At 36.7% G+C, this 115,273-nt stretch overlaps 2 protein-coding genes and 1 pseudogene across 2 annotated transcripts; 1 reads left to right on the top strand and 2 right to left on the bottom strand.

The window, feature by feature from the left end:
- Positions 1-495: 495 nt before the first annotated feature.
- On the bottom strand, positions 496-39,382 carry EPHX4 (epoxide hydrolase 4). Its single transcript, XM_055340761.1, has 7 exons — positions 39,066-39,382; positions 36,782-36,867; positions 26,566-26,723; positions 24,711-24,839; positions 20,673-20,776; positions 14,313-14,461; positions 496-2,024 (listed from the first exon to the last, which is right to left on the bottom strand). The coding sequence occupies exons 1-7, from the start codon at positions 39,294-39,296 to the stop codon at positions 1,793-1,795; spliced, it is 1,089 nt and encodes a 362-aa protein (XP_055196736.1). The 5' UTR covers positions 39,297-39,382; the 3' UTR covers positions 496-1,792.
- A 16,882-nt stretch (positions 39,383-56,264) lies between these two features.
- Positions 56,265-107,510, bottom strand: BRDT (bromodomain testis associated). The gene is made up of 17 exons (XM_055340641.1): positions 107,319-107,510; positions 106,259-106,396; positions 104,738-104,852; positions 94,462-94,634; positions 93,570-93,923; positions 90,119-90,247; positions 89,246-89,434; positions 88,477-88,646; positions 88,109-88,398; positions 87,910-88,023; positions 87,647-87,790; positions 80,490-80,548; positions 77,936-78,107; positions 70,969-71,069; positions 58,510-58,715; positions 57,741-57,912; positions 56,265-56,333 (listed from the first exon to the last, which is right to left on the bottom strand). Exons 1-17 carry the CDS (start codon positions 107,505-107,507, stop codon positions 56,265-56,267), a joined length of 2,784 nt encoding a protein of 927 aa, XP_055196616.1. The 5' UTR covers positions 107,508-107,510.
- On the top strand, positions 72,854-73,153 carry LOC129519264 (protein S100-A11-like; annotated as a pseudogene).
- Positions 107,511-115,273: the final 7,763 nt, after the last annotated feature.

Here is a 115,273-nt window from a genome sequence, read left to right as displayed (position 1 = left end):
TTGTCAGTAACCTGTTTTCAGTAAAATAAGTCAGGATTATTTTACTGGTTCAAAATATACAAAGTCCTATTTCTCCCTTTGTTGCTGCCCTTCAGAAATGATCAAGAGGGAAACATAATCCAAGTTGGTGTGAACCAGGCTCTCTTTTTTCTATACCTTGTAACATTTGCAATTCTGACAATGCTAATTTGCTAATTACTGATTTAAATTGCTTTCCCCAGAATTAAAAGTCAAATTGTAGGTTTCTGAGAGATGTTTCTATTTATTGGAGCACACCAAGTTACCAATAAAATAGAGCAGTGTATATATTAGAGCCTGTTATCTTAGTGGAAAAAGTAGAGGTTTTAAAACTAGATGAATTTAGATCAGATTCTGGTTCCAACAATTATACTATGGGCATTGGCCAACTTCATTTTCACATCTATAAATTAGTAATACTCTCTACCTTGCAATGTTATGAGGCACAACACAATGTATTTAGAAAATTGAGTTTTTATTAGTAAATACAAGTTGCTTACAATACAATGATGAGAACTCTTAAGGACATTCCACTTTCTTCTGTCACTAGCAGAACTACACTTAGTGAGAGAGACAATTTTTTTTTTTTTTTTTACCAACTTAGTCTTATTTGGGAATACAGTTGTAGTCTCTAAGGAGCCATGATTTGGCAATGCTACTGGTTATCGCCCATGCCAAATGAGAGCAACCCAAGACAATGAGTATTCCCTTGAGCTTGTATCAGTCTCTACTCTGTAAGTCTTCCCACTTTTATTTGTAATGTTCGTTACCACTCTTGAATCCTTGTTTAATTTAACTGCATGCTGTGTATACTTCTTATGGAAAAGTTCCGTATTACCATCTTTCCTTTATATTTCCCCACAGTGCCTAGCAGTGTGTCAGATATGCTATTTATTCATTAAGCAAATATGTGAGTGCCTATAATCAAGCAGGCCCTTATTCTAGATGTTGTATATATGTCAGTTACTAAACCAGTAAAAAAATCTATGCTTTGTGGAGATTAGATTCTAGTGCACATAGGAAGTATAGAATTCAATTCTGACTGCAATAATGGGTCAAAAGGATATTTTGATCTTTTGTTTCAATCTCTCACCAATTTAGCTAGAAAATGAAGACAAATAATTTGATGGATGTGCTTTCCTATTTTGTATATGTATTAAATACGTATGTGCATACGTATTAAATATGTACATATTAGATATGTACATATGTATACATATATGTATATATATGTATTCATGAGAATCTCTACATCATCTCTTGTTAATCTTTCCAGTATAAGTAGTATTTATGGCCTGTTTTAAGAATCATATTCTTCTATCATATTTGCCTTCAAACTCATAAATCTGAGAGATTTGACAACATAATTTTTTAATGAAAAATAGTAAAAATAAGTTTTGAACAATAAAATGAAAATTTATATCATTGCAGGTTTGCCTTTTTTTAATATGGCACACCTAATCTTTAATATACATTTATAAAAGGCACCAGATAACAGGGCAAGAAACCAAAACTGAGCTACTTTCCCCAACTTCCTTTTTGTACCAATGTACACATTTTAAGGCAGATGCTTTTCTGTGCAAAATTCAACAGAAGAAAATCAACATCATGTTACAAGTTCGCACATTCTTAGATTTTTTTAATATCATTTGTCAGAATATTTATGATAAAGCATATTAAAACAATTTTTTCCTAATGAAGCTTAAGAGGTTGATGAACAATTATTAAAAATTTAGAGATTCATTACAGAACCCTCATAGAAGATATAGAAAAGTCAATCTCTTTTTCTGGTTTCTTCTTTCAGAAATGTCCATATCAGTTTGTTCACTATGTCAGGTTGTTCTTGCTGAAGCCAATGACTAACTTCTGACAAAATAGTCAGCCTGAAATAATTTTTAACATAAATCTTTGTGACTTCAGCCATCTCAACCTCCATAAATGCGTCTTTCTCTCCCCAGAGTAGTAGTGTTGGAATGGTCACCATGTGATGTTTGAGAGGCAGGCAGCTATAAAAACAAAACACATTGACTTGAGACTCATTGTAAAAGCTAAAATAACATTTTTCGATAATGTTCTTTTAAGCCATACATTCTCAAAAGAAGCAATATCACCACCAATGGAGTAAAAGTTGATTCTCAGGACAGTGAAAAAAAATTACTTTTTTAATGTATAAGTCATGTATATACACATAGTACCTAAGCAGGTATTAAAATTTCATAGGGTGGGGGGGCAATTAAGAAAAAAATATCTAAAAAGGCTCCTTAAGGAAGTGATCATGAAAAAATGGTTGAGAAACACTGCATTAGGCAATCAATCTATACAATAAAAAATTTAAAAGGCTATTTAAGAAAGGGCTCAATAAAATTTTTAATTGGATGAGGTTAGCAAAATTTATACTGAAGGTTGTAAATTATATATGAAATTCATCACTATGAGGAATGACTTGCTTTAAAAGCATACCAGAATTTCTGAATGGTGTAATTAGAGTTTAAATGGTGTTACTTTAAATATATTCTAAATTGCTTGTTAGATAACATAGTACATTTTATGTGAAACTGGAACTAAAAATTCAGAAAATATATATGGACTGAACTTTACCATTAAATGATACTATATTTATTTTGCAAGAAGATTGTTTTTAAACAATGTTCTATTATGTATTTTCTTAAAGAAGTATAAAGAATAAAACCATGCATAATTCCATCATTAAAAAACAACCTTTTGGTCATTTTCTACATATATAGTTGAAACCACACTATAAATGAAATGCAGTACATACACACTATTTATATACAGTATCCATACTCAAATTTCATATTGAATTATAACTTGAGAATGTTCTCATTTCATGTTTTTAAAAAATAATTGTAAAAGATAGTATAATAACCTATAAATGACTATTCTCCTATACCTGAATATTAGATTATAAAACAAGGGAATGTTTTAGGTAATGCTATAATGAAAATTTTGTGCCTAGCTCTTTTTTTGGCATTTCAGATCATTTATTTCAGCTAGAGCCCTAGAAGTGGAATTCCTGAATACCAGAAGAGAAGTGGGTCAGAGAATGGATGAAATAGGTGATGGGGATTAAGAGTATACTTGTGATAAGCACTAAGTAATACATGGAATTGTTGAATCACTATATTGTGTACCTGAGACTAAAATAATTACTATGGTAATTATAGTTGAATTAACACAATAAATAAATGTTTTTAATTTTTTAAAAAGAAGAAAGCAAGAAAAATAAAACTTCTTCACCAGATCAAATTGGGAAAAAAAGAAAATAAAAAGAAGAGCATATGGGGATCCCTGGATGACTCAGCGGTTTACTGCCTGCCTTTGGCACAGGGCATGGTCCTGGAGTCCCGGGATCGAATCCCACATCCAGCTCCCTGCGTGGAGCCTGCTTCTCTCTCTGCCTATGTCTCTGCCTCTCTCTCTCTCTGTCTCTCATGAATAAATAAATAAAATCTTTAAAAAAAAAAAAAAGAAGAAGAGTATATTTTTGGGTCCTGAGGTTTTAAATTGCTAAACTTCAATAAAATGTTATATGTATATATATTTTTTAAAGATTTATTTATTTTGGAGAGAGAGTGTGTGTGTGTGTGCATGATTTGGGGGGAGGTGCAGATGGAGAGGGAGAGAGAGAATCTCAAGTAGATTCCTTACTGAGCACAGAGCTGGATGTGGGGCTTGATCCCACAACCCTAATATCATGAACTGAACCGAAATCAGGAATTAGATGCCTAACTGACTGAGCCACCCAAGTGCTCCTGAAATATGTTACATATGAAAGAAAGTATGCACCAAAAAATTGCTAGAATTAATACATGAATTTAGCAAAGTCACAGGATATAAAATCAACACACAGAAATCTGTCACATTTCTATACATCAATAATAAGCGGCAGAAAAGAAATCAAAGAATTGATCCCATTTATATTTGCACCAAAAACAATAAGATACCTAGGAATAAACCTAACCAAAGAGGTAAAAGATCTGTACTCTGAAAACTATAGAACACTTATGAAAGAAATTAAAGAGGACTCATAAAAATGAAAAAAATATCCCACACTCATGGATTGGAAGAACAAACATTTTTAAATGTCTATACTACCCAAAGCAATGTACACATTTAATGTAATCCCTATCAAAATATCACAAGCATTTTCACAGAGCTAGAACAGACAATCACAAAATGTGTATGGAACCACAAAAGACCCCAAATAGCCAAAGCAATCTTGAGAAAGAAAAACAAAACTGGAAGCATCACAATTCCAGATTTCAAGCTATATTGCAAAGCTATAATCATTAAGACAGTATGTACTGGAACAAAAATAGACACGCTGATCAATGGAACACAATAGAGAACCCAGAAATGGACACACAACTATATGGTCAATTGATCTTTGACAAAGCAGGAAAGAATATCCAATGGAAAAAAGAAAGTCTCTTCAACAAACAGTGTTGGAAAACCAAGACAGCAACATGCAGAAGAATGGAACTAAACCATCTTCTTACACCATACACAAAAATAAATTCAAAATGGATGAAAGACCTAAATGTGAGACAGGAAACCATCAAAATCCTTGAGGGAAACACAGGTAGTAACTTCTTTAATCTCAGCCGTAGCAACTTCTTGCTAGACACATCTCCAGAGGCAAGGAAAACAAAAGCAAAGATGAACTATTGGGACTTCATGAAGATAAAAAGCTTTTGCACAACAAAGCTGTGTTCCTCTATAAAACGGGAGAAGATATTTGCAAATGACATATCAGATAAAGGGTTAGTACCCAAAATCTGTAAAGAACTTATCAAACTCAACTCCCAAAAAATAAACCCTCCAGGCAAGAAATGGGCAGAAGACATGAAGAGACATTTTTCCAATGAAGACATCAGATGGCTAACAGACACATGAAAAGACGTTCAACATCACTCATCATTAGCAAAATACAAATCAAAACCACAATGAGATATCACTTCATATCTGTCAGAAAGACTAAAACTAACAACACAGGAAACAACAGGTATTAGTGAGGATGTGGAAAAAGGGGAACCCTCTTACCCCGTGGGTGGGAATGCAAACCAGCATAGCCACTCTGGAAGACAGTATGGAGGTTCCTCAAAAAGATAAAAATAGAACTACCCTATGACCCAGCAACACAGATTCAAAGGAGCACATGCACCCCAATGTTTATGACAGCATTATCAACAATAACCAAATTATGGAAAAAGCCCAAATACCCATCAACTGATAAATGTATAAAGAAGATGTGGTATGTATGTATATATACATACACATGAGAATCTCTACATCATCTTGTGTTAATGTATATGTATATATGTATACATATGTGGAATACCACTCACCCATAAAAAGGAATGAAATCTTGCCATTTGCAACAACATGGTTGGGCTAGAGTATATTATGCTAAGTGAAATAAGTCAGTTAGGGAAAGAAAAAGACCATATTATTTCACTCATATGAGATTTAAGAAACAAAACAGATGAACATGTATAAGGAAGAAAATGATAGAGATCAAACTGAAGGTTAATGGAGGAAGGTGGGTGGGGGATGGGTTAAATGGGTGATGGGTTTTAAGAAGGGCTCTTATTGTTTTGAGTACTGGGTGTTGTATGTAAATGATGAATCACTAAATTCTACTCCTAAAACCAATTTTACCATAGATGTTAACTAACTAAAATTTAAATAAAAGTTTGAAAAGAAAATAAAATCACAAAAGAAAGTATGGACAACATGGTAACTATAGTTCATAATACTGTATTGCATATTTAAAAGTTGCTGGAAGAATAGATCTTAAAAATTCTCATCACAAGAAAAAAATGTGTAACTATGTACAGGGACAATGTTAACTAGACTTGTGGGGATCATTTCATAATATATACAAATACTCAATCATTACATTGTACACCTGAAACCATTGTAATGGTTGAAGTCAATTATACCTCAGTATAAATAAAATAAGCAAATAAAGTAAAACATAATTTTAGGAGAGTATGCTAAGTCTCATTTTACCATGTTACTTTTCTAAACTCTGAGTTATCAACTGATGTGTAAGTATCAAGGCAGCAGTTTCCAGAGTGTTGTATACTCCACATAACTTTCATATGTGGAAATACTTTACTACTTTAAGAAGACAATGTAGAAAATAATCACACCCATATGCTCACCACCAGCTTGAGAAATAAAACACTGCAAACATGGTTACATCTTTCTGCTGACCTTATCTTGATACCATTTTTCTTCTATTCACCCTAAGACAGTGGTTCTCAAAGTGTGGTCAATAGAGTGGCAGTATGACTATCACCTGTGAACTTGTCAGAAATGACAATGCTTGGGATCCATCTCAGACTGACTGAATGGTGGGGTCCAGACATCTGGAGCGTGTTTTAACACGCTCTCCAGGTAATTCTAATACAAGCCATAGTGAAGAACCACTACCATAGGAGGAATGACTAGTGAATGTAGTTCTTACCCTCCCCATGATGTTTTTAAACTTTTATTTTATGTATTAATACATACATACTCTCCCCCATTCCTATGGTTTCTTTGAGGAGTGTTTTTCCTTAAGCCTCCCCACATCCTTGTCCCACCCCCAAAGAGTGAGTGACATTTGTTGGTTCAGGGTGCTGAACTAGGTGTGTCTATCAAATATGTCCTGAGGGTAAGACATTCAATCTCTTTCTCCACCTCTCTCTACCAGATTTGTGGCAGGTAGTGACCTGAGAGGCAGGGGAAGTCAAGTTTGTTCTGGAAACCTTCTCACAGGTGATCTGTTCTAAAGTTTAGACTGGCACTAGGGAATTAGCAAGACCATTCTGTTTCTCATATTAAGCCATAGTCTTCAATCTATACTTTATCAGTGATGAAGGTCTATTTTGGTTTTCATTTGCTGACTCTTGTTTTATTTCTTAACTGGTCCAGAAATTGGGCAGGAAAAATGGGGTACTATTTGCCAGACCTCCCCAAAAGAGTACATATATTTCTATAAACAATATATGGAGGTGTTTTGCATTTTTAGAACTTTATATAAATGGTCTCATACTGTACCTATTCTTCCAAACTTGCTTTTGTGCCTATTATATTTTTAATATTATCCATTAATGATACATTTAGTTCTACTCCATTTTCACTCCTATATAGAATTTCATCTTATGAGTATACCACAATTGATCCATCTTCCCATTAATGGCCATTAAAATTTTTCCAATTATTTTGATAATTCAAATAATATTGAACTTATTCTTAGACATGTCCACTTGTGCACACAGGGAAAGGCTTCCTTACAGAATATTCCCTAAAACAGAATGGTTCCTTAGAGAGTATGCACATCTTCAACCTTATTGTCAAGTTGTTTTCCAAATTGATTGTATGCTCCAAAGCAGCATGTAAGAATTCATTTTTCTCCACACCATTGCCAACACTTGTTCTCAAAGGATTTAATTTTTCCATTCGAATGAGACTGGAATACTTTTCTTTTACCTGATGTGGTAGAGATTGCTCCGTAAAATTTCTTCCTTTCCACTACAGTGATAGAAAATCCAATTTTCATTTGGACCAAGGGCCACCCAGAATAAAGAGTGGTTACATTTACCAGAGTGCTTGCAGCAAAGTGAGGATATGTGGCTTATCCGAAACTATGTGCACAACTTCTAAGCTGTGCCCAGTATGCCCTCCCTTCCCGTCTTCCCACTGACTGAAATGTAGACATGGTGGTAAGCCATCTTGGACCACAAGAACAAAGGCAACACCCCAGGGATAGCAGAATTACAAGACATAAGGTGCCTAGGTCTCTGACCAAAGAGTGACCTAACCATTTTGATGATTTCATGCAGCACAGCCAACACACCGAACTAGACTTTCACTTGTGAGAGAAATATCTTCCTTTCTTTCTGCTACTGTTATTTTAGGTCTCTATTCAAAGCGGTAAAACCTATGTTCTATATCTGGCTACTAGTAAGGTTGGGCATCTTTCATAATATTGACCATTAAATTCCGCTTCTGTAAATCACCTTTTTATATCCTTTATCCATTTTTTGATTGACCTACCTTTTTATCAATTTGGAGGCATTCTTTATAAAATCTAGATATTATTAATTCATGATTGATTGTGTATTGCAAATAACTTTTCCCCATCTAAGATCGCCTTATCATTATATTATTATCTCTTTGATGTTTTTAATTTAATTTTTTTAATTTTTATTTATTTATGATAGTCACAGAGAGAGAGAGAGAGAGGCAGAGACACAGGCAGAGGGAGAAGCAGGCTCCATGCACCGGGAGCCCGACGTGGGATTCGATCCCAGGTCTCCAGGATCGCGCTCTGGGCCAAAGGCAGGCGCTAAACCGCTGCGCCACCCAGGGATTCCTGTTTTTAATTTTAAAGTAGTCAAATTTATCAGTCTCCTTCATAATTTAAGCTCTTTGTGTCTTATTTAAGAAATCCGTTCTACCTGATGTCATGAAAATTTTTCTTATCTTCCAAACATTTGAAAGTATTGCTTATCATGTTTAGGTTTTTTATTTCCCTAAGGTTTATTTTGTTTAGTAAGAGAGAGGAATCTAATTTCATTTTATTCTATATGAATATCCGATTGTTCCAGCAACATGTACTGAATATTTTTACTACTGGTTTAAAATGTTCTCTGTTATAGCAAGTTCCTATATGTGTGGTTCCATCTTGAGGCTTTCTTTTCTGTGCCATTAATCAACTTGTCTAACCCAGAGTCAACAGCATATTTTATTAATTTTATAGTCTCATTACAAGCCTTAATATCTGATAGGGTTAGGCACCCATCTATCCTTTTCTTTAAAACTATCTTGGCCATTCTCAGCCTTATGCTCTTCTATAAAAATTTCAGAATCATTTTTTTAAGTTTCATTAAAATTTCTTACAGTTTTGACTGAAATTAAAGCACTTTATAGATCAATTTGTGGGGAATCAAGAACTTTGTGATAAAAAAAAAAAGAACTTTGTGATATTGAAGTTTTCCAATCATGAACATGATAAACCAGGGCTAATTTTCACTAGTTTAAAACAGCAAGTCTGTATGGATTGTTAAAATACTTTTTAAAATATTTTATCTATTTATTCATGAAAGACAGAGAGAGAGAGGCAGAGACACAGGCAGAGGGAGAAGCTGGCTCCATGCAGGGAGCCCAACATTGGACTCGATCTCAGAACTCAAGGATCACGCTCTGATCACGCTCTGATCCTGTTAGCACGGCCGAAGGCAGGTGCTAAACCACTGAGCTACCCAGGCGACCCTCGATTGTTAAAATATTAAAATGCTTCTCTACTGATTAGTAAATAGCTACTGCCTTGACCCTGTATTCTTTACTACTTCCAATAAATTTTTAACACATGCTGGATTCAGCTTGAAAAGATTTCATTTTGCATTTCTGGATCTGTTTATAACATAGTCTGACCTATAATTTTCCTGTTTTATATAATCCTTGTACTGAAAGTTATATCAGCTTCACAAAATGAGCTAAAGTATATGTCTTCTTTTTTTTTTTAAGATTTATTTATTTATTTTTTCATGAGAGACACAGAAAGAGAGAGAGAGGCAGAGACAAGGCAGAGGGAGAAGCAGGCGCCCCACAGGGAGCCCGATGTGGGACCCGATCCCGGATCCCTGGATCACGACCTGAGCAGAAGGCAGCTGCCCAATGGCTGAGTCACCCAGGCGTCCCAAGCATACGCCTTCTTTTTATAATGTCTAAGTATGTTTATTAAAGAGAGGGATTTCTGTGTCAGAACTTACCTTTAAAACCACCTAGGCCTGTTTGTGTGGATGGGTATTATGTTTTTGTGGATGTGCTTTAAATTAATAATTCCATTTCTTTAATGGCTATGTTTATTTATTTAGGTTTGCTAATTCTTCATGAGTCAGTTTTGGTTGCTAGATTTTTCTTAAAAACTGCCCATTTTGTCAAAGTTCTCCAGTTTGTTAACCTAAATTTATATTTCATCTGTTATGTTTATACTTATATCTATTTTCTGCTTCATTTTTTTAAAGATTTTATTTACTTATTTTATTTAAAGATTTATTTACTCATGAGAGACACACACAGAGAAAGAGAGAGAGAGAGAGAGAGAGGCAGAGACACAGGCAGAGGGAGAAACAGGCTCCATGCGGGGAGCCCCACGTCGGACTCGATCCCAGGTCTCCAGGATTAGGCCCTGGGCCGAAGGCGGCACTAGACCGCTGAGCCACCTGGGCTGCCCTATTTTCTGTTTCTTAATATTGTTTATTCATGCTTTTTCTAAGCCAATCTTGGCAAAATTTTACCTACATTAATAATCTTAAAAGAATCTGCTATTGATTTTTTGACTCTGTGGTGTCTTTACTTTTGATTGCTTTAATTTCTGCTTCTTGTCTAATTTAAATTATTTTCCTTCCAGTTTATTTTTGTTCACATGTTGCTCTATTCCTCCCTTTTCAAATTGGACTCTTTTTTTTTTAATTTTATTTATTTATTTACGATAGTCAGAGAGAGAGAGAGAGAGAGAGAGAGAGAGAGAGAGAGAGGCAGAGACACAGGCAGAGGGAGAAACAGGCTCCATGCACCGGGAGCCCGACGTGGGATTCGATCCCGGGTCTCCAGGATCGCGCCCTGGTCCAAAGGCAGGCGCTAAACCACTGCGCCACCCAGGGATCCCCTCAAATTGGACTCTTAACTCACTAATCTTCTTTTCTCTCTTCTTTCCTAATATAAGCATGGAAAACCACGATATCGTTCTAACTATGGTTGTAACTGTATTCCACATGTTTTGATATTATTTTTTCTAAGTATTTACTAGTTTCCATTATGACTTTTTTTGATCCATGAGTAATTTTTAAAAAATTTTTATGTAGGCTCAATGCCCAGCATCGAGCCCAATATGGGGTTTGAATTCATGATCTTGAGATCAAGACCTGAGCTGAAATCAAGAGTTGGATGCTTAACCAACTGAGCCACTTGGCATCCATGAGTAATTTTAAAATTTTTTTAAAGTTTTTATTTAAATTCCAGTTAGTTGGGATCCCTGGGTGGCGCAGTGGTTTGGCGCCTGCCTTTGGCCCAGGGCACGATCCTGGAGACCCGGGATCGAATCCCACGTCAGGCTCCCGGTGCATGGAGCCTGCTTCTCCCTCTGCCTGTGTCTCTGCCTCTCTCTCTCTCTCTCTCTCTCTCTGTGTGTAACTATCATAAATAAATTAAAAAAAAATAAATTCCAGTTAGTTAACATAAAGTGTAATACTAGTTTCAGGTATACAATTTGGTGATACTACACTTCCATACAATACCTGGTGCTCATCATGACACATGCACTCCTTAATCCTTATCACCTATTTAACCTTTTTCTCCACCCACCTCCCATCTGGTAACCATCAGTTTAAGAGTCTGTTTCTTGTGTGTTTGTGTCTCTTTTTTCCTCCTTGCTCATTTGTTTTGTTTCTTAAATTCCACATGTAAGTGAAATCATATGGTATTTGTCTTTCTCTGACTTATTTCACTTAGCATCATACTCTCTAGGTTCCATCCACATTGTTACAAATGGCAAGATTTCATTTTTTTTAATGTCTGAGTAATATTCCATGGTATATGTAAACCACATCTTCTTTATCCATCCATCAGTCAATGGACACTTGGGCTATTTCCATAATTTAGCTGTTGTTGATAATGCTGCTATAAAAATGAATGTATTCCCTTGAATCACTATTTTTTTATTTCTTTGGGTAAATACCTACTAGTGCAATTGCTGGATTGTAGCCATGAGTAATTTAAGTTTTTAAAATTTCTGGATATATGGAGTTTTCTAAAAGTTTATTGTTATTGTTAATTTTTAACTGTGTTATGTTCAGAGGATACAATCTATACAATATTGATCCTTTGTTATTGGTTAGGATTTGCTCTGCAGTCCAGTATGTAATCAATATTTGTAAACATTTTTATGTACTTAAAAATATTGCATATTTTCTAATTATTGGATGCAGGATTCTAGAATTATTCATCAGATCAAAGATATTAATTGGGTTGTTCAAATCTTCCACATCTTTTTAAAAAAGATTTTATTTATTCATGAGAGACACAGAGAGAAAGAGAGGCAGAGACATAGGCAGAGGGAGAAGCTGGGAACTTGATCGCGGGACCCCAGAATCATGCCCTGAGCCAAAGGCAGACACACTCAACCACTGAGCCACCCAGGTGTCCCAAATCTTCCATGTCTTTATTATTTTTTTTCCTGCTTCACTGATCAACTTTTAAGAGAGGTGAGTTAAAATTTCCAGTAGTGGGGGGATCCCTGGGTGGCTCAGCGGTTTGGCGCCTGCCTTTGGCTAAGGGCACGATCCTGGAGTCCCAGGATCGAGTCCCGTGTCGGGCTCCCGGCATGGAGCCTGCTTCTCCCTCCTCCTGTGTCTCTGCCTCTCTCTCTCTCTCTCTCTCTCTCTCTCTCTCTATCATAAATAAATAAATAAATCTTTAAAAATAAATAAAATTTCCACTAGTAATTGTGGATTTGTTATTTTTCCCTATTTTTGGTGCTTTGTTATAAGCTTAGACTTGTTAATCTTTTTGCAGCTTAGATCCTATAGCTAATCCAATTCCTAGTTCATTTTGGCTCCTTAGCTCCAAATTTTTGAGAGTCCTTGAATGAGTCTATGGTCCTGAGGAATCTTAAGGTGACAAATGAGGATGATTTCCATACCCAAGTATAATGTACTATACTTTGTAGTCACTATATATTACATAACAATTTTTAATTATGTACTTGGCCTTAATTATCCTAATGTAAAGAACCATCAGAAGAGGTCAGTTGAGTTTCCAGAAGGTTTGATGTGACCTCCACCCAGCTAGATTTACCCTATAGCAATCTAGTTCAAAACTGTCTTTCACCTTTATGTAAAATTGTAAGTTTTGACCTTCACAGGCCTGTTTTTTTTTCACTCTTTCTCTCTCTATGCTAATTAGCAGGATTCTAGAGTTTACTCTTGGGAATGCAAGTCCTCCTAATGAACAATTGTTAGTAAAAGAATCTCAGTAAGATGAGAATATTTTCTCTTTCCTTATAGCTACTTGCTTTGTATCACAAAGCTAGCTTTGATAAAGGGATAAATCAAGAACATTTAAAAACTAACTCCCATTTAAAATTTTGACTTGTATGAAATTACATCATTCTCTTTATTTTCCCTTGTAATTCTCTTTACCAATGTTATTTGTAAAAATCAAAAAAATGACAATACATAGACTTGAGACAACGTTGCTATATCCTAAGAGATACAACCTGTAACCTCTGCAATGTCAGTCTGCCTTTCTATTCATTGCCCTACCTGATAAATGGGTACCTAAAAATACCTTTTAAATTAACATCTGTTTTGCAAATATTTTTACATTTATACTTGTAAATTTTGTTGTTTTTGTTAGTCACAAAAGAAGGTTTGGGTTTACCTCTTCTTCCCTCATTCACATAATCTCATGACTCCCCTTGGATTTTCTATTCAAAGAGTTTGAGAGAATTTGTTTTATTTAAAATAACACCCACTATAGGGGCACCTGGCTACATCAGTGGGTGGAGCATGCAACTCTTGATCTTGGGGTTTTAAGTTCAAGCCTCATGTTGGGTGTAGAGATTACTTAAAAATAAAGTCTTAAAATAAAATACACCCAGTAAAACTTTTTTTCCTTCCTCCTACTTTCAACCTTTTTGTGTCCTTATGCTTTAATTGTGACTCAATCCAATCTGATATTTAGTTGTGGGGTTTTTTTAGTTGTGTGTTTTTTTTTTAAAGATTTTGTTTATTATTCATGAGAGACCCAGGCATAGGCAGAGGGAGACACAGGCTCCCTGTGGGAAGCCCAATGTGGGACTGGATGCCAGGACCCTGGGATCACGACCTGAGCCAAAGGCAGATGCTCAACCACTGAGTCACCCAGATGCCCTACGGATCTAGTTTTAAAAGAAATTTCAAATGAATGCAAAGGGGGAAAAAAAGCAATGCAAACCAAGAATCAGACTCTTACTATAGAGAACTGAGGGTTACTAGAGGGGAGGTTGGTGGGGAGATGGGTTAAACAGGTGATGGGTATTAAGGAGGGCATTCGTGATGAGCCCCAGGTGTCGCATGTAATTGATGAATCACTAAATTCTACACCTGAATCTAATACTGTACTGTATGTTAACTAGCTGGAATTTAAATAAAACTTGGAAAAAATAAAAATAAAATATTGGCTCTATAGGGAATGAATATTTTACTCATTCATTTCTAAAAAGAAGTTATACTGACCTGAAGATATTTCGGTAATGGTTAATTGGGCCACTTAATGCTCCAGGCTGGGAGAAGACATAAATATAAGCTTCAAGATCTTCTGTTGTTAATCGACATCCTTTTCTTCCAATGCCAGTCCTTTGACTGGTAAACAGATGTTTCAAAGCCTAATTTAAATGAAAAGAATTAAAACTTTTTAGTTACCTAACAATGGACTAAACCTTTGAGTTTTTTTTTTTTAAAGATTTTATTTATTTATTCATGAGAGACACAGAGAGAGGGGCAGAGACACAGGCAGAGGGAGAAGCAGGCTCTTCGCAGGGAGCCCGATGTGGGACTCGTTGCCGGGTCTCCAGGATCACGCCCTGAGCTGAAGGCGGCGCTAAACCACTGAGCCACCCGGGCTGCCCTAAACCTTTGAGTTTTGAAAGAGAATAATGGTCCGTGTCAGTGAAAACTCCTCTTCAGATAGAATACTTCACTATATACGGACACGTGAGACACATTTTACTTTCCTGGCTTTACTTTTGAGAACTTCCCTTCTAATCCCCCATGGACACATCACTCTTATGAAGAGCAAGCAACCTGTCTTCTTGGTACCTATTCACGTTCCACAAGGCTAAGCTAAGACACTATCACCACCCTAAAGTCTTCCCTAATATTCTAACTAAAGTAGTTTATCTGTTTACTGACAAACTATCTACTCTCCTCCCCTCACAATTGTTTGAATTTTTTTTGACCAAAATCCAGAGTAACAAACACCTTTTATATCATGATCCAGTCATACTCCCACACATATGTTTCTGAAACAAAAGTTTAAAGAAATATCCCTTACTCTCATTACTACTGTGTATAGTGATATTTTCAATTCACTTCTGTTCTACTTTATTTAAAAAAATGAAATTGCAAGCCACTAAACGGATTTCATGACCCACCAATGGCTCCTCACGTATGATTTGAAAAACATTGCTCTATACCAGCATTTCTCAAAATGTAGATCTAAATCACCTGCATCAGAATCATTGGAATTCTTCTTTAAAATGAAAATCTCTTGGGGAAGCTGGGTGGTTCAGTTGGTAAAGCATCATCAGTCTCTTGGTTTAAGCTTAGGTCATGATCTCAGGGTCCCGGGATGAGCCTCATCATCTGTCTCCACGTTTAGAGGGGATCTGCTTAAGGATTTTTCTTCCTCTCCCCCTGTCCCTCCCCCTGCTCGCCCTCTCTTTCTAAAACAAATAATCTTTAAAAAGTAAAATGCAGATCCCTTAACCCCAAAACACACCTGTAAAACTATGAAATGACTTATGCAAGAAGTGACTAATTGAAACATTATTTGTAATAGCAAAAGACTGGAAACAAAAAATATCCATCAGTGGGGGGTTGGTATGTGTTCTGAATACTGCAAGAGAAGATGGAGATGATTACATGCTATGGAGTGGCCAATCCCCAAGTCATATTTTTAAGAGGAGGGAAAAAAAGAAAGGGTGGAAAATACTATTTGTAGTATGTTATCTTTTACATAAGAAGGAATAGACAAATATACATATGCTTATATTTTTAAAAAAAGGAACAATAAAGAAAATGAAACAAAAACAACCAAAGTGGTTTCCTTATGGAGAAGGAGGAAATAGGATGGAGCCAGAGAAACAGGAAACAGAGAACTAAGTAAGATGTCTCTTTACCTTGTTTTAGAGTTTTGACTAGCACCACATAAATGTTTTTTACAAAATATAAAAGTTAAGTAAACCGTTGTAGTCTTAGTTTTGCTTTGGAAATATGAATAAAAACTCATTATTTTTTTCACTTTAAAAAATATGTATGTATAATTTCTGTCCAATGGAAAGATCTAGAAGCAATAAAAACCCAGTAACAATGATCACCTTGACACCCAGACTGTGGTTTCTAAATACAATTCCTACTAATAGAAGCCAAAGTTCCTTCAATAAATAACTAATTCCACATTTGTGGCAGGAAATAAAAGATGAACCTAGGACATTTGGGAGGCAAGCTATCAATGACTGAAGATTTATGTCAAAAGGACACAGGATCCAACCTGAAGGAGTTTCCACTTGCCTAATGTGAGACAATCTTAGCATCAAAGAGAATGACTGTAATTGATTGATACACATCAAATATATATTTAAAACTCATGAGCTCGGGAACCCTGGGTGGCACAGCGGTTTAGTGCCGGCCTTTGGCCCAGGGCATGATCCTGGAGACCTGGGATCGAATCCCGCGTCGGGCTCCTGGTGCATGGAGCCTGCTTCTCCCTCTGCCTATGTCTCTGCCTCTCTGTGTGTGTGTGTGTGTGTGTGTGACTATAATAAATAAATAAAAATTAAAAAAAAAATTTAAAATAAAATAAAATAAAACTCATGAGCTCATAGTAATATGGAAAAAAACACTTCATTGGTTATCATCAGAGATTTCTAGGGCATCAAATCATTATTCTGGAAGTTGTTTATAAAGGTAAAGAATGAAGTGTTTATCCTGCCATTCTTGTGTGAACTGTATTTCAGAATAACCAAACAGTAGATTGGACAATTTCAGTTAATAAAAGGAAGAATTCCAGTTAATAAAAGTAGGGGGAAATGATAGAATTAGGAAATCACCATTCTGAAAATCCTAATGAAATAATGGACCTAGGCAGTGATGATCAAGGTATGCTAAAATTATTTGGTGACAAGTTGTTAGGAAATTTAGATAGGCTGACAATTCATGAGCCCCCTGTTCAGTAAAACTGAGAGAACTAGACTTTATGTGGTTCCCTGATGTGATTCATTAGGAAATACACAGCACCACCTACAACTATTCTTGCCAAATTAAAAATCAGTCTAACTAAGCCTCTAGATTAATAACATCCCTGAAGTAGGAAAAACAAAGGTTAGCAAAACAAGTTAAATAACACCATAATGAAGGAGTTAGCCAAATCCAAAATGTGGATCATTCCTCAGGACAAATGACCAAATTTCTTCAATAAAAAAATGGTGTTAACAAAAGAACTGTTATAGACTGAAAAAAACCATAACAATCACATGCAGTGTGTGGATCTTGTTTGGTTCCTGATTCAAACAAAGTGTGCAAAGACAGTTGAGACAGTCAATAGGGAAATTTGAATGGGAATTAAATGATAGTAAGTAGTAATTATTCACTTTGTTAGTTTGATAGTGGTACTGGAGTTATGTTTTTATTTTATTTTATTTTTTTAATGTTTTTTTTAAAATTTTTATTTATTTATGATAGTCACACACACACACACACACAGAGGCAGAGACATAGGCAGAGGGAGAAGCAGGCTCCATGCACCGGGAGTCTGACATGGGATTCGATCCCGGGTCTCCAGGATCACGTCCTGGGTCAAAGGCAGGCGCTAAACCGCTGCGCCACCCAGGGATCCCTGGAGTTATGTTTTTTAAAAAGCTGGGGCACCTGTGTGGCTCAGTGGTTGAGCATCTGCCTTTGGCTCAGGTAATCCCGGGGTCCTGGGATTGAATCCCACATTGGGCTCCCCACAGGGAGCCTGCTTCTCCCTCTGCTTATGTCTCTGCCTCTCTCTGTGTGTCTCTCGTGAATAAGTAAATAAAAATCGTTTTAAAAATCCTTAACTATCAGAGATTTATGCAAAAGAATTTGTAGGTCCCAAAAGACTCCACCCCAAGATTGCTAGAACTCATACAGCAATTCAGCAGTGTGGCAGGATACAAAATCAATGCCCAGAAATAAGTGGCATTTCTACAAACTAACAATGATACTGAAGAAAGAGAAATTAAGGGATCAATCCAATTTACAATTGCATTATAAAAGCATAAGATACTTAGAAATAAACCTAACCAAACAGGTAAAGATCTATACACTAAAAACTACAGAACACTTCTGAATGAAATTGAGGAAGATATAAAGAGATGGAAAAATATTCCATGCTCATGGATTGGAAGAATCAATATTGTGAAAATGTCAATGCTACCCAGGACAATTTACACATTTAATGCAATCCTTATCAAAATACCATGGACTTTCTTCAGAGAGTTGGAACAAATAATCTTAAAGATTTGTGTGGTATCACAAAAGACCCCGAATAGCCAGGAGAATATTGAAAAAGAAAACCAGAGCCAGGGACATCACAATGCCAGATTTCAAGTTGTACTACAAAGCTGTGATCCTCAAGACAGTGTGGTACTGGCACAAAAACAGACACATAGATCAATGGAACAGAATAGAGAACCCAGAAATGGGCCCTCAACTCTATGGTCAACTCATCTTCAACAAAGCAGGAAAGACTATCCACTGGAAAAAGGTCAGTCTCTTCAATAAATGGTGCTGGGAAAATTGGATAGCCAAGTGCAGAAGAATGAAACTAGACCATTATCTTACACCATACACAAAGATAAACTCAAAATGGATGAAAGATCTAAAATGTGAGACAAGAATCCATCAAAATCCTAGAGAAGAACACAGGCAACACTCTTTTTGAACTTGGCCACAGCAACTTCTTGCAAGATACATCTATGAAGGCAAGGGAAACAAAAGCAAAAATGAACTATTGGGACTTAATCAAGATAAAAAGCTTCCTGCACAGCAAAAGAAACAGTCAATAAAACTAAAAGACAACGTACAGAATGGGAGAAGATATTTGCAAATGACATATCAGATAAAGGGCTAGTATCCAAGATCTATAAAGAACTTATAAAACTCAACAGCAAAGAAACAAACAATCCAATCATGAAATGGACAAAAGACATGAACAGAAATTTTACTGAAGAAGACATAGACATGGCCAACAAGCACATGAGAAAATGCTCTGCATCACTCGCCATCAGGAAAATACAAATCAAAACCACAATGAGCTACCACCTCACCCCAGTGAGAATGGTGAAAATTAACAAGACAGGAAACAACAAATGTTGGAGAGGATGTGGAGAAAGGGGAACCCTCTTGCACTGTTGGTGAGAATGTGAACTGGTGCAGCCACTCTGGAAAACTGTGTGGAGGTTCCTCAAAGAGTTAAAAATAGAGCTACCCTACGACCCAGCTTTGCACTGCTGGGGATTTACCCGAAAGATAGAGATGCAGTGAAAAACTGAGACACCTGCACCCCGATGTTTATAGCAGCAATGTCCACAGTAGCCAAACTGTGGAAGGAGCCTCGGTGTCCATCGAACAATGAATGGATAAAGAAGATGTGATCTATGTATACAATGGAATATTACTCAGCCATTAGAAATGACAAATACCCACCATTTGCTTCAATGTGGATGGAACTGGAGGGTATTATGCTGAGTGAAGTAAGTCAATCAAAGAAGGGCAAACATTATATGGTTTTATTCGTTCAGGGAATATAAAAAATAGTGAAGGGGATTAAAGAGGAAAGGAGAGAAAATGAGTGAGAAATAGCAGTGAGGGTGACAGAACATGAAAGACTCCTAACTCTGGGAAACGAACAAGGGGTAGTGGAAGGGGAGGTGGGCGGGGGGATGGGGTGACTGGGTGATGGTCACTGAGGGGAGCACTTGACGGGATGAGCACTGGGTGTTATACTATATGTTGGCAAATTGAACTCCAATAAAAAATATACAAAAAAAGTATTTGTAGGTAAAATAATATTGCTTTTTTAAAACCTCCCTAAATATCTAATACCATATTAGGTATACAAGAAGCAGTCGATAAACTTTCAAGAAATAGATACAACACATGACTCCTGGTTGTGCCTGTACACCAATTCCTGCACTTACTTTGTTTCAGAGTTTTGTTTACACCCACAGTCCTCCACTTCTGCTGTGTCAAACTCTCACCTGGCATTCATATTCCCTTGTCTCCCCATGGAATGTTCTCTGAAAAGAGGTATGCCTGTAGGGGTACAGGCTCTCACAAAAAATTGAACAATAACCAGGCACTCAAATATACAGGGCCTACAAAAATAATAAGCCTCATATGAGTCTAATAACAAGCCTATATATGAGGTCTTAGAAGCATGTATTAAATTTTAGCATTTGCCTATTTTTATTTCTGCAGGATGAACTTTAATACATTATTCACTTGACTTACCTTTTTTCTTGCATAGGAGGAAATGCCTAACTGTGGACAGCATATAACAATAATCAATTAATGATCATTTTAAACAAATCAAATAACATAAGCCAACTTTCTTTTTCTCTTTTATTTATTTTTTTTAGTGCATCTGTCTATATTTTAGTTTTAACTTCCTAATTTTGTCATCTTCTTGGGCTCCAGTTTTTCAATTTTATTGAGGTATAGTTGACATATAAGATATAAATGACATATAACATGTTTCAGGTATCCATGATGATACAATATTTGTATACAATGCAAAATGATCACCACAATAAATCTAGTTAACATCCATCACAATATTTGACTTACCTTGAAATCATTTATTGAGAACATAAATTCTGGGAACCATGGTATTTGGAAGAAGTAATAATGGCTGGATTTGAACAGCTGGGCAGGGTGTCGTAAAATATATTCTGAAATTAAAATGCCATGTTAGACCTTATCCAAGGAGTATAAATTACTTACTATAGAAAGAATTCCTTTTTAAGGCAATTTCACCTCTGAGATGAAAAAGAACCCACAAGTAAGCCTTGTGTATATTTCTCTTTGCGACAATTTCTGTGTTCTTATATTTTGTTATAGATATTTCAAGTATTTAGAAAATGTATAGCACTTTAGATAGAAAAGAAAGTCTCATTTTATGAAGTCTTGACTAAGGAACAGGAAACCCAAATAACACTGCTTTCTCTCCAAGGTTATTATGATTGACCTCACACCTTTCCTAGGGTTATATGGCAAGGTATTTTCTGTTGTTTACATGCAGATTTGAATACCTTATTCATTTGGTCTCAAACAGACACTAAAGTGTTTCTTTTAGTTCATTCATGTATCTAGAAAACATTCAAGGAATATTTGAATATGTACTGTGTGTGAGGGGTTTAGCAATCAATAAGACAGAAGAGGTTCCATTAATAAGGAACTTATACAATAAATAATCAATATTTTAAAAGATCATTTTAGATAGCAATAATACCATACAGAATATTAAAACAAAGTAATCTGATTGAGAGTAATGCTTGGGTGCTGTGGAGGGACTATTATTTAGCAGAACTGATCAGAATAGGCTTCTGTGGGGATGTAATATGTAGACTGAGTCTTAAATGGTAAGAGGGAGTCAGCTATGCAAATATCTAGGAAGAATATCCAGGAAAGGAAAGTAGGTCCTGGGCTTGGCACATTTAAGAAGCACAAAGAACGTCAGTGTGACTGGTGTATAGTGAATGAGGGAGAGGTGGCATGAGATGAGTCAGAGAGCAAAGCAGAAGCCCAGTCAATGAGGGCCAGAGGAGATGGATTTTAAGTGTTTTGGGAAGACACTAAAGCTTTAAACTGGAGAATAGCGTAATCACACATATTAAGTGTGCATACTTGTTTCTTGTGCACTATATTTTTATTTTCTTTGCTAGAGAGCTATTTTTTTATTTCTAATTTTGTAACTAACATGCTAGTGTTAACACAGTTGGAATTTTTAGAACTATAATTCTTAGGTAAGTGGTATATCATTATGCTATACTTTTTGTAAAGTCATCATTGGACAAAATTTACTCAGCCCTGCATTAAGAGATATCAATATAATTAAAGAAAAAATAGAGGCATATTAGTTGAAGATCTTATATTAATCTGACTAGGGTTGAACCTACTCTGGATAAAACAATTCCAGAAATATTTCAAGAATCTTCTTGCTGAAATGACCAATTGAAATTTATTCATTTAGCAACATCATAAAAATAACGTTTACTCAAGGATCCCAATCAATGGAACAAGCATGTAGCACAATTTTTGCTACCCAATGCAACAGAAAAATATAGTGAATCTCAGTTTAATATTTGAATTCTAAGCATCCATGCTATCACCTCAACAGAAATAGGACAGATATATATCTAAAATTCAACTCTCAGAGCACCTGTATGGCTCAGTTGGTTAAGCATCTGCCTTCAGCTCAGGTCATGATCCTAGGGTCCTGGGATGGAGCTCCACAGTATTGGGCTCCCTGTTCAGCAGGGAGCCTGCTTCTCCTTCTTCTCCCTCTGCTGCTCCCCCTGTTGTGCTCTTGCACCCTCTCTCAAATAAATAAAATCTTTAAAAAAATAAATAAAATTAAACTCCTACACTTATAATCTACAATACTTATGTAGTCATGTTCCCTTTCTTCCTTTTGTGTATCATGTTCCCAACATAGAATTTTTTCTTTCCTAGAGGGCTGCTGTGGGTCATAGCAGTACCTGAAACTCAGAAAATCTGACAAAGATAGTTAAAGAGGACAAGATTATCATTTTTGTCAAAACCAAATAAAAATGTTCATTGGTCTTTAAGCATTCTGAGGATTTTAAGAGTTCCCTTTACAGTAGAGGTTCTCAAAGTACAGCCCACTTGGACAAGTTGGGATCCACTAGACCCTTTTAAACAATCCAGACAGTCAAAATTATTCCAATACTAAGACATTATTAGCTTTTCTTTTTTGGTTGACATTTGTGCTCATGGTACAAAAACAATGGAAGATAAAACCATTGCTGACTGAACACAAATCAAGGTAGTGACACTAAACAATACTAGTAGGCATTGTATTCTTCGCACTACACATTTGCAGCAAACAGATACATAAATACATAAAATTAGGTGCCAGTTTCACTTAGGAATGTCCTAGATAAAATAGCAAAAATTATTAATTTTATAAATTTCAACCTTTGCACACACATCTTTTGAACATGGAGATGAAACAGAAAGTATACATAAAGCAATTCTGTTGAACACCCACGTACAGTGGTTGTCTCCAGGAACAGCACTTCTGCAATTCTTTGAGTTGATTAGTTGAATTAGCTGCATTTTTTATGGAATACCATCTTTACTTGAAAGGATGACTAACAAACTATTATCAGTCAGACTCAAGTATTTGACAGATATCTCTTGAAAATGAACGAAGTGAGCCTGTCACTTGAGGGAAAACAATAAACAGTATTTGTTGCCAACGACAAAATTCAAGCTTTCAAATGAAAATTAGAATTTTGGAGATGTGTATTTGCTACTGTGAGCGTGACAGCTTTGCAATACTCAGCTTTTTGATGAAACTGGGGCAATATTAATGAATGTAATTCTTTGATATAATAAAATGTGTCAACTTATGAAAAATCTGCATAACTCAATGAAACAGGGTCTTCCAATGCATGATGATGCAAAATCATGCATGGGTAAAAAATCCATTCAAAGTGCTAGGGAGACTAATGGATTTTAATGTAACAGAGTACGAAAAGTTCATTAATATGACATCAGATTCTAAACTGTTATTAATCTTTAAGAAACACCAATTTTTGAGTTTGGTATAGTATTAAAGAAGAAAATCCACAGTTATCTGAAAAGGCTATTAAAATACTCCTCCCTTTTCCAATTACAAATCTGTGTGAGGCCAGATTTCTTTTTTTTTTTAATTTTTTTTTAAATTTATGATAGTCACACACACAGAGAGAGAGAGAGAGAGGCAGACACAGGCAGAGGGAGAAGCAGGCTCCATGCACCGGGAGCCCGATGTGGGATTCGATCCTGAGTCTCCAAGATCGCGCCCTGGGCCAAAGGCAGGCACTAAACCGCTGTGCCACCCAGGGATCCTGAGGCCAGATTTCTTAATACACTTCAATTTAAACAACATATTGCAACAGACTGCAGAAGCAGATCTGAGAATCCAGCTGTCTTCTATTAAGTCAAAAATTAAAGACGTTTGCAAAAATGTAAAACAATGGCATTCTTCTCACTAAACTTTTGTTTGGAAGATGTAGCCAAATCTCATTAAAATGTTATTCATGTTAACAGGTACTGGATTTATTATATTTTAAATGAATTAATATATAATTTAAATGTTTTCTCATTTTTAATTCCTAATACAGTAAATATGTTTATATATGTCCTATGTAAACAAAAGCTCATTTGGTCTTTAATACTTTTTAAGTCTAAAGGAGTCCTAAAAGTCAAAATTTGAGAACTATGGCTTTAAAGAATGCTGTCATTCCTGATAGCCTAAGCGGTCAGGCAAGAGGAGAATTTACTTCTAGGTTGTCAAAATTCATTACTGTCAAAGTAATGTTACTGCATATTTCGCCTTTATCACTCTCCAAGTTAGCAGTAAAATGTTCTCTAAAAAAATAATAAAATTAAGCAAGCAAATATGAAGCTACAATTTCTCAGACTCTTATGGAATATTTAAAGCCAAAATATCTGACATTGTCATTTGCTAATATATTTTAGTCTTTAATTTAAAAAATACTGTTATTTAAATTTTGCTGTTTTTAATTCAAAGTGTCAGTAACCATAGCAAATTGTCACATTAGCAAAGATGTTTTAATTAAAATTTAAACTCACCTGTAAATACATTTGGATGAGGGAAGTTAATAACAATAAGCTTCATCACCATTTCAGGATAACAGATGGCGATTAGCCAAGCAATCATTCCCCCCCAGTCATGGCCAATAAGAACACATTTGCTATACCCTGAAATGAAGAAAAAAAATGTTGATGTCATTGAAGGTGGATGCATCATTACATCACATAAACTGAGTACACCTCTGAAACTAATTTTCCCATAATCTGACTCTAATTATGTATTTTATGTAGATACTGAGTTTGGTGTTTCCAAAACCTGTATGTCCGAATCACCTAAATAGCTTTTTAGAAAATTTAGATGTCCAACCTCCATTCTAGACCTACAGATTCAAAATCTCTCCCAGAAATCTCTCTATATATATTTTTACAAATCTGAAATAGCTAGCTCAGCTTTTGTCCCACGAACCTGAGTAAAGATTACACATAATTAAGTCATAATCAAGATTATATTATTGATTTGCCTAGAAAATTGCATGAAGACAAATTTAGGCCAAATCTGACTGAATTACCACAAAAGAGGAACAAAATATGGCTGCTGAAAATCAATGTCTTTGAGTCTATTTTATTGCAATCAGACTAAATGACAACACTGCATTGACACCCCCAGACCTCATCCATTTTTTTTTCTCCTCTTAGAATATTGGCTTGAACTCTGCTCTCGTCAGATTACTGTAGAAAAGGCCTTTAATTTGATTTCATGGGTTTCTTACTATATTAGCTCCATTAACGTACCATGGTAGCAGCTGGGTTTTAATCAAAAGCAATGTGGTGGATTCAATTATTATTTTTTTTTTTAGATTTTATTTATTTATTCATGACAGACACATAGAGAGAGGCAGAGACACAGGCAGAGGGAGAAGAAGCAGGCTCCATGCAGGATGCGTGATGTGGAACTCGATCCCAGGTCTCCAGAATCAGGCTCTGGGCTGAAGGCGGCGCTAAACCGCTGGGCCACCGAGGCTGCCCAGTGGATTCAATTATTGTTAAAAATTATTTACTCCCCCGCTCTCCCCACTGCCATAAAAGGAGTATACCTTGCTACCCCTTTGATGTTAGACTTAGCCATGTGGTTTGCTTGGGTCAGTCATATGGTGGGAGTATAACTTGACTTTGGACTCAGGCATATGACTTGCTTTGATGAATGTGCTGCAAGCAGAAACTTGAAATACACTTCTGCAGCTGACCTCATCATCTTGCCATTTCTGCCATTGTCAGAAGACGAAGAGCTATCACTAGGTAGTTATTACCTTTTAGCTTGGGTTCCAGCCCAACTCAGAGGGAGAAGCACAGCAGGACTTGTAACCTGAGGCAAAGACCCAGGGGTCGAGCCCATACTTGATCCGCATACTCCATAAGCATGTGAATGAATGAATGCCTATGGCTATAAGCCCCTGAGTTTGGCATGTCTGTTACACAATAATGTAGCACCAGCTGATCAACATAAGAAAGATAGTGCAAGTGCTTCTGCAACTTATAACATTTTTAAATGATTTAGATGTGGGTTCTGAAGAAATGAATCTTCTGAATATAAGGATCAAATTTCCAATAATTAGTTCTGAAAATAATAAATTTCACACATCAGAAATACTTTTAAAGGCAAATTTTCAAAGTCATTCTTGGCTAGTGGACTGAATAGTCGTTCCGGATGTATTATTTTCTATTTCCCCTGTAAATATTTTCAGCGGTATACCCAAAACCATGGTGACAGGATTCAAGTAACAGCTCAGGTAAATGGAAAACACCTCCTTTCCAAGAAATGAAGTCACCAATTCACAATTTGTTGAATGTTAGTTCCTTAAAAGGGATTAATACTATTTCTTTAAAACTGACCTACCTAAAGAGTCTAAAATATCCTTTATATCTGTAATTAGACAGTCCAATTTATAATTCTCGCGATGAATGGGAGCATCCGTTTCTCCATAGCCTCTTAGATCAAGGGCTACAACTCGATATTCACTTTTAAATTCCCTCAGTTGGTGACGCCAAGAATACCTGCAGGAAATAAGAAACATTAAAAAGACCACAGTAGCGAATCCAAAGAATAACATTACAGCTTTTCTAAGTGGGCAACTGTAAGAAACTATCTATTTTGAGAAAGGTTATATAGCTGTGTGTGAGCCAGAGTAAGGGATGCATTTCAAAAGGGAGCACTGACATTCTTTATAAAAATTTATTGTAATTTTTTTTACCAGCTCCAGTGACGTGTAACAAAGGGCCAGTATCTACAGAAACTACAAAACATCTGATACTAAAACCAATATACTTTTGTATGTACTTGAGAAATTAATCTTGTAGGCTTTTCTTTTTACTTTTTTTTTTTGTAGGCTTTTCTTAAATAATGCTTACAGCTATCAGGGAATCCATACTTACAAATGCTTCTGTACCGCAAAACCATTTGATTCTCTGAAAATATTTATGAGATGAAAATATATTTCCCTAAAAAGTAGATTTTACTCACTTTACTCCATTGTAAATAGGGCTCTGAGTTTTTAGTAATAACAATTTACTTATGGATGAAAAGGTCAAAGATTTTTAAGAAGATGATCACTGAAAGAATCCAATAAAACAGCTGCTTAAGATAAACCTCTGTTAGCTAAAACAAAATTCTTCTGCAGAGAAGATCCTGAATGAGTATAAGCAAGTGTGATATTAAAAACATTTAAGGGGCAAGGTGCCTGGGTGGCTCAGTCGGTTAAGCGTCTGACTTCAGCTCAGTTCATGATCTCACAGACTCCATGATCTCACAGTCTCTGTGCTCAAAAGGGAGTCTGCTTCTCCCTCTCCCTCCGCTCCTCCCCAACCTCCACCCCACTTGTGTCCACTCTCTCTCAAATAAATAAAATCTTAAAAAAAAAAAAAGAATGGTCAGTGGGCTACAGCCAAGTCCTGAAGGCCTGCACAGGACCAGGTATTCCCTCTGTGCTTGATCATAAAACTGCAGAATTAAATGAAATCCATGATATTTTCTTCCATGAGATTTCTTCTCTCTCTCTTTTTTTAAAGATTTTATTTTTAAGTACTCTCTGCACCCAACATGGGGCTCAAATATACAACTCTGAGATTAAGAATTGCATGCTCTCCCAACTGAGCCAGCCAGGCTTCCTGATCTATGAGACTTTCTTCTTCAAACAAATAGGATAACAAATAGGAAAAAAAAAAAAGATGTGGATTTTTCAAAGTGACTATGTTGTGGAACTCCAAATATGCATTTTAAAAAATGAATCTGCATGCACATCTGTTCATGGAAACAGTGTAGAGAATTATCTGACATAAGCCAAATGGGAGATAATTGTCTGAAAACATTTTTGGAGTGCAATAAGGCAAGGGTACACAGGGATCTCAGATATAAACCAACAGTGAGAGAGACTGCAATGTGAACTGTCACAAAGCAATAAGATCAATAAAACAAAGCATGCACTTTCCATCAACAGGTCATCAGGAAGAGTGTCAGACACATATTTGTAATTATGCATGGTTACAAAATCTTTGATCTGTTATTAGGATATCCATGATTTGTGAAAATCTGCAAAAGCATTACTGATTAAGACAGATTTGAAAATGTTTATTAAAAAGTATATTTCTTAGCAAAGTCATAGCAATCTTATTAATCTTGTCTTTAGGTTGTAACAAATAAAGCAGTTGGTTTCCTTAAGGACACCCATCTGTCGACACATGTGATACTATTTTCTCATTAGCTTTACTTAAAATTTTCAATTGATTTTATTATGTCCTTGTAACTGGAGCCTAGCTCTTCCCTCTTTGGGGATTACCTCATGCCCAATCAATAAAGTTCTACAGATTTAACCTTTTAAATATTTATTTAATCACTTTTCCTGTCCATCCCTACTATCATTACCTTAATTCAGGCCTCCATTAATGCAACAACCTATTGATTGGTCTATATGCATTTCATTCCCCTCAGCGCTATCTTATACAACACCAGACTGAGGTCCCAAAAACACAAACTCTGTCATGTAATTTCGCTGCCTAACATCTTATCTTGAATCCCTAATTACAGACATAATCTCAGACATATTGCAGGTCGGGTTCCAGACTACCACAATAAAGCAAATATCACAATAAAGTAAGTTAAATGAATTTTTGGTTTCCCAGTGCATATAAAAAAGTTATTGTTTACATTGTAGTAAATTAAATGTATAATAGCATTATGTCTAAAAAACAATGTATATTATCTTAATTTTAAAAGTATTGTGGGCAGCCCCGGTGGCTCAGCAGTTTAGCGGTGCCTTTGGCCCAGGGCATGATCCTGGAGTCTCAGGATCGAGTCCCACGTCGGGTTCCCTGCATGGAGCCTGCTTCTCCCTCTGCCTGTGTCTCTGCCTCTCTCTCTCTCTCTCTCTCTGTGTGTCTCTCATAACTAAATAAATAAAATCTTTCAAAAATAAATAAGTAAAAAGTATTGCTTGTATAGAACTGTTGAGTCACTGTATTGTACACCTAAGACTAATATAACACTGTATGTTAACTACACTAGAATTAAGATTAAAAACATAATAAAATCAAAAAAGAGAAAAAATACTTTAATGCTACAAAAAATGCTAAATACCATTATCTGAACTTTCAGCAAATTGTAATTTTTTTGCTGGAGGGTCTCGCCTCAGTGTTGATGGCTGCTGACTGCTCAGGGTGGTGGCTGCTAAAGGTTGGGGAGGCTGTGAGTTTCTTACAATGAGAGAACAATGAAGTTTGCTACATTGATTGACTCTCTTCCCTTCACAAACCATTTCTCTGTAGCATGTGATGCTGTTCACTAACGTATTACCCACAGCAGAACTTTTTTCACAATTGGAGTCAGTCCTCTCAAGCCCTGCTGCTGCTTTATCAACTAAATGTATGTAATATTCTAAATCTTTTATTGTCATTTCAACAATCTTCACAAAATCTTTACAAGGAGTAGATTCCAGCTCAAGAATCACTTTCTTTACTCATCCATAAGAAGCAACTTCTCATCCATCAAAGTTGGATCATGAGATTGTAGCCATTCAGTCCCATTTCAGGCTCTACTGTTATTTTTAAGTCCTCTTGCTGCTTCCACCACATCTGCAGTTACTGCCTCCACTTCAGTCTTGAACTTCTCAAGGTCATCCATGAGGGTGGGAATTAACTTCTTCCAATTCCTGTTCATGTTGACATTGTGACCTCTTGCCATGAATCATGAATGTTCTTAAAGACATCTAGAATGGCAACTCTTCCAGGTTTTCAACTGACTTTGCCCAGACCTATCAGAGGAATCACTATCTATGACACTATAACCTTATGAAATATATTTCTTAAATAATGAGACTTCACAGTCAAAATCACTCCTTGATGCATGGTTGCACAATGGATATTGTGTTAGCAGTCATGAAAAAAAAAAACATTAATTTCATTGTACATCTCCATCGGAGCTCCTGGGTGACCAGGTGCATCATCAATGAGCAGTAATATTTTGAAAGAAATCTTTCTTTTTCTGAGCAGTGGTTCTCAACAGTAGGTTTAAAATATTCAGCAAACCATGTTGTAACAGATGTGCTGTCATCCAGGCTTTGTTGTTCCATTTATGAAAACAGGCAAAATGGATTTGATCTAATTCTTAAGGGCTCTAGGATTTTCAGAATAATCAATGAGCATTGGCTTCAACTTTAAGTCACCTTAATAAGATTGTCTACCTGTCTTTTGAAACTTTGAGGCCAGGCATTAACCTCTCTAGCTAAGAAAGTCCTAGAAAGCATCTTCTTTTAATATAAGACTATTTCATCTACATTGAAAATTTATTGTTGCCACTTTCATGAACTGAGTTACATCTTCTGAGTAACCTGCTGCAGCTTCTACATCAGCACCTGCAGCTTCACCTTGCACTTTTCTTTATGGAGATGACTTATTTTCTTAAACCTCATGAATCAACCTCTCCTGGCTTCAAGCTTTTTTCCTGCAGCTTCCTCACCTGAGTATTCACAGAATTGAAGAGAGTTAGGGACTTGCTCTGGAGTAGGTTTTGGCTGAAGGAAATGTGTTGGCTGGTTTGATCTTCTGTCCAGACCACTACAACTTTCTCCATCTCAAAAAATAAGATTATTTCACTTTCTTATCATTTGTGTGTTCACTGGAGTAGCACTTTCAATTTCCTTCAAGAACTTTTTCATAGCATTCACAATTTGGCTAACTGGTGGGGACAACTAAAGTCCCAAGTTCCTGTTGGGGAATTTATAGTCAATGCCTATGAAAATATGCATTGTTGGGGATCCCTGGGTGGCTCAGCGGTTTGGCACCTGCCTTCAGCCCAGGGCCTAATCCTGGAGTCCCGGGATCAAGTCCCACATCGGGCTCCCTGCATGGAGCCTGCTTCTCCCTCTGCCTGTGTCTCTGCCTCTCTCTCTGTGTGTCTCTCATGAATAAACAAATAAAATCTTTTTTTAAAAAAAAGAAAATATGCATTGTTTTAATATCTTAAGTATCTGGGTCTTCATTTAGAATTCATGTAGTTAGAGATTTCAAGGTAGAAATTTGACTCAAAGTAGTGTGTAGAATCCTGCGATATTTTACATTTAAAATTGCATTGGAGAGTATGCAAACATAATACCTGTGTATTTCATTCTCTTATTAATAATTTAAATTGCCTTACAAATAAATTCAACTATTGCTATTATCCATGAGAGGAACCAAACAATATCTTAAATATTTCTAAGAAACAGGGCAGCAGATGGGATGCCTGGGTGGCTCAGCAGTTAAGCGTCTGCCTTTGGTTCAGGGCATGATCCCGGAGCCCTGGGATAGAGTCCCACATCGGGCTTCCCGCATGGAGCCTGCTTCACCCTCTGCCTGTGTCTCTGCCTCTCTTTCTGTGTCTCTCATGAATAAATAAATAAAATCTTAAAAAAAAAAGAAAGAAAGAAAGAAAGAAAGAAAGAAAGAAAGAAAGAAAGAAAGAAAAGAAAGAAAGAAAGAAACAGGGCAGCTATCATAATAAATTGCCAAAAATTCTTAAATGTAACCTTTCCAGAATTCATAAATAAATTTTGATCACATATTTGAATTCATACTTTCTTTGCATATTTGATTCACACTTTAAACTGAAAAAGAAATCACCCCAGAGATAGACTGATGGGCATTTCATTCATATGATATTAAACAAAATTGAACTCCTGACCCAGAAATGAAACATCTTGCAAAATCAGTAACTCAGGGGTGCCTGGCTGGCTCATTCTGTAGAGCATGCTTGACCTCAGGGTTGTGGGTTCAAACCCCATGTTGGTTGTGGAGCTTACATAAAAAAAAAATCAGTAACTCCTAAAAATATGACAAATAAAGCTAGCTATTTTCATTCATTTTTTTTCTAGTACCCTTAGGTAATAGCAGAGACACTGCTAAAAATAACCCCCTTTCTAGTGATTACTCTTGACATAAGAGGGCTTCTGGTTTACCATGATAGCCACCTTCAAATGTAGAATATCCTTTTCCCCTTCGCAACAGAGAAAAGGGCCTAGTCATCAGACTATGCTCAGCTGTGTGTACCAAGAGCCCTCCCTGGCCTCAGCACTTGAGTAATGACGAATGCATTCCATACAGCTGGTGATGAAGACAACTCAAAGAAACTGCCTGCATCAGCTCCAAATATTTTTAAAAGCGATGCAAATTGAGGTGGAGAGAGAGTGGGAGAAAAAACCATCTCCTGACAAACAACTTTATTTTGGGATAATTTAGCTAACAGTCTCAGAGATGCAAATCTTGTTTGATGTTTCCTTTAGATTTTAAGAAAGAAGACCCAGAATTTCATATTGTTTCCATGTAACATCTAATATTAAATGTCACCAATTCTCAACAGCTATTCTTAGGTGTTGATGATAAATGCAGATCATATATTGCATTTGTATAGTGCTTTTCTGTTTATTTTTTTAAGACTTTATTTATTTATTCATGAGAGACACACACACAGAGAGGCAGAAGCAGGTTCCATGCAGGGAGCCCGATGCAGACCGGATCCCAGGACCCCTGGGCCACACGCTGAGGTGAAGCCACCCAGGCGTCCTGTGCTTTTCTGTTTAAAATCATTTTTACATACATTGCCAATTCATGACTACTTTTTTAAAGTATCAAATATTCTGACCTACTTGGTCTACAAATAAGCTCATAATTTAATGTGTATTTAGGCAAAACTTGATTAATAGAAGGATAATATTTACACCTAAAAGTTTAAATTGGTTTGAAATGTCAGACAAAGTCTTTTGCTTTGTTGTTTTTGGCTTTTAAAGGGGACAGAAATGAAAGAGAAGGGGCTTTAGAAAAAAGAGAAGCCAGAAGAGAGACCTGAAGTGGCTTAATCAAAACAGCTTTATCTATCCTAAACTCTGATTTTATTTGACTTTTTCCTGACTGGAATTGACTAGACTCCTAATAGGTGATAGTGTCACTCCTAACAGGTGACAGTCTGAATGGAAGGAAAGACAAAGGTTCAACATAGTGGTCTTGGTTTAGGGTATGACATAGTCAAACAGAGGATTCTGATTATCAGCAATCTCCATGTAGCTGCTTTAGGACTCTCCCTAAACAACTGGGTAGCTTTCAGATTAATGGCCAGCAGAGCTTAGTTAATTCGATATGCTCTTTGAGTAACTGAGCTATGAGGGTTCATTGTTGTTTTTTTTTAAGATTTTATTTATTTATTCATGAGAGAGAGAGAGAGAGAGAAAGAGAGAGAGAGGCAGAGACACAGGGAGAGGAAGAAGCAGGCTCCATGCCGGGAGCTCAACGTGGGACTTGATCCCAGGACTCCAGGATCACACCCTGGGCCAAAGGCAGGCGCTAAACCATTGAGCCACCCAGGGATCCCCTGTTGTTTTTTTAAAAAATCAGGGCAGCCCCGGTGGCGCAGCGGTTTAGCGCCGCCTGCAGCCCAGGGTGTGATCCTGGAGACCCGCGATCGAGTCCCGCGTCGGGCTCTCTGCATGGAGTCTGCTTCTCCCTCTGCCTGTGTCTCTGCCTCTCTCTCTCTCTGCATCTCTATGAATAAATAAATAAAAAATCTTAAAAAAAAAAATCATAGCAAGGGTGTTCCTGGAGTAACACAACCAAGACTTAACTTTGCTAGAGCAAATGGGGCTGATGTCCAGGGACAGGTGCTGGGCCTTTCCCAGGCTGCCCCATCCACTGAAGATTAGAGGACACGTACAAGAATCACCAGGCATTTCTATTTTGCAAATGGGCTCTTATGAAGAGTAAATGATGAGACAATGCTGTGAAAAATGTACAAAAATATTGTTCTTGGAGTGCCTGGGTGGCTCAGTCAGTTAAGTGTCTGCCTTGGCTCATGTCATGATCTCAGGGTCCTGGGTTCGAGCCCCACGTCAGGCTCCCTGCTCAGCAGGGAAGTCTGCTTCTCCCTCTTCCTCTCTCTCTCTGCCCTCGCTCATGTGCTCTCTCTCACTCTCTCTTTCAAATAAAATCTTTTTTTAAAAAAGTATTCTTAAATATGACAGAAGGTATCAACTGTCCTATATTAAAAGGATATCATTGTTATTGGCTGTTTCTTAGAAACAATTACCCAAGTGGCTGAAGTAATTGTAGGTTTATTTTTATCTTTATGATAGACTGTTCCACATGTAAAGAAGTGAAGTTCCAGAAGAGAAAAGAGCATGGACAAGTATCGGGGTTTGTATGAGGCTGAGAGACACAATAGCTTTTAAATCTTTTCTTTCTAAAAAGTTAAATATCGGGGCACGTGGGTGGCTCAGTTGGTTAAGTGTCTGCCTTTGGCTCAGGTCATGATCTTAGGGTCCTGGGATCGAGCCCCGAGTCGGGCTCCCTGCTCAGCGGGAGCCTGCTTCTCCCTCTGCCTCTGCTGCTCCCCTTGCTTGTGCTCTCTCACTCTCTCTGTCAAATAAATAAATAAAATCTTTAAGAATTAAAAAATTAAAAAGTTCAATATCAACCACCACACCTCAACAGATCATGAATTTTATTTAGAATGATGATCCAAAATGTTAGAGTGAGGTGTTCTTACATTGTTAGCTAACTTTTAACACTCTCTTGAATGTTTCTGTAAGGTGTGAAATTTGAAGGGTGAAAATCAGTGTGTGATATCAGACTGTCATTCCTATATACTGAAGACAGCAGGAGAGGTCAGCCCTGAAGCTCAAAAATGAGGTGAGCCTTACTTTCTGATGCTGCCAATTTTAGAAGGGTAGCTATGATGTTTAAATGAGATGATGTATGTAAAACACTTAGAAGAGTGCCTGGCACACAGTAAATGGTCCATAAATGTTAATTAGCAGCAGCAGCAGAGTCAGGAAATTATTTTTTTATTGGTGGGACAATGGCCTATCTCCAAATGTCCTCATTAGTATTACTCTTAAAACTAGAATTCTACTATTACATATTCTTCATCTCCTTTAGAGTTGAAGATTTTGTATCATCCAAAGTCCTGATGCTCTCAAAGAGGTATGATCTCAGTGCACTTTAGTTAATACTTTATCATTGAAAGGCACTGTATCAATAAATGCATGGCGGATGCTAGTGCTGGATTTCCACACTGAGTGAATGGAAATGAAGGCAGAAAATGACCATTTACTGAGTATTCACTGGGGCTACATGTAAGGCCTTCTGCATATTTTGACTCTCTTTATCCTCACGACAACTCCGCAAGATTATTGCAGATGATTGTGCAGGATCCTGCAGAGTAAGTGATTAAGCCAGAATTCACCGCCTACATTACTTTATGCAGATTTGACTAATGCTTCAGACTTACATTTTATTGTGAGCCAATCATGTCAAGCACTCCACTAAATGAGTCCACATACATATGCCTGAATTGCACTGGGCTGTTTACCACCTAATTAAGTTGTCTCCAGATGGAAGAACATATAAAAGTTTAACATGAAAACGACTTATGTTTATTCATGCAGGCGAATACAGAGGGGAGAAAAATCTTCATGAGGGGAAAAATCTCAGAAAAAGACATCTATAGACTTTTTGCTCTGGAAAAATGATGAGGTTGCCATGCTCCAGTCTTTTCTTCAATGCCTAATACTTCCTCATGCACTAGCATTCTCAATGTATTTACTAATAAAGTCTCTTTCACTGATAAAGTATTAACTAAGGTGTATCAGGATCAGATCTTTTTCAGAGCTAGATGCATTTTAAATCAGGACTTTGGATAACACAAGATCTTTAAAACTGTGAAGGAGGTGCAGAATATGTAATGGTGAAATTCTAGGCGTTAAGAGTGATAATAAGGGAGAAATTTGGGGACAGGGCATTACCGCAGGCCTTTCAAAGATACCACATATCCTGCCTTGCAGTCAGCTCAGAGAATAGGATTATTTTTCATCAATTTCTTTGCATTTAGTTCGTGAACTATCTCAAGATCATAGCACTGTGTTACCAAAAATCTAGTCTTCTTTTCACAACCATAGGCAGCATCTTTTTAAAAAGATATTCGTGTTTTAAAAGTTTAATCATATGTTGTTTTCATTTGTACTTACTTGACTCTGTGAGGTTCAAAGGAGAACAGAACATTTTCTCTTAAGTACCTAGCAACTGTATATTTTTGGTTATAGGTTTCTTCCTAATGTGAAATATTTAGGTCCTTAATTTATCCTGCATTCATATGAGCCTATTGCTACTTGCACAGAAAATAGTTCATCTTCAGTCTCCAAGAGTCCTCTTCTTTCTCCACCTCCCCTTTACCTAAGGCTTCGCTCAGACCTTCCAGATAATAGGCACTCTATACATTTGGTTTCTTTTCAATTTCCTTTCCCTACCCAATGTGGCATTTGGTCCACAGTAAATAGTATAAAAACTGTTTTGTAGGTGGTTCAGAAATCTGAAACATTAAACCATACCTCTTTTAATTCTCAAAAAGAAAAAGAAAATTAACCTGGTACCATGCATTGTTCTTTAGAATAGAAGGCAAAGTGTTCCTGTGATTCAGGAACATTTGGGAAGGATAAATGGGTAAGAGACCACAAAGTAAGGTCGATTAAAAGTCTTAAGAAAATGACACTGTGATAAGCCAAGTCCTTAATGCAAAATAAAAAGTTGGTTGGTAAGTTTACCAGAATTCTGGAAATCCATGAAGCAGCAGCATAAGTGGTTTGCCTCTCTCACCAGCAGCAACATAATGAAACCTTAACCCCGAATCCTGCAGTAGGAAATAGAGGGTACGGAATTTTAGTGATATTTTGCCAAAAGTAGTGCATTTAGCATTTCCACTTGATTCAAGAAGAAAGTCCACTTGCGTTATCTTTAATATCATGAAATAAAATAATTAAATTTCAAAAAGAAAAAAAATCCCATGATTTATTAATAGAGTAAATTATATTTATTTTTGTCGGCATTCCCTTTATAGTACTACTTCCCTTCTTGTTCTACTTACAAGGTCAATTTATATGTTACAGGCCTCTGGAACAATGTCACAATTTGTGACTTTCATCTTCCTGATGTGTCACATTTCATCTCATCCAAATTCCACAGGACATGTAAATAATTCTGATCTGAATTTATATTCCTGCCATGTTTACCTCCTAGTCACGTACTTTTCTCAGCTTGCCCGTCAAGAGCTGTGCCATCAGTTATATAATTCACACCTCCTTTTCTTATTTTTAGTTCTCTCCTTCCCACATTATTATTTTAAGTTGGGAGTTGCATGTACAGCTCCCCTTGCTTCCTGCTCATGTCATGTCAATGTATTTCTAACAGCAGAATTCTCTGAGTGCTCAAGACTTCTCTCTGCATGTGGGAGATAAGACTGCCCAAGGAAAATAAATGGCATGGGGGTGAGACAGGAATACAGCAGATACAAAGCAAACTATAAAGAAGAAAATGGAGAAAAAACCAAGAAGAAAACCAAAAAAAAAAAAAAAAAAAAGAAGAAGAAGAAGAAGTGAAGAAAGAGACCAAGAACCAAAAGATGAGCACAGAGACTGAGTTTTATATCAGGTAACCCAAGCAAGAGGGTTTTCAGATGTAAAAAAAAATCCTAAAAGGTCATTAAATGCAACCCCATCATTTTTACATATTTGGAAACTAAAGTCCAAAGATATTAACATGGCTCATAAATGTGATTGGGTGCAGGGCTGTGACCAGAACCTCATTTTGTCCTACCTTACAGGACAATGTTCTTTCCACTCCTTGGTTCTGTCTCTGGGGAAACTCTTTAGGTGTCCAGAGTAAGAGGAAAAGAACATTACAAGGAATTCCAGATGGCTCTTTTTTCCTGCTCTTCCTCCTCAGGTTGGAACCAAGATAACAAACCTGACTTTGCCCTCAACTGCAGAATGCCCTTCCAGAAGTTCAATAACTTCTTTTATTGGTGATGAGTCTCGGCCACTTGATTGGATTTAGGGAACAAATACCTTATTGCACTTACTGTGTGCACTAGGCACTACTCTAAGGTTTTATTTGTTGTTGTTGTTGTTGTTGTTGTTTTTGAAGCCTCTCGTTTTACAAATATCAATTCATTTCATTCTCATACCAACCGCAGGCCGAATAAGGATAAGAAAAATGTGCCCTTGGTCTTTTGAACTCTAGCAGCTGGACAATTAGCTCCTAATAGGAATCCTGCACTTGGTGACATAAATATCCCCTCATGTGAGGCTACTTTTGAAAGGCCTGTGAGTCAGACTGCAGGGTGCATCATGAAGGGCCATATCCCATCACCAACCACCTGGAGCCTCAGGAAATGGAATATCCGTGGGCTGCCAGGTGGCTTGGGACAAGCACGCTCGGTTCCAGTCTCAATGCATGGTTGACATTTACTTTTTATTCCATTCCTTTGGTCTCTGACTTCCCACGTCTGTTTCCTTGCCCACAAACGTACACCATGTATTTATTGTTTCATGCTGGTTAGGTCATCCGTGAAGGCTCCCTTCTGCTACTCTGAATAAAGTCCTATTTCCAATGACTTATTCTATTTACTCTTGCAACCTCTAGAAGGTGGGCAAGGCAGCCTCAGGAGACAGTACAGGGCACCACCAGCACCAACTCCCTACGGCCGGTCTGAGCTCTAAAGGGCAAAAAGGTGACAGGAGAGCGCTCCGCCTTACAGGGGGGTTGCGGCGGAGCGGGGGGAGGCAGTCGTGTGTCCCCAGGACCCCGCTGGGGAAGCTCTCGGGCGCTCCCGCACAGGCGCGCGCGCGCGGCCCCGACCCCTCCCGCGCCCCGCGCCCCCCCGCGCCCCCCGCGCCCCCGCGCCCTGCCTGCCCCGGGCGCCGTCGCCGTCCCCGTCCCCGTCCCCGCCGCCAGCCCCGGGAGCGCCGTCTCGGCAGGGGCAGCCCCGCGCCCCGCGCCCCCGGCCGCCGCGCTCCCTCCCGGCCCCGCGGGGCCCGCGCCGGCCTTCACCTTGATCCGCACGTAGCAGTGGGTGCCCAGAGAGGGGTCGTTCAGACACGCGGGAGGGTGTTCGCGGGCGGCCCTCCGGAAGGTCTGCGCGGGGCCCTTGCCGATGCTCCACAAAAGTTTGAGCAGGTGGATGGAGGCGCAGAGCCCGCAGTAGCAGTAGACCAGCGACCAGAAGAGCAGGGAGCGGATCGCGAGCGCCAGGCGGAGCAGGCGGTCCCGCAGCCTCGCCATCGGGCGGGGCCGGCGGCGGGGCCCGCTGCCCTCCGGAGGCGCGCGAGCAGCGGCGTTCGGCCGGGCTGCGGAGCCGGACAGCCCGCGCGGCGGCGCGCCAGGCCCGCCACCGGTCGGCGGGAGCCGGCTCCGCGCGCGCCTCCCCGCGGGCCCCGGGCGGCTGCGCTCGGCCGGCGTCCGGAGGCCCCGCCGCGGGCTCCCGCGCTCGCGGTGCGCGCTCGGGGCCGCTGCGCCCGGACTGGGCGCGGGGGGAGAGGGGCCTCGGCCCGCGCGCGGAACGGCCGCTCCCACCCGGGCCGGGGTTCGAGTCCTCGCAGTGCCCTGGGAACTGTTGGGAGGATTTCACTAGGGCCTTTTTCTGGATCATGGAATTATGGGGGGTGAGGGGTGGGGGGTGGAGAGCAAGAGAGGCAGGGAAGGGTTTCCCTTCCGTGGGACAGATGCTGTTACTTTCTGCATTGCTAACAGTCTTCTGAAGTTGTTGATCTTCAGCAGGGTTCAGAAGGGTCATCAGCCCAGCTAGGCCTCTCTGGTGCCAAAGGCAAGCTTCTCGAAACCCCTGGTCTCTTTTCCATCCCTCTAAGTTTTTCCTTTGCCTTGTAACTCTTCCACAAATGGAATCATATAATACGTAACGTTTTATTTTTGGCTTCTTTCACTCAGCGTAATGCATCTGAGATTCCACTATGCTGTTGCATATATGGTCTCCTTTCTATTACTTGTGAGTGTTTGGTGGAGTGCAGGTGTCCTATTGTTTATCCATTCCTCATTTTGAGGACATTGGAGTTTTTTTTCCAGTTTTGTGGTTACAAATAAAACCACGATAAACACTCGTGTGAAATCTCTGTGTGAAGCTAAGTTTTCCTTTCACCTGGATAAGTACTTAGAAGTGGGGTTGCTGGGTCACGTGGTAAGTGTGCATTTAACTTTATGAGAAACTACCAAACTGGCTCCACAGTGGCTGTACAACTTTGAATTTGTAACAGCGATGTGTGAGAGTTATGGTTAGGTTATATTCTGGCAAGAACTTGGGGTTGTCCAAACAATCTTCTTAATTTTGGTGATTCTAAGAGATATGGAGCATCTCACTGAGATTTTAACTTACATTTCCCTGTGACTAATAATGTGTGACCATCTTTATGTATTTTTACGCCACTCAAATATAATCTTTGACAAAGTGTCTGTTAAAATCTTTTTACATATTTTTTTAAAAATTGTGTTGTTTTCCTACTATTCAATTCGAGAGTTCTTTATGTATTTTGGATATAAATCCTTTATTGTACATCATGAGATTTGCAAATATTTTTCCAGACCGTGTCTTTTCATTCTTATAACAGAGACTTTTGAAGAGCAGAATTTCTTAAAATTTTTTAAGATTTATTTATTTATTTATTTATTTATTTATTTATTTATTTAAAGTAGGCTCTCTGTCCAATGTGGGGTTCAACTCACAACCTCAAGATCTAGAGTCATATGCTCTGCTCACTGAACAAGTTAGGTGCCCTCCAGATGACATCCAATGTATCACTTTTTTTTAAAAAAGGCCTTTATTTTTTTTAAGATTTTTAAAATTTATTTATTAATGAAAAACACAGAGAAAGAGGCGGTGACATACACAGAGGGAGAAGCACTCTCCCTGTGGCGAGCCTGATGCAGGGCTTGATCCCAGGAGTTCTGGATCACCCCTGAGCCAAAGGCAGCTGCTCAACACTGAGCCACCCAGGTGCCCCCCCTTTTGGGCCTTTAATGTAATAAATCTTTGCATAAGTCAAGGTCAACAAGATTTCTTTCCCTTATGTTTTCTTCTTAAAGTTTTATGGCTTTGTTTTATTTATTATTTTTAAAATCTTAATTCTAGTATAGTTAACACAATGTTTTATATTAGTTACAGATGTACAATATAGTGATTAAACAATTCTGTATATTACTCAGTGCTCATCATAAGTGTACTCCTTTTTTTTTTTTTTTTTTTTTTTACTTATGATAGTCACAGAGAGAGAGAGAGAGAGAGAGGCAGAGACACAGGCAGAGGGAGAAGCAGGCTCCATGCACCGGGAGCCTGACGTGGGATTCGATCCCGGGTCTCCAGGATCGCGCCCTGGGCCAAAGACAGGCGCCAAACCGCTGCGCCACCCAAGGATCCCGATAAGTGTACTCCTTAATCCCCCACAGCTATTTCACCCATCCTCTTATTCACCACCTCTCTGGAAACTGTAAGTTCTCTAAAGCTAAGAATCTTTTTTTGGGGGGGGGGGTTATCTCTTTTTATATTTGTTCATTTGTTGTTTCTTAAATTCCACATGTGAGTGGAATCATATGGTATTTTTCTTTCTCTAACTTATTTTGCTTGGCATTATACCCTGTAGATCCATCCATGTTGTTGCAAATGGTAAGATTTCATTCTTTTTATGGCTGAATAATATTCCAGTGTGTGTGTGTGTGTGTGTGTGTGTGTGTGTGTGTATCACATCTTTATCCATTCATCTATGGATGGACATTTGGGCTGTTTCCATACTTTGGCTATTGTAAATGTTGAAATAAGCATAGGGTGCATGTATCTTTTCAAATTAGTGTTTTCATATTTTTTTTTTAAGATTTTATTTATTCATGAGAGGCACAGAGAGAGAGAGGCAGAGACATAGAGGGAGCAGCAGGCTCCATGCAGGGAGCCCGATGTGGGACTCGATCCCAGGACTCCGGGATCATGCCCTGAGCCTGAGCCGAAGGCAGACGTTTAACCACTGAGCCACCCAGGCATCCCTTGTTTTTGTATTCTTTGGATAAATACCCCAGAGTGGAATTACTGGATCATATGGTAATTCTATTTTTGATTTTTTGAGGAACCAGGTCTATGATCCATTTTGAGTTAATTTTTGTATAGGGTACAAAGTATGGATTGACATTTAAGTTTTGCGTGTGGATATATAATTGTTTTGGCACCATTTGTTGAAAAGAGTGTTCTTTTTCCGTTGAATTGTCTTTGTACCTTTGTTGAAAATCACTTGACATATGGGATTATTTCTAAGCCTCTAGTCTGTTTTATTGATCTTTATGTCTATATTTTCTTCAATACCACATTTGTCACACTTTTGAAAGCAATACAGTAGGTCTATATGAGTCCTTAAGCTTTATTCTTTTTTTTTTCCATATCATTATTTTTAATGTCCAATGTTTATAAGATGAGGGGAAGGGCTTTCACCCCAACTCAAGTTTATAAATTTTTGATTGGCTTGTGAGTCCGGTAGGGATATTTCTTCTTGTCTAATTTGGTTTCTGGGAAGACTTCAGGTCCTCAATGATCATCTGATCAAATGGAATTATGTTCTTCATCTTCTCCAGCTCTTTTTCATATTCTTCAATCCTGGCCTTTGAGAGAGACAAAAACTCAGCACAGCTTTTCACATCTTCTTTTTCCTCAGCATCCACCTGGACAGTGTATTTATCCTCTGGCACAGGAAACTTCAGGGCGTTAAACTTCTCAAAGTCATTTACCAAGTCAGCCTTTGCCACATTGGCCTTGTTGTAAGCCCAGTCAATAGCAGGTGGTTTCTCAGGAAGAGTAGCCAACCTGGAGGTAAGCATCTCATTCCAGAATTTCAGGGAGTTGGCAATGGCCTTCTGGTTTCGGGGTATGATCTCCCCAAAAGCTACCCAGTCAATGGTTTTTAGAGCAAGTTTTCACCCAGCCATCTTGAGATCTTTCACCGACCCCGGTGGCCCACAGTCCACAGCAGCAAGGCTTAAGCTTTATTCTTTACACAAATTGTTTTGGCTATTCTACTTACTTACCTCCCCTCTGCCAAAAAAATTATTATTAGTTATTTTAGGGAAAAATTGTTAATTGAAATGCATTGAATCTCTTAACCATTTTGGAGAAAACTAGTATTTTAATAATATTCTGTTGTTCAATCCATGAACATGATGTATCACTCCATTTTTTAGATCTTTGTTTATTTCTATCATTAGTTTTTCATTCTTTAAAACATACAAATATTGCATATATTTTGTAACATTTAGACCTAATTATTTATTTTTTGTTATTGTAAATGATACTTTTAAAAATTTCCAGTTGCTTATTACTAGCATAAAGAAATATCTTTTTTTTTTTGTCTTAGACCCTGAGACCTTGATAAACTCACTTATTAGTTCTAGTAGTTTTTTTAAAAAATATTTTATTTATTTATTCATGAGAGACACACACAGAGAGAGAGAGAGAGAGAGAGAGGCAGAGACACAGGCAGAGGGAGAAGCAGGTTCCACACAGGGAGCCTGACATGGGACTCGATCCTGGGCCTCCAGGATCACGCCCTGGGCCAAATACGGTGCTAAACCGCTGAGCCACCTGGGCTGCCCCCCCCCCTTTTTTTTTAAAGATTTTATTTATTTATTCGTGAGAGACACACACACACACACACAGAGGCAGAGACACAGGCAGAGGGAGAAGCAGGGTCCATGTAGGGAGCCCAACAGGGGATCCAATCCTGGGTCTCCAGTATCACACCCTGGGCCGAAGGTGGCACTAAACCCCCAAGCCACCGGGGCTGCCCTGAATAGAGATAGTTTTATTTCTTCCTTTCCTATATATTGGCCTTTTATTTATTTTTCTTGTCTTATTGCACTGGCTAGGACCTAGATTAATAAGAACGGATATCTTTAGCTTATTTATTCCTGATCTTAGGGGGAAAGCATTCAGTCTGTCACTATTAAGCATAATATTAGCTAAAGATGCCATTTATCACGTTGAAGTTCTATTTCTAGTTTCTGAGAAGTTTTTTTTTCATAAATGGAGGTTAAATTTTGTCAAAGAGCTTTTACTTCTCTTGGGATAATCATAGTTTTCCCTCTTTAATCTTTTAATATAGTTAATTATAAAAAATTTTCAAATTTTTAATTTAAGTTCAATTTAATTAACATACAGTGTATTATTAGCTTAAGAGGTAGAATTTAGTGATTTATCAGTTACATATACCACCCACTGCTCATTATATCAAGTGCCCTCCTTGATGCCCATCACCCAATTACCCCATTCCCACCAACCTCCCCTCCAGCAACCCTCAGTTTGTTTCCTGTAGTTAAGATTCTCTACATACAGTTTGGTAGAATTCTCCAAAAAGGCCACCTAGGCCTCAAGTTGTTTTTCTAATTATTTTTTTAAGGTTTTTAAATATAATTCAACCTATTTTAAAGTTATAGAACTATTCAGGTGATCTGTTTTTTCTTTGCTGGTTTGTATCCTTTAGGAATCTTATGCATTTCATGTTAGTTGTTGAATTTATGGCCCAAAGAGCTCTCCATGCCTTTATTAACTTTTCACTGTTTATGGGTAGGTAATGTTCTTCCTTTTACACTTGACATTTGTAATTTGTGTCTTTTGTTTTTCTTGTTGAGTCTGGTTAGGCTTATCAATTTTATTGTCTTTTTTTTAAGATTTTATTTATTTATTCATGAGAGACACAGAGAGAGAGGGGCAGAGACACAGGCAGAGGGAGAAGAAGGCTCCATGCAGGGAGCCAGATGTGGGACTTGATCCCAGGACTCCAGGATCATGCCATGGGCCAAAGGCAGATGCTTAACCACTGAGCCACCCAGGCATCCCAATTTTATTGTCTTTTTAACAAAGAAACAGCCTTTGATTTTATTGGGTTTTTTTTTTCTCTCTCTCTCTTTTTTTTTTTGCTTTTAATTTCATTCATGTTCTTATCCATTTCTTCTGCCAGATTTAGGTTTAATTTGCTTTTCTCTAGTTTCTTAAGACAGAAGCTTAAGTGATTGGTTTGAAATTTTTGTTCTGTTTTAATGTAAACATTTAATGAAAAAAAATTTCCTCTAAATGCTTCCACAGCAATCCCACAAATTTTAATATGTTGTGCTTTTATTTTCATACAATTCAAAGTATTTCCTAATTCTTCACATGATTTCCTCTTTTACCATGGGTTATTTAGAAATGCTTAACATCTAGATATTTTGGAGGATTTTGCTGGTATCTTTTCATTGTTAATTTCTAGTTTAAATATGGTATGTTCCAAGAGTTTACCTTCAAAACTGCCTGTTCCTTTAAATTTGTCAAGGTTTGCTTTATGTCTCTGATTATGGTCTATTTTGGTGAATGTTCCAACTGCATTTGAAAGTTGTTATCTGGAGTGTGGTATAAATGTTGATTAGGTAAATTGGTTGGCGATGCTGTTTGGGACTGTTAGGATACTTACTGATTTTCTGTGTACTTGTTCTATCAATTGCTGAGAGAAGAATATTGAAATCTATATGTAATGATAGATTTTTTTCTTCTTGCTTGCTTATTTGCTTTCTTCCTTTCTTTTGGATCTACCAATGCTACTATTTTTGCTTTAGATAGTTATATTTTGGGACATTTGTAAATAAGATAAAATGAAATTTATAATTACCTCCATTTCTACCATTCTCAGTGTTTTTCGTTAATTATATAATTTCTGTCTGGTATCATATTCCTTCTACCAGGGAACTTCCTGTTTTCTTTGCTGTTTTGTATTTCTCATAATTTTTGTTGAAATAGATTTTGTGTGAGACAATAGAGACAAAGGTATATAATTTTTGCCTGTAATTGATGTTTTCTTTTGCTAGGCTTTTAGTATGGAGGTTGTGTCAATCTAGTCAGAAGTTGAGTTAGAATTGAATTTTATTATTGCTGTGGTTATCTTCAGCACAGCACAGATCTCAAATCTCTCTAGTGTTACCTTGTGGTTAGGGTGGAGACTGGTTTGCTGGTGAATTTTTCTCAGTACCTGCTACATGCTCATCTTTAAGTCTTTATTTATGCTTGGTGATAAGTGATACAGAGATGGCCTTTCTCCATGCTTTTGCTCCTCTGATAGCAGTAAATTGCTTTTGTTATTGAATGTTTATTACCCTGTGGTAGGAAGTGCAGAGGGTAGAGGGGCATTCTCTGCTGTCCTGTTTCCTCCCAGACAGGCACTGTGGATATCAGGATATCAGGGTATCTTGGATAGCAGTTGGGATTTTCTCAATGATCCTTTCCTGTTCCCAGTGACAAGGTCTTTCTAATGGTGTGGACCCATGATGTATTTCCTGCTCCTGTCCTAGATTAGAAGGTTTCTGTTTTCTTCCCTCCTCACTGCAGTAGATCTTCATCAGTGCCCTGTCTAGGTGACAGGGTTTGCTATTCTTCCCCCAGAAGCTTAAGGCTGGTATTCCTTAAGGAAGATAGGGAAGAAGGATCTGGAAAAGCCTCTCTGTTTTTCTATATCTGGTACTATTCTCTTCCAGGCCTGCATCAGGGGAATAGCTTTCGGGCAGCCCAGGTGGCTCAGCTGTTTTGCGCCGCCTTCAGCCCAGGGCGTTGATCCTGGAGACCTGGGATCGAGTTCCACGTCGGGGTCCCTGCATGGAGCCTGCTTCTCCCTCTGCCTGTGTCTCTACCTCTCTCTCTCTCTCTCTCTCTGTGTGTGTGTGTGTGTGTCTCATGAATTAAAAAAAAAAAAAAAAGGAGGATAGCTTTTTCAGAACCTCATCCTGTCCCTCAAATCCTTCTTGTAAGTACTGATGAGGTCTATACTTGAAGAAGAATCTGCACGTGGTTGCAAACTTCTTATGTGCTGTCAGGGGTTCTATATTCTCAACTAGCCCACAACTGGGCTTTCATAATTGTTACTTCTAGATGATTTCATTTGCTTGGCTTTTTTGTTTGTTTGTTTGTTTATTTATTTATTTTTGAGATAACACAGAGAGAGAGGCAGAGACACAGGCAGAGGAAGAAGCAGGCTCCTCACAGACAGCCCAATGCGGGACTTGATCCCAGGACCCTGGGATCATGCTCTGAGCTGAAGAAAGCCGCTCAACCACTGAGCCACTGGGGCATCCCATTGTGTTTTTATTGCCACATTATATGGCATTGGAGACATCTGCCTCAGGTAAGCCAGTACTTATATCTTGTCTCTCCTTTGATGAACTTGTCTTTTCTTAGATTTCAGGTTATTGGTTACCCCACAATCTCAGCCCTCAGATTAATTTAAGAAACGTAAATTTAAAGATTTTCAGGATGCCTGGGTGGCTCAGCAGTTGGGCGTCTGCCTTTTGTTCAGGGCTGATCCCGGAGTTCTGGGATCGAGTCCCGCATCAGGCTCCCTGCAAGGAGCCTGCTTCTCCCTCTGCCTGTGTCTCTGTGTCTCTCATGAATAAATAAATAAAATCTTAAAAAAAAAAATTCTGGCTTTTCAGATTGTTGTAATGGTGAAGAAATGCTTTTCCAACTTTCTTAATCCCAAGTGGAAGCCTGAATTTCCTAATTTTTAAAAATTGAGATACGATTGGCATATATCATTGTATTAGTTTTAGGTATATGACATAATGATTTGATATATGTGTATATATTTTATATATATTATAAAATGATTACTACAATAAACTTTATACTTTTTAAAATTTTTGAGTATTTTTAAACTTGAAAAAAATTTTTTTAAAGATTTTATTTATTTATTCGTGAGAGATACAGAGAGAGGCAGAGACACATGCAGAAGGAGAAGCAGGCTCCATGCCGGAAGCCCAATGCGGGACTCGATCCCAGGACTCCAGGATCGCGCCCTGGGCTGAAGGCGGCGCTAAACCGCTGAGCCCCCTGGGCTGCCCTAAAATTGAAATTTTAAATGAGATGATTAGAAATTTATATGCACTCATGAGAAATAGAGAAACTGTACACTTTAAACAGTGTACTTTACACTTTATAATTTTGTTTATAGTGTAGCTTTGTGTACCCACCACCAAAGTCAAGTATATAGAGCAGTTCTTTAACCACAGGGATGTCTCAGGTTGTCCTCTTTTTTGTTTTAAAGTTTCTTTTCTTTTAATATTTTATTTATTTATTTATTCATGAGAGACACAGAGAGAAGGCAGAAACACAGGCAGAAAGAGAAGCAGACTCCTCGCAGGGAGCCCGATGTGGGACTCTTTCCCGGATCCCGGGATCACAACCTGAACCAAAGGCAGGTGGCCAACCGCTGAGCCACCCAGGTGTCCCTCATGTTGTCCTTTTATAGCCATGTTCACACCTTATCCCTCACCTCTGGTAACCACTAATGTGTTTTCCATTTCCAAAATTTTGTCATTTCAAAACTGTTATAAAAGTGAAGTCATGAAGTAGGTAACCTTTTGGGATTAGTCTTTTTCACACACCACAATTCCCTAAAATTCAAGTTATTGCAAGTATCAACAGTTCATTCCTTTTTGCTGCTGATTAGTATTTCAAATTATGAATATGCTACAATTTGTTAAACACTTACCTACTGAATGACATCTAGGTTGTTTCCAGTTTTGGGCTATTACAAATAAAGCTGCCATGAACCTTTGTGGATTTGTGATCGGAAGTTTTCATTTATCTGGGATAACCGTCCAGTAGTGCAATTGCCAGGTCATATGGCTTTGTATGTTTTGTTTAAAAGAAGTAACAACTGGTTTCTAGTGTGGCTGTATATCATTTTACACAACCAGCATTTTGTGTAGTCACTATTTTTTATTTTAAACCTTCCTGATAGATGTGCAGTGCTATCTCATTGTGGTTTACATTCGTAGTCACTGATGGCTACTAGTAGTGGTGAATATGCTTTCATATGTGTGTTTGCCATATGCATATCCTCTTTGGTAAAATTTTGTCCATGTCTTTTGCTCATTCTAATTGTTTCTTTTACTGTTGTATTTTTAGAGTTTTTAATATATTCTTATATACTATTTCTTGTCAGATATGTGGTTTGCAAATATTTTACTAATCTGTAACTTATCTTTTCACAGAGCAAAAGTCTTAATTTTGACAAGATCCAACTTACCAGTCTTTCATTTATGGATCATACTTTTGGTATCAAGTCTAAAGCCTTTTTGCCTAATCACAGAGCCTCAAGGATTTTTTTTCTTTTTTGTATTTTACATCTAAACCCATGATCCATTTTGAGTTAATTTTTGCATACTATGTAAGTTTTAATTAAGATATATATATATTTTTTTGCTTATAAATATTCAATTGCTCCAGCACCATTTGTTGAAAAGACTACCCTTTCTTCACTGAATTGCACCTTTGTCAAAAATCAGTTCAGGATATTTGTGTGGGTGTCAGTTCTTTATTTTGGGGTCTACTGCTTTACTAATACCACATTTTATTGATTACTGTAGCCTTATAGTAAGTCTTACTATCATACAGAATGATTCCTCTCTGTTTTTTCAGTATTATTTATTCTAGTGACTGTGTCATTCTGAGTTTTATTTTTTTTTCATTCTGAGTTTTAGAACAAGCTTGTCTATGTCTATGAAAAGCTTTGCTGGGATTTTGATAGGAGTGCATTAAACCAGATCAATTTGAGGAGTACTGAATCTTTCCTATGTTGAGTTTTCCCAATCTATGAACATAGTATGTCTATTTAAGTCTTTCTTCTTTAACTTCTTCCATACACATTTTGTGATTTTCAGCATACAGATCCTGTACATTTTGTTTCAACATAAACCTAAGTATTTCATATTCTTTGGAATGATTATAAATGTTAATGTTTTTAAGTTACCATATGTTCATTAGTAATAGAGATCAGATTGATTTTTTATGTTGATTCTATATCCTGTGACCTTGCTTAAATCATTTGCTAGTTGTAAGACTTTTTTGTATATTCCTTAGGATTTTCTACATAGAAAATCATGTGTAAAAATTCAACAGCTAGTCCTTAAAGCTAAATTGATTCAGAAACTGCTCAAACATTAGTTAACAAAACAAAACAAAAAAACCTCCCAAACAGCTTATGGTGAAATCCTGTGGCCATTTACTTTATCTTTTATTTTTCTTTTAGAGAGGGAGAGAGAAAGAGAGAGAGAAATATGGGGTAGGGGGAGAGAATCTTAAGCAGGCTCTATGCTCAGGGCAGAGCCCAGTGCAGGGATTGATCTCACAACCCTGAGATCATGACCTGAGCCGAAATCAAGAGTCAGACACTTAATTGACTGAGCCACTCAGGCATCCCATTTAGTTTAAAATTGTAAATGAGAATGACTAGTCTTGCTTCCATTATTTGGTACTATTTTAGGATATTATAGCTAATGAAATAAAATTTAAAAATCCAACCAAAACAATCTGAATGACTTTTTTTTGCTGTATTACATTGGGTAGAATTTCTAGTACTCATTGAATAAGAATGGTGAGAGTGGATATCCTTGCCATGTTCCCAAATGTAGGGGAAAAGCATCAAGTCTTTCACCATTAAGTGTAACATTAGCTGCAGATTTTTTGTGGATGCTCCATATCAAATTGAAGTAATTCCCTTGAAAAACTTACCGAAGTTTTTTGTTGTTTTTAAAGTGAATGTGAGTTCATTTTGGATTACACTGATTTTCAAATGTTGAAACTGCTTTGTATACCTGGAATAAATCACTTAGTCATAGTATATAATTATTTTCATACATTGTGGGGATTTAGTTTGCTAACATTTTGTTGGAAGATTCTGGTGTCTAAGTACATTAGAGATAATGGCCTTAAGCTTTTTTTTTTTTTCCTTTTAAATATATTGTCTTTGGTTCAGTATCAGGGTAATACTGGCTAGCCTTATAAAATGAGTTGGGAAGTATTCTTCTTCCTATTAATAAAATTTGTCCTGGGGTGCCTCAGTGGCTCAGTTGATTAAGCATCTGCCTTTGGCTCAGGTCATGATTTCAGGGTCCTGGCGTCAAGCTCCACATCAGGCTTCCCTGCTCAGTGAGAAGTCTGCTTCTCCCTCTTCGTTGCCCCTACCCCTGCTTATATTTTCTCTCCAATAAATAAATACAATCTTAAAAAATATTTTTGTCCTTTTGTGGGGTGCCTGGTGAGCTCAGTCAGTGGAATATACAACTCTTGATCTTGAAGTGGTAAGTTCAAGCCCCACATTGGGTGTACAGACACCCTGAAAATAAAATCTTAAAAAAATGTCCTCTGTATCACATAACAGACCAATTTCTAGAAGAGGCATTTTCTGGAATAGATTTCCTGGAAGAGACTGTGTTAATGTTAATCCTTCTTTAAATGTTTGGTATAATTCTCCAGTGAAACCATATGGGCTTGAATTTTTCAGGAGCTTTAAAATTATCAATTGAATTTTATTTTTTTTATTTATTTATGATAGGCACACAGTGAGAGAGAGAGAGAGAGAGGCAGAGACACAGGCAGAGGGAGAAGCAGGCTCCATGCACCGGGAGCCCGACGTGGGATTTGATCCTGGGTCTCCAGGATCGTGCCCTGGGCCAAAGGCAGGCGCTAAACTGCTGCGCCACCCAGGGATCCCTCAATTGAATGTTTTTAATGATACATGGCTGTTTGGATTATTTCATATTGAAATTTGGTAGTTTATCATTTTTGGGCAATTGGTCCACTTATTCACATTTACAAATGTGAAGTTATTTGTAGTATTCCTTTTTATTTTTTTTCCTTTTTATCTTCTTAATGGTTGTAGGATCTATAGTGATATTCACAATTTCATTCATTTCATCCTCATTTTAATAGTTTTGCTGGGTACAGAATTTCAAGCTGATAATTTTATTGAATCAAAGTCTACTAGACATAAATTCAGCACAATCACCTGCTTCTCCCTCTGCCTCTGCTTCTGTGTCTCTCATGAATAAATAAAAACCTTAAAAAATTATTTCTAATCTAATCCCAAACAAAATTCCAATGTTTAATTTCACTCAACTTTTACAAATTGGATAAAGTGATTATGAATTTCTTACAGAATGACAACTGTTGCAAATCAGAGGGTCAGTAAGTAACTTGTGGCAGCATAACCGAGAATTCATTTAGAAAAAAGAAATCTGGTTCCCTGTCTCATTATATACATAAAAATGTCTTTGATCCATCTAGAATCTTAGTGTAAAAAGTATCTGGATTTTAAGCACAAAAGAGACTTTTATTATTTTGATGTGGGGGGATACAATTTAAAACAAGGCTGAATAGCCAGATACTATAAAGGAAAATCCAGACATACAGCTACATAAAATTTAAAATTTTATGGAAATTTTATGGAAATGGAAAAAAAGTCCATAAATCTCAGAAGACAACAGATTGTGGAAAAAAAATGTTTCTATACCACCTAGAAAAAAAAAGGCTTTGTACAAACTGATAACCCAAAAGGAGGATGACTAAAGGATGTTGGTTACTAGGCAAGTCACACACCTAACAAATACAAGTTAGCCCCCTTGATATCCGGGAAGTAAAGATTAAAGTAACTGAGTACGACTTTTTCATTTGGATTAGCAAAGAATATGAAGGCAGTAATATCCAATGCTGGTGAGGATAATGAGAAAGAGGCACTTTCAGACTCCATGGAATGTGACCTGCTCTAGCCTTTTTTGGAAATGTCATTTGGTACCTCCTATTAAAATAAAAACTACTCCCTCTGACTGTAGCTTCTGACCCAGCAAACCTTATTTTAGGAGCTTTACTCTTTAGAAATAGCAATACAATTATGTAAGGCTCTATACATGGTGTATTTACTGCAGCATTATTCATGGTAGAGAAAGACTGGAATCAACTGAATCAATAGGGGGATCACATAAATCATGATATATCTGTTCTAATTTATGTCATGTCATTTATGTCATGATTATGTCAAAATCAATCTATATCCGTCTAAAGATCTATACAGATGCTCCTGATGCATTAAGAAAAACTCATTTGCCAAGTAACATGTATAGAGGATCATGTTTTTGTAAAAACAATCCCCTCAAAGTCCTGACATGTCAATTTTTGAGTGTAAAAAGACTGAAAAATATACAAGCTTTGATCTCTCAATAGTTGGGATAGAGAGGAGAGAAACTTATTTCTACATTGGTAGCAAGACTTCTGGGCAGCATTATGGCTAACTTGAGTTTATGCTCATGAATTTGGATTTTTATTTATTTTTTAAATTTTTATTTATTTATGATAGTCACACACACACACACACACACACACACAGAGGCAGAGACATAGGCAGAGGGAGAAGCAGGCTGCATGCACCGGGAGCCCAACGTGGGATTCGATCCCCGGTGTCCAGGATCGCACCCTGGGCCAAAGACAGGCGCCAAACCGCTGCACCACCCAGGGATCCCTATGCTCATGAATTTGAAGTGAGATTGGTTATCATGGTTGCATGTGTTTCTGTAACCACAAACAACTTAATGGGTGCAGAGGAAGCAGTCAGACTTAATAAGGATTTTTTGCCAAGTGAATACATCAAAGAAAGGAGGAATGGAGTTGAGGGTATATGCAAGGGAGTGGTATAAATAATGCCAACAAACTTGCATAAGAAGTAAGGGCATGGGGATGCCGGGATGGCTCAGCAGTTGAGCATCTACCTTTGGCTCGGGCCATGATCCTGGAGCCCCAGGATCGAGTCCCACATCGGGCTTCCTGCATGGAGCCCGCTTCTCTCTCTATGTCTCTGTCTCCCACTCTGTGTCTCTTGTGAATAAATAAATAAAAATTTTTTAAAAAGGGGCATGAAGGGGAGAGGTACTATGAAAAGCACCAGGATTAATGAGTTGTAAGGTCATGGTGAAGCCTAATGATTGTTGGAGTCAAGGGCCTATCTAGAATAAACTAGAAGAAGATATGAGAAAGTAGTAAGAGACTAACTTGCTTGAAACTGAGACTAAGGAAAGATTTTAGTTATTGACAATGATAAAGGAATGGTTAAAATTGATTAGTTATTAAGATAATTAGCTGAGTTCAGGGACTGAGAAGTGTCAATTTAGAGAGAAATAGAGACTAAAATCTCTGGGGAACAAGACGGTGTGAAACAGGGATGGTAAATGACTATGGGTGGTACAGTCTGGTGATCATGAAAAAGGGAAGGCGGCAGGGGTGGTGGGGGTGGTCATGGTGGTCTTCAAGTGGCACCCCAAAGGTAAGAAAAATATAAGTGAAGAAAAGAAACAGGCACTAAATGAGAGCCTGCAGCATAGTGCCCAGGTTGTTAGAGCAGTGGTTCTCAAACTGTAGTGTGTATTACAATCATCTGGAGGGAGTGTTCAGCTAAAGGTTGCTGAACCCTACACCCAGTGTTTCTGATCCAGTAATTCTGAAGTCTGAGAATTTGCATTTCTAAAACATTCTCAGGTGATGCTGATGTAGCTGGTCCATGGACCACACTTCCAGAACTCAAGAACAAAAAATGGGAAAAAACAAACAAAAAGTTTGATCATGTAGGGAATGTTTTGGACGAACAATCATGAATCCCAGAAAACAAAATGAACAAGTTTTAGAAACTGGAAAGTAGTGACAGATGGACAGAAAAGGGGTCCTCACAAAACAAGAGTTCAGTTAAAGACAAGTTACATGCAGTATTTCATGCATAAAACTAACAGAAGTAAACTCCACCTAAGTCAAGAAAGACAAAAATCTTTTACTAAAAAATAAAGCATAATATAGGAAGGATCAGTTATAAACTGATTATTTTGATTGCTAAGCTGACTTCAACCAACCTACTAAAAAGTTTGTTGACTGAACAAAGGCTAAAAGTGTTAAGCTGGTTAAACAAAACACTGACAACCATAACACAGCTCTATCAGGACTCTTCCAAATGTTAATAGGAAAACCTCCAAGTAAGCCATTATTCTTTAATATAAAATGATGTTAACAAAACTGAACTTTTTTTAGATGTAGCCAAATCTCACTGATTCATCAGTTTTATTAGTTGTTTAAAGGCAGCTGTTGAAAGATTTAATGTGTACTTGATAGAAATCCTTACTATTTTCATTCTCTCTTCAAAATAGAAAATTTCCCACAGATCTTAAAAGTATTACATAATATTAAAAAGAATGAGAAGGAAAAAAACACCTGTAATTCCATCACCTAGAGCTAATCACTATGTACACCTGATATATCTTCCTAAAAATACATATATTCTAGAATACATAGAGATCTATCTAATCTGTAGATAATCTTTTAGGAAAATAACAATGCATACTATTTAGTATATACACGCTAATCACTTGGTTAAAAATAGTTGTAGTTAATGAGTATGACAGCTACTTTGATTCTAGCTATGTTTCATGAAAGTGTCACCATCATTTAGCCACTAGTTGATCATATTTTTTAAATGACTGTAATTTAGATAGTTCAAAAAATTATATTGAGTATAAAAACAAATGAAGTCAAGAAAACTTTCTCTTTTGCTCTAAAACATACACATACAAACACACGCTGAGTTTTCACTTTAGATGGTATCATAATAGGACCTGAGTCATGTTACACTTCAAGAGTCCAAAATGCTAAAATATATGAAGTGGATACACATGATTTATACATAATTGCAACTTGAGAATGATGAAACAAAAATAATTTACAGATTTAAAGACTACATAGTTAAGTAAAAATGTAAAACATTCATTACTATCACATATGCATATAAGAATTGTATAAGTTCCTATAGAAACTTACATCATAATATTTACTATTATTTTGCTCAAATTTAACATCATCCAAACCATACATAATATTCTTTAAACTAAATTTCAATATAAATTTTGCATACAGAATCAGCAGAGAATATTATATAACCTGACAGTCAAAGAAACCAAGTATTATTTGTTAGAAGTTCAAAATATTTTAGGGCAGATAGATATTTGTTTTAAAAGTTAAAAACTCAACAGGAGCTGTTTTTGATACATTTTTATGTATTTTTCATTTTTGAACAAGAAGGGTCTCTTTTGGATTTTCACTGCTTAGACAGGGACTATAATACATAGCAGACAATTATTTATAAATTAACATCTGGGAATTTATTCAATTTTTAGGGTCCAAAATTATAAAATTTCCTGTAAATTATATCATTTAGAAAATGAACATATAGCTATTAAAAATATATGTGAAAATTGTTTAATCATTTTAGAGCAAATACAATATAAGATTGGTATCGTGGTGTTTTAAAGCAATCATTTTACCATATACATTTTAATATTTTATATCATTCAGTTTAAGTTGATGGTTAATTTAATGTTTTAATCAAAGTTGTTTTCAAACATTGTCATAATGTCACTTTGAAGAGTCATATCAATGGTACCAGCCATCTGTAGAAACAAGGAAAAAAAATTCAATGTTACTTTAAAAATATCTATGCCTTCATTAGATATATATAAAAATGATCAAACATTTAGAACAGAATCTACAAAATGTACACAATTTATTTAACGTAATGAGTCTAATTTTCTATTTCTGTTCAAATACTGATTTTTGTTAAATTATTGTTCATGTGATAAATAAAACTTAAAGCTTACACAAACACTAAATTAAACTTCTCCAAATAAGAGAAAATTATCAGTGTTGACAGACTATTAACAAGGACATGAACTGAGTATATTGTTTCATTTATCTCTATAATCAAAATAGTGCTAGACACATAAAATTATTTTCTGAATGAACCAGTATCTTTAACTATTTGAGGAAACTAAAATGCATAGCAATAAAGCTACAGGCTTTTCTTGACTCTGCCACTTACTGTGTAACCTAGGGCAAATTATTTAACCAAGTTTATTTTATATATAGGTATTTATGAAAATTAAACCAAATCGCATGTATAACACTCAGTATGTTCATTAAATGCTAAGAAGCCATTAAAAATAAGCTAAAGTAAACAGAATTCTAATTAAATCAAAAGAAATAGGGATGCAGGGGTGGTTCAGTCAATTAAGCCTCTACGTATGGCTCAGGTCATGATTTCAGGGTCCTGGGATGGAGCCTCCCATGGGGCACCCTATTCAGCAGGGAGTTTGCTTCTCTCTCTCCCTCTGTTTTGCCCACCCCCACCCCACTTGTGCTCTCTTTCAAATAAATAAAATCTAATAAATAAGACAAAGGAAATAAATGTTTCCTATACTCTGAAGCCTTCTCTAAATGTTCATGTTGATGACATCCAAACTGACACCAATTATGAAATTTTTTTAAATCTATTTATTTTTTTTTTAAAGATTTTATTTATTTATTTATGAGAGACGCAGAGACACAGGCAGAGGGAAAAGCAGGCTCCATGCAGGGAGCCTGACGTGGGACACGATCTCAGGATCCCAGGATCAGGACCTGAGCCAAAGGCAGACGCTCAACCGCTGAGCCACCCAGGTGCCCCCCAACTATGAATTTTTTTTTTCAGCTCAGGGATGAGATCAAGCCCCACTTTGGGCTCTGAGGTAAGGGTGGAGTTGGTGAGGTAAGGGTGGATGGAGTTGGCTTGGAATCCCCCCTCTTCCCCCTGCTCTGCCCCCCACTCTATCTCTAAAATAAATAAATAAATCTTTAAAAAAAAAAGGATTTATTTGTTTTTAATTTGTAATTAGTTAACAGCCCAGAGTGATAGGTAAATGTACCAACAATGTAAATTCACTGTCACTGAAAATCACCCTGAATATATCTTTGAACCTGTAAAAGCCACTGCTTTGTTAAATCTTTCCTTAGTTAGATTTAGTAAAGTAAAATTTACTTACTGCTTCTCTCCTCCTCCGCTCTTGCTCTTTCTCCCTTGCTAAATTACGGTCTTTGAGAAGCCAGAGTTTGTATTTATCTTGAGCTTCTGAAGACTGCTGATGGTCTTTCTGTTCTCCAAGGTACTGATTTTGCATTTTGTTTGAAAAAGATTCTTGAGTGAAGCCAAGGTCCCTTAAAGAAACAATATAGCTCAAAGTAGGTCTCAAATTCCTTAAAAGTTTTTATTACAAAGATATGTTAATTCAATTATAAACATAAAGCAATGTTTTAGATCCCTTCTTTCATATGTTATGATATCATTTTTAAGTTTGACTTTTGATGTCAAATTTTGCAAAGGCAATCTATATTAACAAAGAGAAGGTTATGGAAACTAAGCAAGTATATTGCTATGTTCTTACACATAGAATGGAAACAAGACATTTCTGGAAAATAATGATGTCTTTATGATTTAGTTATATTAGTATCTTTAATAGCTTAATCACTTGATAATTTCTATCCTCTTCAAAGTAGATACTACTTGTCAATTAAAAATATCAATAAAATTTACTTTTTACAATTAAAATTCACTTTGTATTCTACTAAATAGCTAAATCATGGTCACTTGACAAAAAAGAAATATATTTAAAATTACATGTCCACCATTGGGAATGGAGATTGCTATACATAGTCAATGCATGCAGACATGAATGAATACTTGAACAAAAAGAAACTGATAAATGAAAAAAAGTCCATATCTCCTAGGCTCCCTTAATCCAGTAAATTACTGACCTCTGATTTTCTTGAACTCTTTTTGGTTCCTTTGTATTCTGTTCCATATGTTTCCGTATTAGTTCCTGTGTTCGAGCTTTTACTTCTTTTTCTATTGCTGCTTTTCTAAATTGGTTGAAGAGCTCATCTGAGGATTTCAGTACACCTGATGTTTTGACTGGTTTGCCTAAACTTTTCCAAGAGTCTACATTCTTTATCTTTATATCCTAAAACAAATATATCTGATTCAGTATATGTCTACAGATGTCAACTATATACTGGAAGGAAAACAATATTTTTGATACAATAATAGATCAAATTAAGATTCTAAAGGTCTCTATGTAATCTTACTTAATTATTAAAAAATATGAAAATATGACAACAGATAAGCTATTCATTAATCATTTAAGACCAAATTAAAATAGCAAGCTTACCGATTATTTCAATTTAATGTAAAACATATACAGTTGACACTGAACAACATGGGGATGAGGAGTGCTGACAACTGCATAGTCAAAAGTCCATGTGTAACTTCAGACTCCCCCCAAAACTACTAATAGCCTGTGGTCAACTAAAGGCCTTAACCAATAACATAAGCAGTCGATTAACACATATTTTCTATGTTATATGTATTATATACTGTATTCTTATAATAAAGAGAAAATAATATTGAGAAAATCATACTGAAAAAATATGTTACAGTACTATACTGTATTGAAAAAAGCTGGATTATAAGTGGACCCAACAGTTCAACTCTGTGTTGTTCAGGGGTTACTCTATATTAAGAGTATGAGAACCTTCAAGGAATATAAAAATAAGTAAAAAGATATTTATGGTCCTATATGAAAACTAAATCAAATATACAAATTATTAATAAGGAAGGAAAGATGATGCCATAAGAATGACATAGTAATTTGCTGGGAACCCTCTGACATGACTTTATCTTTCCTTTCTTAAAAAGTTAACTGATTGTGACACTGTTCTTAAATGATCATGATCTAGATCAGTGCAACCCATAGAAATATATGTATTTTAAAATTTTCCAGTACAGAGGTGCCTGGGTGGCTTTGTTCATTGAGTGTCCAACTGTTAGTTTCAGCTCAGGTCACAATCTCAGAGTCATGGGGTCAAACCCCACTTTGCACTCCATGCTCAGCAGGGAGTGTGCTTGAGATTCTCTCTCTCCCTCTGCCCCTCTCCCTGCTCATGGGCATGTGTTCTATCAAGTGAATAAGTAAATATTTTAAAAATAAAATAAATGTATAGGAATTATATACAGAAGGTGGCAAAGGAGGAGGATCCTAAGCTCACCTTGTCCTGTTGATACAAATAGGTAACATACACATCAGTGTAAATAACCCAGAAAATGACTCCAAATATTGGTAGACTAGACTCTGCACAGCTAAATATACAGAAGAGGCCACAATAGGGTATAAAGGACCAAGGGTGGTGAGGAGCCAAACAGACCCACTGGACTCTCTATGAGACTGTCTACAGGAGGGAAGGATGCTGAGCATGGGCAGGAGAAAGAAACAGACACCCACCCTAGGCACAGGAAGGTGGATGACCATAATATCTGGCTTTGGAGTCCAGAGAGGCTGAATTTCACAAGTTCTTACAATCAAATTAGCAGGTCTTTAACACTTGGAACATTAAAAATTAGAAGGCTCTATGGGAGAACTGGGAGAGTGGAGTCCAAATCCTTGAAGAGCACAACAAACAGCACTGTGAAGATATAGCAACAGAAGCACTAGTTTGAAACAGCTGGTGTATATGAGAGGGAGATGTGTTTACTCATTTCAGATTGTGTGCTGGAGATGAACCAGAGGGGCAGGAATCAATGACAGACTTCTCCAAGAACAAAGGAAGTGGTGGATGCCATTTCCCTCCTCTCACCCTCAGCTTAGACACTGGAACCAGCATGACCTCAACACTCTCCACATAACTTATTAATTAATACCTCTTACTCTGCCCCCATGCTTCCGCAAACCTGTGCCCTAAAACTTGGTTTGCCTTGGTCCCAGTCCAGTGAACTGAAGTGGCTCTTGCTGGCACTGTACTCCACCCTGCATTCTCCTATGTACCTGTCCCTTCCAATATGCTCTTGGCAGGAGAGTGATTCAAAGTGACGCCATAAGCTGGGCAGTGTTCAAGCAGCCCTGACAGGAACCAGTACCACTCCAAAGTGACCACTAACTTGGAGAGAAGGAAAGATAAACACACACACACAGCAGTCCAACTATAGCCCTGGCTGTGGGCTGGGGGGCAGACATCTAGTCCGGCTGCAGGACTCAACTACCAATGAAAGCTTGTTGAGGCAAAACACAGGGAGAGCACTCAACAGCTCTGTGCTACTGCCTCTATGGCAAATGCCTGGTATGACTCAACTCAAACCCGGAGAAACGAAGACTGGCTCACTAATAAAACTGGAACCAAATCCTGCCTACAACAGGCAGAGAAAGCCATTGCAGATGAGGAGGCTGAAGGCAAAAGTGGCTTAGCCACAACAATAGGGCTCACATGTCACACACAGGAGATACCCCTCAACCCCAGGTTCTGGTGAACAGGGGACACTGCGCTGCAGGGCACCACAGAACCTTTTTTCGAAAGCCCAATACTTTCATGTATAGGAGACACAGCTGACTTTCATAACAGAGAAACTGACACAGAGAATTAGACACAATCAGGAGACAGAGGAGTAAGTTCCAAATGAAAGAAGAGGACAAAAATCATAGCAAGAGACCTAAATGAAACTGATGGAGAATTTAAAGTATTGGTCATAAGAATACTCACTGGAATTCAGGAAAGGGTGGGAGACTTCAAAGACGCCACCAAAAAAGACACAGAAAACAGAAAACATAAAAAAGAACCAACCAGAGAAACACATTATAGGAATCCCAGAAAAAAAAAAAAAGACACAGAAAAGGGGGGAGTAAATTTGTTTGAAGAAATAATAACTATAAACTTCCCAAATCTGGGGAAGGAACCCAAATCCAGGAGGCACAGAAAACCCCTAATAAAATCAATCAAGGAAGTTCACTCCAAGACACATAGTAGTTAAATGGCAAACTACAGTTCTAAAAGTTTCAGGAGAAAAGAAAACATACTAGGGAAACCCCATAAGGCTATCAGCAGATTTTTCAGCAGAAACTTTACAGGAAAGAAAAAAGTGGCATGATATATTCAACATGCTGAAAGGAAATTAAAAAAAAAAAACTGCAATCAAGAATACTCTATCTAGGGGAGGGGCAAGATGGCGGAAGAGCAGGGTCCCCAAATCACCTGTCCCCACCAAATTACCTAGATAACCTTCAAACCATCCTGAAAATTTACGAATTCGGCCTGAGATGTAAAGAGAGACCAGCTGGAATGCTACAGTGAGAAAAGTCCGCGCTTCTATCAAGGTAGGAAGACGGGGGGGAAAAAGAAATAAAGGAACAAAAGGCCTCCGAGGGGGAGGGGCCCCGCGAGGAGCCGGGCTGAGGCCGGGGCGAGTGTCCCCAGGACAGGAGAGCCCCGTCCCGGAGGAGCAGGAGCTGCACCAACCTTCCCGGGCGGGCGGAAAGGGGCTCACAGGGAGTTAGAGCAGGACCCAGGAGAGCGGGGATGCCCTCGGGCTCCCGGGGACACTAACAGACACCTGCGAGCGCAGGAGAGTGCTCCGAGCTCCCTAAGGGCTGCAGCACGCACCGGAGCAGTTCGGAGGGGCTCGGGAGCGGCTCCAGGGAGGGAGCTGCGGGGCGGGAGCGCAAATCCAACAACACAGGCCCCGGAGCACAGGGCGCCGGGACACAGCCCAGGATCCGGCCTACCCCCGGGACAGGCAGAGGCCGGGAGGGCCCAGGACAGCGAGGACGCTCCTGCCCCGAGCTGAGCAGATCAGCGGCCCCGCCCCGGAGCCTCCAGGCCCTGCGGACGGAGAGCCGAGAGCCCCCGAGCCCCGTAGTTCCTGCGGAGGCTGAATCCAGGCTTCCAGAGTTGCCATAGCAACTGCAACTGTTCCTCCTGAGACCTCACGGGGTAAACAACCCCCGCTGAGCCCTGCAGCAGGCAGGGGCAGAGCAGCTCCCCCAAGTGCTAACACCTGAGAATCAGCGCAACAGGCCCCTCCCCCAGAAGACCAGCTAGACGGACCAGTGATACTCCCCCGTGTTCCAATACAACTTGTTTTTGGCCACTCTGCACTGAGCAAAATGACTAGAAGGAAAACCTCACTTCAAAAGAAAGAATCAGAAACAGCCCTCTCTCCCACAGAGTTACAAAATCTGGATTACACTTCAATGTCAGAAAGCCAATTCAGAAGCACTATTCTACAGCTACTGGTGGCTCTAGAAAAAAGCATTAAGGCCTCACGAGACTTCATGACTGCAGAATTTAGATCCAATCAGGCAGAAATTAAAAATCAATTGAATGAGATGCAATCCAAACTAGAAGTCCTAACGACGAGGGTTAACGAGGTGGAAGAACGAGTGAGTGACATAGAAGACAAGTTAATGGCAAAGAGGGAAACTGAGGAAAAAAGAGATAAACAATTAAAGAACCATGAAGACAGATTAAGGCAAATAAATGACACTCTAAGGAAGAAAAACCTACGTTTAATTGGGGTTCCCGAGGGCGCCGAAAGGGACAGAGGGCCAGAATATGTATTTGAACAAATCCTAGCTGAAAACTTTCCCAATCTGGGAAGGGAAACAGGCATTCAGATCCAGGAAATAGAGAGATCCCCCCCTAAAATCAATAAAAACCGTTCAATACCTCGACATCTAATAGTGAAGCTTGCAAATTCCAAAGATAAAGAGAAGATCCTTAAAGCAGCAAGAGACAAGAAGTCCCTGACTTTCATGGGGAGGAATATTAGGGTAACAGCAGACCTCTCCACAGAGACCTGGCAGGCCAGAAAGGGCTGGCAGGATATATTCAGGGTCCTAAATGAGAAGAACATGCAACCAAGAATACTTTATCCAGCAAGGCTCTCATTCAAAATGGAAGGAGAGATAAAGAGCTTCCAAGACAGGCAGGAACTGAAAGAATATGTGACCTCCAAACCAGCTCTGCAAGAAATTTTAAGGGGGACTCTTAAAACTCCCCTTTAAGAAGAAGTTCAAGTAACTCTGAACATGAATGGGCTTAATGACCCCATCAAAAGGCGCAGAGTTTCAGACTGGATAAAAAAAACAGGACCCATCTATTTGCTGTCTACAAGAGACTCATTTTAGACAGAAGGACACCTACAACCTGAAAATAAAAGGTTGGAGAACCATTTACCATTCAAATGGTTCTCAAAATATACCCTAAAAACTACAGAACACTTCTGAAAGAAATTGAGGAAGACACAAAGAGTTGGAAAAATATTCCATGCTCATGGATTGGCAGAATTAATATTGTGAAAATGTCAATGTTACCCAGGGCAATTTACACGTATAATGCAATCCCTATCAAAATACCATGGACTTTCTTCAGAGACTTAGAACAAATTATTTTAAGATTTGTGTGGAATCAGAAAAGACCCCAAACAGCCAGGGGAATTTTAAAAAAAGAAAACCATATCTGGGGGCATCACAATGCCAGATTTCAGGTTGTACTACAAAGCTGTGTTCATCAAGACAGTGTGGTACTGGCACAAAAACAGACATATAGATCAATGGAACAGAACAGAGAACCCAGAAGTGGACCCTGAACTTTATGCTCAACTAATATACGATAAAGGAGGAAAGACGATCCACTAGAAGAAAGACAGTCTCTTCAATAAATGGTGCTGGGAAAATTGGACATCCACATGCAGAAGAATGAAACTGGACCACTCTCTTGCACCATACACAAAGATAAACTCAAAATAGATGAAAGATCTAAATGTGAGACAAGATTCCATCAAAATCCCAGAGAAGAACTCAGGCAACACCCTTTTTTAACTTGGCCACAGTAACCGGAGAAGGACAAACAGTGTATGTTCTCATTCATTTGGGGAATATGAATAATAGCGAAAGGGAATATAAGGGAAGGGAGAAGAAATGTGTGAGAAATATCAGAAAGGGAGACAGAACATAGAGACTCCTAACTCTGGGAAATGAACTGGGGGTGGTGGAGGGGGAGGAGGGTGGGGGGTGGGGGTGAATGGGTGACGGGCACTGAGGGGTACACTTGACGGGATGAGCACTGGGTGTTATTCTGTATGTTGGTAAATTGAACACCAATAAAAATTAATTTATATAAAAAAAAAAAAAGAATACTCTATCTAGCAAGCCTGTCATTCAGAAAAGGAGAGTTTCCCAAAGGAAAGTTAAAGGAATTTATTACCACTAAACCAGCCCTGTGAGAAATATTAAAGGGGATTCCTTGAATTAAAGACCATAAGTAAGAATAAGAATAGGAAGCACAAAAGCAGTAAAATTAAGTATAGCTATAAAAATTAGTCAAGGGATTCACAAAATAAAAAGATGTAAGGTATGACACCATATATATACCTAAACATAGTAAAGGGGGCAGTAGAGGTGGAGAAGAGTAAAGAATAGGTCAACTTACCATCGATGTAATAAGGACTGCTATATGCATAAGCTGTTATATATACAAACTTAACAGTAACCAAGAATTAAAAATCAGTACTAGATATGTAAAAAAATAAAGAGAACAGAATCCAAGTCTGTTACTAAAGAAAACCAGCAAACTGAACAAGAAAGCAAGAAAAATCAATAACAAGGAAGAACTACAAAAAGAACCATAAAACAAGCAACAAAATGGCAATAAGTACATACCTATCAATAATTACTTTGAATGGAAATGGACTAAATACTCCAATCAAAAGCTACAGGATGATGGAATGGATAAAGGAGCAAGATTCACCCATGTGATGTCTCCAAGAGACTCATTTCATACTACAGACACATGCAGATTGAAAGTGAAGGGATGGAAAAGCATTTATGCAAATGGAAGAGAAAGGAAAATCAGGGGAGCATTACTTGTATTGGACAAAATGGACTTTAAAACAAAGACTGAAATAAGAGACAAAGGACACTATATGATCACAAAGAGAACAATTCAACAAGAAAATATAACAATTATAAGTATTTATGCACCCAACATGGGAGCACCCAAATACATACAGCAGCTAATAACAAACATAAAGAAAGTATGGAATACTAATACAATATACTAGGGGATTTTCATCCCCCACTTACATCAATGGATAGATCATCCAAACAGAAAATCAACAATGAAACAGTGGCTTGAATGACACATTGGATGACCAAATGGATCCAATAGATATATTCAGAACATTTCATCCTAAACCAGCAGAATACATATTCTTTCCAAGTGTAAACAGCACTATCCAGTATAGATCACACTAGGCCACAGAACAAAATCTCAATAAATGCAAAAATATCAAAGTCATGCCATACATCTTTTCTGACAACACTATGGAACTAGCAGGGAACCACAAGAAAAAAATCTAGAAAGAACACAAGTACATGGAGGTTACATATCATGCCACTACTGAACAACCAAGGGCTCAAGGAAGAAATAAAAAAAATAAAAAATATCTTGAGGCTAATGAAAATGGAAATACTGCTAAATGTATGGGATGTGGGAAAAGCAATTCAAGAGGAAAGTTTACAGTGATAAATGCACACATCACGAAACAAGAAAGATCTCATGTATAACCTAATTTATACCTTTCTGGTTCTTACAAGGAACTAGAAAAAAGAAGAGCAAAGCCCAAAGTTAGAGAAGGAAGGAAACAACAAAGATCCAAGCAGAAGCAGTTTTAAATGACAACAGAAATAATCAATGAAACTAAAAGCTGATTTTTTTAAAAGATAAAGAAAGCAGACAGACTTTTAGGTAGACTCGTCAGAATAAAGAGGATTCAAAAAGTAGAATCATAAATGAAAGAGATATTACAACTGACACCACAAAAATACAAAGATATGAGACTACTATGAACAATTATATCAAAGAAATGAACAACCTGGAAAGAAACGGATAAATTCCTGAAAGATACAATCTTCCAAGACTGAAAATGATGAAACAGAAAATCTGAAACAGACTGATTACTAGTGAGGACACTGAGTCTATCATCAAAAGCCTCCAAACAAACAAAAATCCAAGAACAGATAGCTTCACATTTTAAGAACCAATACCAATCCTTCTCCAACTCTCCCCCAAAATAGGAGAGGAACTCTTCCAAACTCATTTTATGGCCAGCATTACCCCGATACTGAAACCAGATAATGACACAAAAAATCATAGGCCAATATCCCTGATGAACACAGATTAAATATGATACACCACATTACCAAAATGAATAAGAATCATATGACCATCTCAACTGATGCAGAAAAAGAATGGGCAAATTCAACCCTTGTTTTTTTAAAGATTTATTTATTTTGGGGGGAGGGGCAGAGGAAGCAAGAAATCCAAGCAGACTTGTGTGCTGAGCACAGAGTCCAACGTGTGGCTCAATCACACGACCCATGGGCTACGACCCAAGGGTCAAGATGCTTAAATGACTGTGCCACCCAAGCACCCCAACAGCTGTTTTTATATGATAAAAACTCTCAACAAAGTGAACATTGAGTTAAGGTACCCGAGTTAAGGTACCTCATATAATAAAAGCTATATATGAATTAATAAAAGTCAGACATTATCAGTGGTCACCCAGATGTCCTTTGGAAGTGTTTCCCATATGTTGTCAATAAAACCTATTTTTGTTTTTACCCATGGAATAAGCTAAATACCCACTGTAGAATTCATCTGACTACTCAGTCATTTAAAGCATACCATCTTCAGATAGAGGTTTGAAACAACTATGGCAATACCCGGTGATATATATTAAATAGGGAATAAAGGAAGGATAAAAACTGGTCTCTAGCTTTGTGCCTGAAATTTCTACTTAACTGCAATGAAATTTTGGCAGATGCTAAAATAGTAAACTTTGTATGTGGGTTTGGGAGTATAGGACAGTTTTTTAGGAATAACAGAATAAAACAACTAGAAAGGTAGATATGAGAATGGCAAGCATTCCTCATTAAGAATGAATATAATTAAAGGCATAAATAGGGATAATCTGGAGAGAAATCAATAGTTCAGTTGCAATGAGTTATAAGGCATCTAGTTCAGATTGAAAAGTTAGTTTCGGGTCATAATGTAAAGGTGTTTAATCTTCATTCTGGAGTCAAAGTTGGAAACCAGTGGTGGTTTCATACAGATGAGTAATGTCATCAAGAGAACACATTGGGAAGAACAATGTAAGAATGTTAAAAGTGAAATGGATTAGAATAAGGAGGGTCTCAAGTTAGACCAGTTATGTTAAAAAGAGCTCAGATTAGGGGATCCCTGGGTGGCGCAGTGGTTTAGCGCCTGCCTTTGGCCCGGGGCGCGATCCTGGAGACCCGGGATCGAATCCCACATCGGGCTCCCAGTGCATGGAGCCTGCTTCTCCCTCTGCCTATGTCTCTGCCTCTCTCTCTCTCTCTGTGTGACTATCATAAATAAATAAAAATTTAAAAAAAAAGAGCTCAGATTAAAAGAGTAAGTACTGGTTTATGAGGTTGAAAAAAAAGGAGACATATTAGAAATAAATCAAAGAATTGTAAAATGCTGAACAGGTACCTTAGCCTCCCTCACTGGATGCTAGCAACACCCTTTCTCCAGCACTCCCCCCCCCCCACAACTCCTTGGCTGCAGAAGACCGAGAAGTCATCAAAAATGTTTATCATAGGAAGTCAGGACTAGAAATATGTATTTGGGTAATTTACAGAGAGACTAAAACTGAAATCACCATAGTGAATGTTCAATTAGATAGAGAAGTAGTAGAACGTTTTGGCTTCTCACTGTATCAATTTTGGGAAGGATGTAACAATTTTAGAGGTCACTGGTTCCTCTGATAAGCCAAATAATAAGGATAGGGGAGCAGCTAGGCAAAATTAAGGCACTGGTTCTCACCTGGGGGTGATTCCCCTCTGTCCAGGGAAGACATCTGGCAATGTAAGTGGATGCTTTTGGTTGCCACACAGGGGTGGGGGAAAGGGTACTACTAGCATCCAGTGAGGAAGAGGCTAAGGTTCCTGTTCAGTATTTTACAATGCATGGCCCTACCCCCAATACAGACTTATCCAAGCCCAAAATGTCAATAGTGCTAAACTAGAGAAACCCTGGCCTAGTGGGAAAATAAGACAAAAAGGAATAATAAAGATTTTAGAGATGGCAGGAGACCTCCAAAATAAATCTGCTGAGTGCAAAAGAATTAAGAACAGGGATGAATTGGGATGCCTGGGTGGCTCAGTGGTTTAGCGCCTGCCTTTGGACCAGAGTGAGATCCTGGAATCCCAGGACTGAGTCCCGCATCAGGCTCCCTGCATGGAGTCTGCTTCTCCCTCTCTCCAAGTCGCTGTCCCTCTCGTGTGTCTCTCATGAATAAAAGTAAAATCTTACAAAAAAAGAAAAAAACAGAGATGAATTAATTTTGGTAATAAGAGATATCTTTTCCTGAGGCTGAAGTAAGAGAATGGCAAAGCTAGGACTTCTGAGTAAGAAGACAAGAGGTTGAATGTTCATCGAAATTTTTTGTTTTATTCTCAGCTCTTATTTGGGCAAGATGCTTGAACCACGTGGGCTGTAGGGTTTATGCATACAGACTAATACTCAAAGTATCTCTTCTAGCACCGATATTCTATAACCTCTCTTCTCAATAGGAGGTAACGCTGCTATCGACAGTAAAGGAACAATGCCAAGAATAGAAAGTTTCTTGTGAAGAGAACAAGCCACACAATTCCATTCCTCCTTAAGCTTTCATTACAACATTTTAGTTTCTACTACCTGCTAGGCACTGGAAATAAAGTAGACATGTCACATTTACCTATGGCACAAACTGCAACCATATGACATATACTGGATGTTTTTCTGCTTATTTTGCCCTTTTGGAAATTTTCTTATTGTTTTCAAACTTTATTTTGGGTCAGTCAAAATTATAGTTTTGTTAAATTAGAAACATAAAGATTATAGTAAACCAAATATTTAAGAAATTCTGTGGCACTATTCTTTTCATCCTAAAGGGGATGGGTAACACTTCTGTTATTAAAACCCAGTAAAATAAAAAAAATTAATGTTGGGTATCAGAAAAGGCACTTTATTTTTTTAAGGATTTCATTTATTTATTTGAGAGAGAGAGAAAGAGAGAGAAGAATGCGAGAGAGCACAAGCAGGGGAGCAGTGGCAGAGGGAGAAGCAGATGCCCTGCTGAGCAGGAAGCCCAACATGGGGCTCGATCCCAGGACCCTGGAATCATGACCTGAGCTAAAGGGATGCTTAATCCACTGAGCCACCCAGTCAGTGGGTGGCTCTTTTTAAAATGGCACTTTTTTGGGCAGTCCGGGTGGCCCAGTAGTTTAGTGCCGCCTTCAGCCTGGGTTGTGATCCTAAAGACCCAGGACTGAGTCCCACGTCAGGCTCCCTGCATGGAGCCTGTTTCTCCCTCTGCGTGTGTCTCTCTGCCTCTCTCTCTCTCTGTGTGTCATAAATAAATAAAATCTTTTTTTAAAAGGGCACTTTTAAAAATGATTCTTATCAACAACAAAACACCTAAATTCAACATAATCTCTGATGATAGTAATTATTGGCACATTACCTAAGAAAATTTAAAATATTATGAAAACACAAGGATCAAATCAGTATGCTCCTTATGGTGAAATGTTAGATATTCCTAAGTGTGCCCAAACACTTAGGAATAATAAGATTTGTCCTCTGAAGTACTGCAAGGAAAAAAAGAAAGAAAAGAAGGAAGAGAGGAAAGGTAGGAGAAAGGAGGGAAAAGAAAAAAGATATAAACATCTCCTTCATAGTTAAGTTTCAGAGAATGACTCAAATGCTTAGAAGAGTACCCGATATACCTAATGCATCTAAAACGTTTATATTTGTTGAAAGAACGATCAATGTGTAGTTTGAGTGTAAGTGCACCAAAGACTCCATTAGGAAATCCCCCATAACAAATTCTAAAAGATAGCTTTATGAAATGTTTTAAAATCAGGATAGGGGGATCCCTGGGTGGCTCAGTGGTTTAGCACCTGCTTTCGGCTCAGGGCGTGATTCTGGAGTCCCGGGATGAAGTCCCGCATTGGGCTCCTGGCATGGAGCCTGCTTCTCCCTCTGCCTGTGTCTCTGCCTCTCCCTCTCTCTCTGTGTCTCTTATGAATAAATAAAAAAAATCTTAAAAAAATAAAATCAGGATAGTTGGCAAATACCAGCATTATAGAACTTATAATTAAATACATGCATGAGAACTGATGGTAGAGGGTATGGGGGAGGTGTTGTTCACAAATAACTTTTTTTTTAATTGAAGAGGCCAAAGAATATTTCTTTTTAATTAAATAAGCTTAGAGATCCAAAATCTCATTCAAGATAAGGCTTAAAATACCCCTTGTTCCACTTCCATATTCAATTTTAAAACCCTCCAAGATCCGTGAGGAAAAAATAACATCACTCTCTTACCTTCTGCACAGGTACTTGACATTCAGATTCTAACACTCTTGTGTCATTATCATCAGACTGATGCATCACAGTTAGGCCATTCAAATGCTGTTCAGTATCACCTAGATGCACACAGTTTTAGAACAGTATAATGAAGTGATTTCATTTTGTTTGTCCATAATTTGACTTTTTTTCCCTTCCCACCCCACCCAGGTCAGAAACTATGAAAACAAAGTGATTCATTTTTGATATTGTTTTAACTTTGGAATATTCTTAGTTGAGGAACTGTAAAATAAACATTTTTTCACTTGAAATTTGTCCTCTTGTTTTATCTACATTATAGTTGACACTGTGACTCACCTACCAAAATCCGTTTTATCTGTCCCTTTGGTCTAACAGTCCTCCAGTGTGCAAACTGATGCTCAGCTCTAGAGACAGGTTTTTATTAGGCCAAACCAATCATGGTAACCCTACAGACACTAGTGAGTCATTTAGGAAAGAGCAGTCTGAAGCCAATGCAGGGCTCCCAGGGAAAGATGCTTCTTGGTGGCCAAATTAAAAACAAAGAAAACACAAAGAATGGAAGAACTAAGACACTAAATATCTATAATAACTAGTGAGGAGATAAGAGTACAAAATGTAAAAGGTTGGCTTGACTCTGGGGTGAAGAGAATAGACCATGTAATCCTATTAGTTGTTAATTTTTCATACAAATATTTCACTTATTATTGATAAAGATAACTACATAAAAAGAGCGTAAGCCTTGGTCAAATCATGCCTAAAGACTGACTTATCTTTGAACTATAGTGGTTATATATGCTAACAAAATTCCTTATATCCTTTAAGCCATCTTTTTTAAAAATTATTATTTTTTAATGTTATTTATTTATGATAGTCACACACAGTGAGAGAGAGAGAGAGAGAGGCAGAGACACAGGCAGAGGGAGAAGCAGGCTCCATGCACCGGGAGCCCGACGTGGGATTCGATCCCGGATCTCCAGGATCGTGCTTTGGGCCAAAGGCAGGCGCCAAACCGCTGCGCCACCCAGGGATCCCTAAAATTATTTTTTAAAGATGTATTTATTCTTCATGAGAGACACACACATAGAGAGAGGCAGAGACATAGGCAGAGGGAGAAGCTGGCTCCCTGCAGGGAGCCCAATGTGGGACTCTATCCCAGATGGCGGGATCACACCCTGAGCCAAAGGCAGACGCTGAACCACTAAGCCACCCAGGCATCCGTCCTTCAAGCCATCTTGAAGTGACTTTTCTGTCATACACAACCATGAACATCCTGATGCATGAACTTATTTGGGTCATTTCTCTTTTAATTCTCCCTAGTTCTTTTCTACAGGCCTTAAGTAGAGCAAGGACAGAGGAGATAAATGAAAACTAAGCTGCTATCTTTGTTAACTGATTCAAGCTCACAAAATCCTAGCCATTTACATATTGGAGGAACTTACATTTAAGCCCCTACTACCCATCAAGTCCTTGACTGATTCTCTGGCCAAATCCTACTAGTTGAAGTTGAGGCTTGAAGAAGAGAAGAAAGTTAAGTGATGGGAGTAAGCAGAGAAGAGTGAGAAAAAACAGTTACAAAGGAGTCATGAATGAAAAGAAAGTTTAAATTTGTATGTCCCTACGTAGCCCAATGGTACCTATGTTTTCTCCGTTCAACAAGGAATGGAAAAATAGGGAGTTAAACTATAAATTTAGAACTATATCCATTTTGTGCTTGAGGCCAGATAGTATTTAAAAAATAGAAAGAGTATATATTACAAGAGAAGTAAACTCTAAATGACTCTCAGTTTGCTGAGATAAGTGGTGGCAATACTATTATCAAGAATTAAAGAGGAGTAGCACCACCGCCACCTGGTCACAGGCTCCATGCCTCCTCCAAGCAGGTATGGCAAAAATGTCCAACCCTACTGAAACTGAACAGTGCATCGACTTTCTGATGGCTGCTTTCCAAGTGTGCTGGATAGGAGTAACAACTGCACACTCTCCAAGACAGAGTTCCTAACCTTCATGAATACAGAACTGGCACAAAAAACCAGATGGACCCTGTATCTTTCATTGCATGATGAAAAAACTGGACCTCAACTCTGATGGCCAGATAGATTTCCAGGAATTTCTTAATCTTATTGGTGGTATGGCCATAGCTTGCCAGGACTCCTTTAAAAGGTCTACATATTGCTGGAAGTGAACCTGCAGGGCTCTTGTACCTGGCCTCCAGATCACCCTTTCCTTCAAAGCAGCCACCCAATCATCATCTCCTCCTCACATCCTACACATATCCTCAACCCAGTGTCCACTGCCCCATGCAGGGCAGTCCTGCTGATAATAAAACAATAGTGTTTTTTAAAGAAAACAAGAAAGATTAAAATGTGGGGATTAAAATAGGGAAATTCAGTTTTGGAATGCTGTGTTTGACATGCCTATGTGATATTTAAGATGTTCAGTGGAGTTGTATAAATATGCATGAAGCCTGGATGCTTGATTTGTAAAAATGAGACTAGAAGTCACAGACACTGAGATCATTCAGGCAGGATGTATAGATCATTGCCTTCCAACCTTTTACATGTTCTAATAAGTAGAAATAATCAATGTATGGCAGACCTGGGTAAATGGGAAGGCTGTTCCAAGAATATTGCTATAAAGCTGAGGGGATCACTAGCTTAGTAAACATAGGCTTTGGAACATGGCTGGAATGCTCTGAAGTAAAAAGATAAAGGCTTAATGATACAACTCCGTGTTATCAGCATTTAAAGCTAGGCAGATACAGAGATATCTGTAAGGAACATTCAAAGAGATGGGATGACAAAGGAAATAGAGTGACAGAAGCCTAGAAAGTGTGTCAAGGGTCTCTTTGAAAAATGTTTTTAGGGGGATGACCCTCTGGTCCTACACAAAACTTCTCTTCCTCAGACTTATGTTTTCCAACCTGTACCAGTATCTAGCCTATATTCTGAGCCACTTAAGGTTGTAATACTTTGTTATTAAAATCTAGCACATATTCAGGTTTTACAGACCTGCTCATTCTGCCCTTGTCATTTTTTTCAACCTTTCCCTTTTCTTTCTTTCTGTTACTTCATTTTTTTTTTCCTACTACTGCAAAAGCCCTGTTGGTCTCTTCTTTCTCAGGTCCTTATGGCCCAGTCCTCCAACTGGCCTATATAATATTTGTAAATTAAGTAACTTGAGGCACACCCTTTACTCAAAAAAAAAAAAAAAAAAAACAAACAAACAAACCCTTCACTGGCTCCCCACTGACTATAGCATTAAGTCCAAAGTCTGTAGATAACATGGTTCTTTATGATCTGAACCTGGTGTACCTTTCCAAATTCATTCTCCCACGTGCTTATTTATCCAACCAAAACTTTAATCACATTAAATTATCGATTGCCTAAATACCTTCATGCATGTTGTTTCCTCCATCCAAAATGCCTTTCAGTCCTAGATATATATAGATAAGTCTTACTTCTTCCTCCAATATCCAGTGCAAATGATACTTAATCTGTAAAATATACATCTGCCAAAGAGATGGGGTAATTTTGCCTTCCTCAACTCCTTAAATTTTGTTTTGATTCTTTTAGGGAACAGTATTTTTTTACTTTGTATACCAGTTGTTTATTTCTCCTACTAGATACCAAACTCTTTGATTTACCTTTTCATTTGCTATGTTAATTCACAATGATATGACAACATAAGCATTTGATTTTTTAAAAAAATCTTAATATAATTGAGTGAAGATTTGTAAGCTGAGAAATGAATCTGGGAAATGAAGAAGTTAAAAGGATAAGGCCATTAATCTTTTGTAACTTAAGACCAACTTATTTTAAGGAAAAAAGGCATTTTTCAGTTCATGTGGAAACGATGGCAGTAATTTTGAAATAAACTGCTAACACGTGATTCAATTTCTTAAAGTTTTTATGTACTCCTAACATTTTGTCAAACTTTTATTAAAACTTAAGTGAAAAAACTCATTGTTTAAGAAGATTTAACTAAAACTTTATTTCCATCAAGATTAAACTCCAGAAAAGTAACTTTAGCTTATATACATTTGCAGTTTCCCTTGGGCATTGTGCCACCTACAGTTGGAAAATGCAAAACACTTGATTCTGAAAAATTTGGTAAGTGCAATAGAATAGCCACTCTGGCATTGTCCAAACATTTGCATTCCTTTTATATAATTGTCACACAAATTCCTTTTACTCACAATCACATATAAATAAAAATTTAATCCATACAATAAAATTACTCCAACAGAAGGCTTAGATTTTGAAAGCCTGACTTTCTATAGATAAGATGTTTTCTTAAAATAGGAACAAAGGACCATCTTGACTGCATTATTTTCCACTATCTACTTCTTCAGGGCTATGCCTACCAATATTCCATGAATTTACTATAATAAAAATAGTTTCTATATTATGGATCCTTCTGATCAACCTTTAAACATGTCCAAATCTCTCTGATTCAAAAACTCAAATATAATGAAACAATGTCTCCTCATCTTACCAAAAAACTCCCACCAAAAAACGCCCCCAAAACTATTTTTCTGTTAAAGCCATAGCTATCTTCTCCACCAATAAACTTACTGGAAGACTGGTGTACATCCACATTCCATTATTTCTCAACTTAGAAAAACTTGTCTTCTACCCCAATCACAATGGCTAGTAAAAAAACCTTTTGCAAAAGCAAAAAAAACCTCACACTGCCAATTTTTATTTTTTTAAAGATTTTATTAATTGGGCAGCCCAGGTGGCTCAGCGGTTTAGTGCTGCCTTCAGCCCAGGGCGTGATCCTGGAGATTCAGGATTGAGTTCCACGTCGGGCTCCCTGCATGGAGCCTGCTTCTCCCTCTACCTGAGTCTCTGCACCCCCACTTCAATAAAATCTTAAAAAAAAAAAAAAAAGATTTATTCATGAGAGACACATGGAGAGAGAGAGAGAGAGGCACAGACACAGGGAGAAGCAGGCTCCATTTCATGCAGGGAGCCTGATGCAGGACTTGACCCCGGGTCTCCAGGACCACACCCTGGGCTGAAGGCAGCGCTAAACCGTTGGGCCACCAGGGCTGCCCTCACACTACCAATTTTAATCCTCTCTCCTCACTCCTCATCTTACTTTAATCCATTGCAGTATATACTCTTGTGGTATTTTTATATTCTTGTGATTTGATGACATCATCTTTTAACCTTACTTTTTTCTATTTTAACTGAGGAAGTTTTGCTTCTTACAATTTTGTGCTTGATCTTTCTCTTCCTGCTCTATACATTTTCCCGGGTGTGTTCATTCATTCTCAGTTTCAAGCAGCTTCTATGCGCTGGTAATTCCTAAATTATAGTTCTCATTATATCCTGTTAATTTCAGAAACCTATTTACGGTTGTAGATTTCCAATTAGATACTCTAGTACCTCAAACACATCCAAAGTGAGCACTACCTCTTCTTTTCTTTTTATTTTTTAAGATTTTATTTATTTATTCATCAGAGAGAGAGAAAGAGGCAGAGACACAGGCAGAGGGAGAAGCAGGCTCCATGCAGGGAGCCCAACCTGGGACTTGAACCCAGGTCTCCAGGATCCCACCCTGAACTGAAGGCGGGACCAAACCACCCGGGCAGCCCTACCTCTTATCTTCAATCCAGCTATTGGATGATACCTTGCCAAGATATTTATTATAACAAAGCCTATCAGCTGCACCACAAAAATATTTTTATAATTTATCCATTTCCTTTCCATACTTACTGCCTTAGTTGTGGTCCTCATAATTTCCTTCCTAAACTACAGCACTCAGCTTCCTTACTTGGTCCCAACTACTCCAGAGCATCTTCACTTTAATCCATCCTCTATATAGTTAAGCAACAACCACTTCCTAATATAAAATCAGATTTCAGTATGCTCCTGTTTGAAGCTACTTGTATACAAAATAAAAGACCCAAATGGAACACTTGTATTCAAGGTTATTCATGAATTACTACATTTTCAGTTATGCTCCTGCATAATTTGAAAACTTTTTTCCACAAAAGGATGGATGTAAGTATTTCATACTTTGGATCTTTATCTTTATTTCTGGGATGCCCTCCAGTGTTGCTTTGGGAAGAGCTATAACTTGAGTTAAATACAAAATGAAATACTCAAAGAACAGTAGGGAGCTACCACTAGAAGCAATAAAGGAGAATCAAAATTTCTCTGTTCCTCCTAATCTGTGCTGTTGTAAAACAATTTAGAAATTTCTTCTGCTTTGGAGAAACCACTGTCATTGGAAGGCCAAATACAAACCAGTGAGCAGCCTAAAGGGGAGGAGATGTGGATAAGGAACATTCATTCACATCTGCCTTTAGGTTAGACCTGAATAGTATCTTAAGGTTCAGGTACTCCTAGGCTGAGTTCATCAGTATCAGAGAATTATCCTTTGTGCCAAACACTGGCAGGAGAATCAAGATGAGACAGGCAATATTTTCACTTCTGACAAGACTAACAGACAGGATATTTAGTCAAATGAATCTAACAATATAAAAATTTAGCCAGATTTCGAAGATGTTTTGGCAAATGGGAACCACTGCTAGGCAAGTATTTCTAGCCCAGGTTTCCTTAGTTTTAAACGATTTCTCATGTATATAACTTAATTTCTCTATCTATATAACCTCTATCTTTTCCATATTCCATCCTACCTTTCCAATTCAAATAAGCATCATGGAAGTTAGAGCAAAATTCTAAATCTGCTCAGAACTCAGTAGTAGTATTAGTATTAGTAGTAGTAGTAGTAGTAGTAGAGTAGTAGACTGGCAGTGAAAGGTTTTAATATATGGCATATGCCAATGCCAATGTACATAATCTACTTGAAAGTAAGTTGCATGTGAACTGTACACATAATTTTCTTATTCAAATGTAATGAGTATCTTAAGTATAAAGCAGATAATCTCTAACAATGTGCTTCAGTGATTTTTTCTAACCTGAAGTTTATTATTTACTAATTAACTTTTTACCTGAGGGAGGTGGAATTTGTAAAGGTGAAATGTTTTTTACACCCTGTAAATGTTCTAATTCTTGATGATTCAATGCTGACTGATGGTAATTTGGTGGTGTTTCACACGAATATGAAGTCTGACAAACAAGGGTAGTTTTTGCAGAGGTTTTATCTTGCACAGAATGCTGTATCTGTTAAGACAAAGATAAATAAAATTGTCATTCAGAGTTTTAACCACACAAGTGATTTAACTAAAAAAATTTAAAACAGAAGAAGAAAAAACATAACAATACTCTTAAAAAAAATGGTATTACTTAAGTTACACAAACTTATAAGGTATAATTATCCCATTCTTACAGATGAGAAAATCAGGATGTGGAAAGATTAAATGGCTTGGCCATCCTATAATTTTAAGCAGAGTTAGTTGAAGCCGATAATCTTAATAATACATATAGCCTTAGGCATGTTATTAAATAGTGCTGCTTATTTTGAAATGCTTTCCTGTGAGCTATGGAAAATAAAAACTGAGCTTTTATACCCAATCTAGAGGCTAATCCACTTTTTTTTTTTTTACCTCCTATCCTTACTGAATTATAGGCATAATGGGAAGAGTAAAGTAAAAGTCACATGATAGTTAACCTGTAGACTATCAACAAATTCTGATTAATTTATTAAGTAAAAACTATTATAATAGCTAACACTTATTTAATGCCTATAATGTATGAGGTGCTAGGCTAAACCCTTCATATAGTTCAATTCTCACAATAATCTCTTGAGTTTGGTATAACTATCATCCCCATCTACAGTTTACAATGGGACTTAAATATAATAAAAGCAATTTACCTAGAATCTCACAACTACTCAGTTGCAAGCTAAGATACCAAAGCCTAGGTACCTTATCTACTAAGCTTTAAGTTGTACGTAGTACAGAGATGAGTAAGACAGTCTTTCTCCTCCATCTAACAAAGGAGTTAGGGTGAATGAAAAGACAAGGCAAGTGTATGAATACCTATGCTAGCTTGAATAAATCTAATGCCCTAGGAATGTTTATACCTACAATAATATAAGCCCAAGCTCAAAACCTAAAGTCAAATGCTGAGGTTTAAATCAGAAAAAAAAAAAAATCACTTTCTGAAACACAAAAATATATTCATTTATTCATATTCCTAAAAATATATTCCCTTTTTTATTATCAATGGGCATTCTGTTCCTCAGTGAGGGGCACTGAAAAAATTCTGGCCACAAGCAGATCATTAAGACAGCATTTTATAGGTATAAAATTTCAAAACTCATTGATATAATTTTGATTCCTCCAATACCTATGACAACAGATTATGTTTCTTGTTCCCACTCAAAAGCCTTCAAGAACTCGTTCTTGCCTACCAAATCAGTCAACACTTCACCTAGGCATTCAAAATCCTCCCTATTCTATCTCCCAAGCCAACTAATCCTTTACAAATACCCTCTGTTACCACATTTCCCTGAATACACCACCTGTGTTTTGCCTCTCTTCATGCTACACCTTTAAAAAAAATAAGTCCTTAATCTGTGTCAATGTAGTAACCATTCCTTCCTTTTCCCTTTAGTTAACCTGTTTTAAGCATTCTCTCCTTCAGGCAGTGTATATATTCCTTCTTCATTTTCTCAATAAATTATGAATATAAATTATAGCACTAACCATGCAACCTCTTTTTTTAATATTTTATTTATTTATTCATGAGAGAGGGAGAGAGAGGGAGAGAGAGAGAGAGAGAGAGAGAGGCAGAGACATAGGCAGAGGGAGAAGCAGGCTCAATGCAGGGAACCTAACGTGGGACTCTCTCCCAGGACTTCAGGATCACGCCCTGGGCCGAAGGCAGGCGCCAAACCACTTAGCCACCCAGGCGTCCCTCATACAACCTCTTAACCATGTGATTATATTTCTTCTTACAACTGAGAGCTCCCTCAAAACATGTATTTATGTTGAATGTTGAACATCCCTAATCTAGTTAGATGTTAAAAATGTATAATTTAATAAAGGTATATATACCTATAATTCTATATCTGATAAGGATTCAGAAAATTAAAATTTAATGAGACCAACCTGAATTTAAGTTCAGGTAGTAAGAGATAAAATTACTTCTATCCTTTCCAAAGCACATCAACTACTAATCATAGATGTCCTAAAATTAATAGCTGGTAATTATGAGCTTCATCTTAAACCCAACCATTTTCCTCCTACCTTTAGAAATTCCACCTTACTGTGCATACCCTACATCCTACTGTGTGCATATAGAAAAAGCAAGGCCTTCCCTCTGTATTTAGACCTCAAGACTAATTCCATACTCTTATAATTTGTTCTACTGTGTTTTATTTATAGAACAGTTATATCTTTTTAGAAAAAAATGTAGCCAAACAGTTCCTGTGTTCAATATTCTTGAGGAAGACATCTTTCAATATTTAGTTGACAAATGGAAAAAGAGTGACAGCTCTTCATTGTAAATAAAATCAAAACAAATTTTATATGATTTATTACACCAGTGACATAACATACATTTTAAAATTCTAAGATAAAAAATGAAGAATTAACTTACCTTTACTTGTTCTTTAGGAGAATCATTCTGTTTTACTCCAGTAAATTTAGGAAACATTTCTGCAAATGTATATAAAAAAAGATTTCACTATTTGGCAGCTTAAAAACTTACCATTTAAGTTATAAATGTTTTTCATATTAGAAATAAAATGGTCATTTCAAGAAAATACTTTTAATACCTTAGATCAAGAAATTATTATAGTTACCAAGTTTTGACCTTTCAATCAGTCAAAATTATAAAGCGATACTTGCTTTTTAATAGGGATATTTTCTTTTTCATATAATGGAATAAATATCCACTCACAAATTTCAATTTGGGTTATTTAAGCAAAAAGAATAGCATAGCAAAGAGTCTGAATAAGTAATAGTTTAAAAAGGAACAAGTTACAACACAGATAAGGTTTTAAACAAGTAGGATGAACTATAGTAAAATCTTTTATTAATTAGCCATAAATAAAGCCATAAGGGACTTAATTAAAATAATTAAGAATACTATAAAGAGAAGGGTATGTCACTTATCTGAGTCTTTTATGAAAAGTGAAGCTTCGATTTCATGGTAAAGTTTGCTCTGTTTACTAAACATTATAGGAAAGACTCCAAATAATCCTTTTACTTTCTAGCTATTTGGCAGCCTCAACTATGTAGCAAAAAATGGTTTTTACACTACCTTCTTTACCTTTAGAAATACCTTTATAGTGGACACTGGTGGTAGAATAGATATAAAAAGATCTGACATGGTGCTCATAGGTTCTTCTTAATCTTACAGTTGGTTCTGGTGCTGTTCTCCCCAATCATAAGCCTAGGTCAATGTGGTAAAGCACCAAATAGGCAGTTAATGCCTTGACCCATCTCTCCAGGTCAGCATTCATGAGCCACCGGAGCTCATTTGCTTCAGGCTCCAGGGCACCAAAGCTGGTTTAACATAAAATCTTATTCAAACTTTAAACATTCTAATTTTAATAATTACCTTCTGCCTCCTGAAATGCCATCAGTTTCCACTGGATGTGTTACTGTTCTTTCCTCTCCTAAAATGTTTGATGCTGGACATTGTTAAAACTGCTAAATGCTACTCAATGAAGTGCTTTAATTTAAAGAATTCAAATATTTGAAATGACACAAACCATCTTAATGTCACTCCACTAAGTATTATTTAAGTGTTAGGGTTAGATGGAAGGGAAGGGAAAAATACAGACAGCAAAGATTGAGGCTATAGATCCAGGTAGCTCTCAAATTTAGGGAATACATTATGGTTTTGGCTTTGAACAAAAAAACAGACTTAATTAATATGATCATATACTATATGCACATCTACACATCCATCTTAACTATTCAAATATGCAGCTAAACTACATTATTCTATGATTTACATAAACTCTAAGTACAATAAAATGACATACCTCATTAGTGTTCTACTAAGAAATTGAAGGGCATTATTTTTCTGATACATAAAAATAAAACTCAGAATTTTAAAAATTACCATCTCCAAATCTGAAGATAGTAGCAAAAGGAATCAAAGGATTTTTAATTGAAAAAAAGCAGATTGGTAACTAGACTTATTGTAGTCACTATTTTGCAGTGTATACAAATACTGAATACTGTATTATATACCTGAAACTAATAGGATATTGTGTGCCAATTATATTTCAATTTAAAAAAATGTCAAAACCACCCAATACAGTATGTTTCATAAAAGTCTTACAGACTATGGAGAGATGAATAATGACAGACTAAAACTCAGCCTTTTGGCTTATTCTACTCTTACATAGTTGACTTTCCAGAAACATAGTAAAGTTTAAGCTGTTTATTTCTATTTATTTATGAGTTCCTGGACTTTGCAATTAAAAGGCCAACATACACATTTTTACCATTAAGCTTAAGATCTCATTTTAATTAGTGAAGACGCCCTAGGTTTTACAATCATTAATGAAATTGAGCATTATGGTGTCAACTGATTCTCTAGGGAACTGTGATAATATGCATACCTACCTTAAGAGGATCAAATCAGGTATATGTGTTATGCAAATATGCAAATGAATATTATGCGTGTTATGTAGTAATATGTTCTATTTTCAAATCTTTCCCAGAACTTCAATATAAAACTTTGTTTGGGAAGTCTTCATTTTAAACTAACGCAAAAAAAATTCAATCATAGAATAAAAAAGAGTGCTGCAATCAAATATTAAACCAATCCAAGAGTTGGTTTAATACCATAACCTATGAAAGCACTGAGTTGAATGCTGTAGAGACAGCAAATATTATCAGCAAGATAGTATGGCCTAAAAAACATAATAAGCTAAATATAAATATAATACTGTAGTGCAAAACCAGAACTTTATGCCATATAAGCAGGAAAAAAATACTTTTAAGTTAGAAAAATAAAGCACACTGCGTTACATAGTACAGAATTTAGAAAGGTAATAGGAATTCAGTACTAGGGTTTGCTACCTTATTTTGTAAGAAAGAACGAACGTCCAGAGATGTTAAATGATTTGCCCAAACTTACGACAAAAGATGCATTCTATTGATTAAAAGAAAAAAGAAATCAAGCATTTTGCTTTTGAACTAAAAAATTTGCTTGCTTGGCAATTGTTATTGAAGCATTTGGTGTTTTTTTTAAGATAAGAGAAATACCCAATTATTTTTTTAAAAGATTTTATTTATTTGAGGAGAGAGAGAATGAGTGCAAACACATACGTGAGGGTGGGGCAGAGGGAGAAGCAAGGTTCATTACTAAATAAACTGCTGTTCCTTTTACTAAATTATTAAAACTAGAGCTGAAAAGTGGAAACAAAAGGAAAAAACCCAAGGCCAATGGTTCTCATGTGTGGCAGCACATTAAAGTCACCTGAGATACTTCTAACATCATATATACCTGGCCCCATTCTCCATTCAATTCAGGTTTGGATACTATTTTTAAGTTTTACAGGTGATTCTAATGTACTGAGATAATACTATTCTACACAGCCTGCTTATTCAGGCAGGAAGGCCCATATAGGACAAAAAATTTTAAATTCACAAGACAAAATTCATCACTAATTTCTAAGACTCAAGGCTCACATATGGACCTCAATATATACAAGTATATATCAAGCTTGGGTCCTTGAATTTATCTCTATGGTGCTTTTGCTTTGAAAACACTTTAACTGATGAGGACGTCATAAAGCCTTAAAAATTTATATAATAAACTCTGATCATTTCTCCCAAATGGAAAAGATTACTCCACACTGTCATTTTATTACGTCCTACATTCACTAAACCAACCTTCTCCTAAAGGGGTAAAACAAAATCTAGACTTGAACCAAGTCCTTTTTGTCCTTTTCCCCTTGTGTGGAAAAAATCATATCCTTGTCATTTCTATAGAAAACCTAGGTTGTAAAAAAAAAAAAAAAAAAAAGAAAACCTAGGTTGTAGAACTAAAAAGAAAAGTGTTTTGTTTTGTTCATATTTGTAATTCATTCATGATTAAGGAAGTTTTTTTTAAAAAGAACCTGTTAAAGAACTTTATAAATTTCATTCTCTGAATATTACACTGATGCCAATAAAAGCAAGAAGTCTAATAAATGAAGCAACAAATTAACCACTGGGTTCCTTTGTGTGTTAAATATTAAACAATTAAAATTATAAACATTCCTGGAAAATATTCTACTCTACACTAATCAAGTATTTGAGCTTACATTTAGACAGTTCCAAAGTTGTTTCCTATAAGATTTCTATCAAAAGCATTACTACCAATGAGCTACTCCCATTTGATTATTTCTCAGTAATATTATCCACAGGACTGAATCTATTAATTATTATATTCCTCCCCTGTTATATCACTCAGGATAGCCAAAATTGTTGAACATTAGAAAACTCTCACCAGGTTATATGTATATACAAGCAGACCCCAGCAAGGGTATAAGCATCTGAAATTCACTTTATTGTCAAACCTGACAGTTGATGACATTTTGATGGTTATGAAAAAATAATTTAGGAAGGTTTTATATTTATTCCAATGTTCAATAAATGTTCTTGACTAATCTGCACATGACAATTTGCATATGCTGTCAATCAAGAAAATAAACAATAAAACCAAATTACAACAAATCTGCACTCAAGTACTGTTTCTACCCCACAGATATCTCGTTTATATTTTTCAAAGATTTGGGCTTTCATTCCAACTATATTTTGGAACTGACTTAATATCTTGTTTGAAGTGTTAAAGAATTTTTAAATCAAACTTGCCTTGGAAATCACAGCTCTGCCATTTAATCCTATTTAGCAAAGCAGAATTGAGTGTATTTTTCAAAAGTGCATAAAATAAGTTTGAGAATACATAGAAGATAATCATTTAAATAATGTGGAATAAACAACTGCAACACAGTTTACAACACTTAAATGTTTTTCACAGATGTTACCTTTCAAAAATTTCACACACCCATTTCGCACATCTGAAAAGAATGCTACTGCAGTAAAGACAGACCAACTCATAATACAGGATAACTAAAGAACCATATGAGTCAATAATATTGGAGAATTAAGAAAAGTTAATGTAGAACTCCATCCCTGATAACCAAAATTACAAAAGATTATGACTTGGTTAAGAAGACTGTACAGGCTGCTATAAAAATTCCAGAAGGCAGGTATAAAAAATAGATTAAGAAAAAATGGCTTATGACAATATCCTTCTATCAAAAAAGAATTTCTCACCAAAGCTTCCAGAAAACTTTCCTCTATTAAAATTTTGAAGAAATGAACTTCTATTCATATCTCCTATCTTGAATAACTGAAAGTCTTATTAACCAGAGTTATGGTAATAAAGATATTCCAAATGTTAAGTTTTAGTTCTGGGCGAATCATAATAAATTTTAAAGCTACAATCTTATGTATATTTTCAGTTAATTTTTACTTATATAACAGATAAAGCGTTTGCTAATATTCCTGATTTTCACAAATTGTATTTTCTCAGTAAGTAGTTCCATTTCCCTCCACCCTGAGACTTAGACTTGGGATTTGTCATCTGCTCCTTGAGAATGTCATGTACACAATTAGGAATGGTAGATGCTTTACTTATTTTTACTTTAAGTATTGCTATTGATACAATTTGACTTAATTATTTTTCATCATTTATAATCCTTTTATTTATAGTTTTTGTTGTTCAAGAAAGTAAAAAATGTTCTTAGATTACACACTAAAAATTAAGAACCTCACAGCATTTTAATGCATGCAATTGAAGTTAATATTTAGGACAGAGGTCCTAAGTTCACTAATTTATTTTTGTGAAACAATAAAACAAACAAAAACTCAAACAGAACTTAATGCTCATTGGAGGTAGGCATTGTGTTTGTAATTTATAACAGTGTTTTCTCAATGAAGTACACAGTTTCAATGTCCATAAAACAAAAACTTCAAAGGAAAATGCAAATTCATACTATCATGTTAGAAGACAGACTGACCTTAGTGTCACAAACCTACACACTATCCATAATGTCAGCTGAAATATAAAAATGTGCTACTTTGATTTTAACAATGTTTTCAAAAACAGTCCATTATTGAAAAAGATGACATTAAACAAGAATGCCAGTCATAAAATAAAAATTCAACACAAATGTGATAAAAAATTATAATTTTTTCTGCTAGAAAATTAGGAAAACATATATTACACCATTTTAAGAACATAGTGGATAATAAACATCTTCTCTTCAAGCAATGTAATTGAAAGAATCTATCAGAAACTAATTCCAATTAAAATTAAGGTATTTTTGAACACCTTTATTGAAGTACTCTGTATATAGTACTTTTCCACTTTCCCACTAATGCTCAAGGCATTTATTAATCAGTAGTCAGTACATAATTGGATAGCTCAGTTTTACCCTACAAATAAAAGACAAAGTGCTCTAACTTATTAGGCCACAAATGCTTTATTAGATGAAATTACAAATGCTAATAACAATTAAAATACTAAATGCAACTTAGAGTTTTCCAGCATTGTTTTATGCTTTAAAGTCAGATATATGGAAATAATGTATAATCAGAGCCCTAAATTAATTAAAAAATTTTCTATGATAAATTCCAACAAAAGTAATTTTTTTATTCTAACAAAAACGTCTACCACTATATACTTCAGAAATGTAAAAACAAAATGCAGCAATCAGTACCACGTAAATGCAAACTAAACAGAACCAAAAGTGAAACATAGTGTACTTGCAAGCCAGCAGATCCTTACTACACATTGAAATGAGAGATATTCTTACAAATGGTAAGAATCCCTGATATGACAATATTCTGTGTAGGATTTTTTTTTTTTTAAAGAGAACTGAATTTCAGGACAAACGAGAAACATCTCATTTAAAATAAAGCAAAAATTTGGAGACAAAAGTGCCCTGTATTCTGAATGTGCCTTTTAGTGGACAATAATGGAATGCCACTGCCAAGTTGGTATCCCTGGGACAGTGATTACTTCTCAACTACATAACCATCAATGAAAGAGCACGAAGAAAACATGAATGAATTAAGCTTGATACAGCTGATGATAAACTACTAAAGTAATATGGTACCTTACTTTAGCATAATTGAAAATCTCTATTTGAAGTGCATTTTTCTATAAATGGAAGATAATATTCTATAGTGAAGAAAACACAAAAGTGACTAAGATTCTGCTTTAAACATTTTCTGGGATGACTGGTGTCTTAATTCAAAGTGATTATTCAATTTAGAATATATTGTCACAACAGGATATACTTTGCAACATTAGAGTGGTCTAATATATCATGGGGAGTAAAGTAAAAGATGTCCTCAAATAATTATTTTATAAAAAGAAGTGAAGATTGGAATTTTATTATTTGTTATTTTCTCACATGAAGATCTGGCATTATGTATTAAGAAAGTATCTCCCACCTTTAGTAAACTTCTTTTCAATATTACAAACCTAGAGGTTTGTAATACATATATTACATATGAGGTTCATATACATATATTATGAAGTTTCATTTTACACAGTATCTTTTTTAAAGAAAATAGTGAGATTGTCAACATGTAATGAAATAAGTGTGGCATCCAAACCATAGGTTCTGGGTAAGTGACAAACATTTCTTAAAAGTTTAAGTCTCAATAATACAAAAAAAAAAAAAAAAAAAAACTGTTCCCACAAACAGAGGCACACGTAAGGGGCCAGCTAACCTGATTCGGAATCACTGCTGTCTGAGGAGCTCGAGTCACTGCTACTACCCTCGGTCTCCAATGAGCTGTTTGTGCTGCTGCTGCTGCTGCTTTCACTGAGTCGAGAACCACTTCCAACAGCCTTGGATGACTGAGTTTCCTCCACTACAAAACATGGAAACACATTACGATGCCAGTATAATTAAATAATCACAAAAACATTTTTTTAAAAACTGCCATCCTAAAAAACAAAAACAAAAAACACATAAAAAACTGCCACCTACATTTTGTTTGACATTTTCTAGAATTCAACTGATTATTGACATCCAGTAACCGCTTTTCCAACTCCTGTTTTTTCTGTGAATGAAATTCCTCCTTGGACTTTGTTATTTTCTTACCTATGTGATTTAAGAGTAAAAAAGAGTATTACCAAAAAGTAACACAAGTACAGACTGATTTCTACTGATACACAGTAATACATACCATGAGGCTTTAGGGGTCTTTTTCTTAGACATGCAGCAACGTACTTTTCCAGTTCTCTCAGTGTTGATGCTTTCAGTGTTTCAAAGTCTATCTCTATCTCATCAGGGTTGGAATTTCTCAGTGAAGGCTCTCTTGATTGTATTATATGAACAACTCGCCCAAGTTTATCTCCAGGAAGTTTGTTTATATCCAAGCTCAACTGCCTTTTCTCATCATAGTTCATAGGCTTAGCATTATCCTCATCTTCAGGTTTCGAAGTAAACACCTGTTGTTTCCTCTTCTTTGGCTGACTAAACAAAAATTAAATTTAGTCAAATTTATTTCAGATAATATTATTATATGAATAAGGCATTATAAAGGATACTTACTTGTTTTTGGACTTTTCCTTTAATTTCATTTGCTTAAACTTTTTTCTTGGATTTTCACCTCTGTTATTAATCTTTTCTTTCTTCTTTTCCCTTTTAGACTTACTCTTTTTCTTTAGCTTATGGAAAGGTACTTGAGAGAGAACCTGTAGCTGTTGATGAACAGCTTTCAGCTGATAAAGAAAAAAAATTCTTTAAACATTCATAGCTCTAGATAATTAAAGACATTAGAAAAAAAATGAAGGCACTCAAAAGTTAAACGTATCCTGAAATTCATTTTATATTACATTTCTGTCAGGGTCTTCTTTCATTCCACAAATTCATTATTTTGAAGGCATACATGAAATCAAAATACTATCATGTGCTCAACCCATAAATTTAGATATTCAACTAAAAACAGACCATGAAAATTAACATTTCCAGATAATGTTAATTATTTTTTTCAGGCTTGAGCTCAGAGTAAGTTAACATTTTCTCACAAAAGGTAGCAATGTTAAAAATCTCATCCATAAAATATCCTGGATTATGTCGTATAAATCATTTCAATGGAATGAACTCATGATGGTGAGGAATATAAATAACAGAATTTAAAGATACATAGATATTTGGGTAGGGAAAGAATATTAAGCATTACAAATGTGCCAAGAAGTAAATGCCATAGATGCTAAGTGATCTTAATGTAACGACTTTTAATCTACAAAAAGGATTTTATAATAGATTTGCTGCAACAGCTCATAAAAATACAAAAAAATTTATCAATACAATTAAATACCTGCTCCTGAAGCTTTGTAAGACGTTGAACTCGTTCATCTTCAGAATCACCAGAAGAGTTATCTTCAGAGGAAGCTTCACTACTGCTTTCTCTACCAGGGATTTTTGTGTTATCTGTTTTGATGTAGCAGACGGGCATACCCTCGAGAGGTTCATCTGGGATCTTTGCAAAATGCATTTCAAAAACATCCTATAATGGAAATTTAGATTATAAAGATTTTATGTATTTTCAAATACATACAGCAATAACACCCTTTAACGAAAGTGTCATATTTTGATAATAATTCTACTTTCCCTTGTGGTAATCACTACATAATATATACATCAAATCACCATATTACATACCTTAAACTTATACAATTTTATATGTCAATTTTATCTCTATAAAACGGGGTGAGGATGGGGGGTATTTACCAAGGAAGAAACATAAGACTCATGCTTCCTTGCCTGCCAACCATAGCAATTTTTCTCCTCTCTTCTATGTAAGACAGACCTTTCAAGTTGTAGAGAGGACCTTTCAAGGATTTCCTGCCCATGACTAGTGCATCATTCCACTACCTCCCACTGTGTCAGCCTCAAAAATCTAGAGCTTTACCGTAAGAGGGACATGGACTCTAGTCAATCCTATCTATATTAACCCCCTCTTCACTAATATTTCCCTAATATCCTCTATGTGTAAGGCAGAATCCTTAAAAGATTTGCAACTAATGTGTGCTATACCTCAAAAAACAACCCCCACATTTTAATACTCTAATTAATAAATTACACTTCATACTTGGAAAGTGGGGCATTCTTTATCTTTTGAGTTATGGCTCTAAAATCTCCATACCATGTTCAGAGGAAACTCACTTTCAGAGCACAGCTATCAACATACCTGGAGCATTCTTGCCATTGTCACTACTTCATGATCTGGAGGATTGTATTTGTAACAATTCATGAACATTAACCTAACATCTGCAGCGAATTCATATGCATCTTTGTATTCTTGGTTGTCCATTTTTCCCTAAATTAAGGAAAAATTATAGGATTCACAAATAGTATAGTTCAATAATCATTTGAAAACTTCCATTATTTATTTATATTATGAAATAGTTAAAATATACAGAAGAATACAGGTAATACCAAAAACAGATACCCACCCTCCAAATTTGACAAATGTTAAAATTCTGCTTGTTTCATATTTTTTGACTTTGAAAATATCCAGTGAAATTTGACAAGTAGAGATAAGGAAGGAGGATATTCTGAATTTAAAAAAAAAAAAAAAGAAGAGGAACAAAATCACAAAAGCAGGAAAACAGTGCATTTCCAGATCATCTCAGACAAGTTTGATCTTAGGAAAGCCATGAAAAGATACATTCCTTAAACCAACCTTGAACATTTAAATGAAAGGTTTTTATTAAAATTCTCCTCTAAGTGAAGACATTTGAAATTGAACAGAATTAGTAAAAGGAAGGAAATAATAAGGATCAGAGCTGAAATAAAGAGACTCAAAAAAACCCCAAAACAACAGAAAAGACCAATGAAACCAAGAGCCAGTCCTTTGAAAAAATAAAACAAACTTGATAAATGTTTAGCCAGATTCATCAAAAAAAGAGAGGACTTAAAATTAGAAGTGAAAGAGAGGTAATAACATATTCACAGAAATACAAAGACATTTGCAAAAACTAATAATAATAATGACAGCAAATTAAGATAACCTAGAAGAAATGGACAAATTCCCAGAAGCACACAATCTTCAAGGACTAAATCATGATGAAACAGAAAATCTGAACAGACAAATTACTAGTAATGGAATTGAATCAGTAATCAAAAAACTCCCAAGAAACAGAAGTTGAGGACCACATGGCTTCACAAGCGAATTCTATCAAACATTTAAAGAGTTAATATCTAACTTCCTCAAACTATTCTAAAAAATAGAAAAGGATGAAAAACTTTCAAATTCCTTTGATGAGGCCAGCATCACCCTGATACCAAAACCAGACAAAAACACTACCCCCCCAAAAAAAAATCACAAGTCAATCAGTATCTCTGATGAACACAGATGCAAAAATCCTCAACAAAATATCAGCAAAATTCATTCACCATAACCAAGTGGGATTTATGCCAGGGATGCAAGGATGATTCAGTATCTGTAAAAATCAACCAATGGGACACAACACATGGAACAAAATGAAAGATAAAAGCCATACAGTCATCTCAATAAATGCAGAAAAAATCTGGCAAAGTTCAAATCTCTTCATGATAAAACTCTCAAGAGTGTGGGTTTATTTTATTTTTTTTAAACTTTTATTTATTTATGATAGTCACAGAGAGAGAGAGAGAGAGAGAGAGAGAGAGAGAGAGAGAGAGAGGCAGAGACACAGGCAGAGGGAGAAGCAGGCTCCATGCACCAGGAGCCCGACGTGGACCTCGATCCCGGGTCTCCAGGATCGCACCCTGGGCCAAAGGCAGGCGCCAAACCGCTGCACCACCCAGGGATCCCAAGAGTGTGGGTTTAAAGGGAACATACTGCAACAAAATAAAGGCTATATATAAAAACCCACAGTTAACATCATAGTTGATGTTAGTAAAAACTGAAAGCTTTTCTTCTATACTAAGAACAACAATGTCCATTCTCACTTTTATTCAACATAGTGCTAAAACTTCTAGCTGCAGCAATCAGACAAGAAAAAGAAGTAAAAGGCACTGAAAGCGGTAGGGAAAAAGTCAAACTGTCACTATTTGTAGATGACATGATAATGTATATAGAAAACCTTAAAACTCCACAAAAGAACCATTAGAATAAATGGTTCTAAATAAAGACTGAAGACAGTCTCTTCAAATGGTGCTGCAAAAACTAGCATACATGCAAAAGAATGAAAACTGAACCACCTTCTTATACTATACACAAATTCAAAACAGATTAAAGACCTAAATGAAATCATTAAAACCACAGAACTAGAAGAAAACATACACAGTAATCTCTTGAACATGAGCCTTAGCAACATTTTTCTATCTCTAGGGAAACAAAAGCAACAATAAAGTACATCAGACAAAAAAGTTTTTGCACAGTGAAGAATATCATAAGACAAAAAGGCAACCAACTGAATAGAAGAGATGTGCAAATTAAGTATCTTATATGGGTTACTATCCAAGATCTATAAATAATTCATATGAGAAAACAAAAATACTAACTCAAAAAGATATATGCACCCCTGTTTATTGCAGTATTATATACAACAGCCAAGATATGGAAGCAACCTCAGTGTCTATCAACAAATGAATGGATAAAGATGTCTCTCTCTCTCTCTCTCTCTCCACACACATACACACAGAGTAGAATATTACTCAGCTATAAGAGGATGAGATCTTGTCATCTGCAACAATGTGGACTGGTCTAGAGTATTATGCTAAGGGAAATAGGACAGAGAAAGACAATAGCACATCATTTCACTTGTATGTGGAATCTTAAAAAAACAAACACTCATACACACAGAAATAGTCTCATAAGTACTAAGAACAAACTGATGATTGCAAGGGGGAAGTGGGAGATGAGTGAAATAAATGACAGGGATTAAGAGGTACAAACTGCTACTTAAGAAATAAGCCACAGGGATGAAAAGTATAGAATAGGGAATAAACTCAATAATATCATATTAACATTATATATTGTGACAGATCTATACTTTCATGGTGAGCACTGCATAAAGTACAGAACTGTCAAATCATTGTATTGTACATCTCAATCATATAACATTGTATATCAACTATATGTTGATTAATTCTTGATCTTAGGGTCACAAATCTGAGGCCCACGTTGGGGGTCAGTTTACTTAAAAAAAAGTAAAAAAGAAAAGAAATTAAAAAGATAATAATTAATTCAAAAAACCTGATGAAGCCAGCAAACAACCAAAAATAATAAAAAGGTAGAGAGGCCTGGAAACTACATAAATGCCTTATCCCCTCCAAAAAAACAAAACAAAACAAAACAAAAAAACCAAACACTGTATCAGAATCATGCAATTATTAAAAATATAATCTTGAATATGTAAGGAGAAAATGTTCATAATATACTAAGTGAAAATTCAGGGTACAGAGTTATATTAACAATACTGTAAAAAAAAAACAATACTGTAACTCAAACATTGTGGCAAAGAACCATGGGTAAGTTTGAATAGAAGAAAAAGAAAGAGATTTAAAAATTTTCCTATGATTCATTCCAGGTGATATGACTTACTAACAATTTTAATTTTCTTATCTTTTTCTGAATTAATACAATTTTTTACAATGATAAGGTAACTTTTATAATCAAGAAAAGAAGTTCCTCCTATTAAGACAAGATTTACCTTAATAGTTCCAAGATCCATTGGATTTTTCACAATGTCATAGTAATTATGGAGCCCCAAAGCATTAACATCAACAGGATTATAAAAGGGCCATGCATAGGACAAGTGTTTCTTTGCAAGCATTTCTTTAAGAATCTCACTACAATGCCTTAACTGTTCGGTCACTTTAACATTCTTTACAACTTTACATTGTTGCTGAGAATCTGGAAAAACAGTCTTCAGCACATTTTCTTTTAGAGGTGGTGTTTTCACTGATTTTTGTTCTGTAAGTGTTGGGGAAGATTCGCCACTTGCTTTAACTACTGCAGCTGTAGGAGTTGTGGTATCTGCTTTCCTCTTCACACCCCTTGTAACCTGAAATAATTCAACAACAAAAACTATAATTACGGGGATATTCAGAGCAAGTTTTCAACCTTGCCAGAACCAAGTCTTCCCCATATTAAATATTAGTAAAGGCTAATTTCTCTTTTGTAGGTAAAATAAAATAGTTTAAGTATTTTCTTCCTAATATCCAAAGAATTGTCTTGAATAAACCTTTGAGATAAATGAAAGATATAAGAAAAAATCACAGTTAAAAAAAAAACAAGTTTCTGAATACCTGAAATCAGCTAGAGTATACAATTTTAAATTATCAACCCAACAGAAGTTGTATAACACACATAAAATAGGTAGTTGGGCAATCAATATTAATACTAAAAATATAATAAACTAGTTCAAATTCTACCAAGAAATCTCTAAAATTTGGTTCACATCCTAGGTCTCTGTTACAAAATATACACAGACAAAAAGATTGACTGTGGTATACTGAAGACCAATTTTCATATCAACTTAAAAAAGGTTTAGTCACAACAACCCCTTACACTGAAATATTTTAAAGCTACAATGAACTTACTTGAGCCACTGTTTGTGAGGTAGAGTTGAGTGGAGTACCTTGTGCCATGTTTGAAGGAGACATAGATGTCTCAGGAAATACAGAGGGAATCACTTGCTGCTTAAATACTTTTTCCAGTGCTTTGGGGAATTGTTTTTCTTTAACAGAAGGAACCGTTACATTATGTTGAATGCCTATTAAAGTGTGAACCAGAGTCAATATGAGTAAAATGTAAACTACTTTTCCCTTAGTATTCTACTTTAATTCACTTAGTTCAGTTTTTTAGCAATATAAACACAATATTCCCATTCCCCTTTGAAACCCTCCCATACATACTTGTAACAGTTGTTAGACCAATTTTGATATAATATTAGAGACTTCAAACCTGCTATTAATGGTAGACTTATCAATTTTATTCAAAAAGGTGTCTGGCTTATTAAACTCCCACTAATAGAGCTCTGTGATTAGTTTCAGGTAGCTGTGAATACAAGCAAAAATTTCAGACATCCTGGAGACAAAGTAAATACTACTATGTGAGGTCTCCAGAATGCTCTGTATAAATATCCAAGAACTTTAAAATTGTGACAGAGATTGAGTGACACAAAACAGATAGGAATATAATTCTCTCATCTATATATCCTTCAGGTGATTCTGCCAAAAGAACAATTGTGTATGTTCTTCCACCCTGTATGTTCCCAGAGAAAACATGACTTAACGACATTTGGATCAACATCACTCTGGAATCTATTGTTTCAAAAGTCTATCCTTCTATCAAGGTAACTCTATTCTTTTAATTATTCAAGCCAAAAACCTTGGAGTCATCTTTGACTCCACCGTATTTCAAATCTAATATCCCAATCCATCAGCAAACCCATTTGGCTCTATCTTTTTATCCAGAATCTGGTTACTATTACAAGTGGTAATCACCCTGGTTCCAGGCATCATCAATTCTCTTATTGCAAGTAGAACCCTAGGAGGCCTTCCTTCTTCTGCTTTTACATCCTATAGTCTATTCCCAAAATAGCAAAGGGATATTTTTTAAAAGATTTTATTTACTTGAGAGAGAGAGCACGAGCTGGGGGGGGGGCCGGACAGAGGGAGAGGGACTTGCAGACTCCCTCAGGGAGCCCAATGCAGGGCTTGATCCAAGGACCTAGGGATCATGACCTGAGCCGAAGCAGAAGCTTAACTGACTAAGTCACCCAAGTGCCCCACAATCAAAGTGATATTTTATTTTATTTTTTTTTAAATTTTTTTGAATTTATTTATTTATGCTAGTCACACACACACACAGAGAGAGAGAGAGAGAGAGAGAGAGAGAGAGGCAGAGACACAGGCAGAGGGAGAAGCAGGCTCCATGCACTGGGAGCCCGATGTGGGATTCGATCCTGGGTCTCCAGGATCGCGCCCTGGGCCAAAGGCAGGCGCCACCCAGGGATCCCCAAAGTGATATTTTAAAATTCAAATAAGATCATAACCCTTCTGCTCAATGCCCAATGACTTCTAATCTTACTAAGTAAAAGCCAAAGTCCCTACGATGGCTTGTAAGAACCTTCATGATATCTCTACCTATGCATGCTCCCACCCCCACTCTTCCCACTCTCACTTCCTATCACTACCCCCTACACTTATTTCACTTCAGTCTACTGGCTTGCTGCCCTCAAATTTGGTAAGCATAGCAGACTGTTTTCTCTGCCTGGAAGATATCCTTATGGCTCATTCTAAATTCCCTTTATACCTCTACTGAAATATTACCTTCTCGAGCCATCCTATGTAAAACAACCCTCTCTTTTGACCCCCATTACTTTCTTGTTCTCTCATTCTTATTTTTTTCCTGCCATTAAAACATTCAACATACATCATATTGGTACTCCTGACTCTCCGAATTCTTAACAAAATAGATATGAATATATTTTAAGACAGAGTTTGTATTCCTCAATCTCTGAGTTCTCATTATCCACTAATTAAAATTTAAGAACCAAATAGATTGAGATAACCTCATATCTTTTGATAGCCCAACTGTGGCTCTTTGAACTCAAAAGCTAAACAGCAAAGCATAATGAGGAATCCTGACATTTACTTAATTTTACCAAGTTCCTTAACCAGAACAAAAAGCTCTGTGAGGGGGAGGGAGTTTGTTTTGATGTCTACAATATTTCTCATGCCTCATATGGTACTTGGAACATAAGAGGGCCCTGTGAACATCTACTGCATGCCAATTATGTATCAGGCTACCATTCTAGGTGCTAGGGCATAATAATTAACAAGATACATACAAAGTTTTTGTACTTGGTGAGGACATTGTCTAGTTTAATAGGGAGAAACACAATCAAATTGATTGCAAGTGATGTTAAGTGCTAGAATGGAAATAAATGGGGTGTTGAAAAAAATAAGGCAGAGAGCTACTATAAACAGCCAATGTAGACCTCTCTGAAGAGACACCAATTAAGATGTTACTGTAAAGATAAGAAGTAGCCAGCCAGAGAATGGGGTGGCAATAATAATGTATTTCAAGACAATCAGTAGGGAAAACTTCAGTGAGTGAGTAGTTCAAAAGGAGAATGGAGAATTAGGAAAATACCAGATCACAAAGGGCCACAGTAGGAAGTTAGATTTCATTTTAACATGGGAAGCTAAAGAGAAGCTTTAAGCAGGTTAATGATGTATTCTAGTTTATTTTTAAAATACTGCCTTACCTCTTGTGTAAACAACAGACCACAGAGAATAATCAGGATCACAGGGAGTAAGAAGATGGTAGCCTCAACTAGGATCATTGCAAAAACAATTTGAGGGTTGAATACAACTGACTTACTAATGAACAGAATGTGAGAAAGAATCAAAACAAGGAAGGAATCAAGGACAAATTCTACTATTATAGCTTAAATAACTGTGTATTAGTACCATTTTCAACTACACAGAATAATCTGAGGAACATCAGTGTTTAACAGTGAGCCAGTTAAATGTTAAGATGTGTATAAGACATCCAAGTGAAAATGTCCAGTGGCTTGAGGATAATAGTTGGTGCTCAGAGAAGACTATATTAGAGATGTAAATTTGGGGATTAATAGCACACAAATGGAATTTAGAAAAAGAATACCTAATATCAAGCCCTGAAAAGAAAAATCCAGTATTTTAGAGATTTAACAGAAAAGGATAATGCCAAGAGACTACAGAATGGGAAATAAATTCACAAAACTAGAGTGTGCACCAAGAATAAAGGAATTTCAAGAAAGAGTAAATTAAAAGGATTATTCACTGTGACCAAGTGGGATTTATTCCTGGGTTGCAAGGGTGACTGAAAATCCATAAATCAATGTGATACATTAAATTAATAAAGAAAGGACAAGAACCTCATGATCCTCTCAATAGATGCAGAAAAAGCATTTGATGAAAACTTTCACAGTGTAGGGGCAGAGATAACATACCTCCAACTCATAAAAGCCATATATGAAAAGCCCACAGCGAATATCATTCCCAATGGGGAAAAACTGAGAGCTTTTCCCCTAAGGTAGGAACACAGCAGGGATGTCCACGTTCACCATGGTTGTTCAACATAGTACTAGAAGTCCCAGCCTTAGCAATCAGACAATAAAAAGAAGTAAAAGGCATCTGAATTGGCAAAGAAGTCAAACTCTCACCCTTCAAAGATGACATGATACTCTATTGGAATAAACCTAACCAGAGAGACAAAGGATTTGTACTCAGAAAACTACATAACACTCATGAAAGAAATTGAGGAAGAGACAAAGAAATGGAAAAGCATTCCATGCTTATGGAGTGGAAAAACAAATATTGTGAGAATGTCTACGCTACCTAGAGTAATCTATACATTCAATGCAATGCCTATCAAAATACCATCAACTTTTTTCACAGAGTTGAAACAAATAATCCTAAAATTTGTATGGAACCACAAAAGACCCCAAATAGCCAAAGGAATGTTGAAAAAGAAAACCAGAACTGGTGGCATCACCATCCCGGACTTCAAGCTCTATTACAAAGTGTATCCTCAAGACAGTATGGTACTGGCACAAAAACAGACACATAGATAAATAGAATAGAGAACCCAGAAACGGACCCTCAATTCTATGGTCAACTAATCTTCCACAAAGCAGGAAAGATATCCAATGGAAAAAGACAGTTTCTTCAACAAATGGTGTTGGGAAAATTGGACAGCCACATGCAGAATAATCAAACTGGACTATTTCCTTATATCATACTCACAAATGGACTCAACATGGATGAAAGACCTAAATGTAAGAGAGGAAACCATCAAAATCCAAGAGAACAGAGGCAGCAACCTCTATGATCTCAGCTGCAGCAACTTCTTACTAGACACATCTCCAAAGGCCAGGGAGACACTGGCAAAAATGAACTATTGGGACTTCATCAAGATTAAAAGCTTCTACACAGCAAAGGAAATAGTCAACAAAACCAAAAGACAATTGACAGAATGGGAGAAGATATATGCAAATGTCTTATCAGATAAAGTGATAGTATCCAAAATCTCTAAAGAACTTATCAAACTCAATACCCTAAGAACAAATAATCCAATCAAGAAATAGGCAGAAGGCATGAACAGACATTTCTTCAAAGTAGACCTACAAATGGCCACCAGATAGATAAAAAAAATGCTCAACATCACTATCAGGGAAATACAAATCAAAACCACAATAAGATACTACCTCACACCAGTCAGAATGGCTAAAATTAACAAGACAGGAAACAACAAATGTTGGCAAGGATATGGAAAAAGGGAACCCTCTCTTACACTGTTGGAGGGAATGGAAGCTGGTGCAGCCACTACGGGAAACAGTATGTAGGTTTCTCAAAAAGTTAAAAATAGAGCAATTGCTCTACCTGCTATTGCCCCAAACATATAAAAGTAGTGATTTGAAGGGGCACTTGTACCCCAATGTTCATAGCAGCAATGTCCACAATAGCCAAATTATGGAAAGAGCCCTGATGTCCATCGACAGATGAATGGATAAAAATGTGGGGGATACACACACACACACACACACACACACACACAATGACTACTCAGCCATCAAAAAAATGAAATCCTGGGCAGCCCGGGTAGCTCAATGGTTTAGCACCGCCTTCAGCCCAGGGCGTGATCCTGGGGTCCCAGGATTGAGTCACGCATCGGGCTCCCTGCATGGAGCCTGCTTCTCCCTCTGCCTCTGTCTCTCTCACTGTGTCTCTCATGAATAAATAAATAAAATATTTTTAAAAATTTTAAAAGGAGTACTGGTCTTAAAAAAAAATGAAATCCTGCTATTTGCAACAATGTGGATGGAACTAGGGGGTATTATGCTACATGAAATAAGTCAATCAGAAAAAGACAATTATCATATGATCTCACTCATACATGGAATTTAAGAAACAAAACTGAGGATCATAGGGGAAGGGAAGGAAAAATAAGACAAAATCAGAGAGTGAGATAAACCATAAGAGATTCTTAATCCTAAGAAAGAAATTTAGGTTTGCTAGAGGGGAGGGAGGCGGGAGAATGAGGTAATGGGTGATGGACACTGAGGAGGGCACATGATGTAATGAGCACTGGGTATTATCTAAGACTGTTGGATCACTGAACTCTACTTCTGTAAAAAATAATACATTATATGTTAATTAACTGAATTTAATTTTTTTTAAAAAAGGATGAACATAGCAAAGTTTTCTACAACCATTATGATAAGTATTTAGCTCTATACTGATGCCTGTCTTGGCTGAATAAAATTTGATTTTGTGAGAAAAAAGATCAAAACCGTACTAAAGTAATATTCTATTTTTGGACTTATGAAAATAAAATTTATATTCTCTAATCAATTGAAAAAAAAAGAGTAGCCTTCTAATGCAAATACTGATAGAGGTTAAATAAAATGAGAATAGAAAAAATTTACTTAAATTTTGCCACATCAAAACTGTAAGTAACCCTAACTGACAAGAACTTTTAAAGTAGTGTTAAGAATTTTCTAGGTGATATAGTGAAGCTAGAGCTTATATTGAAGTGAATTCATGAATGTATAAGAGAAAAGCAAAAAATGGAACAGCAGCCAGAAAGAAACAAGTAAAACACGAATTTTAAGATTTTATTTATTTATTCATGAGACACATGCGCGCACGCACACACACGCACACACACACACAGGCAGAGACAGAGAGAAGCAGGCTTCACTCAGGAAGCCCGATGCAGGACTCGATCCCGGGACCCCAGGATCACACCCTGGGCCGAAGGCAGGTGCCAAACCGCTGAGCCACCCACGGATCCCCAAAACATGAATTTAAAAGGTAAGATACGGGATCCCTGGGTGGCTCAGTGGTTTAGTGCCTGCCTTCTGCCCAGGGCGTGATCCTGAAGTCACAGGATCGAATCCCACATCAGACGCCCTGCATGGAGCCTACTTCTCCCCTCTGCCTGTGCCTCTGCCTCTCTCTCTGTGTTTCTCATAAATAAATAAAATCTTAAAAAAAAAAAAGATAAGCTACTACAGCTTGTTTACGAGTAATGAGACTAACTCTATAAAAGAGAGATTAAGGATGTTAGAAACAGAACCAAAGGAATAAAAATCCTTGACAAGGTCAAGACAGAAGAGAGAAGATCCAGGTCATGAAGGCAATGTCCCAAAGTGACAGAGGAGGAAAGGATCCTGTTTATAGACTTTTGTTCTAGCTGATCCCTCTGCCTGGAATGTTGTTCTTTGTTCAAATCTTAACTTCCTAATGAGGCCCACTCAGAACCCATAATATGTATTTGCCTCTTTCTCTACTAGAACGTAAACTCAAGGTGGCAAAATTTTTTGTTTCATTCATTGATATATGCTGGGTACGCAGAACTATGTTGTAGCACCTAAAAGTTACTCAAGTATTTCATCAATCAATAAATCAACACCAATTCAATTTACTGTACTAAATTTTAATGTTTTCTTTGCCATAAAGTAGCAACATGTAACCACATTATTTGGACTAGCTACTGTCATATGACAGCTTCCCTACCACTGTGCATAAAAATGACATGACTCTGGCAGTAGAATGCTCCCAGAAAAAATTAATTGAAAACCTCGATTTTTACTCCAAAGCCAAATCCCACTAATCCCTCAAGGCCAGACTCAAGTTCTATCACCACTAAAACCTTTCCCAGGTTTACCAGTGTGAATCAGTTTCTTACATTTTTGAACCACAGCACATACTATGCATAATTTCATTTGACTTTTATTATAACATTTTCTCAGTTATTTTAAGCTATACTTACTTTTAAAGATATATCCATTTTATTTTATTTTTTTAAAAACCTTTTACTTTTTTTTAAAGATTTATTTATTTATGAGAGAGAGAGAGAGAGAGAGAGAGAGAGAGAGAGAGAGGCAGAGACACAGGCAGAGGGAGAAGCAGGCTCCATGTCGGGAGCCCGATGCAGGACTCGATCCCGGGTCTCCAGGTCGCGCCCTGGGCCAAAGGCAGGTGCCAAACCGCTGAGCCACTCAGGGATCCCCCCATTCATTTTATTTTTAAAAATATTTTATTTATTTATTGGAGAGAGAGAGAGAGAGAGAGGAGAAAGAGAGCACAAGTGGGGGAAGGGAGCAGAGGGAGAAACAGACTCTTCACTAAGCCTGACTTAGGACTCGATCCCAGGGGATCCCTGGGTGGTGCAGCGGTTTGGCGCCTGCCTTTGGCCCAGGGCACGATCCTGGAGACCCGGGATCGAGTCCCACGTTGGGCTCCTGGTGCATGGAGCCTGCTTCTCCCTCTGCCTGTGTCTCTGCCTCTCTCTCTCTGCATGATTATCATAAATAAATAAAAAAAATTTTAAAAAGGACTCGATCCCAGGACCTTGGGATCATAACCTAAGCCAAAGGCAGACACTAAACTGACTGAGCCACTCGGGCACACTATTCCATTCATTTTAGAGAAACAGAGACAGAGTGGAGGAAGAGACAAAGGGAATCCTGAAGCAGACTCCCTACTGAGCACGAAGCCCTACACAAGGCTCTATCCCAGAACTCTGAGATCATGACCTGAGCTGAAATCAAGTCCCCTGGTAAACCGAATGAGCCACACAGGTGCCCCTCAAGTTTTACTTGAAACTAAAATGTAAATTAAACTTGAGAGTTAGGGTGGTAACCCCATAAAATGGGCATTATAAGGGACAAACATCCAAATACATATTGACAAACAAAATCAAAGAAATTTTGTCTGAGGGAAACTTATGCTCTTAGCAGTTATCTGATCACCCGAAACATGTAGCTACAACTTAAATATCAGGAATGTATTAAAGTGTTTTCTTAAGGGAAGCATGCTAGAAATAATATTTTAAGTCAGCAATGATTATCACTCTGCTTTAACAATTTAAATTGCATACTAATCTATATATTATCTAATTTATAAGGGTTTGTTTTATTTTTATTTTATTTTTTTAAGATTGTATTTATTTGAGAGAAAGGGAGAGATAGAAAGAATGTGCACACAGGCACATGTGGGGCAAAGGGAGAAGCAGACTCTCCCCCCAAGCAGGGAGCCAGACTTGGTACTGGCTACTGGGAGTCCAGGATCAAGACCTCAGCCAAAGGCAGATGCTTAACCGACTGAGCCACCCAGGCACCCCTGTAAGGATTTATTTTAATTTTCTTTCAGAACCCTAGGACTTATATTTTCAGACTTAAGTTCAATCTTTTCCAAAGGTGAGAAAAAAATAAAAACTTTAATAAAAGAGTGAATATCAGGGCACTTGGGTGGCTCAGTGGCTGAGCATCTGCCTTTGGCTCAGGTCTGGGGTCCTGGGATCGAGTGCTGCCTCAGGCTCCCTGCAGTGAGCCTGCTTCTCCACCTCTCACTGTGTCTCTCATGAATAAATAAATAAAATCTTAATAAAAGAAGAGTGACTAGGGCAGCCCCGGTGGCGCAGTGGTTTAGTGCCGCCTGCAGCCTGGGGTGTGATCCTGGAGACCCAGGATCAAGTCCCACATCAGGCTTCCTGTGTGGAGCTTGCTTCTCCCTCTGCCTGTGTCTCTGCCCCTCTCTCTGTGTCTCTATGAATAAATAAAATCTTAAAAAAAAAAAAAGAGTGACTATCTCACAGGATTAAGTAAAGCTTTAAGTCATGACCCATCTTAAAGATCTACCAACAAGGAAAAAAGTATACTTTCCCAATAAAAACAACGTTTGTAGTGGGGTAAGTCTCCTACATCCCAGCCACTTAACTGTACACTTTATAAACATGAAAGTGAAATATTTTCCTAACATTATACAAAAAGAAACTAACATGGAATTAAGGAATTTGTCTAAAATGTACACCATGACTGATCCAAAAATAAAACAGCATTTTATCTATGACAGGCTTGGTTAACCTCTACAATAAATCCACTTGAATACTTAAGATTATTTTGTAGCTCATATTAAAATATTATCAGCTGTAAAGTGGTTTTTTGTTTTGTTTGGTTTTAATTAAGAAAGAGAAAAAAGGAGGATATTCAGACTCAACAGTAACATTTCATTCTTAGCTATGGGATCTTTTGGTACAAGGAACATTGACAATTTTGGCCCTCTTATTAGTACAGTACAGATACAAAATCCACTAAAAATACTAATAAATTTAGGACACCTGAGTGGCTCAGCAGTTGAGCGTCTGCCTTTGGCTCAGGGTGTGATCTTGGAGTCCTAGGATCAAGCCCCACATTGGGCTCTCTGCATGGAGCCTGCTTCTCCCTCTGCCTGTATCTCTGGCTCTCTCTCTCTCTCTCTCTCTCTGTATTTCTCATGAATAAATAAAATCTTTTAAAAAATACTAATAAATTTATAAGTGCCTACTGTGTGAATGGCACTATATTATACTATGGCATTGGAGCCATAATCAATACAATCCTCCCTAATCTTGCATGATAGCCATCTTTCTTTTCAAAGTTTGCCTTACTGTTTAAATGGACATTTTATACGAATACAATAAGATATAGAAGGATTTTTTTTAATATATTTATTTTGAGAGAGAAAACATGCACACGGTAGTGGTGGTGGATAAAGGAAGAGGGAGGGAAAGTTTGAAGCCAAGTCTGCACAGAGCCTAGTGTGGGGTTCAATCCCACAACCCTGAGATCAGGTCCTGACTACAAAACAAGAGTCAGACACTTAGCTGACATGCCATCTGGGTGTCCTAGCATATAGAAGAACTTCTGAATGTCTATCTCCTTTGAAGGGTTTATTATTTAGTTCTAGTCATTATATTTATATATGTACTTACACACATTCATATATAATACAAAAGACACAGAAAGTAAGAAAACTTAAAACTTTTCTGTCTTACCTTTCTTTACTCTTTCCTTACCACCCACAATTTGTTCTTCTTGTGGCATCTGAGATAATTTCTGCCTAAACAACTTCTCTAGAGCTTGTGCCATAAGAACAATGTCATCTCCAGGCTAGAAAATATATAAACATAAAGTTACACAATATGGTCACTACACCAAATTTCAACAATTCAGGCTACCTTAGAAGGGCAGTGACACAGTACTCTTCAACATTATTAAACAGTATTTACTGTTTCTAAATTAAGTGTAAGAAATAGAAGTATCAGTTTGTATTTTAAATTCTAACATTCTACCCTTTTAACTTCTAAAAATGACCCAGGTAACCTTTCTTAGTACTAGAGGATTACAATCCAACCAATCCTACTAATACGAAAAAGTAAAATTTCTACTTCACAAATAAGTTAAAACAAAACATGTTCATGGCTGTGCAAAGTGCATGATTTGACTTAATGTGATTCAGTTTTCAGTTAACTAAGTGACAGAATGATGCTGCAAAGCTAACTCAGTTTTTAAATCTAACTATCTGCTTAAAAGTCTTTGGCTTGCTTTATTCACCACTGATAAAAAAACTAAGTAAATTACAAAGCAAAAGCCTAAAATAGAGAACACTTATTTCAAAGTTAGGTACCTTAGTCTCCTGAAGTTACTGAACTTCATTTTAAAATGTTAAATGTAAAAGTTTACTTGGAATTGTTAAATTAAAATTAAGTTACCAATGGCACTTTCAGAATCCCATTATTTCTGATATTTTAAAAAATCCATACTGCCGAAGTCTTAAATTTAAGATGGCACTGATAGTTTGGGAATCAAAATTTCTATTACATTTCAGCATCAATAGTGACTTTAAATAGATGGGATATAAGTTTAAAAATGTTTAGATATATAACAGCTTAAAAAGAATGCAGCACTCTAGGAAACAGGAATACTATTTGGAGAAAAAGCTGAATATATAAATCCAGTTTTACAGATGAAAACAAAAGTGAAAGTTAAGTTTTACAGATGAAAACAAAAGTGAAAGTTAAGGTCAAATGTCCACATATATTATCAGACAAGCCAATGCATGAACACAAATGAAAATACTACTAACTAGAACATAACAGAATGTGTTAGATCTTTAAGTTAACTTGTCACAGAGTTCATATGTATGTAATTTGTTTGAATCCATACCATGAACATTTAACTAAGATTAGTATATAATAAAGTTTACCATTTATAACTGAAATGGTAGAAATATGGTAGAGAACGCTCTGAAATGATACAGAAACCTGCGATCATTGGTATTTCATTTTTCAAAACATAACACATCGTTACAGCTATTTAGGCAAAATGATGGCAAATAGATTGAATAAATACTGATACATGAAAATCATGAAATCCAGTAAAAAATAAACACTATTCTTAAAAATATGTAAAATACCCCAAATCAAGATTTGAAATCCGAAATCAGCACACTTTTTATATACATCTTCTATAAATAAGAGCAAAGAATTATTAAGTATAACATAAGGCTTACATACCTTGTTGTATAAATAACAATTTGAGAACATTACATTGAAGTCTTCTATACATTCTGAGGCTCTCACATAATATTTATGTTCTAAGCGCTTCTTAATTGTATTTAAATCCATTGGGGTCTTTATAATGGTGTAATAATCCTACAGTTTTTAAGAAGAAATTCTAAATGTTAGTAAGAACAAATTCACTGCAACTAAATTTAAGTTTAAACCAAAATTTTTGTGTTGAGAAACTAAGCAATGGCTTTTTTTTTTTCAGAGAAAATATAACAAATAAAGAATAACAAAGACAATGATGTAAAAGTAGAACTATCCTGGAAAATAAAAAGTGAAGGACATGAAGAAGAAAAACCTAGAATTTATTGAATCTGACAGATCCAGAGTATAATCCCAGTGCCATGACTTACTAACTATGCCATAAATTACTTAACCATCCTATTATCAGATGGCTGAAAATACCTAACAGAAGACCTAAAGTTGAATTCTATACATGATGCACATAAGTCTACCAAGAAGTATCAAGAGCAACTTCATGAAGGTCACCTTCATGACAACTTGCATCAAAAGGTCAAGCGAGAGCCCCCTGGGTGGCTCAGTTGGTTGGGCATCCAACTTCTGGTTTCAGCTCAGGTCATGATCTTGGGGCATGAGATCAAGCCCCATATCAGGCTCCATGCTCTGCAATGAGTCTGCTGGAGATTGTCTCCTTCTCCCTCTGCCCCTTCCCCTGCTCACACATGCACATACTCTCTCTCTAAATAGATAAATCTTTAAAAAAAAAAGTCACATTCAAAAAAAAAAAAAGTCAGATAACACATTCTATAACAAGAACACATGGACTATAATGTACCAAACTGTTAAAATAAGAATTTCAATGCTCAGAAAAATGAACTTTGTTGTCTAGGAAAAAATACTCATTGGGAAATTCTTCAGTGATACAGAATAAATTAGAGGTCTTTATTAAATTCAATATATTTTATAAGATTAAAGACTAGTTTCTTTCTTTCAGGGATTCACAAGGGTTTTCTCTTTTACAACCAACATAATCATAAGATATACTTACCGGCAACTTTAGTTTCACAGCATCCACAGGCTGCTGAAAAGGCCAGGAAAAGCTATGCTTCCATAAAGCCTTCAGGACAACTTTTTGTAGATACTGCAGTTGATTTGTTAATCGCCCATTTTTCTTTGTATTTAGATATTCTGGTGGTGGAGGGTTAACAATGGCTGTCTGTCGACTTGACAGAGACATTGTCAACTGGGTCAAATTCTGATATTACAATGTTGCCTATAAATACGTGTCCTTAAAACACAAAAACAAAACTTAGTTACCTTCAAAGCACATTTGAAATGGTTTCTATAGGAAGTAAAAAGTGTTAAAGAGTAATATTATACTTTACAGCACATCATGATTAAAACAAAAAAGCCAAATGATAAATAAATCCATTTGTAAACAAATACAAACCTTTGTCTGTATAGGTAAGAGTTGTTTCATTATGTGTGCCTTAGTTTTGGATGATTTAAGGGATTTCAAACTTTCACAGTATTACTTCTGCCTTTCTAAAACACAAATTGAGGTCTCAGCAGGGAAAGTCTTACGTTTCTGGTAAAAAATAATAGGAATGTTAAATGTAACAGTAGTATACAGTTACTCCAAAATTATTGATTCACTGAAAGCAGAAAAGCAAAATAAAGGATTTTTCTAGCTAACTTAAAGTGATTTATTTACTTAAGTAGGCTCCACCCCCAATGTGGGGCTTGAACTCAGGATCCTTGGATCAAGAGTCACCGACTCTTGTTTTATCAACTGAGCTAGGCAGGCACTCCTAAGGCAATTTACTTTAAAACCTATTAGAAATATGACACATGCTAAATGCTACTCTTTAGTGCATATTAAAACATCTAAAATTAAAAATAGAACTTTGTATTTCAGACAGACAGTATCTAACATTCCTAAACAGCATTATTAAAGGATAAAAAAGCAAAGGCACTACCAAGTATATCAGCAAAATGAAAAGTGCAATTACTTAATAGATCATCCATTTTTTGAGAATAGTGTTATTTTTAGCCAGTATATCTTTGTTTCCATTAAAACAGTGTTAGTTCTCAACTGCATATTAACCAGTTCTGAATCTTTAAAATTTATGATAAACAGGGCAGCCCTGATGGCCCAGCGGTTTGGCGCCACCTTCAGCCCGGGGTATGATCCTGGAAACCTGGAATCGAGTCCCTCGTCAGGCTCCCTGCATGGAGCCTGCTTCTCCCTCTGCCTGTGTCTCTGCTTCTTTCTGTCATGAATAAATAAAATCTTTTAAAAAATTATGATAAAATATGTAACATAAAATTTACCATCTTAACCATTTTTTTTCTTTTTAAGTAGGCTATATGCCCAGCATGGAGCCCAACCTAGGGCTTGAACTTGCAACCCTCAGATCAAGACCTGACCTGAGACAGAGCCAGACACTTAATCGACTGAGCGACCCAGGTGCTCCTATCATCTGACCATTTTTAAGTGTACAGTTCAGTAACGTTAAGTATATTCATTTTTGAGCAATTAATCTCTAGAACTTTTTCATCTTGCAAAACCAAAACTCTATACCTACTAAATAACTCCTCATTCTCATCTCTCCCCCAGTCCTGGCAACCACCACTCTTACTTGATTCTATGACTTTAACTACTCAGGGTCTCTTATGAGTAGAATCATATAGTATTTGTCTTTTTGTATGACTGTTTATCTTAGCATAATGTCCTCAAGATTAACCTATCCTGTAGCATGTCAGAATTTCCTTCATTTAATAAGGTTCAGTATTTCATTATATATATATATATATATATATATATACACACACACCATATTGTGTATCCATTCATTCATCAATAGACACGGGTTAACTTCCACCTCTTGGCTGTTGTGAATAGTGCTATTAACATCGGTGTATAATTATCACCTCAATAACCTATAATTCTTATGGATAGACCTCAGAAGTACAGAAGTGAGAAGTGAGGGATCATATGGTAAGTTGTTTTTTTTTAAATCTGGTACTGTTTCCCACAGCACCTGCAACACCACATTCTCACCAAGAGTCTACCGGGTTCTAGTTTCACCATATCCTCACAACCCTTTCCATTTTGTTTTTTTAACAGCAGCCGTTCTAATAGGTGTGAGTTACTGTGGATCATTTTAAAAATACCAATGCCCAGGCACTGGAGATAAGGCTTGCAAATCTGCTTGTTTTTTAAATTTCCCTAGTGCTTGTGATGTGTAGCCAGGATCAAGAAACACTATGCTGAAATCAATTAACTTGGAGGTGATTATCAATCTTGTAATTCATCACACTTCATTACACTCTTCTCATGTTACACAAACATAAAAACTTTTTTTTTAAGATTTTATTTATTTATTCATGAGAGACACAGAGAGAGAGGTAAAGACATAGGCAGAGGGAGAAGCAGGCTCCCCACAGGGAGCCCAATGCAGGACTCAAACCCAGGATCCTGGGATCATGACCTGAGCCAAAAGCAGATGCTCAATGTGTAGGAGATATCAGAAAGGGACACAGAACATAAAGACTTCTAACTCTGGGAAATGAACTAGGGGTGGTGGAAGGGGAGGAGGGCGGGGGGTGGGGGTGAATGGGTGACGGGCACGGAGGGGGACACTTGACGGGATGAGCACTGGGTGTTATTCTGTATTTTGGTAAATTGAACACCAATAAAAATTAATTTATAAAAAAAAAAAAAAAAAAAAAAAAAAAAAGCAGATGCTCAACCACTGAGCCACCCAGGCACTCTATGAACTAAAACTTAAAACTCTTAATGTCATTAAGAACAAAGAAGATATTTTAGTCTTGCAACTGAAACTGGTTCTTACTGTTTTATAATTATTTCAAGTTAGTCTATCTTTGGAGTGTCCCAATCACTATATCCTCCCTCTTTCACAAAGATAACCACTATGATCAATTCTATCCCCTTAAATTGTGATTATTTTGACCTTTACATAAATATAGTACTTACTATATATTACAGTCTGGCTTTGCATCAATGTTATGTTTGTGAGATTTAACTATGTTATTCATTCATCTTCATTGCTGTATAGTATTCTATGATTGAATTATACCAGTCTATCCATTCTTGTTGTAACTTTTGGGTTGTGTCCAATGTTTGATAAATAACGCTGCCATGAACATGATTTGTAATGAAAATGTGCTTGCATTATGTTGAGTATAAACCCAGAAGTAAAATTGTTGGGTCTGAGGTTATATATGTGTTCAACTTTAGTAGATAACCAGTTTTCCAAAATGTACCAATTTATATGCACAACAGAAATCTGAGAATCCTACCTTCCCCACATTCTTGTCAATATTTGGTATCAGTTTGTTCCATTTCAGCCATTCTGGTGAGGGTATAACGGGATCTCATTGTATTTCACTGAGGATCCATATGAAACATCTTTTTAATATGTCTATTTATCACATGAGTATCTTCTTCAATCACCTGTTGAAGAGTCCTACCCATTTTTCTTTTGGATTGTCTGCTATTATCTTATTTTTAGTTCTTCATATAGTCTGAATACAAAGTCCTTGTTGTGTGTTCTAAATATCTTCTCCATGCTTTTCCCTCACGACCTCATTTTTAGTAGGTATTCTTATCCCCTCCTTCCCAATGCTAATCCATCAGCCATTACTCTGCTTCACCACTACCATGTTTGTCTACTTGTTTACAGTCTCTCAACCGTCCCTCCCTCCTTCCCAGAATGTAAGAGGATCTCAATTTACAAGAGACCCTTTAAAAATTAACTTTCCTTAGCTTATTTCCTTTTCTGTATTTCATAAGTGCCTCATCTCTTTTCCATGAAGATCTTCTTTCCCCTTTTCCAGAATCCTACTATTTCATTAATTATTCCTTTATTTCCATTATTGTTTCTTCTTTTATTAGGTTTAGGAAGGCTTTCCTCTACTTAAAGATCATAAAATACATAATTTTATTTCCTGCTCTTCTTAAGACTACATTTTCTTCACTTAATTCTTTTTTTGTAATTAATTTTTGCTGGTATTTCTGTCTATGGATATGCTCTAGTCAGTGTCTTAAATTATTTCCCTAAAAACACCTTTCCACACAAAAACCTGCACACAGGTGTTTATAGCAGCTTTATTCAAAAATTGCCAAAACTTGGAAGCAACCAAGATGTCCTTCAGTAGGAGAATGGATAAACTGGAACAACATCCAGACAATGGAATATTATCAGTGCTAAAAAGAAATAAACCATCAAGCCATGAAAAGACATGGAGGGATTTTAAATGTATATAAGCAAAAGAAGCCAATCTGAAAAGACTACATACTATATGACTCCAACTATATGACATTCTGGAAAAGGCAAACCTAAGGAGACAGCAAAAAGGTCAGTGGTTGCCAGGAGTTGAGGAGAGGGAAGAATAAAAAGAGAACAGGATTTTTAGGGCTTGTGAAAAGCCTGTATTAGCTCATGATGATGGATACATGCCATTATATATTTGCCCAAACACTTAGAATGTACAATACCAAGAGTGAACTCTAATGCAAACTAAGGTCTTTGGGTGATAGTATCATTCATTGTAGGTTCATCTACTATAACAAATGTACCACTCTGGTGGAGGATGTTGATAATGGGGGAGGGCAGCATATGTGGGAGTCAGTAGGTATATAGGAAATCTCTGTATCTTTCAACTTTGCAGTGAACCTAAAACTGCTCTAAAAAATAAGGACTTAGGGGTGCCTGGGCGGTGCCGTAGGTTAAGTGTCCAACTCTTGATTTTGGCTCAGGTCATGATCTCAGGTCATAAGATCAAGCCTCATGTCAGGCTCTGTGCTCAGCATTGAATCTCCGGAAGATTCTCTCTCCCTCCACCCCCACCTCTTAAGAAATAAGGACCTAAAGAAAACACCTTTCTTGCTACATGCTTATTAACATAGAAAACAGTCAATCAACCAGCCGTGCGTACAAAATATATCCATCTGGTTTCTCCAACCCCCTTATGAAACTGCATTTCCAAAGATCACTAACACCTTGAAATATTCCAAAGCCCTCACTGTCTTCCTCAATTACCTTCCCAAACTTCTCTGTAGTATTTAAAATGGCTAACAACTCTCTTAAAATTCTTCTCCTAGGGCACCTGGGTGGCTCAGTGGTTGAGTGTCTGCCTTTGGCTAAGGTCATGATCCTTTGATGGAGTCCCACAGCGGGCTCCCCACAGGGAGCCTGCTTCTCCCTCTGCCTGTCTGTGCCTCTCATGAATAAATAAATAAAATATTTTTTAAAAATAAAATTATTCTCCTCCTTTATATCCTATATATCCTTTTCTATTTATACAACCTCCTCATATGTCCCTTGTATTTCAAACCCCACTTGTCCTTGTTTTCTTGTTTCTGGTACTTTGATCAAATATCTGCACAAAATTAGTCAAATCCCAAAATTAGATTTTTGTAGTACCTATAAGATAATACTAACTAGTAAAAACTTAAGATAGCATGTATTGGGGGGTGCCTGGCTGGCTCAATTGGTGGAGCATGTGATTCCTGATTGGGGTTGAGGGTTCAAGCCTCATATTGGGTATAGATTACTTAAAAATAAAATCTAAAAGGGTGCTTGGGTGGCCTAGTCAGTTAAGCATCTGCCTTCAGCTGCCTTCATCTCAGGGTCCTGGGATCAAGCCCCACATTGGGTTCCCTGCTGAGCAGGGAGTCTGCTTCTCCCTTTCCCTCTACATCTCCCCCTACTTGTGTTAACTTTCCCTCTAATAAATAATATTTTTTTAAATCTAGAAAAAAATGGGGCACCTGGGTGGCTCAGTTGGTTAAGCCTCTGCCTTCAGTTTAGGTCATGATCCCAGAGTCCTAAGATGGAGCCGTAGGTTGGGTTCCCTCCTCAGCAGGAGGTGGGGGAAGTCTACTTCTCTCTTTCCCTTTGCCTCTCCCCCTGCCAGTGCTCGCTCTCTCTCAAATAAATGAATAACACCTTTTTAAAGTTCTAAAAAATAAAATAAAGGGGAGCCTTTATTTTCAGTTGGTTAAGTGTCCGATTCTTGATTTCAGCTCTGATTATGTTCTTGGGTCATGAGATAAAGCCCCACATCAGGCTCTGCACTCAGTGCATGGTCTGCTTGTCCCTCCACCTCCCTGTGTTTTCTCTCTCAAATAAATAAATAAATAAAATCTTTAAAAAAATAAAATGAAACAGCATGTATTGGGATAAAAGACTGTATGTCTCCTGATTAGACAAAATACAATATATACAGTACCTATAAAGGCTTTTGGCCAAAAATATGTAACAAGCTTTTATCTTTTTTAAAATTTTTATTTATTTATGATAGTCACAGAGAGAGAGAGAGAGAGAGAGAGAGAGAGAGAGAGAGAGACAGGCAGAGACACAGGCAGAGGGAGAAGCAGGCTCCATGCACCGGGAGCCTGACGTGGGATTCAATCCTGAATCTCCAGGATCGTGCCCTGGGCCAAAGGCAGGCGCCAAACCACTGCGTCACCCAGGGATCCCTGTAACAAGCTTTTAGATTTAACTTACATGTAACAGGAAATTAAAGGGCTAGGTCTTCACTGTCCTATATGACAAGCTCTAGCCACATAGAATTATTTAAGTTTAAATTAATATTATCAAAATAAAAAAACTCATCCAAATTTCAGATGCTCAATAGCTTTATATGTCTACTGGCTACTGCATGGGACAACGCAGCTATAGAGCACTGCCATCACTGCAAAGAAGTTCTGTGGGACAATGCTTGAGAAAATGAAACAAAATCTTAAAAAAACAGAGAAGTGTACAATATAATATCCTATAAGACAAATAACCTAAAACAAGTTTAAAAAAAAGATGAAAAAAGACAAATGGCCTTTTATACAAAGATTATAAAAGAAAATGTGGAGTAACTGCTCTGAATTAAGATATAACTGAACACAATTTATCATCCTAGATCATATTTTGGTTTGAAATCAGCTATTAAAGACATTTTTAGACAACTAGGAAAATTTAGGGAATTATTCAATTTGACTGTTGTGAGAACACATTGAAAGGTATGAGAATAGTATGGTGATTACATAGAAAAAGATGTATAAATCTATGCTCAACAAATTTGATGTCAATAGTAACATCTATAAAATAGGTTAAATGGTGTAGGAGAAAAACCTATATACACAAGCAAACTTGGCAAAATACTGACGATTGTTGGTAGATATATAGGTCTTCTTTGTATCTTTTTCTTTAGGTTAGAAATTTTAAGCAATAAACTTACAGTACATTGTGCTTGAGAGCTGTAGATAGACTATGAGTAAGAGCTGTGATAATTATCACTGGGCAAAGCAAAAAAAAAAAGTTAATATTTGATAATCTGATAAGGATCTCAGAAGTATGCCTGTGTTCTTTGGCTGGAGGTCCTGGATTCTAGCTAGAGAGCTTACAATAGAGGACTAGGAATCATTTCCTTTATAAAATATTCTTTGTAACTAACCGTCTTTCTGTTCAATGTAATCTTATTTAAAATTTTTTTAAAAGTTGTTTTTTTTTTGGCTTTTTATACTTGGCAAATTTCTGTGTTAGTTGCCACTATTTTACTTTCTACAGAGTCTTTCTTTTATTAATTGTAACTCTTGTTCTTAATTATTGAAAAAGGTTAATAATAGAAAAAACAAAATACCAGCATAAGGGCTCAGCAACACCCTTCAAAAGATTTTCACCTTATTTGATATAATGGTGGGTCATAATCAGCTGAACAGTGTCACACTTTGTCATTTATTTAAATGGATTGGTTACTTCAAGGTTTTCTCTAAAATCACTTACTTATATTCAAACATGATTAAACTATGGAATTATAAGTATACAGACAAATATATATAACCTATAGCCTATTCTGTCTCTGTGAAAGTCTACTGTTGTTTTGAATGTTTATGGTGAGTTGTCATTTTATTGTTACTTTTGCTTTCAAAAGTTTTTACCTGTGGATACATTTCTACAAAGACAGATAGCATGGGCAGGT

The sequence above is a fragment of the Nyctereutes procyonoides genome, unplaced genomic scaffold (genome assembly GCF_905146905.1).
Source record: "Nyctereutes procyonoides isolate TBG_1078 unplaced genomic scaffold, NYPRO_anot_genome, whole genome shotgun sequence".
Taxonomy (NCBI): domain Eukaryota; kingdom Metazoa; phylum Chordata; class Mammalia; order Carnivora; family Canidae; genus Nyctereutes; species Nyctereutes procyonoides.
This window is presented reverse-complemented; position numbering and strand designations above follow the sequence as displayed.

What these genes read in the sequence shown, in the direction of transcription:
- EPHX4 (XM_055340761.1), bottom strand. Translation starts at nt 39,296, where the DNA reads ATGGCGAGGCTGCGGGACCGCCTGCTCCGCCTGGCGCTCGCGATCCGC. An exon ending in TCATCCAAATGTATTTACAG is followed by an intron (nt 20,777 to 24,710) that starts GTGAGTTTAAAT and finishes TTTTAATTTCAG; the next exon opens with AATATATTTTACGACACCCT. An exon ending in TCTCAATAAATGATTTCAAG is followed by an intron (nt 14,462 to 20,672) that starts GTAAGTCAAATA and finishes CATTTAAATTAG; the next exon opens with GCTTTGAAACATCTGTTTAC.
- BRDT (XM_055340641.1), bottom strand. Translation starts at nt 107,507, where the DNA reads ATGTCTCTGTCAAGTCGACAGACAGCCATTGTTAACCCTCCACCACCA. An exon ending in CAATGGCAAGAATGCTCCAG is followed by an intron (nt 89,435 to 90,118) that starts GTATGTTGATAG and finishes TTTCCATTATAG; the next exon opens with GATGTTTTTGAAATGCATTT. An exon ending in CTCCTAAAGAACAAGTAAAG is followed by an intron (nt 78,108 to 80,489) that starts GTAAGTTAATTC and finishes TTGTCTTAACAG; the next exon opens with ATACAGCATTCTGTGCAAGA.